The 144,179-nt window shown below is 36.4% G+C and overlaps 1 protein-coding gene across 5 annotated transcripts; it reads right to left on the bottom strand.

The window, feature by feature from the left end:
• Positions 1-6,159: 6,159 nt before the first annotated feature.
• ZWINT (ZW10 interacting kinetochore protein) lies at positions 6,160-10,104 on the bottom strand. 5 transcript variants are annotated; one of them, XM_084903618.1, is made up of 8 exons: positions 9,996-10,104; positions 9,069-9,195; positions 8,780-8,903; positions 8,469-8,635; positions 8,302-8,358; positions 7,531-7,673; positions 7,274-7,451; positions 6,160-6,756 (listed from the first exon to the last, which is right to left on the bottom strand). In XM_084903618.1, exons 1-8 carry the CDS (start codon positions 10,034-10,036, stop codon positions 6,679-6,681), a joined length of 915 nt encoding a protein of 304 aa, XP_084759744.1. In that variant the 5' UTR covers positions 10,037-10,104; the 3' UTR covers positions 6,160-6,678. The 5 variants fall into 5 exon arrangements, 4 of the variants coding, with proteins under 4 accessions (XP_084759744.1, XP_084759745.1, XP_084759746.1 ...); XM_084903619.1 differs by having other exon boundaries at positions 9,069-9,159; XR_014796769.1 differs by lacking the exon at positions 6,160-6,756 and adding an exon at positions 6,789-6,876 and having other exon boundaries at positions 7,102-7,451.
• Between the last annotated feature and the right edge of the window lie 134,075 nt (positions 10,105-144,179).

Below are 144,179 nucleotides of genomic sequence, written 5' to 3'. Positions count from 1 at the left end.
AGCGTAATTTAATATCATAATAAAGGAAATGGGCAGTTTGGCTATTGGGTTCAGACAAATTTTGATGAAAATCTACACCTCTGCTACTTGTTCTCAATGATCCTAGGACTATTGTTTTCTTTTGTAATGCTAGAAATTTTAGCCCACCTCAAAGATATAGCGATGGGTTATGCACTTGAATACATATGGATATAAAATAAGGCATAACTCCCTTGTCTTTGTTATATTTAAAATAAGTTTTGATCCAGAAAGGTTTTTGTTAATTTGTTTAAAGTAGTATAATAGATAATGTCATGAATATATGTTCTTATATCTCTTCTATACATATCAATTATTTCTTACTGCAAGAACCTACAGTTCTTTCTAGGTTGAGTTACGAATTTCTCAGCTCAATGAAATTTTCTTGGCAAATATGCAAGGCAGTTCCAAGTTGCCAAGAGAATACTTACGAAAGCATTTACCAACCAAAGATGATTCAGCTCCTCTTTCAGAGAAAACTGTATATACCATTTCGCTGTGATCCCAGGAGTGTTTAAGAATCAGTCATTCACAAAGTAGCATGCTCACTAGCATACCTGTACTTGATTCCATTCCTTATTCAAACTACCCAATTCCTCATAGTGCTTCTTGGAATCATCTTGAAAATAAAATAATTGCACTCAATTTTGCCTATCAGTGTTTTTAGTGATATCCAAACAAAACTAGTTAGCACTACATGTGCTCCTAGATGTAAGATTTTTAGAATGAGGTTATGGGATCTCTGAACAAAATTACTAAATATAGGCTGAATGGTATTAACCCATGATATATTGTAGCAATACAGTTCTAAGACTCATCTCTAAGAAACTGGGATGAGGTATGGGAGAAGGGGCTGCCTTAGCTTTTATAATATTCCCAGAGCTTACAAGAGCTAGAGAAACCCTGAAATTAAATAATAATAATATCAGGTTCAGTCCAGTCTTTTAACTCAAGTGTATATTTTGCAGGACAAAAAAAAAAAAAAAAAAAAAAAAAAAGCCTCCTCACTTTCTATTCCTACAGCTAAAGAGCATTGTGTATTGAAAATCAAGATTAAGATTTTATAGTTAGCATGAGAATTTATACACTGAGGCTGAACTTGTAGCCTCAATCATCCCATGCTGAAGTATGGTCTCTGATAGAGGAGTATTGAGATCTTATGATCTGGCAGAAGACATCTGAGTGGGTGCCTTTAAGAATCGCAGACTGCCCGTCACAGTAAGATCCACTGATTCTACCTTGTATATCATCACCCAGAAATTTCTTTCCCAATAGAGTACTGGAAAGGCTTCTTTAAGATGCTGCTAAGATGACGGCTTCCAAAAGATACCTGGGGGTTGGAGTCAATGGTTTTGTATCTCTGAAGCTAAAATATATCGGTTAAGGAATCAAAGTATGGAGGTAAAAGGAGGTCTATCTCACTGTCATTCTCAGTGACCCAATGAATATACTTCCCATCCTTATAAAATAAGTCTATGGAATTAGAAGTCCTGCTTTAGAGGGACACTGGGAAGAAGGATAATCCTCTTAGAAGAGACATGAATGTCACTAAATATAGTATTTTACCCTATCCACAGTGGTTATATTCAAAGACTCCTACTGGATAATTTAAACTGCAGGTAGTACCTAAATATATAAATATATTGTTTACTCCTATCCACACATACCTGCAATAAAGTTTAATTCATAAATTAGGTACAGTAAGAGATCAACAGTAAGATAGAACAAATATAAAAAATACTGTGACAAAAGTCATGTGAATGTGTTCTCTATCTCTGACAACCAATCTAATAACTGAGAATGCCACTAAATGACTAATGGGTGGGTAGCATGTACAGTGTGGATACACTAGATAAAGGAATGATTCACATCCTGGGTGCGATGGAGTGGGATAGCATGCAATTTAAAACTTAAGAATTGCTTATTTCTGGAATTTTCTGTTTAATGTTTTTGGACATAGGTAACTGAAACCATGGAAAGGAAAACAACAGATAAGGAGGCCTACGGTATAAAGCTATAACAACCACTTAGTCATTTAGGATTTCATAGATCTATAGGTAACCAAGAAATAAAATACTATACTGCCAGAAATAATTAATCCGTAGGATTGGGAGGTAAGATTATTAGATAGAGCGGACAAAGTTATAAATAATCTTGCATTTAGGAAATTTATGCTTGATGATGACCTTAAATGGGAAACTATAGAAATCATGGACTAAACGTAGCATAGGAACCAGATCAGATGTTCATCTACCTCAGAGTTAAATATTTTAATATGCTGAGCAAGCAACCCAGATCATCAGATGTGTTAATGGAGGGTGAGAAAAGTCTGAAATATGTGGTATAAAAGGGAGACAATAATTACTAATTACAGATGCTAAGCTAATTGTAATAGGGAGAAATTGAGTGAAAATGAGATCTCTGTAAAAGATGTAATTATGCTCATAGCAATATTAACCACAACTGTGAAAAGGTGAAAAACCTTAGTTTTCATCAATGGATAAAATGGATAAACAACAACAACAAAATATACATATATATATTTCAGCCTTAATGAAGAAAGTTCTGATACATACTACAACATAAATGAACATTAAAACATATGCTATTAGAAGCAAGCCAGTCACAAAGGAAAAAATATTGCAGAACTCCACTTATACGAGGTTCATAGAGTAGTCACATTCAGAGAGACAGAAATTAGAATGGCGCTTGTCAGGAGTTGGGAAAAGAATGATAGGTTACTGCTTAATAGCTATGGAGTTTCAGCTTGGTATGATGAAAAGAATTCTAGAGATGAATAGTGTTGATGGAGGCATAACAATATGAATGTACTTAATGGTACTGAACTGTAGACTTACAAATGGCTAAACTAGGTAAATTTTGTTATGCATGTTTTTCTACAATAGAAAAAAAATGTGACATCTGCATATTTCAAAATGCTGCATTGTAGTGTGGAACAAGCCTCCCTCACTCATTTGGAGATTTCCTTGATAGCTCCGTCTGCCCCAATTCATTTGCAATTTTAAATGTATCTTGGCACAGTGAAGCTATGAGAAAAGGAAAGAAACAAGTCTTGAATACCAATCAAGCAATAAGCACTGTATTTTGTAGTAATAATGCATAGATAGAAAAGACAAAGCGATAGCACAAAATGTGAAATGTTAACAGTGCTTTCCATAAAATATGGGGAGTGCCAGGGGGAATGCATGCTTAGGCTACAAAAACACAGAGGAGCAAATCTTGGCTCTTTGCTTTTGAAATTTCCCAAAGATAGCTGTGATAAGTTCATTGCTTTTTACAATTCTGTCAAAGTACTGTAAATATATTTCATAGTTTTAAGATAATTTTAAAGTTGTAATAGTTTTCCTGTCTATAAAGTAATTTCTAATTGCTGATAAGTATCTACCCCATTCAATTGTTATTAAAAAAAAACAAAAACTAATGAAAACAATAGAAATGAGAGTGCTAATTATGAAGTTCAAAACATTTCTTAAAGTTGTTCTTGCATTAGCTTATCTTGCGATATTTGGAAATTAGACTGAAACACCATGTTGAAAACCACCATTTCACTTTTATTAATTATACATAACGATGACAATTGTTTGAGGTTTATTACTTTAATTTAAAAAGATAATTAGATGTTGTTTATATTCAAACCGGCTACAAGACCAATGAGTTCAGGGAAGAAAATGAGGAAAAGCACCCATCTCCAACCCTCATCACCCTACTCAGTTCTCATCCCCTATGTATGCTGACTGAGGGGAAGGGGAAGAGGTGACTGCAAAGGGAGGTTAGGAAAAGTAAGAAGTGAAAATGGCATGTGACTTCTTAAATCAGAAAGCAGACAAAAGGAATTCTTTGTAGCCTTAAAAAACAAAAAAAAAACAAAAAATTCCTATTGAAGGATAGATTCTTCAAGAGCACTTGGATCCTAAATAACATTAAATTGTGATACTGGGAAGTACTTTCTAAAAACAAAGTAGTTATGATGGTGACTCATTCACCTTATAAATTCCTCAGGCTAGAGAAGATAGATAGGTAAGAGTACTGCTAGTGATGTGAGCAGCAAAGGGGAGAACAAATACGAATATGAATGTGCATAATGAAAGGACTCGCAGCAAAGAAATTGCAGCAGCTGAGCAAACAAAAGAAATCTCTGAAAGGTAGAATAAAATATTTCAAACTCAGAGTAACATTCAGCAGTTTCCGATTTATAAGTGCAAGCTGAGCAGATTACAAACATCACAAACGAAACTTTTGTCTGCTGTTTAGAACAGGGGTTAGGGCAGGGAAAATTCATTAGTCACTTCAAAACTCATGGTAAGAGGGTTTATAAACTTTCTATGAGGCAAAATGATTCACTGATCAGTTTCCTAAGAACACAAGATTATGTTAAGACTTATTACAGATTTTAAGTTATAAACATCATAGCAATCATCTCTAAAAGTCAGATATGTCTTTAGTTTAATATTTTTGCAACTTCGGTGTGGGAAATGGAAAATATAATGAAACTACAATCCCTGCCTTTGACCAAAACTCCATTTGCAGTGTACATTTAACTTGAGATGATCCTTTCAGGAGTGTTTTTTTCCAGTTCAACAAATGTTTGGTTATTATCTCAAAACAGTAAAGGAAGAGTTCCTGAGATATTTGCTTGGAGAAACCAGAATTGGATCTGGAAGTTTTAAGCTATCCCATAAAACCATCTCAATGTTTCAGTAGCTTAATACAAAACTTTTTTTTCCTTATTCACAGAATGGTCCAACAGTTGTCTTTAATCAGGCTTTTTTCTTCCAAGTGACAAGACCCAAAAGACCCTGTTTTGTGTGTCTACCTTCCTCATGATCTTCAGTTTCCTCTCCATTTAGCCAGAAGTCAGAGAAAAATAGAGAAGTGTGGATTTCATAAGCAGGTTTGGATGTAGTATATAATTTCTGTCCCCATCTACTTGGCTACAGTCCAGACATAATGGCCTCATCTAACTCCAAAGGAGGGTAGGAAATGTAGCAGAGCTGAGTGAATTTGGTGAACAACCAGTAATTTGAACAACTTATCTCTTCATAGACAAAGATTTTTTTATTTCCTAAAGTTTAGTCTTTTGTGAAAACAAAAGATTATATGGATATCTTACCTAATAATGTCTGCTTTCCAGGACACTCTGTGTGTGTGTGTGTGTGTGTGTGTGTGTGTGTGTGTGTTTATGTATAAAAGTAGAAAATTACCAGGATATTACTACAAATAAATGAAGCAGAATCCTATTTAATAAAATAGTATGCAAATTGACCATCACCCCAACATACAAGATGGCTACCCCCATGTGGTCAAAGATGGCCACCATAAGATGGCTGGCAGGGGAGGGCAGTTAGGGGTGACCAGGCCAGCAGAGAAGGGAAGTTAGGGTGACCAGGACTGCAGGGGAGGGCAGTTGGAGGAAAACAGGCTGGCAAGGGAGGGCAGTTAGGGGCAACCAGGCCTGCAGGGAGAGGGCTGTTAGGGGCAATCGGGCTGGCAGGGTAGCAGTTAGGCATCAATCAGGCTGACAGGAACCTACTGAATAGGAAGAGACTGAAGGATAGGACTGAGTATTTGAGGTGCAAGAGAGCTACATCAGGAATCATGTGGAAGGTTTGAGGGGAGGTGGGGTGAAAGGGTAGACTGAGTATTTATGTGCTCTTTGGGTATTTATGTGCTCCCTAAAGGAGTATCTTCAATCCTCACTGATGCCCTTGGTCAGCCATGATGAAAACCCTCAAAGACCTCTGACATCTGTCCTATTTCATACATAAACAATGGGGCCAGCATACAAAAAAACAGCAACAACAAAAAAAACAATATGAGGGGAAATTAGGGACATCTCAGAAAAGAAAAGCAAACCATCAGCGCGCTCAAGTCTAGAGGCATCTCAGTCTGAGATAGACAAGGGCCAACACTTCTTGAAAGTCTCACAAAAAATAAAGGATCGCGTGTCTCTTCCTCAAAAGGATGTTAAGTCTTTCTCACACAAATGGAGGTGTTTTCCACTAGCTTTCTCTTAGACAGCAGTTCCCACACACCCGATCACGAATGCAATCTCTCTCTCACACGGAGTAGTGCCCCCAAATGTCTACACACCCTGCAACAGATACACAGAGGAGTGGAGACTGAGAGCAACAAACACAATTATATTGTAAAGTACAAGCTGGTCTAACCACTATGTTGTACACAGGAACCGTATAGAGAATAATACTGAACGTGAACCGGAGTTTAAAACAACATAATAAAACCAGATACAGGCACACGTACATACAAATGGAAATGCTAACTCACACAGACACGGGTCGGTACGGATAGATATATCCTCTATATTCTCGGTACTGCACTTTATCATATTACTGTTTTAGTTTGCTGCCCTGTTTCGCCACACTCTGAGATCATCTTATTGACTTGTTTACTTGTTGGAGCTCGTTATGTTCCAAGGGGCCAGGGACTGGTAGCGCCAGTTCACAGCAGGAGGGCTGGCGCGTAGCAGGGCTTCGATAAACATTTAGATCGGTGATTAAAGTTCTCTCCCCGTATCTAACCACCCGCCTAAAGCATTCTCCTCCTCCCTGGATTAAGCTCAGTGTGTTTGCATCATATTGATTTGAACAAGCAACTGCTGAGGCCCCAGGCCAGGGCCCCCTACCCATTTGCACCTTCTAAATCCACACCAGTTCTGGCACTTGTCATGTTGTTGGCTTCTGAATGTGGTTCTTCCCACTATGAAGACAAATAGACAAATAGGCAACTGAGAGAGCTCAGGGCTTTTAATAAACAGAATCCAGAGCCTGCCCGACCTGGGTCTTGAAATCAGGCTGTACTCAGAAGCTCACATTCTATCTGCAATGAGGGTGGGGCAAAGGGGTGGGGAAAGTAAGAGAGGGGTTAGGCCAGGGTAGGCTGTGCATGGGGGTGAGGTGCTTCAGTTGTAAGATAAACACCTTTCTCCCTCCACTTTCTACAGCACCATGAACAGGTGAGCTCCTAATAGAGAGGTAAACCAGAGGCCCTCCCTCCTTCCACTCCTGCAGTCCAGACACACAAGGCCCTGGGCTGGAGTCTCACCTAATCTAGGATCCTTGCCCGTGTTGCTGTCCCCAGGAAGTCATGGCAAGCTTGCAAGTCCAGCAGGCGTTAGGCCCTCACCCTTGGGGAGACCTGGTATGAGCGGGGCCTAAGCCCCTTCTCCCAGATCCTCTCTCTGCCTCCATGCCTACTTGTTCCATTTCTCACACACCATGGAGGACACGCTTCCATCTCTCCCCATGCCATCCCCCGCGGCCTGCTCCCGGGACTGGGTCAGCAGCTGGGACTTATCCTCAGGAAGATCCGAATCTTGTGGTAGCTCTGCCTCTGTCTCGGGGGACTGCAGCTCACCCTGCAAGATGTACATCAGTTGAAGGAAGGTCTGGTGCCTGGAAAAAAGAGCTGGGTGTGAAGGGAGGAGCTTCGGCTGGACCGCCCTGAGCCTGCAGCCCATGTGCCCAGTCTCACCTCTGCAGCTTGTCCCGCTCCTGCCCTGCTTGCTGCTTCAAGGTTCCAAGTTCCCGACACAGCTGCTCAAGCTCCTGCTGAGTTCCTGCCTGCCGCTGCCTCACCTCTGCAGAAGCTTCTGCTAAGTGCTGTAGACGCTTCTCCTACCGTGAGAATGCAGACGTGGCTCATCAGATGTTGAACCATCTCTGCCCTCACCTTCAGCCTAGATCAGTGGTCGTCAAACTGTGGCTCGTGAGCTACATGAGGCTCTTTGGCCCCTTGAATTTTTAGCAAAGGCCAGCTTAGGAGTACCCTAATGAAGTTAATAACAATGTACCTACCTATATAGTTTAAGTTTAAAAAATTTGGCTCTCAAAAGAAATTTCAATTGTAGTACTGTTGATATCTGGCTCTGTAGACTAATGAGTTTGCCGACCACTGTCCAAGATGGCACAAATAGGATAACACTCACTTAGTCTGCTATGTGCCAGACAAGTTTTAAGCACTTGCTATATCAGTTGCTTAATCATCTTAACAACTTGATTTTCTAGAGTAGGTGTTAATATTGCCTCCATTTCATAGATGAAGAAACAAAGCACAGAAAGTCAGGTGACTGTCCAAGGTCACGCAGTTGTAAATAGTGATGCTAGGACTCAAGTCCATGCCGGTTCCTATACATACTATAATGCCTCATAGAAAGAAGGGAGATGAGGTTTTCCTGGCAGACCACTTAGCCCATGCGATGCCATGGTGATAGAAAAGGGTATTCTCTTAGGGGGATGGACCCACCTGTTGCAGCTTCCACTGTTTTTGGGCTGTTCTGAGTCTCTCCATAGCTACTTGCTTCTGCAGGCAGGCAAAAGAGGGGGGACAAGAGGAGAAGGAGTGTATTTTTCTGGTTGCATGCTCACCCTTTCCTCTCTGGATGTCCTTTCCTCCCCTCACCCCGGGAGCACCTTGGCCTGGAGCTGGTCAAGGGCCTCCTGGAGCTGTGCCTGCTTCTTCTGGGCCTCCTCCATCTTGGGCAGGGCGTGGATCACCGCCCTTGAGATGGCCTCCACGTGTTCCTGGTAGGTAGCCTTCAGCTCTTTCCATTGCTCCTTGGCTGCAATGGCCTTCTGTCCTGAGATGAGCCACCAGAATGAGACCCTGAGTGAAGGCAGGCCTGCTAGCCTGAAACACTGCGGCCTCAGTCTTTCCACCAGCTATAGAGCTTTCTTCCTTCCCCACCCAAGCCAGCCCCTATCCCAGCCCCCTGGCTACTCACGGCTCCTGTCTTCAGAAGCCAAGGGGTCCAGGCCCTTGACGATGTCCTCCTGAGCCAAAAAGTTCTGCAGGAAGTCCACTACCTGAAGCTGGCTGCAGAGCAGCTTGTCCTTCTTCCGGGAATCCTGTCAGAGGGAGGAGAGAGGCAGGGAACATCCTTACCCCCTTGTACCTAGGCCCACAAGGCTGCCTTCCAGTCTGCTCACCATCAGTGCTGCCCAGTATCCCAACAGAAGCACCCAGCAGCAGTCCCTGGCTTTATGAAAAACTAGCTGCCACCTTGAACATACCATCACAAACTCAGCCAGGATCTGTCCAGGCGGTTCTGCCTCCTCCCGCAGGCCTATAGGCTCCAGGACGTTTGCCAGCTTGGCCAGGGCCCTGAAGGGGCAAGGAAACAAGGGAAATGGCAGGCTCCTGGGTGGGGGCGAGATCTGGAGAACTTCTGTACACACGTAGCTACATGTACCAATGCTGAGAGTCTCCTCCGACCAGCAGCTACACACTAGCCTAAAGGGCTCTCTTACACATACGGTGTGTGTGCATGTAAGACACATGAAGGGAATAAGTACCATGAGCAAAAATAAGCAAGGCAAAAGGGAATAAGGAGGGGAGGGTGGGGAGCGTCTCACTGAAGAGACACCATTTGAGTCCAGGGAAAGGTACTGGGAAAGGGAAAAATAAGGCAGAACTGATGGCAGCGGGCTGCCCTCCAGGCAGAGGGCACCCCCTATACGGTAGAGTCTTAGAATACTTGGGGAGAGGCTCGGGACCAGGGCTAGATGCCCAGGCACGGGTTCTTCCTTGTTAGGGGCTGGAGCGGTCCGCTGGGAGGCAGGAATCAAGAAAAAACAACCTAGTGGGAGAGCGCGCTGGGACAGGCGAGACAGCAATGAAATGGCCCTCCCAGGAGGTCTCCTGCAGGTGCAAAGTCCATGGTTATGATGGCACAGCCCGCCAAGGGAGTGGAGGAATGACAGCGATGAAACCCTCCCCTTCCATGGCACACCCCCGGGAAGCGTGCAAACGTGGAGTGACCGGGAGTCCCTCCGAGGCCCTCATCCTGGAGACAAGGCATCTCTAGGACCTAAGACTAAGGTCGAGGGTCAGGATCCCTTCCCCGCGGGGTCCAGGAAGCGGCCAGATGTCCGCAGGGACCGGCAACATACACCACGGCCCGCCCCTGGCTGGGCGGCCACCTGGCGGATGACACTTACTCTATGGCTGCGGCCTCGGCCTCGGTCTCCGCCACCTCCATCCTTCCCAGCTCAGCGTTTCAGCCCGACCCTCCGACCCGCCCGATCACTCTTTCCGCTTTGAATCCACCGCGCACAGCGCGCCAGGACAGGCGATTGGTTGCCCGGTTAGTGGGCGGGACCGAGGAGCATTGCGCGCTCTGATTGGTCGGCGCTTACTCGTGCATTGGAAGCGCCTTGCTGTTTGGCGCAGGCGCAGTGAGTGCTGGTCGTGGCGGGCGCGCAGGAGTCCTGCGCCTGCGCACTATCCCGCAGGCGGTGCTGGAGTCCGGAGGTGGAGCGTTAGCTCGGTGGTGCATCAGCTGTGCGGAGGGGAAAGCATTGCACTGAGTTTGGGTTTTGGATGAGGTGACCGGACAACCCGCTTCTGGCGGGACAGTCCCGATTTTCAACAATTTGTCCCGCGCCCCGCGGCGTTTTTAAAAGAGTCCCGATTTTTGGAAAGATTCAAAAATCAGGACTTTTTTTAAAACGCCGCGGGAGAAAGTGTTAGAAATCGGGACTGTCCTATCAAAAGCGGGACGTCTGGTCATCTTAGTTTTTGGAGGAAACCCTCAGCATTAGTTTTATTATTATTTTTTTAAAAAAATTCTGCGATAGAAATAGAGCAGTGGGTCCGTCTTCCAAGACACTTGGCTTCAGTAACGGAGGACAGTGCTGCTGGAGACACAGGGAATAAATGAGATCAGCTCAGAAAGCTTACTGCCTTTAAAGACTTTTCGGGATGCGGTGCTGGGAGAGAGAACCCAAGCCCATTACCTGAGCTGAGGAGATTACGCTGAAATTCTGGGGGAACTAAAGCAGGTGTTGGCAGCAGCAGCGTTTAGGAGCAAGGAGAGAGATGCTCAGGGAGAGAACTCAGCTCTGCAGAGTTTTCCCCAGTGTTCAGCTGAGAACTGAGCAAACTGGGTCTGAGGACAGTACCCAAAGGGAGTCTTAAATATTCCTAGAGATCATGTAGAGTCAGAAATTATAACTGTATCCACCAGTCAGGCTGGAAAGCTTAATCCATGGGGCACTGGGGAGAGTACACAGACAGGTCATGCCTTAGTAGGAAACAATTAGCCCTAAAATGATCACTGCTCCAGAGCCACCTAACAAATCTTAAAAGCAAGACCCAACTAAGCCTAAGCACAAGAACGATTTGATCAAACTGTTAACAAATCGCTTAAATATATGACAGACCAACGTTCAATAATATTTGTAGAAATGCAAAAATGTACAAAAAGCAATAAGATACTGTTTACAATGCCTGGCATTAAATTAAAACATTATCTAGCTGGCAAAAAGAGAAAAGAAAACCCATAACAAGAAGAAAAAATAATCTGTCACTAATCAGCACAGAAATATATGTTAGAATGAACACACCATGACATTAAAATACTTTTATAACTTTCATTTGTTCAAAAAGATAAGCAGAGTTATAATAAAAAGAATAAGGTAATATGTGGAGAGAGTTTGACGCACACGCTGCTGCTGAGGATGTAAAATGATGCATCTGCTTTGGGAAACAGTTTGACAGTCTCAAAATTTTGAACATAAAGTTGCATTTGAACCACAATTCCACTCCTAGGTTTATGTCCAAGAAAAATGAAAATGTGCACACAAATCTTGTACACACACGTCCATGGCAGCATTTTATACCAGGGCCAAAAGGTAGAAAAGCCCAAATACCCATCAGCTGGTGAATGTTAAAATCTATAAAATATTTTCAGCAATAAGAGAGAATGAATTACTGGTACATGATGAAACATGGATGGACCTTGAAAATATTATGCTAAGTTTTAAAAAAAAAGCAACAATCCCAAAAGAGCACATATCATATGATCCCATTCATATGAAATGTCTGGATTAAGCAAATCTAGAGAAACAAAAAGTATTTTAGTGGTTTTCTAGAGCTGGGGCTGACAGGGTTGGCAGGTGACTGGGCAGAGGCTGTGGAGTGTCATCTAAGGAGGGAATGAAAATGTTCTAAGATTATGGGAAGATTGCACAATTCTATTCAAACAGCCATTCAGTTAAACTTTAAATGGGTCTCAACAAAAGTCTCAAAAAGTTAATCAGAGATAATGAAAAGAATAAAGACAACTCAAACTGTAGAGGTGACAATTACAATGTAAGAGATGAAATTAAATGGGATTAATAGCAGATTAAATGTTGTATAATAAAAAGGAAATGAAATTAAAGACAAAGCCTTAGAAACTAACAGGAATCACAGAAAATGAAAACAGTAAAACAACAGTGATGTTTGGGACAATTTCTAACAGCCTAATGTACTTGTAAATGGAGTCCCTTAAGGAGAGACAAGGAGAAAGGACAAAACAACAACAACAACAAAAACAGTAATAATCAACAAGTATAATGAAATTTAAGAAAACTATAAATTCACATATGTAGAAGTTCTACTAATCCTAAGCACAAGAAACATGAAGAAAACTATATCAGATCATATATGGCTCAAAAATATTGACATTACACACAGAGAAACAAAAATAGTTTTAAAATGTCACATTTTGAGTAAAGAATTTGCAAATGTATAATTGCATGTTTATAAATTTTAAGAGTGCTTGTTTGCCACTCAGCAAACTCTAATGTCCTCCATAAATTGAATCTAGGAATTTTGTTGTTGCTCAGTCATCTTCCTCTGTTGCAGAAAATAGCACAACCAGCTAGAAAGTAAGGCAAATTCCCTCAAGCATATAATTGATATGGGGCTATATTTTCATTATTAAAATAGAAACATCTATTCAGTCATTGAACAAGTTGAAAAGAAGAAAAAAATAATAAAGCATCTGTTTCTGGAAATAGACAATTTCCCCCACTCGTTTTGAAGCTTTTATTGTATAGTGCGTGAGAAATGGTTCTGAAAATAGTATATATTAGCACACAAATGGAACATCAACTGTTTTATTGGGTTGCATGAAGTGATTATGGGGGCAGGTTCACCTGAGATTCATAGAGCGGTAAGTAAATATAATAATGAGATAAGACACTTTTGCAATTGTCTATAGAAAAAAAAACAACTGTCTCTGGTACTTTATGAAACATTAAAAACAACATATCATGCACTGAGAACTGATTTCCAATTGCATAGAACTTTGTTTTGTATGTCCAGCTCTCCCAGCTGGGTTTTAGGATTAAAGTTGTATATCCAGATCTTTTCTGCCCAGTGGCAAGGTCATATAAACGAGTCTTGGGAAATCCAATGAATAAAACATGATATGTGCCTAAGTGATCACGATACTGTCTAGTAACCATCAGTCATCATACAAAGTTATTATACTAGAGGCCCAGTGCATGAAATTAGTGCATGGGAGGGGTGGTATTCCTTCTCCTGGCCTGCACCCTCTCCAATCCAGAAACCCTCGGAGGATGTCCAATTGCTGGCTGCGGGATTGGGCCTAAACCAACAGTAGGACATCCTTCTCGAAATCTGGGACTATTGGCTCCTAACCGCTTACCTGCCTGCCAGGCAACCACTAGATTGCCTCTAACCACTTGCCTGTCAGCCTGATCACCCCTAACTGCTCTCCCCTGCCAGCCTGATCATCCCTAACCACCTCTGCCTTGGTCCCCGCCACCATGGCTTTGTCTGGGAGTATGTTCAGATGAATGTCCTGATGACGTCCAGTCTAATTAGCGTATTACCCTTTTATTAGTATAGATTATTGACTATATTCCCTATGCTATGTATTAATTCCCATGACATTTATTTTATAACTGGAAATTTGTACCTTACTTCATTGGATATATTAATGATAATAACTAGTATGTCATAAACCTGAAACCAATATACTGTTGTATATTAAATATATTTTAATAAAAAAATAACTTTAGCCTAGACCAACACTGATATATTTTTTGTCTCTATAATAGACTATCCTTTCTTGAAAATTTCAGAAACATACAATAGGTAGTTTTTTGTGTGTGTGTGTGTGTGTGTGTGTGTGTTTTATATCTGCTTCTTTGCTTTTGCACAAGGTTTTGAGGATCATCCATATTACAGTGTGCATCAATAATTTGTTCCCTTTTATTTATTAATATATTCTATTGTATGGATATACCAAATACAGTTTATCTATTCACCAGTTGGTGGAAATTGGATTATCTCTAGTTAATGATTTTTATGAATATGATACTGTGAACATTCCCTTAAATTTTTGTGTGTGGCCTTAACAGGTTTTGGTCAGTGGACAGAGCATCTGCCCACTGCCTGAAAGATCCCCATTCAATCCCCAGTAGGGGGCGTGCAGAGGGTAGCTGGTTGATGTTTCTCTCTCTTCAATGTTTCTAACTTTCTATCCTTCTACCTTCCTCTCTATAAAATCAATAAACTATATTTAAAGAAAAGTTTTGTGTGTGAATATATGAGGGCCATCTTTTCATATGTTTATTATCTATTTGTATATCTTCTTGGAAGAAATACCTATTTAAATATTCTGCTCATTTTAAAAATCTATTACTTGATTTCTTAATTTTGAGTTGTAACAGTTATTTCTATTCTACGTACAACTCTGGTTTTGTTTTTTGTTTTATCAGATGTATAGTTTGCAAATATTTTTCCCCAGCCTGCAGCTTGTCTTTTATTTCCTTAACATGTCTTTTAAACTATTAAGAATGCTTTGCCTAGTTGAAGTTATAGGATTTTTTCTGTATTGTCTTCTCAAAGATTTTCAGTTTTATTTCTCACATCTACACTTTTTATTTATTTTTTTTTTTTTTGTGCATAGTGTGGGGTACGAATCTAAATTCATCTTTCTTCATATGAAGATCCAATTGTTAGAGCACCTCTTGTAAAAAAAAAAAAAAAAAAAAAAAAAAAAAAAAAAAAAAACCAAACTATTATTTCCTCAATTGTCTTGGCACTTTTGTCAAAAATCAATTCTGTTTCTTTGATCAATGCTCTTATTCTTACATAGCATCACACTGTTTTGGTTATTGCACCTATTTATCATAGTTCATTTAGAAATTTGGAAGTATATGCCTTAAAACCTTTTCTCCTTTTACAAATGTGATTGGCTAATCTGTAATCTATAATATGAACTTTATATAATACAGCATATTATAATATGCTCTGTTTTTAAATATTTCTACAGAAACTTGAGGCTTTACTAATCTTCTCTCTTGTTGATCAGATTGAAAAAATTCTATAGATGTCTTCTCAAGTCTAGTGAATTGGTTCTTTTCATCAATACTTTATTGAGTACATTCAGTGAGGTGTTTTTTTGTGTGTTTTTTTTTATTTCATTTATTGTAGTTTTCAATTCTATGAGTTTCTGTTAGTTCTTTTCTATAAATTCTATTTCTTTCCTGAGATTTTTTGTTTTTGTATGTTTTAAGATAATTTATGGCTGTTTTCTAAAGCATGTTTAAGACAGTTGCTTTTAAAATTATTGTCAAATAATTCCAATATTAGATTAATATCCATATTGGCATTTGTTGATTGTCCTTTCTCATTACATTGTGGTTCTCATGTTTCTTGGTACAATGAATGATTTTTTAATTGTATCTTGAACATTTTGTTTATTTTGTTAGGAGACTTTTGTTCCTAAGTAGTTTTTTGTTTTTTTTAAATCTGGCGATTGCCCTGTTTATTATGTAAGCTAGAGTCTACTTCTCTGAGCTTTAATTTCCATGGAAGTTTAGTTTCTGAGTCCTTGCAGTGTTATTCATGTCTGCTTTGTTTTCTAGTTCTGCTAAAGACTCCTGCTCAACTCCTACTGGTGCCATCTGCAGGGTCAATGGCAATCTCATGGGCTGAGGGAAGAAGCCACTGGACTTAGTTCATTTATGCCCCTGGGTAGAAGCTGGGAAGTCAGGGGGCTTTGCTGCTGTGATCGCTGTGAGATGGGACCACTCTCTGAGGCCTAGTTCTGGAGTAGGGAATAGGATAGCTCGGACTGCTTCTGTAGCTGCTGGGAGATTAACCACTCACCTGCCCTGAGTTACAGAGCAGGCTCTGCTGCTGCCACGGCTGCTGGTGAATCGGACCTTCCCTAGAGGTCTTATTTGTGGAGAAGTGCTTGGGGATTCCCACTATGTCTCCGTTAGCCTCTATTTCCCCAGTTTTTGGTCCAAAAGAGCAGGTTTTCCTTTTTGTATTCTTCTTTTCTCTTTTTATTTCTAAACCCATTGATCACTCCTTGCTGCAGGCCTCGCCTCTATCCATCCAGTCCAGGGTATATGGGAGATCAAAAAATCAAACAAAACAATCAAACAAAAAAAACATCAGTGTACTCACCATGCTATTCCTCAATTCCTGTCCACACTCTTCTTTTTAGCGTTTAGAGTCTATTAAGTACTTTCCACGGAATATGTTTATACTTAGAAGGAAAATAGCCTTAGCTATTATCTTTATAGTTGTTGTTATAACTTACCTTTTTATATACTTAGAAATTACAAGTGCTGCAAAAAACCCCAAACACCTGTGAATACATGAATTAACAATTGAATGGTTGCCTGATTAAAAGAAAGGAGGAAAGGAAAGAAGGAAAGGAAGCACAAAGGAAGGAAAAAAATGTGCAGCCAGCATGGCTCAGTGGTTAGTGTCAAACTATGAACCAGGAGGTCACTGTTCAATGCCCAGTCAGGGCACATGCTCAGGTTGAGGGTTCGATCCCCAGAATGGGGCATGCAGGAGACAGCCAATCAATGATTCTCTCTCATCATTGATGTTTCTATTTCTCTCTCTGCCTCTGCCTTTCTTTCTGAACGCAATGAAAATATTTTTTTTAAAGGAAGGAAAAAAAAAAAATAAGGGAAAGACACTGTTGTCAGTGGACTGTTCTAATAATAACATGATATATTGGAAATAACCTCAGTCTCACTTGTGTTGCTAGCCAACGTGGAATTATTGGCAATCAACTGAAATTCTGTAAACTTGTATTTTCTCATTTATAAAATAAAAAGCTTTGCTTAAAGCTTGTTATCCCTTCCAGTCATGTATGCTGTGGCTCTCGAACAGTTCTGAAAGTCACGATTAATGCTCTACTTAAAGTAGTCTGCTGTTAAGCTTATTGTTGTAAACCCTGGGGAGGCATGTGAACCCTTTGACACAGCTGTGAGGTAGTGGGAAACAGCAGCAAGACAACTGAATTGGTATAAAACAATAAGGGGTTTTGCCATTTCTCCAATCAATGGCATATGCGGGGCATGGATCAAAGAGGTTGAACTGCCAAAAGGCTCAATAGAGCTCTTACCTGTGAGCTGCTGGTCACACACTTATTTTTTCCAAATATGTTCACATATTGAGAGAAACCACCCACCGGCTATTATCTTTGAACACTAAGGACAAACAAACGGGTCATGACTAATGCCTACCCCACTGCTAATGCCGTCTGTGCCTTTGTCTGAACTTGTGTTTCCAGTCTAATGGATATTTCATTTAACTGATAACTCTGCCTGTTGTTATACCATTAGCACCTAAACTTTTTATGTGACAAGTCGCTGGGAAGGTGCTGAAGATGCATCTGGTTACTATTTTGGTCCCAGCTCACTAACGGCCTTTCATAAAGAGTGTTATCCAAATCTGGTAAGTGATAAGAAGATTGTCAACAGCAGAGAGCAATATAAAAGTGCATCATTAAACTACTGTTAGACCATAAATATAATTTATACACATACATGTATGCATACATTTATCTGTACTTTCAGGTGTGTGCACTAGCCTAGGTATCCAGTATGCTCCATAATAAAATGGCATTCCGGTTGCTCTTTTCAGATGCAAGTACAGACTGTTCAGAATTGACATTATGATTGCCTTTTATTATTCTTTTTCCTGAATGGAAGTAGAACATTCTATAAGATATTGCATTTCCCCCCACCCCCACAATCCAAATGAAAGGTTTGCAACAACGCTGCACTGAGCTAGTCAGTAGGGGCCATTTTTTTTCTAATAGCATTTGCTCACTTGTCTATTAGGTGATTGCTTGGGAGACCAAACACTTTAAGTATTATTTTACTAGTCCCCACATGATATGTTCCCTGTTTATAACTCTTTCAGACTTGTTTTCTTTATTCTCTCCTTCTCACTCAGTCATTTCCTCACACAGTGCCTCCCCACTGCATAGTAAAGCATGCTTTCTTTTACCCTTCCCCTTTATCATATACTCTATATTTGACTAAAATGCTATATGTTTATTTTGAAATGAGCACTCATATTCCTTCCTGAACTTTGACATCAGTTCTGGAAAGCATTTACTGTTGATTCAGACATAATTAGGTAAGTGCTCCTTTTCTGTTCTCCTTTATCACTTTATAGCATCTGGTAAATATTTCTGATCACATAGTTTTATTTTGTTTTCTTTCATTGACTTTTCAGAGAGACAGGAAGGGAGGGAAAGATAAACATGGATGTGAGAGAGAAACATCGATTGGTTGCCTCCTGTGCAATATTGTACAGTCTCAATTTTCAAATTCCTTTTTTTAAAATTATAAGAAACATATAACATGAAGTCTACCTATAGTTACATTATATGAGGTGTGTGAAGTAGTCAATTTCGTGGAATCAGAAACTAAAATGGTGTTTGCCGGAGGCTGGTGGGCATAGGAAATTGGGAGTTGTTCAATGAGTATAAAGTTTCAGGTAAGAAAGATGAAAAACTTCTAAAGACATGCTTTATAACTATGTGCATATAGTTAACAGTACTGTACTACTTTCTGTAGGCTCAGGATCTGGAGATTTGATTTGGACCATGTTTCCCAGTTTTGTCATGCGCCTCATAGTTTGTAACAGAGAATCCACACACTTGAAAATAACAGCCACCTCACCCAGTCTGGGAGCTGGCTTCATACAGGAAAAGACCTTGACTAATCAGGCCAGCATTGGAGACCTTCCAAACCTTTTCTGAGGATGCATCTCCTCTAGACTTGTGCATGTAATCAGAGAGGTCTGCTGTCTTTTCCTGCCTCTGCCTCAAGCCACTGAGCTTTCTGCAACTCCCAGGTATACAGGGTATCTGTTTTGTCAGCGCTGCACGTCAGAGGAGACAGAAACCAGTCCCTGGAGCAGCACCGGCAAAGGCCAGACCACTGAACTCATGGGCCACTCTCCCCTTTCTCTGGCCAGGGGAAGGCATAATGAGGCCCATCTGCGAACTGCGAATGCTTGTAGAGGGATATGTTACACTATGTGCACTTGACTTTTAACTGGTAGGTCTGAGCAAAAGAATTTAACCACAATACTTTAGCTTAGGAATTCTTTGACAACAAGTATGTGGCTCATCCTATAGAAATCGAGCTGCACATATTAGATCTTGATTATATAGGGGTCAAGGACTTCAGCAAAGTTTCAGGCTTTGGGAAAATGCTAACAAGGTGACAGATGATCTGTATATGGCATCCTGTGCCTACCACCCAAAATCAAGCCTGTGTCTTATTTATGGATCCAGTTCTCTGTCTATAGCAGGATCCTCTTGCTAAAGGAAAACATTATTTTAATTTAATAAGGCACTAAGAGAGCACAATGAGAAATGCATTCTGATTCCCTAATGGAGCTGCTATACACACACAGGACATAAAAAGGCAGAGGTGGTACTTTTGGCAAGGGTACTTCTCTAATCATTAATTCTTATGTAAATTACTGGCAATAATTCTACTTCACAGAATTCATAGACTTGTTAGGAGGATTAAATAAGATAGCAAATGTACTGTGAATAAATTAGCAGAGTGCCTGGCACGTAGTTTTTAATATTAGATAGTAATGTTACTATCTGCATGTCAATTATACAATAAGAAGAACAGTTCAGGTTACCTCACGTTACATTGTTCATGTCCTCAGAATGTTGCTATGGAAATTCTGGACAGAGATCTGCCCATTAAAGTAGGTGGGAGGACAGACAATGAGAAAATATTGCTAAGTTTATGAACTTAGCTTAATTATCCCAAAATGAATGAAGAAGTAGAATAAGGAATGTATGTGGATATTTCGTCTACTGAAAAAATTTCAAACTGGAGTTGAGTGAGTAAATCATTCACTTTTCTGCTATATAAAGCTTATATATTTTTTGCAAGCAGGTCACATTTTAACATGCCATAATTATAGATATTTGGGCTAATGAAAGCACAATGAAACCATAAGTCCAGAGGTAAAAAACAAGGGCAAAATATTTTGGAATTTAAATAACAAAGGAGGACAGGGTCATCTGCTTCAGGACAAATCAAACGTGGCTCATAAAAAATGGGAGTGGGAGTAGAAGCTTTTCTACTAATGCTTTTGATTCTCTTCTTAGCACCTTATTAAATTAAATAACTTTTCCCTTAGCAAGAGGGTCATGCTATTGAGAGAAAACAGGATCCATAACTGAGAGACTGGCTTGATTTTGGGTGGTGGGCACAAGATGCCATATACAGATCATCTATCATAGAAATGTACACTTGAAACCTATATGGTCTTATTAACCAATGTCATCTCAATGCATTTAATTTTAAAAAAGAGACAGGTACCTGGTCTTATATCCGCCTTCTCTCAGATGCAGGATTTTGCATGAGCTTCACATCTACAGGCTGAAAGACCTTCAGGTGTAAAAAGGAAGGAAACAGGTTCAATGGCCTTTAAAGAACCTTAGACTCTAACAACTGATAATGTTATTACTTTTGATTTATCTTCTGTTCTGGTAGTGTTTCCTCTTTAAAATTTCAGTGGTACCTAGAGAGCACAATGAGAAATACATCTCGATTCTCTAATGGAGCTGCCATAGAACAGGAGTCAGACAGTATAAAATGGTCTGCTGAAAAGTTTGTCCTCTAGCAAAACAACATCAAATACATTTTTGAGGCATATAATTTTCACCTTTGGGTAAAGGCAATTATTTTATTTGTATTCAAAAGAAATTATGCCCATTATATCAAAGCAAACTGCATGGAAAACCAGTGATTGGTTCTTCAATTAATAGTCATATGTAAAAATAAGTCATCAGTACAAAGGAACTTGGATAATGAGTTAACTATGCTGGAGACCTCACAAGTAAACTTTGGACATTTTAAAAAATATGAACACTGATGTAGGATGCCATTTTGTTTTTATTTTATTTTATTTTATTTTACTTTATTTTATTTTATTTTATTTTATTTTATTTTTGCTCTCCAATCTGTTGTCTTCTACTCTTCCTGAAAGGAATAACAGAGACTAAGAGGAAAAAAAAATGAGTGCTACCTTCCCCTGTAATTTTTTTTCTCTAAACTTCACCCTACATGCAATTTATTCCAATATCTACCTCTCTCACAAGTATATAATAAAGATTACTGAGGTATATTTGCAAAGCTATCTTTCATTATTGTTCCTCCACATGTTAGGCTGCTGCACTCATCTCTAGAGATTCTATAATTATAGGCACTGCCAAATAGAAATAAAATATTATGTAGGAAAAGGAAGGATTTTGTGTATTTAGGAAATTTCATATTAACCATGTTCCTTTGATATGTTGGAAATGTACCACCTTTATTCCCTTTGAGAAAGGATGGGATGCCTACTTTAAAAATGATGTGATTAATACAGCTTTCATAAGTGTTCATTTAGTACATAACTATTCTTTAAAGCTCCCAATAGGGCTAACCCATCTGACTACACAATGAAGTAGAAAAAATAACTCACTGAATAAGCAATAAAGTAGAAAAAAAAGCCCCAAGTATTCTAGATCCCAAGTGATAACTTATTAGCTGTGTTCTCATCTGAGTCACTTACTATCACTGGCTCTTATGTCTAAAATGAGAATCATAATTCTTTATTAGATTAAAGGCAAAGGATGGTGCTAGATGTCCTTTTGAGGCCTTAGGTAGTTCTGATAGCCAGCTTTTCAGACTAAAGGTGATTCAGGGTTTAAACTCAAATTGCATATCTGTGGTTTTTCAGATTTGTGTAATGTTGAGATGCACTTTCAGCAGTGGTATTGAGAATATTCCTTGGATTGCTGATTCAGCCATTCACTAGATATTTATTCAAGGCCTAATTCTGCTGTTTCTGTTTTATAGCATGCTGCCCTTTATTTCTTAACATCCTCCATCCCTAATAATCCATATTACAAGATTTACATTTTAACTTGTAAAATGCATTTATACATTATGATTTTGACTTCTTTCTAGGAAGTCCTATGTAACATATGGAAATTATTTCTTTGAATTCTCCCAACTACTAATGTGGCCGAAGCTATTGGATTTTCTTTATGTTCTACTAGAGGCCCGGTGCATGAATTTGTGTATGGGTGGGGTTCCTCGGCCTAGCCAATGATTGGGTCACTCCAATCGGGGCCATCTTGCCCAGTCCCATGGGAGGTTTACTGTGGGAGCATACTGACCACCCAGCAGGCCAGGAGGTGGGACCACGAGAGGTTGGCCAGCTGTGGGTGGCTGGCTGTGGGAGCATACTTACCACCAGGGGGCAGCTCCTGCATTGAGCATCTTCCCTCTGATGGTCAGTGTGTGTCATAGTGACCAGTTGACTGGTCATTTGGTTGGTGGGTGGTAACAGTCACTTAGGCTTTTATATATATATATATATATATATATATATATATATATATATACTCAATTAAAATAAAAGGAATATGTTGTCATCATACTAACTAGATATATTTCATAGCATCTCTTGCAATGTGATGGTTATCCTACATAATAAAACTCTAATATACAAACTGACCAAACAGCAGAATGACCAGTTGCTATGATGCAAACTGACCACCAGGGGGCAGACACTCAATGCAGCAGCTGCCTCCTGGTGTTCAGTGTGCTCCCATAGAGGAAGCGTCACTCAGCTAGAACCTGGGCTCATTGCTAGCCATCACAGCAATAGTGGCAGGAGCCTCTCCCACCTCTGCAATGCTAAGGACCCCTCTGGGGAGGCGGGGAGCAAGCCTAAGCCAGCAGGCAGACATCCCCCAAGGGGTCCCAGACTGCGAGAGGTGCTGGCTGGGCTGAGGGACCTCCCCCACTCCTGGGCCTCTAGTTGAGATATAAATAGAAATTCTATAACCATGACATTTCCTTAAAAAGAGGAACCATCCCTTTTATCTATTGCTGAGAATGTTGATGTTATGAATAAAATGATGAAAAATATAACAAAATTAATACAAAAAATATCCAAAACTTAACATAGAAAGATAAATTTTATTATAATATTGTATGAGTAATACTGATAATAACTTAAGAGTGAAAGAGAGATATGCCTTAGTTCATCCCATTTGTTTTCCCATGTTCACAGAAAGCATGATTACCATTATTTTGTTAGTGTGTTTTCATGTCACAAAATAGAGGCAGGGAAGTTCCAAATCAACAATGTGGGCTGGCAAGCTCAAGACTCAAGAGAACTAATGGTACAGCCCTAGTCTGAAGGTCAGCAGATGAAGAGTCAGAATAGCCAATGATGAGGATCAAGTTGAAGGCAGTCTAGCAGGCTAATATTTTTGTTCTATTCAGTCATTCTACGGCTTGGATGAGGCTCCCCTAAATTATGGAGAGCCATCTGCTTACTCAAAGATCACTGATTAAAGTGTTAATCTCATCCAAACACACCCTCCAATACATAAAATTAACCACCATAGATCCTTTGTCCAAATAATTGCAGGAAGGATTTCTTTAGTACCAAACTATGGATGATGCCAAAAACTGATTCCTGAAACATGAGTAACTATTTGTTAGACAGACAAGATATGTGACAATAGAGTGCCTACACCAAGGGCCAGAAATTTTAAGCAGAGGAGCAAGCATGGATCTTTCCAACTTCTAGGTTTATGTTAAAAACTACTTGTTAATGGCTTTGTTTAGAGTATTTTAAATAATGTTGTGGGACTAAACAATGTTGTGGGATTAAACTCTTCTTCTGGAAGAGCCAAATCCATCATTCAGTCACCAGATTTGAGTGCTCTGACTGTTCATATGTGATGAATGAGAGGAACATGTTTCATCTTTTAATACCATTGAATCATCCCTCCCAGGTTTGCCAAAGTGGAGTTACAAATCCCAAAGTCAATCTCAGTAATATAAAAGATGCTGCTGTGTTTATTATCCCAACCAGTTTATTTAGCCGCAGTTGGAGATGAGGAAACACATAATCATTTTAGTAAATTTATTTTTGCTTCCTTAGATGTAACTTCCTTTGAAATGAAACACTTGTAGAAATGTTAATTGTTTGAATGCCTTGAGAGTGAAGTACCTTTTTTGAGTTATTTTCATTTTCACACAAAATACTTTAATATCTTTCCTGAGGTGGGGTAGGGCGCAGCTATATGTGTAATAGTGTTATATATTGAGATGGGCTTTGAAACTTCAAAGCACTTATGTAAGTTTTCAGTGACTTTATGAAAAGTCTAATGGGTTTCCTTAATGCAGAATATAGTTTTTAAGAGACAAGCAAACAAGAAGAGAGATAGAGAAAGAGGCACACTCTCACACACTCACACACACACACACACACACAGAGAGAGAGAGAGAGAGAGAGAGAGAGAGAGAGAGAGAGAGAGAGAGAGAGAGAAAGAGATGAGAAATGATAATTCTGCATGCCACAGAGGTGTCACCTTGCTGCCATGTGCAAAATAACTTAGAATGCCACATTTGACATGATGCATTGAGCTACCATATATGGAAAATTTTACCAATATGGTCATTATCTCTTCACTCTAAGGAATTTAGCCCAACAAATTCATGTGCAAGTGGAAGTTTCCTGGAACCAATATTTCCCAAACAGGTAGCCACATATTAGACATGACCACTTTCTTGTTTCTCCCTTTAGACTCACCCACTTTAGAGTCATGTAAAGTTCAGTCAACTTAGCTAGAAGGTCATGGACTGCAGAAATGAGAACTATGACAGAATGGGGGAGGACATTCTCAAACCACCCCTCTCCTCCCCACACACCCACGCACACCCCCACAAATGTTTACAATGCCACTAATGGGGTTGGGCTAGTCTAGGAGGAGGTGAGAGGCCTTGAATCAGGATTTTTCTCCTGCATGGAGCACTCTTTTCATTTCTCACTTGACTAGCTCTTTTTTATCTCAATAGTTTCAACAGTGAGACCTTTATGAAGGCCTTCCTAAGCTATTTTTATAGCTCTTATTTCTTTCATTCACAACACTGTTTGCAAATGATAATTATACATGTATTGGCCTGTTTACATTTGTTCTGGCCACATCATTCTCTAGAATGTGAAATAAATTCTATGATGATAGATATCTTGTCTTTTTTTTGCTCACCACTATATACTTAATATGTAAAAAGCAACAAATAAACTTGTGCTAATTAAATGAATTCAATAAAGAATCCAAAATACAGTTTTGTGAGAACTGAGCTAATTACTTAACATTTGAGCTTCAGTTTGTTCATCTGTAAAAAGACTAAATTATAACTTTATTTCAATATTTAAAAAGCTTATGTGATGATCAACTGGGAAGATGAATGAGAAAGTATTAAACCTTTAAACTCCATGGACATACTGAGGATTTTTCAAATCAGATTATAGCTACCAAGTTATTAAATCCAAACTGTAACCAGAGTAGTTTTAACATCTAAATATCACTTTTCCTTTTATTTTTGGTTTGTCTAGTGATTTTCCCTTATTGATTTCACAGAATTTCACTCTCACATTTTTCTCCCCTAATTTTCCTATCATTTCATAATAAAGGGGATGGGCAAGAGTTTAGTTGCTTTCTTAGAAGAAACTGACTCATAGAAGCTGCAATCTACTCAAAATGTCCTATTTCTTAATAAATGGCAGGCAAAATCTCATCCCACATGTCACGATTCCAAGTCTTTCCATTAAATCATACATGGAAGAAAGACAGCAAATGAAGGGACGGGGATGGAGAGAAATTAGTCATATTCCTTGAAGTTAAAATGGAATGATTATGACAATTAGATTGAAACGAATCTTTGTCTACCTATATAACAGTAGAAAATTCAAGGCCAGATATTACTTTGTATGATGAATTATATATGTTAAATTATAAATCAAAGTCGATGCTCCATTTCTGAAATATGCCTTTGAACTCCTTTCAAAGGAAGATAACCCATTTGTAGCAAAGACTGCAGTACAATTTCAGAAATGGTGGGTTTCGACTGCAAGAATTAAGGCATGCCAGTAAAATATCATCTGCCTGAATTGCAGTTGTGTGGTTCTTCTCTTGGCTATAATTTTATAGATTTTTCACTGACATTGCTTTGTGCTGCCAACATTCTCTGGAGCAATTAATCTGTGAGTACAATTAGATTGTCTTTCTGGATTAATTGTTCAATAAAATCCACAGGTGAACTATATTCCAATTGTATGACATTTTATTTTTAAATAATTTGATCCTTGGACACATTGAGTGGAAAATGCATTAAAATAAAATGATACCTGCTAGCCAACTTTCCTTACCTTTAAATACACACAGGGTTGGAGTAGAGAGAGTGTGTGAAGGCATGTGGTTGTGAAATATATAAATCATATAAAATTTTCTACGAATATGATCACATTAGCTTTACATAGAGCTCTTTGGCCTAGATTTGGCTATGAAGGGAGCCCAGAGGTGCTTAATGAATCTTTGATAAACAGGCATCAGAACCACAAACTAGCTACTTGGGTCATCACTTCACTACTCTTAGTGAGACTTTTTTTTTTTTTTAAATAATCTTAACACAACTCTCCTGACAAAATTTGAAATTTACTATAAGTAATGCATTTTTTTTTATATTAAAGTAAATGTGTGGTAGACAGAATGATGGACTCCCACAGATGCTGGTGCCCTAATGCCCAGAACCTACAAATATGTTATTTCACATGAGAAAAGGGATTTTTTCAAATGTGATTAAATTAATCTTGAAAAGGGAGATTATTCTGGATTATCCAGCTATTAACATTCTACGTTTTTATTTTATCTAACCATGTCTCATTGAATTACATAGTAGATAAACCGATGCTGAACGACGAGTATGAATATATTGATCAAGTGTACAATAAATATTGAGCAAGAACTAAATGCCAGGCTCTTATAAATGCTAGAAATAAATAGAAAGTTAAAAACTACTAAGCCTAAACGACAGCACATTGCTCTAGAGAAAAGGCTGGCGAGTGTAGTTCGCTACGGGTCTTTGAGAACAACACAGCCTGGAGGATCAGACTGGTGCTTTCCAGAGGTGAAATTTGTCATAAGTCTCAAGAGAGATTACCTTTGAAAGTACCTGCAATTCAAATAACAAGCTTTTAGGGCTTTCATAACAGCTGAAGCTCATTGACCATTCCAGGAAGAAATGGATCAGCTCACACAAGTAAAATTATTCTGCGGATCGGCTGCTGTGATTTAAATTTTCCACTTTTGATATATAGTATGTGGGTGCATTGGTGAAGTTTACCTTCAGCTTTCAAACAGGCTGTGCAGAAATATCCTGGCAATTTAGGCAAACTTCTGGTATGAATCACCAGCAAATCTTCAGTGTTTGGTCATTGCTGTATAATTGTGTGTTCCTAGAATATGCCTTCTCAGTTACTTCCAATGTACTCATCTGCAGTTTGCCAGGATGCTAATTTGAAAATGGCAAATCTTCAGTGTTGGTCATTGCTGTATAATTGTGTGTTCCTAGAATATGCCTTCTCAGTTACTTCAAATGTACTCATCTGCAGTTTGCCAGGATGCTAATTTGAAAATGGCATGCATAATCATTTAAAAGGTATACTTCTCTGTATTTTTCTTATTTGATTCTTACAAGTTTAATTTTTCAAAGTAATCATAGAAACAATTTCTTATACTTTTCATAAAGGTAAACTTCAAACTTTTAAAGAAGTCTTTTTTTTTTTTTTTCCTACTTTCAACAATTATCAACTCAGGATCAATCTCATTTCATTTCTACTTGTCCCCTGTATTACTTTAACATGAATCTCAGACATCATACCATTGACTTTATAATTATGTAAGTCCAGATCACTAAAAGACAAGAATGTTTTAAATATACATAGCTATCAATACAACATCCTTATTGTATCTGAAAGAAAAGTTAATTTCAGGAAATTTCTCTATAGAGCTCTCATAATCTGGATATTAAAGGTAACCTTATGGATTTACTTAACATGCTACATTGACTCATATTTCTGGGGGAGAAAAAAGAAATTAGAAGGAAAGATTCAGACCCATATTTTTTTAGCAAGACTATTTCTTTGGTGGTGGGCATTTCTATCAGGAGATACTTGATGTCTTGTTGTCTTTATGTGGCATTAACAGCCATAAATGATCTTTCCTAGGAGCCATTACATTGAGAAGTTAGATACTGTGAAATTCAATTTTAATCATTTCCTCATTTAAAAATAATTGGCCTAATTTTATGAAAAATAACTTCTGTATCAATTAGTTATTTGTACTAAGGTATAGTTTTTATAGTAAGGAGAGGTAAACTCTTGATTCTTTCCCTTTATTACTTAGTTGTTAGTACAACCAGTTAGTTAACTCTTATTCTCTAACAAGAGGCCTGATGCATGAAATTCATGCAAGAGTAGGCCTTCCTTCACCCTGCTGCCTGGTTTTATCCAGAATGACATTGAATCTAATTATCATATTACCCTTTTATTATTATAGATAGTGACCAGTGAGCTTTTTCTTTCATTTTGGTTTGTTTGTGTAATATGTTGGTTTTGTTTTGATATTATCTCCACATATATTTAAACATATTTGATCAATGTCAATCTCTTGCAGTTATTATTCATGGTCATTTTGACTCCATCATATTCAGGCAAGGTCTGTTCAAATTGGTCTCTGGGAGTTTTTTATATGACCTTAGTGAATTTTGATAACATGTTTGTTGTCAGGTTTTACAAAATGTTCATTTTTGGTTTTACAAGATGTTATTTTTGTTACATGGTTTTGCAATACATTCTGACTGTTCTGACCCACACCTTAGTTGGCCATTTCTTCAAAGACACCTGCTTATTTTTTTTGGTAGAAAATTTTATTTGAATAAATCTATTCAAATACAATCAATCTAAATGGTTAATGAACGCACTGCAAATTATTGTCATTATTTCTATACCTTTTTTAAATAGACATTTCATTATCCCAAACAGTGACTTAAAACAACAGCAGTTTATTCTCTTACCATTTGGAGATCAGAATTCAGGAATGGATTTGCCTCTATTGTGAGTGGATCCTAATCTGGAAAGGAATGGCACTGCATCACCTCTAAAAACTGGGCCTAAGTAATGTGCTCTGTCCTGTAACTCACCTAAACTGGGTCTAAGCGATGTGCTCTATCCCTGTAACTCACCTAAACTGGGTCTAAGCGATGTGGTCTATCCTTGTAGCTCACCTATTCAGACACATTCCATGGCTTCCCATTACTCAGAGAATAAATCCTCCCACTGTCTTCAAAAACAAAAACTAAAACTAAAACCAAAACAATAACAAAAGAAGGGCTTGAAGGGCTCTGTTTCTGCTGGAGTCTCTAGCGAAGAATCGGTACTTTGTCTTTCCTAGCTTCTGGAGGCCACATGCATTCCCTGGCTGCTGATTCCATATTCCATGTTCAAAGCCTCACACCTTTTGGTCTCCCTCTGTCCTGCTGTTGTTACCTTTTGGCTTTCTGTATGAATTTAATTCTACTTCCTCCCATGTCATTATATCGGGCCCACTAGTATAATCCAGGATACTCTTTCTATGCCCCAATACTTAATTATATCTGCAAAGTACCTTATGCCATCTAAAATAACAATTACAGATAGGTCAGTGCCCACATTGAATGTTATTAAATATTGGACTATTATCCAGGCCAGAAAATTGGCCAGGAAAACTGTGGGATTATAGTCTGATACAACAGTGAGAAAAAAATATTTAGTTTGCTGATTACATGACAAGCACAACTCACTTAATAAAGTAAGTATAGTAAGGAAAGAAAACATTATTGATTTCACATTGAATTGTCTACTTGAAGGCATTAGCTAATATGTTTCTTAGAACAGTTCTCTGAGCTAAGCATTACCAAACCTATCTTACAGATGAGGAAATTGAAGCTCAGAGAAGTGAATTTTTCCAGGTTAACAAAACTAATAATTGAAAAGCTTGATCCTCAAACACTAGTGTGACTCTAAAGACAATTTTTAACTTTATGCATATTTCTTTTTATTCAGTCACCTGAACTTTCTTTTCCATCTTTATCACTTCTACATTAGTTTATTCTAATAGGAGCTTCAAATAAAGATTTTTTTTCCCCGCATCAACATTATTGTTTGGAGGACATGTTTCAGAAAGGAACCTGGAAAAAATCTAATGTAAAAGGCAAAAGGTAAACCATTTTCTTTTCAAAGTAAACTTCTGTAGTGGTGATTTTGTTTTGTCTCTACAGTAACCTGCTCTTTGCAAAGAATACCAAAGTTGAGAAATTATTAACTGTATCGTGAGGCTTAGCAACTCTCAGTATAAAGTATGTGGCATAGACACCAATTATATAATAAACTAGAGGCTTGGTGCACAAAATCCGTGCACTGAGGGAGGGGTATCCTTCAGCCCAGCCTGCATCCTCTCCAATCTGGGACCCCTTGGGGGTTGTCTGACTGATCAGGCCTACACTAGCAACTGGATATCCCTCTCACAATCCGGTACTGTTGGCTCCCAACCGCTTGCCTGCCTGATTGCCCCTAACTGCTTCTGCGTGCCAACCTGATCACCCCCTAACTACTCCCCTGCCAGTCTGATCAACACCTAACTGCTCCCCTGTCAGCCCTGTCACCCCCAACAGCCCTCCCCTACAGGCTTGGTCGCCCCAACTGCCTTCCCCTGCTGGCCCAGTCACCCCTAACTACCCTCCCCTGCTGGCCTGATTGCCTACAACTACCCTCCCCTGCCAGCCATCTTGTGGTGGCCATCTTTGACCACATGGGGACAGCCATCTTGTGCAAAGGTGTGAGGGTAAATATGCATATTACCTCTTTATTATATAGGATATTAGTTATAGCTAATATAGTAATTCTTAATTCTGCTGAGAAAATGGATTTCAAGTCCCCATTTTAAAATATTTCCCACTGCACAGAATGCTACAAGTACTTTTATTTGCAAGTTACCATTTGCTAAAAATTAAGCAGTTCAAATTATATTTTATTGTTTAGTCACACATTCAACCTATTTAAAATATAAAAGAATAAGCAAAAAAAAAACCCACTTTGTTGACCCCAAAGTTTTTGGTATAAATTTATTCTATATATAAATTCTATTATCTGAAGGTCAAAAAAACTCATTTGAAAAGTACCAATACCAAGTGTAAGGCTGGGCAGTTGAAAATTAAAGCTACAAGCAGTGCCTAGTGTGACATTTTATATGTTAAATGGAATACAATTCATTTCAGATCAGATGGCCATTGTCAGTCCAGATCACTGTTTGATCTGCAATTTATATTGAGATGAAGCAGGAAGAATTTTTCGGCCTTAGCTTCTTGACTTTTAACACAATGTCTCACAGATGTCTGACCTTTGGGTTTTAATGTGATAATGCGGTTCCCCTGAGCAAAAATTTAAAAGCTTATTATCAGCCAGAAGTTGTTTTTCAAAGTAGACTGATCCCAAATTGTATAAAAAATAATACCATTTTTTAAATGCCTATACATACTCAACATAGTTGTTACCAGGGATATTTGAAAAACACTAGGTAAATGTAAAATGTAAAAGGTAGTAATTTTTTTTTTAAAGTCACTTGAGAAAAATGTTTAATTCTCCTTGGGAGAATTTATTTATTCTTTATCACAGTTATCACTTTTTCTTGAAGTGCTATTGTATCTATTATTTGTCACATGGACTCAAGCTTCTTTTTTGTCATTGTAATTTCTTTTCAGCATCATTTATCTGCACATTTAAGGAGTTACCACTTATATTTTCACATTCTCATCTGCATTCTCTGATTCTCAATTACAGGTTGCATACTGAGCTTCTATATCTTTTTAGGCTTTTCCTCATAGATTTGCAAATTGATGATAATGGAAATATGGACAAAAGCCATTTTCTAATATTTTACAGCTTTAAAAAATAATTACAACTAACATATCCTCCCATGTGAGTGGGAGGTTTTGGTTTTTAAAACCTTAAGTAAATTTTTTTTTATTGTTGGTGATGACATATTTGAAACATTTGTGGTATTACTTTTTGAGTAATCTCTATTATCTAATCTTTCTTCTACAGAATTACATTTTTAATGTTTCGGGTGGCATAAGAGTCTCTTCTTCACTCCAGTTCTAACACTGTGTCACCTTTATTTGTCACAAGTGTGAGTTCTGCACCTGCTATTAGTGTGCCCCACTGTTATTTTATGGGCAATTTCTCTAATCCCTGGATTGGTTATTCTTTTCATCTCTTATCTATTAAGATATATTTGCCTTGTAATTAACAGAAGCTTCCTCACTCTTAGAAAATCCCTTTTCTATTTACTCAGGCATGATCATAAAAACTCAAAAGCCAAAGAGTGAGCAGGCTGTACCGGTTTTCATTCTCCTCAAAGCCAGATACTCCCAATTGACTCCTCCTAAAAACCCACGCCTGCCTTAGTTTTCCATGCCACTTGACTCAGCTGCCATTTCCTCCTCTTTTCTCCTTGACCTTGGACTGCCTGTTCCCTGTGTATGTACCTTCTGTCTTCTCCAGTTCACTGGCTTTGGGCTCTTTCCTCCTATCTGACACCCTACCTCCATGCTTCCTGCTGCTGTATCACCTGAATAGCTTTAATCCACATGATGCTTTAAACACTTCTACCTGCACAAAGTACAACCCTTGTTTATACTGACTTCTATACTGCTGTCCTCTAGCTTTACACCTAGTAACTCTCTATCCCTTCCGAATCCAAATGGTATGTTGTCACCAGCATTCCATTTTCTTTTTATAAAGCCTCTTGATTAGCTTTTGCCCAGAATATGCTGAAACATATAAATGAAAAGTCCTCTTTCTTTTTAAAAATATCTTCCTTTTTCATATCCCTTAACCCAACTCAAGTCTATATATTTTCATTGAGCATGTCTTATCATTAGTATTCTTTGTTAAATTATCATCATTTGTTTTTCTCTCACTGAAGGATGATAAACTACCATTTCTCATCAGCATCCATCCATCCTATAACACTTCATCTCCATACTTTGGATTTATCCAAGTAATAACTAGATTATTAGTGTAGTCTACATTGCAATGATTCTATCTCTATTTTGAATTATTGCAATATAGACTACACTGAGAATATAATTTCTTTAATGTTATCTATATTGCATGTTATTGTGAATGTGTGGGAGGGAGAAAAGGGGAAGGGGAGGGAAAGGGAGAGAGAGAGGAATCCATAGTACAAAGAAATCCATAATACAGTTTTCTCTTCTCAGTATAATTTATACTTTTATTATCCTCTAAGATTTTTCAAATCTTATATTATGCTTTTTATGTGATATTCCTAGCCATATCTTATTATTTTATAACCCACACTTTTTATGTAGATGACAATTATTATGTATCTTCAAAACATATATAGGCACTCATAAATTCCACAGACTTTATAAAACCATGTCACATGCTAGGGATGAATATGCAAGTAATTTTTATACTTAATGATCTTGAATAATTTAATACATACATATTTTTTCAAACTCATGATACATTGGAATTATAAGAATGTTAACAGCATATTTCTCTATATTTTTATGAGATTTTGGATGGAGGTATGCATAGGATGCATTGGGAACCCAGCAGAAGAGAGTTATTTAACCTAGTCTTGGGGGAAAACTTCCCATTAATTACTAAAGTCTTTAGGACATAGACTGTGACTACCTCATTCATTTTTCTATACCATGTGCCAGCACTTCTCTGTACACACTGAAGATACCTAATGAATATTCAATTAGTGAGTGAATAAGTAAAATGACATTTATATAGATTTCTTGGGTTCATGGTGGTTAGGATATGCCCAACATTTACAAATCAGAGTTAGAAAAGGCGCTGAGAATTGGAGAAACCTCAGGAAGTTTGGCATGAAAGGTTTGTAGATGTAGACAGTTCATCCTAATGAGTTTAAAACTCAGGTAATCGAGAGACATACTGATTGTAGGTATGAAAGTGACATGGTCAGATACAAAATTTACAATACAATTCTGACCTACCGTGTGGCAAATGGATTTGCTTGGTCAAGGGAGTGAGGAAGACCCTTAGGTGACACACTGAGGAAACCTGGTGACCAGATGAACTTGGATGTAGGAGCAGCAGCGAGTGTCACCCTCACCCTGAGTGATGTAACAAACTGGTAGTGGGGAAAGGGAATACCTAGATTTGTTGCCCCTCTATTGGAATATTCTCTGGGAATTATACCTGATGGACACTCTGTTTTCTCATCTCTGTGCATGGCGCCCAGACCCTCCGTATTTCCTGCTTCTGCACTCAGGTACAAGCAGTGGTAGTCTGTGTGCAGGCTACTGCTCCCTGAGATGCTTATTCACCATTCCCAACTTGGGTAAAAGCTGAGATTTCACCTTCTTCAGAGGGAACCTGTCCAAATCTCCACCCATTGTCTATGGCATCTCTGCCCCGAAGCCTTCCCCATTTTTCTTTATCTACTCCCTTCATCAGCATATTTCTTGGAGGAGTTTTATTATAAACATATCTCTTAATAACATCTATTAAGTACAAACTGTTAAGATGCATATCTCAAAATGAGATGCATATTGCCCTGGCTAGTGTGGCCCAGTTGATTGGATGTTATTCTGTACACTGGGGGGTTGCCAGTTTGATTCCTGGTCAAGGGCACATGCCCAGGTGGCTGGCTCAATCCCTGCAGGGTGCCTGCAGGAGGCAATCCAATAGATGTTTCAGTCTCACATTGATGTTTCTCTTCTTCTCCATTCTTTTCTCTTTAAAAATCATTAAACTGTGCTGAGACCGGTTTGTCTCAGTGGATAGAGAGTCGGCCTGCGGACTGAAAGATCTAGGGTTCGATTCCGGTCAAGGGCATGTACCTTGGTTGCGGGCACATCTCCAGTGGGGGTGATGCAAGAGGCAGCTGATCGATGATTCTCTCTCATCGGTGTTTTTAACTCTCTATCCCTCTCTCTTCCTCTCTGTAAAAAATCAATAAAATATATTTAAAAAAATAAAAATCATTAAACTATTGAAAAATGAGATGGATATTTGTGGAATGAATTACTCTAAATTAAATTTATATTTCAGATAATTGTTCTATGTATAGTTATTGACAACCAATTTTTCATATATTTTATTGCTTAAATTTGGAAAGGGGTTAGAATATTACAGTATCTACTTGCAACTCTAATAGGTGAACTCTGAGCTAAAGCTACTCTTTGTGAGTATAGTTTCTCTTCTCTCACCAGAGATTCTGAGAAGGCTCATTTATTCTCTGCTTTAAATGACAGTAAACAGAGTGAAGTATTCATCAGAAGGAAATACAAAAATAAGTATCTTTATTATCAACAAACTGATATTTGAGCAATAATATTCAAGCAGACTGCAGGGATTCACTATTAACATGTCGAGAGATCTCTTTTGACTCAATAATATATTTATAAAGGGAAGGGGAATACATTTTATCAGTTGGAATATATTTGGTTGAGAGATCAATGTAAATTTTTGAATGAGTCATTTCTCACTCTGTCTCCATGGATGCTGAGACCAAAATCTTCACATTATTAACTTTCAAAAGAACAAAGGGACGTTTTTGAGATTTGCTCTTAGGAGGATGGTGACAGAATTTCAAATAGGTGGAAATATAAATATTTGCTTTTATCTTCTTATAGAAATTCAAGGAATGTTCCATTTCCAGCTCTTTGTACATAAAGAAATATGCAACCAAGTATTTCTCAGATTTCTGTGTCCAGTGTAATTTTTTTCAGCAAGTGAACACAAAAAAAGTTTAGTCGGTAGGAAATGCATCTATTTTCTAATCAAACAGGAAAGGGGAAGTTGAAAGTGCTGAAGGATGCCACCCATGAACGGTTATTGTGATTCTATGATATGCTTACCTGAGGGGAGAAAAACACAGAGAATAATAAGAGAAGCTACTGAATTACAAATAGATTTCTGATTGAGATGCCACTTACAATGGTTTTCAACATGCCACAAGCATTAAGACAGCAGAATACCCATGCAAAGAGGAGGCAAGTGCCTCTGTCTAGAGTACTCTTACCTGTGCTTTGCCATGGGCAGTTTCCATTTGACTTTATTGTTTTGATGTCTGGCTGGCTAAGCATAAGTTTCTTCCCCTTTCACTTTTAAAGAATTACCCCCAGTTTGGAGCAAAAACTTATATAGTCACCCCAATGATGTATAAAAATGATAAAAAAGAACCAACCTTGATAACTTTAGATTTATTACAGTAACCCTAAAGTTTGAGAGCTAGGGTAAAAGGTAATTGTTTTTTTTAAAGTACTTGGCCTTTTTTGTGTGTGTTGTTTTGACCTCTGATCAACACACACATGCTTTGGCTCTGAATAGTCCCAAATATAGAAGCCAAAATTAGCCCTTCTTTCCCATTGTGAAACTCTTCTTGGAATATTATACCTAAAAAAGAAAAGCAGTTTGGAAATAACACACATATCTATGCTTCTATAATGTTCAAGACTTAGAATGTAGGATAACCAAAATGGATTTCAAAGATGTTCTCCTTGGTTAACTCAAATAGAAAAACTGTGGGCTTTTCCATGGCACTGAAAGAAAAAAAAAAGAAAAAAGAATATACATGCTCTTTGCTAAAATTAAGAGTTCACTAGACTGGTTAGTCACTTCTCTTTTGTTTCTAAAAATTTCTCTAATCATAATACTTCCTTTCAAGAATTTCAGATTGCCAGCTAGCAGAAATCATTTTCAACTCATCGATCACACTTTCAGGTTTCCGTACTTCGACTCTAGTTACAACCCTTGCAAAAAAAAGGATCAAAAAGGAATGTGTTAGTCAAAATTTCCTTTCCTACCATGAATTTCTGGTTCTACTTCTGCAATAGTCAATAAATGGCATCCTACCCTCCTGCTGTTAAAATATTTATTAAAAGCCTAATACCTTCTGTTTTTTTGTTTTGTTTTGTCCCCCCCCCCCCCCCCCTTGATCTTCTGGAGTTTTAAGTCTTTATTCTAGGAAGTGATAACTATATAAAACTCAATCTTGATCATTTACAAATACTTTCAAACCTTGGCATGTTTCTAAATCCCAATAACCCACAAGCTCTCTTTCTATTTCAATAATTTCAAATCTACACTAGTGACTATAGTCCTGAGCTAACCCTAATAAATTATTTTAAATGATCTGGGGATTGGAAAGTGGTTTTTATATTTTGTAATGGGGTTGATTAATTTCATCAGCTGCTAGATTCACAGAGGCAGTATTGGAAATACACAGGCAACCTTAAAAATACTAATGCAGAGAAGAGTTCCATAAATAATTAGACAATTATGTTCTCTAGGTTTATGTGTTAATTTTTATGGGCTCAGTAAGTGCAGCTAATTGCTTTTTTTTTGTCCATGCTTTAATATGGAAATTTATAACTACATACTAGTATGTGAATCAAAATACATTTAAACATTATAAAAGCTATAAACAACCATCTGCTTACCCTTAATAACCCACATACTTAATATGATTTTTTTATATCCATGTGTGTGTGTATTTGCAGAAATTAGAGAAAGCCAATGTTGACCAAACAGAAACATATATTTGGAATTCAGTCGTGGGAAAGATGTGCATTCATCCTACTATTTTCTTTTTGACTCCTGTGAAAATCTTCCCATCACAGCCTTATGGTTTTTTATAAATATCAAACAGTATTATTTATGGTTTGAGTCTATGTTTGTGAGTATGCGCATTATGTTGTGTGTCTATTGGAGGCAGGAGGATAATAAAATCTAAGATCAGAAAATATAAATAGTTAAAAGCTGAGTAGTAAAGGTCAGTCTTTTCTTTGGGGAAAAATAATTCTAGTGCATTAGCACATACATCTACAAGAAAAGAAAAGTTAAAATAGTCCTTCCAAAAATAATTACTGTGATGATTGTACTTTCTATTTTTCAAAATCTCTGCCTTGTTAAATATAAACAGAGAATATATACTATAAGAGATATAATTTGTGAAAAATGGCATATCTAGGAAAGAATGTGATACAACTTACACAATTCAATTCAATTTTATACCAGTTAGAGCAATACCATAAACAAATTAATATGCTTTGAGATTCAATAAACAAAGAAAAATATATTAAGACAAACTGTAATCAAATAATTGCACAGCAGAGAAGAATTGATGGGAACTCAAAATGCTATTAAATTATAATCTTATTAAATTATCAGTTAAATTTGTCCTCTTGGGTAAAAATATTAGATTTAGTTTTTATTTTAACTTCATATCTAAGTCACATCTGCACAGCAAAACTCTATCAGAACCTTTTTTCCAATATGCTAATCTCCTTCCATATTTGCATACACTGTTATTTATATATAAGACCATTACATGGCTTCCTTTTCTTTATCATTTAGATCAAATGACATCTCCCCAAAGATAGGCCTTTTGTAATTACACTAAGCCATCACATCCATTCCCAGACTGCCCTGGCTAAAGAGAGAGAATACCACTCATCACTAACTCATCACTCTGCTGATTCACTCATTAAAATTGAAAAATGTATTTATTTATTTATTACCTGTTTACATCCAATCTAATGTAGCCACTCTGAGAATAAATGCTTTATATGCTGTTTCTCTTTTTACACCAGATGATAAATGGCATAACACAAAGCTGATACTTAGTAGTTACTTGTTTAAAAGTTTTAGTTAAGATATTTTTTATGCTCCAAAAGATCTATCTTCCATATCTGTTTACAGTTGTCTGCACTGTATCAAAAGTAAAATAAGTGGAAACATAATATATTTAATTGCTTTGAAAACTCTCAGCCTCTTCAGATGGCAAAGGATGCTGAAATTATGAAGTGACTCTTGAACACAGTTTGATTCAAGGTACTACCAGGAAATTGTGGCCCAAATGTAAAGTCAAAGATGTAACTATAAAGATTTTTTATTATACTTCAGAAGGTCAATGGTGGTGCTTTGAAGTGCTACTCACTTAGACACAGGCCCTCTAAAATTTAACATTCAGTCTGTGGTTATCAGATCTACTCAATCAAACATTGGAGTTTGTAGTAGGCTTAGGATATTGTCCCACAGTCTTCTCAATAAAAGTCCAAAGTAAAGAGGAGCTTATTATGGAGAGATTAATGGATTAGCTTTTGTTTAATAGAGTAAATCCCAATAAATAAAATCCACAATAAACCCATAAAGTTTTAAAGAAAATTACATATGCATGAACATTGACAGTTCAGACTAAAGACACAGAGATATTTCAAAATGGATCCCAAATTTTTTTCAAGCAGATAGTAGGCTTAAACAGACTACTCAGATTCTTTCATGAACTGTGGATTTCTTGTCACTCAGCACATGACTCTGATATAACACCTTTTGTCAGAATGATTGCGCTTGCAATGTCCAGCCCATGTGCTTGGTGCATCAGGAACTGTGTGTAGGGAAGTTGAGAGTTTGGAGGGAAAAAGTAGCTATGTAAAGAAATGCCAGAGGAAACATGAATCTCCCTTAAAACCTTGTGCCTTTTATTACTTTTTCATTTCACAAAAATGTTGGCAGGGCTGCCCTTTAATTAATGAGTAGATCTGTCAGAACATCCTTTGAAGACCTGGTTAATCAAATGCAGACTATTTTTTCTTGTTTTAATACTATTAAACATGCTCTCTCTTTGATCGTAATGGAGGAAGAGAGAAAGATACTCAATACAATCTATCATCTGAATAAATGCTGGGGATAGTCATAAGCCTTTTCCCAAATAACATTCCGTTTAGAAATGCCTGCTCCACAGAGCATCCCTACGTTTTCTCACTTTCCTCTTTCTTCTTTGCAATAACAATCCATGTAGGAAGAAGAACATCAAAGAAGTCAGAGGAATAAGTACAAACCTATTCTAGCTTTAGGATTTGTATCTCAGTTTCCTGAAAAAAAAATTTTATTTCCAGGGAAAGAATATCATTCTTCAAACCAACGCCCACAATTATCAGTATCATAGTCTCAGGTAAGATATGCAGGAAAGAATTTGCAGTATCTTTTTCCTTTTTAGTACTTTTTAAATAGCCACTGAGAGGAGTATGCAATACTTTTATCTATTTTAACCTGAATGTCTAAGTATGACTAATTGCCCCTTGGTAGATACCGTCCAAACCCACTTTTGATCTCAAACATTTTAGCTTAAAAGAAATAATAATTGCTTGTCCCTGTTATCCTGAGCTAGCTTTCTATTTACCAACAAGTGGGCAGAATCGAGACTAACAAGTGTAAGAGCTTAGATGAGATAAATTAAAAAGCCACCTGGCTAATGACAAAACCAAGGTGAAGAACCAAGTCCCTTTCCTCAGGATTAGGCACTACAAATATATTCTTTCTCTGAAGCAGTTCTGTACAAGGAAATATTAAAATCCACCTTTGTTGTCCTTCAGCTAAAAGGAATAGAGTTGAGTTCTTTCTCTAAATGTAACCATATTATAGCATACTCTGCAGGAACTCAAGTGGAACTCTCACTGCCATGAGAGCTTAGATGAAATGCTTCCTGCCATCCATTGCTGCTGCATCAGGGTATTAAGAGACAGAAGGAAGAGGTGGGGCGGGCCTCAAGTTCAACAGTGTCAGGGAATCCGACACTACGGGAGGGAGGAAGCAATAAATGACTGTGCCACTGCAGAAACAGAAACCTAAGGCAAATGTAGACGCCTCCTAGAGTTGTGGCACCTTGGGAGCTGATTGGGAAGAAATGTAATTTAGAACAGGTGACTTGCAGTACGGGGCCTGACCTTTATTTCCTTTCCTGCCTCAAACTTGTCAAAGCCTTTCACCGATTTTTCTATAAACATGAATTACTGCTACAATATTTAGTTGAACGATGCGTATTTCTCAATGCTGCAGTAAACCTTAAACATTAAATATGGGTTTGCTTATTTACAAATAATTTCTAAGGAACCTATACAAATACTGTCAAAGCACCTATATATTCTGAAGCAAAATAACAAAATGCTATTAATGCCTATATACCTAGTTTTTAAAAATGTCATGCACCTTGTTTTTGTGGGGACATTTATTTCTAGAGATTATAGTGGCATAAGATCCTCTGCCTTTATGATGGAAAGTGTTTAGGTTTTAACCAGCTCTGTGCTATAATGTCTCTGTTCTGTGAAAGAAAAAAACATATTTCTGTGCAAAAATAAAGTAACTAAATTATAATTGAACCTTTCAAATTAGCATTTGGATCAGAGACAGATTTTCTGTTGTCTCCCAAGTATTTTGTTGTTGTTGTTGAAGAATTCAACCTTTGACCAGGGTACTCAGGACTTTTCAATAACAAATGAGAGAGTAAATGAGTAAAGTCCACATGGAGGGTAAATCTGAGTGAGATATTGAAGTTATGACCAAGACCTTAAGGAGCTTGCAGTCCTTGGGTTTCCAGTTTGACTATCCACAGATAGGACTTCATTTATTCATTCATTTGTTCATTCATTCTCAAGAAGAGATATTTTCCACACCCCACAATATGGATAATAGAGTAATTTGTTCTCACCTATTTTGCCACCTAAATATACTTAAGTACTTACCACTGAGTTCCAGTACAATCCTTTCTTTGCACCATTACCAAGGTATCTATTGAGATTTTTTCCCCTGAAAGATATATATATATATATATATATATATATATATATATATATATATATATTATATCCTATCTAATAAAAGAGTAATATGCAGATTGACCATTACTCCAAAACACAATATAGCTGCCCCCATGTGGTCAAAGATCCTGCCCCTATGTGGACACAAGATGGCCACCACAAGATGGCCAGCAGGGGAGGGCAATTGAGAGGCACTAGGCCTGCAAGGGAGGGCAGTTGGAGGTGATCAACCCTGCAGGGGAGACCAGGGCAGCAGAGGAGGGAAGTTGGGGGCAAACAGGGTGGCAGAGGAGCAGTTAGACATCAATCAGGCTGTCAGGGAAGTAGTTAGGGGGTGATCAGGCTGGCAGGCAGAAGTGGTTTGGGACAATTAGAAAGGCAGGCAGGCAAGCAGGGAGCCAGCAGTCCTGGATTGGGAGAGGAATGTCTGACTGCCTGTTTAGACCCGATCCTACCAGTGTCAGTTGGACATCCCTTGAGGGGTCTCAGATTGGAGAGGGTGCAGGCTGGGCTAAGGGACACCCCCAGATGCCCCTGTGCACGAATTTTGTGCACCAGGCCTCTGATATATAATAGAATCTGGATATCTGGAGTGAGTTTCTTTATTTCCTTAGTAGCTTATTCAGATATACTACCTATGGACTGATGGATTAACTGTTAGATTTGTTGTCAAGCTAATACTCCCTCAAAATCAGACAAACAGATTGGGTTATTGAAATTATTTCAAAAGATACATAGTCATAGAATTGAAATAAATTACAGAAAGTAGGGAACTTAAGGAACTAAACTGCCTCAAAAACCTTTACAGCAGATGGTAAAGGATCCAATCTTGTTGTTACAAATCAATTTCAAAGACAATCAGAGCAGCTTTGCAAAGTTTTACTATAATAGCCAACCTTAGCTAGGCTCTGCAGCAAACAGGAAATACTCTCCTTCAATTGCAACCCTTATATTAAGCCCTTTTCTACTTACTCAGAAAATCCGTGATCAGACATGCTTAGAATACACAGCACATTAATCTTGAAGCCACAGAGAAACTTACTTTAGAAAAGTTTATAACACTTGTGAATTTTTCGCTTTATGTTTTTCAGGTTATAATATTACTAAATTACCATAGTATCTTTTATTCATGCCCAAAGCAAGGTAAGACTCTAGTTGTTGCTGGAAACTATTCATTGCCTACCTGTTTGCAGTCATGCACAATGACTCTGGAAGCATATACAATGAGATCAGTGCTGTCAGATGACCCCTCACCCTGCTGACTACATAAAAGGCTAATATGCTAAGTGTTCAACAGTCTGAGTAATGATGCCAAGTAGCAACACCTGGCTTCCTCTCCCTACTGGCTACTAGCCTCAGGTGGAAATACTTTTACACTATAACCAAATGTCTGTGAAGTGTTTTCCCCTGCCTCATTTCATTTGATCCTCACAGAAGTCTTGGAGTAGGTAGATAGGAGACTCAGTGGAATCCTATTTTCTTTTCATTAGCTAGAAAATGGATATTTAGAAAGCTTAGAAACTTGAGTGGACTGAAAAGAAGAAATGGTGAACCCTGAAAATGACTTCAGGTTTTTGGCGCTGTGCAGAATATAGTCAAACACTGCTGCAGTTAAATATTATATATATATATTTATATATTTTAAAAGTTCTCCCTGCGTGATCTACAATAATAATGTGCTTTGCATTGATATTTAATGCTGCGTTGATGACAATTATCTGAAAGAGAAGTTGGGGTGCTTCACTAGGCTGGAAAAAGTTTACCTACATCAGAAAGCAGATCTAATTAAGCAAGTTTGTTCTAAATCTATAAAAGGTTAAGTTGACTCACGCATGAGTGATACATATAAATCTCTCTCTGGTGCCAATCATTCATCTGTTATGATCTGTCATTGTTCATCATGAATTTGGTTGTTTTTGTTGACATTCTGAAGCTGAAAGAAAGCTGCAGTGTCACAGGGAAATAACAATAATATGATCATAATAGTGATCTGGGTAAATATAATTTTCCCCATGTAACCGAAGTTGCTGTCATATTCAGAAACAAAGATGGAGGACCTCCTTTTGAAAGGGACTTGCTCATTAATTGTAAACCAGACCCCAATAATCCAAATGCTGCTAAAATAAATCAGTATCCTGTTTCCTACATTAGATGCAATGATGTATCCTATTCTTTTCCCACATGGTGAAAAAGGCTGGGGAACAGATATTGCATTAAGACTCAGAGATGACAGTGTAAATCAACAATAATACTAGATTCAATGGATGAATCCTAAAAGAAAAATTTTCCCATCGAATTTCTTAAAAGTAATACTCCTTAGCAAATGCCGTGTTATAAATTAGAATTGAAAGTAGGTCCAATCATCATGCTACTGAGAAATCTTAATAGTAAATAGAGTTTTTGTAATGGTACTAGATTTATTATCAAAAGATTGCAACTAACATAATCGAAGCTGAAGTATTAACAAGATCTGAGGAAGAGAGGTTGTTCTGATTGTAAGATTTTATTTGTCCCAGGCCCCAGTGTTAGAATAAGTTTAATCAATTTGTCAGTCATTGCTTTTATTAATTTTTTTATATCATGTTTTTGTTGTCTTTATATCATGTTGTTATTGTTTATTAATCAATTTATATCTTATTTTCATATACATTTTCCTAATTTTCTGACACTTCTACGGTATTATAGAGAAAGGGCAAATAGCAATATTAAAATATTTATTCTAGTTAATTTCCTTCTTATGTGCACAAATTCATGCACTGGGTCACTAGTGTAAATATAATTACTCAAATCCTCTTAGGCTTAACTAATTCATCTGTTAAATAGGTAAACCTTTATTTACCACATTAACTATTTCAAAGGATTAATTGATATAACATTCTTAGAATACCTACTGCCTCATCATAAATGACTACAGTAATTATTAAGGCAATATTTATCAATATGTGATTTTAAGGGAGATAATACTAATCCTGTCATATAGTTAATATTTACACACTAGAATTATAGAATTATGAAGGCAACTTTGTACCAAAATCAACTGAAAAAAATTAGTCCTATAATTATTTTTTGCATTATTGAGTTCTAGCATAAAGACCAGTTCTTGAGTTAGACATACATATTTATTTATGCAACTGTTAGTAAGACCTAGATTTGAATCTTTCTGTGTCACTTAGCAGTTATATATTCTTGGGAAAACTGCTTAATCTCCCTGTACTTCAGTTTCCTTATCTATCGAATATAAAAAGTACTTACCTCAGAGTAATGAAGTATGTTTTATATGAAAGAATTACACACACACACACACACACACACACACACACACACAAAATGCTTAGCATAATTTCAGGTACCCAGTAAATTTTAGTTTTCTGTTCATGGTTAATATATTAAATCCCCAAACTGACTATAATCTCTGAAAATGTATGTCTTTGCACTTACTGCATTTGGCACAGTATCACAAACATATTAGGCATTTTTAGGCATTCTTAACTACTTTTTTTCATTCCCGTCAATTCCATTGCAAAATTCTGCCACTCCAATGAACATAGTATCATGTTGGAAAACAATGGAATGCTTGCTTTTATGTTTGACTCAATTTAGATAGTGCTGAGGTGATGCTTACTGTCCTCCAAATGCTAGTGCTCACCTGCCATCCTCAAGTTCTTTAAAAGTCTCTCTGAGACCTTGTCCTCTATACACACCTTGCAATCAATACCCCAACCCCATAGTCGGCAAACTGTGTGGCTCGTGAGCCACATGCAGCTCTTTGGCCTCTTGAATGTGGCTCTTCCACAAAATACCATGGCCTGGGTGAGTCTATTTTGAAGAAGTGGCATTAGAAGAAGTTTAAAAAAATTTGGCTCTCAAAAGAAATTTCAATTGTTGTACCGTTGATATTTGGCTCTGTTGACTAATGAGTCTGCTGACCACTGCCCCAGCCCAAACCATAACCAACACCATTTTTAAAAAAAGATTTTTTTCAGAGAAAGAGGAAAGGGGCGGGGAGAGAGAGAGAGAGAGAGAGAGAGAGAGAGAGAGAGAGAGAGAGAGAGAGAGAGAGAGAGAGAGAGACATCGACGTGAGCATTGATTGACTGCCTCCTGCTCCCTGCCCTCACCTTTGGTGATACAGTCTATAACCCAGGCATATGCCCTGACTGGGAATCAAAACAGCAACCTTTTGGTGCATGGGATGATGCCCAAAGATTCCCAACCAACCGAGCAAGTCTGGCCAGGGCCCAACTTTATGTTTAAAAGAACTTCAAATATGCCTATAATTTACTCTATGAATGTTCTCATTTTATGGAAACTGGCCTTAGCTAACTCACTGGAACTCTGTTGGTTGATAAACTAGTTCACACTAAAGTAATCGGAAGTTTGTTTTGTATATTCTCCCAAGTGAATCTTTTTAAAGGATGAGACTTTTATGTATAACAATTAAAATTATGGTAGTAAAAGGATAAAACAACATGACCAAAAGATTATTGATTCATTTTCACGGGTAGTAATACATTTCTTTGGGGTATCACAAAGGTGATTTGTGTTTATATTGATTCTCTCGGATTGTTGGAATTTATTATGTTTGATATCAATAGCTGGGAGATTTAAAGCCACTGTACAACATTTTTTTCCTATTTCTAATTTCCTCTGGTTTTGTAACTCAAAGTAAATTGGTAGCACAAACTATGCTATTTCTCCATATATCAAAAGGTTAAAAATATGTTTGGAACAAAGCAAAGATATATTTTACAATTACCACATCAAGTATAATCTGCTGTTTATTGATCGGGTAAATGAGCTGGCTTTTGGGCAGTTACTCTAATTTTTCCTCCTTTCATCCAATAGCATTGTTTGTATTATTATAGTATGCACTGAATTAGAAAAAGAAAAGACTTGCTTATGTTTTTTTTTGTTATTGTTTTGTTTCTTTAGTGTGATATGGAATAAAAAAACAAAAACAAAAAACAAAGCAGGATTACTTCTGGAATGTGGAAGAGTGGCTAAGAGGAATGGTTTTGAAAAGTAGGGAGCAGAATAACAACACTAAATGACAGAAGGTTTCAGAGAGCATTGAACATGCCAGCCACATACAGGAGTCTAAAATAAGCCTTCAGGTGCTATGAGATATGATTTCTGTCTCATAAACAAGCACTATGACCTTGGGTAAGATATTTAACTTTACCTTGGTTTTTCAACTAAGAAGGGAATAATGATAATTCCTACAACATAGAATTGTGATAATTAAAGCATACAAAAAATAGTGCTTGGGATTTAGTTAAAATATAAGAAAATTATATTAGATAGCAACTCACAATTTTGCCTGAAGTTGACCCTGCATGCTGGGTGAGAGAAGTAAAGGGGGGGGGGGGGAGATACATATGTAATACTTTAAACAATAAAGTATTTAAATTAAAAGGAAAAAAAGAGTTGGGTTTTCCACTAGCAGAAGCAGATCTTAAAGCTATTGAGGAAAACCTAAACAAATATAATTATATGAAACTCAGGGATATTTTCCCAGAAGCCCTTAGAAAGCCTCCACTGAATCCAGGCAGTTGGCACATGTTCCTTTTGTACACATGATTCTCTTCCCCATGGGTCATTGTACTGTCTTATTTTCAAAAGTTTTAAGGCGAGCTCTTTCATAATTATGATCACACAGTCATGTACACTTACTTTATAGGTGTATTTTTTTTTAATGTAAAGTTGAGTGCATGTCACCTAAAACCAAAAGGCTTATAACATTATCATGTTAGAGAAGAAAAATCACTGATTTTGTATCAAGACCGATCTTTGCCTGCTGGCTTCACCACTTATGAATTTTGTGATGTGGGCAATTTATATCCTTTCTGGGCCTGCTTTACATTTACAATATGGGATAATAATTTCTACTTTGCAGGGGTATAAATATCAATTACTTTCTGGTTCATAATGTTGGTATATAGTGCTCAATGAATGATATTTAATATTATAAATACGATTTTAACAGTAAACCATAGGAAAAAAAATAGTGTAATATAAATTCTCAGAATCCATCAAAATAGGTTCTAAAAACGACTTAAAGAAACATCCACCAAGGCAATGACTAACATTTTGAAAAGCTTTATTTTTCCTTTGAGAACAATAGCCCAATACAGTGTCTGCACTTCTGCATCCTCTTGCCAGGAAGGATAATATCCGTGATGTATTGACTGACTCTAATGAAAATTTTTATTCTTAAGACACAAAATATTTCCCGACACAGCACATGAGACCTTTGTGTTCATGTCTGCATTGGAGATGAATTTCTGGGAGAAAAAAAAAAATAGAGAAACTGTTCATGCCTACAGACATAAAAACACTAAAGTAAAAGTGAAAAAAGATAAGTACATGGCAGAGTTGAAATAGCCCAAACTGAAAACTACACCTAACAGAAAACATCCAATCTATGAATTACATTTTTTTAAACCAGGTGGTTTTAGATAATGACAGATGCATGCAGTTTACCTGGTGTTTCTCTCTGATTGCATTTTGGGATCCTGGGTCATCCTTAGAGACATAGGCAAGAAAACTACTGCCTCTTCTGCGGCATTTCTCACTCACCTTGGAGGGTTTCCCTCAGTTGCTCTCAGTGACATGAAATCACGTCAGATAATCCTTTTTTGACATGCTAGTCGTAGCTGGAGGTACTCAGAGACTCCCAGCGACTTAAGCGTTAGAAAAAAGCCAATATCCTCCCTTTTATTAAAGCACTCAAGCTGTTGATCCCCAGCAGTTAGTGAGTTTGTTTCATTATATATATATACATGCCCTTTTCCTAGAACTACTTAAAAAATAATATTAATTAAAAGCCCCACATTTACATTTTCTATGCACCAAATAAGCATATTACCCATCAAATGAACCAGATATCAGATGAGGAGCTGGGATTATCAGGACATAAAACAAACAAACAAACAAATAAATAAAACAAAATAACAAGACAACAAAAAACAAAACCTGAGATAAATTTTTAAGGAATGCCGGGAAAGGGTTATTTTTTATAATTACCTTATCAAAAAAGAAACATCATTATTTTGATTTAGTTTTAAAAATTAATATTTTCAAAATGTATATATGTATATAATCTAGTTAAGAATACTTTTATCCACTTGTAGCCCAAGGCCAATAAATAGTTTTCTTAGGACACCGTCATCATTCATTCACATATTGCCTGTGATTAGGTTTATGCTAGGGCAGCAGAGCTTTGTTAGCTGAGACATAACCCGGCCCACACAGACCAAAATACTTAAAACCTGAAAAGCAAACAAAAATTGTTTACCCTGGTTTAGTGATCAATAACCCCATGCGAGAACAGTATTGATCTTCATTTGCAGCCACTCAAGCAGTGTTGTCTTAGCCAGGATAAATTTAGAAAATCTATGTCTTTTCTTAAAATTGCCTCATGTCTCTGAGAGTCTGAGTCTCTCATGACTATATTTTTTCTCTGCTGTTACAACTTGAGATCATTCTCATTGGTAACTGAGAGAGAAACAAAATAGAAACCGAGCATTCTCACTTTTATTTTGTTGTTTGTGAGGACCTATTCCAAGCTAATAGTATTTTATGAAACATCTAACAACATGCTGAAACTTCCATCATGAGCAGCTTCAACTAATCACCATGACAACTTTGAATTCAGAGTCAGGAAAGAGGTGAGCCCTCCGTGTTCTTATGCGTGGTCCAAGCACAAACATGATGAGTATCACCTCTTTCCAGCCATAGATTTCTCCTTACTGATGCTTCTTCCACTAGCCACAATAAAAATGGAACATTATAATTCTTCTTAGCAAAAAAAAAAAACCCTCAGTCTTAAGACTTGATATTATTTCAATATGTGGTAATAGTTCATAACAATTTTTGATATTATTTTCTCTCCTTTTAGACATGTTTGTTTTGTTATCCAACTTTAATAGTTTATTTACAGAGTCAACTTTTGCATTGCATGAGAGAAGAGAAACTGACATTGTTAAAAGCACTCCCAGGGAAATTGTCTATGCTAGGTGTCTACACTGTATTCCTTTTACTCCTCTATGGGAAATCTGCGAGGTAAACATCATTAACTCTGAATTGTACCTGAATAAAGTTATATTTACAGATTGATAAATAGCCCAGGTTCACACAGAGAATAAATTATATAAAGACTTATGTGACTTCACAGTCTGAAGTAAAACAAAACAAAACAAAACAAGAAAACAACCACAATTCACCTTGTAAGAGGCATTGGATGGCCATGGATATTAGGAGAAATGATGGGACAAGGTCAATATTAGATTTTTATAAAGGTAAAACACTTATTTGGGCCAAAAAGTGGAATAGAAATCTACGGAGATGAGATATACATCATGAAAAATGTAAGAGAAATTCTGTCATTTCCCATAAGCTACTAACACCAGTCTAGTTGTGGAAATGGGAAATGAACTACTTAGGGGATAGAAGACAAAAAGTAATAACACCGTGGCAAAGAAAATAATTGCAAGATGTTGCTCTCTGCTCCACATCTCCACCCCCGAGGCTGAGTGAACAAAGGGAAGAGGTGGTATTTATGGAAACTGGTAAATTCAGAGGGGCAGCCTTGCTGAACTGGGGCTCACACCTCTGAGGAAGCCACCCCTCCAACTGTTGCTGTAGTTTCTGATCAGATGCTATCAGGCTGATTTGGGAGCCATGGAAAAAAGCAGGACACTGAAATCAATGACAAGTTTCCCTTACTATCCGAAAAAAGGGCGCTGTTTATGAAACCTTTCCCAAGCCAACTCCGTGTCAAGTGAAGAATCAATTACCATTATTTTACATGGAAAATGTTCTGTGTTCCCAGACCCCTAAAAATACCTATCAAATCATACTGAATATGCTTAAATTACAACCTTTTTTTTTTTACACTAAGTGTAACATCTGATGAGCTATTTAAAGCATTTTTGTACCTGAAGACACATCTTGCTAACAGATGCCCTAAGTAAATTCAGAAAGCACAGGTGCTCACAGACTCGGAGCTCTGGAGGCTGGATGCTGAGATGCTGAGTATAGTTCCCTGGGAAGGCGCTTGGGGGCGCCACTCCTGCACTGGGGGTGCACACGCACTGCCTCTACTGGTATCAGGGCTTGCTATAAAACAAATGCTGAACGCCATTTTTGATTTTCACCTTTTTTCATCAAAGCAAGAATGATCTTTGAATTTCTTTCAGTTAGTGTAAACAAATAATAATGTAGGTCTTTCTTCAAAGTGCAGTGGTGAAACTCAAACTTTTGAAAAGTGGGGAGTACCTGCTCCAAGGACCAACTGCCGCCCGCCCAGGGAGGAACATCAGTAAGAACCGGCAGGTAGGAAAAGGAGAGACCTTTTTTGCTTGTTTACTTATTCACACACATATTTCCTTTTTTAAATTAAATTTATTGGAGCGACATTGGCTAATAAGATTACATGGGTTTCAAATGCACATTTTCATGGTTCATGGTCTGTATATTGCGTTGTGTGCCCATCAGCCAAAGACAAATCATCTTCAGTCACACTTTACTACCTATTCACCCCTTTCCCCTCTGGTGACCATCATACTGTTGTCTGGGTCATCAGATTCAGTTTTAGATCCCCCATATGAGTGAAATCATATGGTCCTTAGCTTTTACTGACTGACTTGTTTCCATTAGCATGGTATTCTCAAGGTCCATCCACGTAGTCACAAATGGCAATATTTCATCTTTTCTTATGGCTGAGTAGTATTCCACTGTATATATGTGCCACATCTTTATCCAGTACTCTTTCCAAGGGCACTTGGGTTGTTTCCATGTCTTGGCCACTGTGAATAATGCGGCACTGAACACATGGGTGCATATTTCTTTGTGAATATATGTCTACAGATTGTTTTAGGTAAATACCCAGAAGAGGGATTACTGGTTCATCTGACAAATTTATTCTTATTTTTTTGAGGAGCCTCTTTACTGTTTTCCATCGAGGCTGTACCGGTTTACATTTCTACCAACAGTGAAGGAGGGTTCCTTTTTCTTCATGATGTCTTGTTGATAATTGTCATTCTAACAGGTATGAGTTAGTATCTTACTGTACTTTTTTGACTTGCATTTTCCTAATAGCTAGTGAAGTTGAGAATCTTTTCATATATCTGTTGTAGCTAGTGAAGTTGAGAATCTTTTCATATATCTGTTGGCCATTTGTAAGTCTTCTTGGGAGATGTGTGTTAGGTCCTCTGCCCATTTTTTTGAATTTGGCTGTTTAATTGGCATTGACTTATGTGAGTTCTTTATATATTTTGGATATTAACTCCGTTAAAGCTTTTGTTTGCAAATATATTTTCCCAGTCATTTTGTTGCCTTGTTTGGTTGGCGGTTTCTTTTGTTGTGCAAAAGCTTTTTAGGAGGTCCTTCTTTTGCCTGTCAGTGTTTCTCTAGTACCTCCCAATAGCAGACCTAATGGGAATCCCACTCAAAAATCCAGAAAACTTAGCGTGCTGGTTCCCCTTACAGTATCACCATGAATTTTGTAGCAGGGAGACATAGTTAAGTTCCATGAATACTATTAAATCAATGATCTTATGAACTTTTAATGCATCTTTATTTCTTACGGCATGGATGCCTATCTGTGATTATACAACTCAGTATATTTTTTTATTGTCTCTGTTGTGGCATTCTAATTGCCTTTTTTGGAGATCCACCTCTTTCTCTTCTAGCTCACATTGTCTGAGAGGAGTTGATCTAATCATAACTTGTCGTCATCTGAGTATGTCTCAGGACTATATAATAAAGGACACTATCTATGCCATAAACCTGAAACTAGCTCCAAATCTAAATTCTTAATAATACCGTTAATAATAAAAAAGTATTTGTATAAACAATGCTTTGTACTAGGTATTCTTCTATATACTTTCTAAAACTAATGCATATGATACAGGGACTCTCTGATGGAGATATAATTATTATATAACGATAGGCCCATTGCATGAAGATTGGTGTAATAGGCCTACCTTCCCTGGCTGCCGGGACTGGTTTTCCTCTGGCACCAGGAACCCAGGCCTTTGCTCCAGCTGCAGTGGGAAGCCAAGCCTCTTCAGTCTTCAGTCTTCAGTCTTCGCTCGGGCTGGAGCCTTCAGTCTTTGCTCCATGTCTGTGTATACAAATTAACCTGCTATCTTTGTTGGGTTAATTTGCATACTCAACCCTGATTGGCTGGTAGGTGTCATGGAGGTATGGTCAATTTGCATCTTTCTTTTTTATTAGTGTAGAATTTTATATATGAGGAAACTGAGGTAAAGAAAATTTAGGTGACTTACCCAAAGTCACGTATATAGTAAATAATCTAACTCATGAATATATGCTCTTATCCTTGTCATTTATGTAGTCTGTCGGGCTTTAGTTATAAGAATCAATCTTTCCATTTTCATTCTGGCCATTTTAGTTTTTGTTTTATTTTCACAAGTAAATAATCCTTACTAATGATTTCCTCTCAGAAAAAGTCATTTTTTCTCTGAAACCCATATTTTATATGTATTCACTTATTTTATGTCATTCTTTATGATTTCTTGAAATTTATTTATGAGCGTCTAACTTTTTTTTTTCTACTACTGGTATTTTAAGAAATTTAAGTATATTTTCTCAAACATGTTATTGCCCACATCATATCATAGCCAAAATTAGTAATCAATGATATATTCAGAGTAAAAGTCAAGTCTCAGGAGAGCCTCATAGTTCAAATACCCAATGGAAATTTTATCATTTTGTTCCTCAATACTTATTTCCAGGGGGGAAATCTATTTTCTTTAGGAAAAGCTCTAGGAGAAATCAAGACATTTCATGTCTATTAGTTAAGAAGATGGTTTCTTACATTTTGCTATTCCCAGCCCATCATTTGTTTCCTCACACCAAGATAAGAAAGGTTGAAGTATGTGTTTATTTTGTTTTTGAGCATAACAATTAATGGCCTCTTCTGCTCTCATAATTTTTTAAGCCATTAATTTTATCTCAGCCCTTTTTACATTCCACGCCTTCCTGCATACTAATTATGTGTGCAAATTTCTCTTACAACTACAATTCTTTACTAGCCAAATCGATTCACTCCTCCTCTAGGACACTTACTCAGGCTCAGTGCCCTCTTCTATTATTACCTCAGTGACAAGTTGACAAAAGTATAATATTTCAGTTCTATCACTTATTTCTGGTGGCAAATAATTATTTTGTGGATTTACTCATTTTAGTCATTATTTAATCATGGACATGGAGGCTCAACAATTGTTCAGAGATCTTTTTTGCCTAGTTTCAGTTGCATGCAAGGATTACAATAACAGTATTCAGTTAAGATACATCAAGCACAAACTTAATACTTTTCTATTAAGTTATCTTGTATTCCAACAATAAAAGTAGATTAGGATTAGGTCAGTATTTTCATAACAAAGCTGTCTCTATAAAAGGATGTAATTTGATTACTAGAGATAAAAAGGTATTATAAGGAAACCACTCTCCACTGTTCTCAAAATTTTCTACATATCAATCCTGTATTACATTATGTAACTCATATACTTTATATAACCTCCACTGTTCAAGTTGTATAAAGGAGTAACCAGAGATGGTTCCTTATTCAGTTTTTCCCAGGAGAACTTGGGTCTTCAGTCAAAAAGTACTTTGAAGTTCCCAATGTAGGTGGAAGAGCTAGGCCTCACTACCAAGATTCCACTAAAATAAGAGGATATAAAAATAGTATAAATCTTCAATTACAAAAGAGAATTAAAGATACGCATCAATAGAACAAGATTTCAATAAATTTCTCATTGTTTGAAAGAAGAATATTGGTAATAAATATAGTTGATCAGAGGCATGTGAGGAATAGAATGTAATCAAGAAGGACCAAGTTAGTATGGCAAAAACTCATAGTGTCTTGGTGCATAAAAGAGCTATACATTCTGTAGGATAGCAATGAAACCTGGGGCTGTAAGTATTGGGATTAACTAAATGACTACACACACACACACACACACACACACACACACACTAAGTGGCCAGATTATTATGATCTACACACACACACACACACACACACACACACACACACATACTAAGTGGCCAGATTATTATGATCTCTGAATGCATAATAATCTGGCCATTCAGTGTATATCCTATATAATAATCCTATATAATAAAAGGCTAATATTCAAATTGTCCCCTTGACTAGGAGTTTGACCAGCAGGCAGGCCAGCCAATTGCCCATGTCCCCTCCCACTGGCCAGGCTTGCCAGACCCCCCCCCCCCATGCACGAATTCATGCACTAGGCCTCTAATATATACACTGAGTGGCCAGATTATTATGCATTCAGATATCATAATAATCTGGCTATATATATATATATATATATATATATATATATATATATATATATGATGGGGAAGAAAAACATATTTACTTGACTTCTAGAATTTCTTCATGCTTAGATAGGTAAGATGTATTACAAAGTCTTCTAATTTCTGGTATTTTGGTATTCCTCATTATTAGTGAAGTACATTCAGTGAAAAGCCCCATGCTGAATTCAGAATGTTCAAGTACCTTTTTAAATCTCTTGAAATAAAATAATACAAATAAACTAGTAGAAAAACACTGAACTCAACGGCATGTGTAGAAACATCTGAATATATGTTCAATCCACAAAGCAAGAATTGATTATATTGAAAAAGCAAAAGGAAGTGTAGAATAAATCCTCCAGATTGGAAAACAAAACAAAAACTGTCAGAACAAAGCATTTCATTAGATGTTTTGGAATGAGATTATGGAAAATAATTTTGATAAGCCATAGAAAGTCAAGAGAGGAAGAAAGAAAAGGAAATATAATTATGAGTAAGAAATCAATCCAGAGGTTCCAATACAATATTAATAAATATTTAACTTAACAACTAAGTAAAGGAAAAGAAAAAAATAAAAATAAAAATACACGAGCATTACAAAATTGAAGTGTGTGAGTCTATTGACTATTTTTCAAGTACCTATGACAAATGTATACCCAAAGATTTATGAAATTACAGAATATTAAGTATAAAAAAAGAGTCTAAATTCTTTGAAGGACAAAATATGAACTTTTACCTTGAGTAAATGGCTAAGTTTACATGGACCAAACCTGTTACAGAAATAACTAGATATTCAGGATTAATAGATTAAAATATACATATAAGAACTAAATGAATAGTAAATAGATCAAATTTGAACATGCATCTGAAGAAGTAACAAAATGGCAGACAACTTGCAAAAATAGGTAAAACTAGAACACTAGTACACATTTCACAAAAGTAGAAATCCAAATAGCAGCAAACATATGAAAAGGTATGTCACTCCATAAATTATCAGGAGATTTAATATTATGTGTCTAGTATTTAAAAAATATGCCTGCAAATTCAATTATATTTCTACCATTGAGTGCTAAGAATCTACATTCCTCCTCTTTAGTTGGCCTGTTTTGTGACTGCTACAGTAGTGTTTATGTGATAAAAGTAATGCTATGTGTTTTCTAGGGTGAGGTAATATAATGGAAAGAAGTTTTTCATTTTGTTTATGGGGCCACTAGTTCTCAGAGTGTTTAGTTCCTATTTAAGAATTCAGACTACCCTTGACTACCATGCTGTGTGGAATCTCAAGCCACATATAGGAGAGACTAAGTTTTAGCTGCTTTGGTCAAGTACCAACTGAACCCAACATTTGTGTCAGTTAAGCACAGATGCCTGAGATGTGAGTAAAGAGGGCTTCATATGATTTCAGCCCTAAGCTGGTCAACTTACACTGGGCTGGCTGAATCTTTCAGCTGAGTCTCCAATATATCCTCCATGGTGCCATGCCTAAATTACTGAGCACAAAAGCCTTGAGCATGATGCAATACTTATTGCTTTATTACACTAAATTTTGTGGCAGTTTGCTTTGCATTAATAAATAAAATTTGAGTCCAGATGGCATGGCTCAGTGGTTGAGCATTGACCTATGAACCAGGAGGTCACAATTCCCTTCCTGGTCAGGACATATTGCAAGCTCCATCACCAGTTTGGGATGTGCAGGAGGAAGCCAATCATGATTCAGCCTCATCATTGATGTTTCTATTTTTATTTCCTTTTCCCTTCCTCTCTGAAATCAATACAAATATTTTTAAAAAATAGAGTTTGATGTCCAGAAGTAACTAGTTGCCAAAATAAAACCTAAAGTATGTGGTGTTAATTGTTAGACTAGGTATTGTTAGAAGCAAAATGGACTTTAAGGAGGCTCTTGGTAAGGGTTTAAAGGAGAGTTTGCAAAATTATTATTGAATTCAAGAGAACTGGTCATGTGAGGTAGTGGAAAGACATGTTTTTGTGGTGGTATATAAATTTCTAATAAACTTGCTGACTTAACTAAATATATTTTTGAACAGAATCTTAAAGATGCCATATGGCTAATTCTATCTTTCTATAATAAAATGAGAACAGAGAAATGAAGAAAAGGAAAAGAGTTTATGTATTAAGTAGAACTTGGAGACACTATAAGAAGCACCTAGTGCAGTTAGCCATTAAACAATTCTCAAAGTAAGAAAGAGCACCAGTATCCTTAATTGACATTAATGAGAGGATTAAAAACTTGAGAAACCCCCAATTGACTATAATTAAGTTATTGAGTGGAAATTATAATTTTGCTTCACATATTATATCTAGTTTTATGTACTGTTTTTTTATTCTTATGCTACTTCTTAATATGTTTCTTAACTGATTTTTTAGAGAAGAGGGAAGAGAAATAGAGAGATGGAAACATCAATGAGAGAGAAACATCAATTAGCTGCCTCCTGCATGCTCCCTACTGGGGATGGAGTCCCCATTGCAGCCATGTGCCCTGTCTGGAAATCAAACCAGGGACCTTTTGGTTCATGGGTTGATACTCAACCACTGAGCCATACCAGCTGGGCTTCTTATGTTACTTTTACACTTAGAAAGTTATCTCCTGTATAGAAATTTAAAAACTATTATCCTTATTTTTATCCTCATTTTCTTTTTATTTTAGGGTGTTCTAACATTCATTTGTTATTTCTTATAAAAGGGACTGTGCAGAATCTTCATGTGGGTAATTTCTTAGGGACCTCAGGAATGTTTCTCATTTAAGAACAGTGTCAATAGCCCTGACCGGTTTGGCTCTATCCAAGTATTGGCTTGCAGACTGAAGGGTCCTATATTCAATTCCGGTCAAGGACATGTACCTTGGTTGTGGGCACAACCCCAGTAGGGGGTATGCAGGAGGCAGCTGATGGATGTTTCTTGCTCTCTATCCTTCTCCCTTCCTCTCTGTAAAAAATTAATTAAATATATATATGTATACATATGTATACATACATACACATATACATATATACATATATGCACATATACATATATATACATATATAAGTCCCTTTTTTCTAGGCACAGGGTATTTTCATCTGGTGATTCCATTCAGCCCTGTGCCTAGAAAAAAGGGACTTATTCTCCTGGTGGCTTTTATGATTTAGCTTCCATGCTATGCATTTGGCAGCCTGTAACCTAGATTATTTTTCTTGATCTTTGCTGAGACAAAGTTGTAGGGAGCAGAATGAGGCAATGAGTATTTAAAGGAACCAAGAGAAGTAAGCCCTGAGTAAATGAGGGTGAAAATTGTTTTTTAACATGTAGTATTGAATATACCATTTAGTTTATTACTCTTCTTCCAGAAGGTTGAACCAGAAACAAAGTGCAAGATTTCAAGTAAAATGAGAAGCAATTTTTATAATTGCAGGAGTTTGATTATAGAAATGGTTGCATTGGGCATTATGTTTTATCAACCACTAGTGAAATTAAATTAAATTAAATTAAATAGTGTTGGTTAGGAGTGGTTTGTAGGTAATTTTACCCTAGGGAGAAGCACATATCAAATGACACTAAAGTTCCTCACAAGAAATAAGCAATTGAACAGATAAGAATTAGATATTGAACAATATGGGTAAATAGTAAAATTTCCATCTAGTAAAGTATGCTCTCTAGTGAAATCCTTTTGGTTTATGTAAATATATTTCCAAGGGACCTTTTAACACTATTTGTAATAAAGAGGCAGTTCCTCCTTCAGCTTTAAGTAGGAAGAATTGAAAAGTATATATCTGTAACTATAGGAATAAATGGGGAAAAGAAAAGGCACCTACAAGATGAATCATATTTCCAATCACCTCAGGAAAACATGCACAGAGGCAACAATAGTGGTGTCTTATTAACAATTGTATTAAACAATTATTCTAGAGGTGTATTCCAATGGTAATATGTAAAATCAATTTAATAAGGTTCTAACTCCTACCTTATGAAAAGCTTTAACTTTATATATGGAGTATATGGTCTCTATTAAAGCTGTGTCTGCTGTTGTTTATTATTCTGATAATTTGGGGCTTGGGATGGGTATGTAAATTCAGAATTAACTTAAGGCAAACTTTTTCATGATATTAAACAAGTTAAAAAACTCAAGTACATAGGGAAGATTTACCAAACATTCAAAAAAGAACTAAAACATGTCCTCCTCAGATTATTCCAAAAAATTCAAGAGGAAGGCATATTTCCAAACACTTTCTATGAAGCCAGCATTACCCTAAACCCCCAAACAGATAAAGACATTACAAAGAAAGAGAATTGCAAGCCAATATCCCTGATGAACATAGATGCTAAAATCCTCAAAAAAAATTCTAGCAAATCCAATCCAGCATTACATTAGAAAGATCATACAGCAGGACCAAGTGGGATTTATTCTGGGGATGCAAGGCTGATACAATATATGCAAATCAATAAATATGATACATCACATAAACAAAATGTGAGACAAAAATCTCATAATCATATCAATTGATGCAGAAAAAGCTTTTGACAAATCCAACATCCTTTCTTGATAAAAACTCTCAGCAAAGTGGGAATAGAGGGATCATACTTCAACATAATAAAAGCCTTAAAAAATAAACAAACAGAAAACCACTCAAGTACATTATTTATTTAAAATAAAATTTGAGTTATAGACTATCTTTCTTGAGACAATGAAACAATTAAAGTCATTATTTCAAATGTACTTAAGCTATTCATTTACACCATTTCCTTAATTTTTAATAGATTACATATTACTGTATAAGAGTATACAGTAAAAGTTCATTTAATGTTATTGTGAAGGATCATACATATAGTCAGATAAATATACAAAATCAACTTGATTTTTAAAAATTAAATACATCTGTGACAAGTGGAATTCTAAAATGACCTGCAATGACTCAGGCCCTCATACATTCCCCTCCCCTTGAGAGTGGGCAGAATATGTGAATATGATGGACTATGATTCTTATGGTAATTTTATATTACATGGCAAAGATTTGCAGATGCAATTATGACCCCTGATCAGTTTGGCCTTGAGTTAATTACAAGTGAGACTATCCCAGGTGGTCCTGGTCTAATTAGATGACCCCTTAAAAGGGACAAGATGCAGTAGCAGACACTCCCTTGCTGAACTAAAAGACAAACACACACACACACACACAAAAAAAAAAAAAAAACAACAACAACAACAACAACAAAAAAACAACCAAACAAACAAAAAAACCCACAAACAAAACAAAACAAAACAAAACAAAAACAAGTTGTGGCCTGCCTATGGAATTCACATTACATAGAATGCTGGGCAGATTTTTAGAGATTGAGACTGACAGCCAGAAAGCAAATGGAGCCTTTGCTCATACTCTGCAAGGAAATGAATTCTGCCAACACCAGGGAATTTGAATGAGGACCTCTAGCCTCAGCTAAAATTGTAGTCCCAGCTAGTATCTTGATTTCAGCCTCATGAGACCCTGAGCAGTTTATAACTATAATTTGAATTCCTTATCCCCTATTTTTTTTTAAATAAGAAATAATATCCATCTATATTTATTACTCGGTTACTTGATTTATCAGTTATGAATGGAATCTTTTGATTCTTATCCATTAAAGATGAGAAAACCAGCCTTGCTGCACTATTTTTCAACTTTCCCTCTTGACCTTTCAACAGAGGTGGTCAATATTGTTTCTATGGTAAGAGTTCATATATTTAACATACTTCTCCCATTTGTTTCAGTCTTAGTTTTACCATCAAATATATATGCCGTCCAATCCTTTAACGATAGTTATTTTAATCATCTTTTAGTTGAGTGAATCTCGTCCCACAGATTATTCAGAAGGGCATGTGGTAATTATATTCTCTAGGCTGTTTTGCATAGTACAATAGTAATGACTTTATATTTGAAAAAAAAAAAAAACACCTCATATGTATAAAACTTTTGCCCTTGATTTCTTTCTTCAGTGACTTTATAGGTATTGTTTGACTGTTTCCTAGTGTTGAATCTTCTTTGTAGGAGACTGAGACGCTGTGTAAATAACTGGGTGTTATTACCTGCGCAAAAATAATTTTAGCTTTTGAAATTTAGTGATTTTACTAGCTTATGTCCTTTTATTTTTATTTTATGGAATTTATCAGGGTGACACTATTTAACAATATTCTACAACACATCATCTGTACACTGTGCAGTGTGTTCACGACCCCTAATCAAGTCTCCATTCATCAGCAGTTATCCCCCCTCAAACCTCCTCCACCACCTTGACAATCATGGCACTATTGTCTGTGTCCATGAGTATTTTTGTTTGTTTGTTTTCTTTTTATGCTCAATCCCTCCACCTCCTCGCTTAGTCCATTTTATTAGATTCCATATATCTAGCTTTAGCAATTCTCAAAGGTATGTTGTGCTCTTGCAACATGCACACTCAGGTGTTCTTTTAATTCAGAAGTGTATTTCTTGGCTTGTCTTTATTTTAGTTGTTATAGTTTTCTTTCATCCTTTTAGTTTAAAAAGGCTACTTATATCTTGATATTTACATGACTAAGGTCTGTTATTTTCTCTATGGTACTTTTAATCTTCATTAAATCTAATTGCCTTTTGCTCAAGTTTTTTCTAACTTATACATTCTCCTGTATTTTTATTCCACTTGTGCAGTTTCTCTCCTCTGTGGTCATTTCATATATGCCTTCATTTTCTTGACTTTTTTCCTCCTGTTTTCCTGCCAACTACTATTTTACCTTATTCTGTTTTCACCTCATCTCTTCTTAGATGTTTTAAGTGCCTAATTTGCAGGTAGAATGAATTAATGAACACTTAAAAAGTGGAATCTATCGCTGAATGCTGTTTTTCACTGAGCAGGGGAAATTTGATTAAAAAAAATTATTTTCACCAAAACAATAGTTTATCGTATGTTTTTATCTCATATATTTTCCTGATAATTTGTCATCCTTCAGTATTTGTCTATAGATCACCTGCTGATCACGTTTTGATTTTTAAATTAGAGATTAGTAGTTATTTTGCTTTAATCATTTAGGAGATCAAGTCAAAGATCTCTTAAACATAGTTTAGACACTGGAAGGTTATTTTGTTTTATTTACTTACTATTATTTTTGCCTACTGTCCTTTTTCTCTCAGTTTAGTGCAGGTTAACTTGAGGCTATCTGTGAACACAGGCTGGAGTGGGACACTAATTAGTCTCCTGGCTGCCATCAAAGCTATGCTTCCTGCAAGCTCTTTCTCTTACTCTCCATGATAGCTCCTTAAGCATTTATAAATTATGAAACACGCTGGAGTTTTGTATTTTATATCTTTGCATCTCCCTTCTCTTTACCTAGATGTCCTTCTGCAGAGTGAGAGAAAAAGCTGGCAGGAAATATAGCTTTGACGGTAGTCAGGTGACTGTCCAATTACCTTGCCAGTCCAACCTGTGTTTTTTTTTTTTTTTTTTTTTTTTTTTTTTTTTTTTTTTTTTTGTGTGTGTGTGTGTGTGTGTGTGTGTGTTTCAGATAGCCTTAATTATCACTTCACAATTAGCAAAGCCTGATATGAGACCTCCAGAAAGCACTGAAAAACGGAACTATAGTACTTCAGAGTGTGGATTTTAAGGCTACAGAGCCTGGATTTTAATACCATTTCTGATTCTTTATGTGATCAAGTTACAATCTCTGCATCTCACTTTCCTTTCCTATAAAATGTGGCTACTACTAGTAGTACTATCCCAGAAGACGGAACTAGATGGCCCAGATATGTTGTTTAATGAACAATGTGCAAGTATGTTGAATGTTTTTATTTAAACTATATTCCATGGACCTCAAGAATAGCATAGTTAGTAGTAGCATAGTTAATTCCCAACTGCTGGTTGTTGTTTCGTTTGTTTGTTTGTTTTTAGTACTGTAATAGTTATTTCTTTATGGTTATACAAACAGACTTTTGTTTATTTACCTTTCATAGAGATTAACCTTAGGAGATGGGGGAATAGAAAAGAATGGTGGCTATACTTAAACTAATCTTAAGAATTCTCATCAAAATACCACATCAAATATAAAATTTTTATAAATTTTCAGTTGGTTAGCTTTTCCTTATCATAACTCTGTCACCTTTTGAAGTCCCCTAGGATCAAGAAAATGAATTCATGTCAGCAGGGAATAGCTTCTTCATATTGTTCTACTGAAAAAATGTCAAGCAATTCTGAATTTTATAGGAAATTGTTTAGAAGATGGCAGGAACATATTACTGCAATCACTTGATGCAACAGCAATATGAAGTGAAAGGCATTTGTGAAGTTTAAACTAAAGAGGTTATTTAGTGGGACATAAAATGCACTAACCATAACAGAAAATTAATTAGTTAGAGCTGATGGAAATATTATCAGATTTCTTAAGCTTTATCAAGGATTGCCCTGGGAACAATTTAAAAGTGTTAATTCCCTATCTCACATCATTCCATATACACATTCATTCATTCAACTTAACTTTTGCAGGGGCTTGTACTTGAAGAGAGTTGAATGAGCATAAGATTTGCTGTTCTTGATAAATAATTAACAGTGAGAGTAAATGTTACAAAGAACACTAAATAAAAAAAAAGAATATAGAGAGAAAAAGAAGAAATTTACCAGGAGATCAAAGTTTTTAGCCTTTTGGATGGGTGTAAATTAAGTGTGTTGATGGATCAGAGAGTGGAAGCCACAGTAAAGGATTTCCATGGACTTGGACACAGGGGGAGAGGCTCACCCTTTCAGCAGACTCCTGGAGAGGGAAATGTATACCATTATATATTATCTATAAAACAATAATAGAATATGCAATATATTCTATTACATGTAATTATATTGTTATATAAAACTAGAGTCCTGGTGCACAGATTTGTGCACATTAAAAAAATTAATTAGAAGGTGGCCGGTGGGACAGGACTGGGCGAGAAGGGCTGGACACACTCTGGAGCCAACTTCCTGTGGTCCCTTCCAGGTCAGCAGCACCTGGCATGGTGCTGGGACTCAAAAGGCATCTGCAAAGTGAGTGGGGTTCCTCCAGCAGGTGGGGTCCCTCAGCTTAGCTTTCGGGGATTGTGCAGAAACTGGCAGGCCAACATCCCTCAAGGGGTTCCAGAGTGCAAGAGGGCACTCTGCAAAGTTGCTGTCACTTGGCAGGTCTTGCATTGAACAGCCGCCCCCTGGTGGTCAGTGTGTATACCTACTGGCCAGTTGGCCAGTCACTTAGCACCAGGCCTCTGATATACACACATACTAGAGGCCTGGTGCACAAAATTTATACATGGGTTTAGGTGTCCCTCAGCCCAGCCTTCACCCTCTTGCAATCCAGGACTGCTGGCTCCTAACAACTCACCTGCCTGCGTGCCTGATTCCCCTAACCCCTCTGCCATGGCCCCTGCCACTGTGGCTTTATTGGGAAGGAGGACTAGACGAACAGAAGATGTACAGTGGACCCGGTAAAATTAGCATATTACCCTTCTATTAGTATAGATAGCTACATATATTTATAGGTAATGATCACATATTCCTCATAATAAAAAAATAATATAAAGATGCAGCATACAATATATAGTGCCTAGGGCTACAGTATTATTCAGTATTTCTTACCACTAAACAGATACCATATTTTGCCTACTGCCTACCTCAGTTAGGCATGACTGAGTGGTTTATGATCACACCTTTTTCCAAGTTACTGATTAGTTTTCTTAGAAAACTCTCTGACCTTGTTAAAGTTGAAGTTTTAAGTTGCAAAAATGCTTGTGGCTTAGGCAAAGACTGCTCTCTAATCCTTTCAAACCATGAGACAGAATTCAGATTAGATTCATAGGAAGCTCTGGGGCTTGTGTAAAAATGAACTCACATTGAATTTGAAATAAAAAATTTGATTTTTACCAGACATTGTGTTGGGAACAGGCTGAGGAGAAAAGGCAGGCTGCAATTAAAAATTGAAATTCTTTCTAAAAAGAGCTAAAATGTAAATGATACATTTGTACAAAAACGTGAAAAACACATGCAAATTTGTAAATTTATCCTAAAGTTTCTAGACAGTCTGTAATTTCTATTTCAGTAGTCTAATATAAATATCTGTACTTATTTACTCAACATAAATTATATGTTATTAGCTATTTTTAATTTATATAATATTATTTTTGGCATTATATGTTTCAAGTATACATTATAATTTGATTTCTGTACACACTATAGTGTGCTCACCATTAAAAGTCCAATTTTCATTCATCCCCATACATTTCACCGCCTTTACCTATTTGGTGCTTCACCCACCCCCATTCTGTTTGTATCTAAGAATTTTTTTTTTGTTTTGTGTAGTTTGCTCATTTGTTTCTTTTTTGTTTTGTTTTACATTCTACCATATGAATGAAGTCATACGGTTTTTCTTCTCTTCTTTAGTCACATACAAAAAAATAATACTATTTGTTCACATTTTCCTAAGTAATTCTTATGTATTTTAGTGATTGGGTGCTTTGGAGAAATAGCATCTGACAAATTTATGCTGGAAAGAAATCAGCTTCCATAGTCTTTGGTGTCATAACTTGGTTTTAAGTACCATACTTCATTCTAATGCAAACTCTTTTTCAAGGCTAATATTCGTTTTTTGTCTTTGATGCTTCCTTCCCATTCCTCTAGTTTCTGCTCCTTAACATTCTGTCCAGCCTCCTTTCCCTTTCCTTCTCCTCCCTTCCCTTCCCTTCTCCTCCCTTCCCTTCCATTCCCTTCCCTTCCCTTCCCTTCCCTTCCCTTTCCTTCCCTTCCCTTCCCTTCCCTTCCCTTCCCTTCCCTTCCCTTCCCTTCCCCCCTTTCCCTCTCCTCACATCCTCTCCCCTTCCCTCCCCTTCCCTTTCTTTCCCTTTCTTTTCCTCTTTCTTTTATTGTTTTTTTTTTTCAATTACAGTTTATAGACAATGTTATTTTATATTAATTTTAGGGTATAGAAAAATGGTTAGATAAGAATATAGTTTACAATGTGTTCCCCTGGATATTTCCAGCACCCATGTAGCACCATACATAGTTATAATATTATTGATTGTATTTCCTATGCTGTACTTTACATCCCCATGACTATTTTGTAACTACCAATCTATACTTCTCAATCCTTTCACCTTTATTCACTGAGTCACATTTCCCTCCTTTTTTTGGCAACCATCAGACTGTTCTCTATAACTGTTTCTGTTTTATTTGTTCATCTATTTTGTTCTTTAGGTTCTACGTATAAGTGAAATCCTATGGCATTTGGCTTTTTCTGACTTATTTATTTCATTTAGTATAATAATCTGTAGGTCCATCCATGCTGTTGCAAATGTTTTGTTCTTTTTTATGACCGAGTTATATTCCATTGTTTCTATTTCCCACTACTTTCTTATTCGCTTGTCTATTGATGAGTACTGGGTTACTTCCATAGCTTGGCTATTGTAAGTAATACTGCAATGAACACAGAGGTGGATATATTTTTTCAGATTAGTGTTTTGAGTTTCTTCAGATTAATTCCCAGAGGTGGAATCACTGGGTCATAAAGGCAGTTCCATTTTTCTTTCTTTCTTTTATTTATTTATTTATTTAATTTATTTTATTTATTTATTTTTTGCGGAACCCCCATACTGTTTCCACAGTGGCTGTACCAATTTGTATTCTCACCAACAGTGTACAAGGGTAATATATGAAACACTAACATTCTTAGTGTAGATTCTTAAGCTAAAATAGTCAGTGGCCCCACAATGGAGAACTTTAGTAACATGATCCTAACCTATCTGTTGTGTCTATAACTTCTTTGTAGTTTCCTACCTTCTAGTATACCCAGGACAAGCCCATATTACCTGCTTCCTTGCCTCTTTTCAGCCTGCCTAAAGCACTCTTTGCCCATCTCATATTTACCTGAGCAAACCTACCTGCCTTTGTAAGCTCCGTGCCATCCTTCTCTAAGAAGCCTGTCCCAATCTTAGCAATTAGAAGTGAACATATCTACATATCTATGGTTATAAATGTGATAAGGGCATACATGATACACGATTATTAATGTCACTGCTTTATTCGAAGTTTATTTTCAAATGTTGATAATAAAGCCCAGATGTAGGTACCTCCTTGCACTTCAAAATTAAGTCCGTTAGAATGTTTGAAGAGCAAGAAGCCAATCAGCCTTTGAAAGGTGAATAGCAGGGAAACCGTTTCACAGACTCAGTGCACTTTCTTAAAATCACATTGTCCTATTTCTGTCTGAACAATCTCATTGCCTATCCCTATTAAGAGAAAACAAAAAATTACCCAGGATAATGAATGTGATAACTGCAAGAACCTCTTCAGGGTCTATTTTCAATGATGATCTGTGTCTTAGTGAAAAAAAAAAAAACAACACACAGTTTAAAAAACCAATCAGTCATGCTTAGAAAATATGAAATCTGTTGGGCATTGTTGTAGCTTTAAAATAAAGTCACACAAAATGAGAGGTACTACTAAATCTCCAAAGATCTCAGAGACATCTGTTGAAATGTAAAAGGCACCAATGTTTTACTCTGGTGCCTAGAAGTGTTTTTGTTAAGGATGAGCGTCTGACTTCTGAACAAAAACTGTTTCTAGGTTATGTCAACACCATTAAAACGCCCGCTACGGAGTACAGAAAAATAAGTTCATCCAGGTATTTCATATAGTTTACATAGTAACACCTTTGCCGAGGTTTCTGATCAATACATTCTCCAAAGAATTTTCTAATAATATTTGCTGTATACTATGGCAAGTCTCTTCAGGGAATGACTTTGAACCTTTCAGATTCAAAATGGGTATGAGCAAAATTTCTCAATTTACTGATGTCATAACTGTACTTCATAATGCATAATATTTAATTATACTGATGTCAAAATTTTAGACTCACTTGATTTCTTGAAATTTATTTACGAGTTCAACTATTTTTTTCTACTACTGGTATTTTTTAAAAAATTAAGTATATTTTCTCAAACATGTTATATACATAAAACATTTTCAACTTAATTTCAGGTGATTCATGTGCTTTAAAAAGGCCATGGGGTTCCAAACTATGACAGTTTTTAAAATAAATGGTTGCACATTTCTTGATATCCTCCCTTTCAGAAATGGGCGGTCAATGTTCCTTCTCCTTGATTCTGAGTGGGCTATGGCTCGCTTATAACCAATAGAATGTGGCAGTAGTGGAAATGCATACGTAGCTCATAAAAGGTGGCATATATCTTTCCCCTTGTCTCCTGGGACACTTGTGTTTGAGGCCCAGAGTCCCCATGGAAGAAGTATGCCCTCCACTCCCCCCCGCCCCCCCGCCCAAACCATCATACAGTGAGAAAGCTAAGGAAGCTGGAGCAGCCATGTGTAGGTGTTATCGTTGTCAGTACTACTCTTTGAGTCTTCGTAGCTCTGATATCAGATATAAGAATAAACAGGTCTCCCCCTGACTCCAGCCTCATGGTTTGTGTCACCTCAGGCTTTGAGTCGTCTCAGCAGAGGAATCTCCATGGAGAAGCGGGGTGCTTCCTCTGCTCTTTTCCAAGTTTCTAACCAGCAGAACCCGTAAACAAATGCCATGCCTTTTTTTCCTCCCTTTACATAACTTCACTTGGGATGACTTAATATGCATAAATATCAGAACAGCAAACCCCTGTTAAAAAGCTTGTCTATAGAGAACAAAAATTCACTGAGTTTGGCTGAATTCAGATAGTTATATAAGGATTAAAAACAGGAAACTTTTAAAAATATAATACTTTATTATTGATTTTAAAAAATTATTATTATTATTATTGAAACAGGAAGGGAGATGATGTTTCCATCATCTGTCTCCTGCATGCCCCCTACTGGGGGTCCAGCAACCAGGGGATATGTCCTGACTGGATCAGAACCATGACCTTATGGATTGAAGCTGAATCACTGACCCACACTAGCCAGGATGGGGAACAGGAAACTTTTTGATATTCTGTCTATGCCTGGAAATGCAGGCTCAGGAAAATGAACTAAGATTAGAAAATCCAAATCCACCAAGTTAGCATGACATCCCTCACTGTTACTTCTTAAAAGCTAGACAACTTCAAAAGAACATAATATCATAACTAAAAGCAAAAAGTTGGTTAAATTAATCTTCAGAGGGCACCTTCCCTGATTTGTCATGTTGCTAAGGTATTCCTTCTATAGTGGTTAGGGTATATTAGGCTCAGGTTCGAACAAAAATTAATCATTGGTCTTTGTGGCTTCACAAAAAAAGGTTATGTATTATTCACGATCGATATTCATTTCATAGCTGGTAGTTTTGGGGGTGGGGTGGAACGTTGTTTCATATAGTCAATCCATAACCAGCTTGAAAATTGTTTTCTATTTTGCAGTAACTCCATCTGTCTATATCTTTTGGGAAAACCCAGACAAAATCTAAACTTTTTAAAAATATATATATTTTATTGATTTTGTACAGAGAAGAAGGGAGAGAGATAGAGAGTTAGAAATATCGATGAGATAGAGTCATAGATCAGCTGCCTCTTGCACACCCCCTACTGGGGATATGCCCACAACCAAGGTACATGCCCTTGACCGGAATCGAACCCGGGACCTTTTAGTCCCCAAGCCGACGCTCTATCCATTGAGCCAAACCTGTTTTGGCCAAAATCTAAACTTTTAAAAAAGCTGGAAATATAGCCTCTCTGTCACCCTTTCCCAGATGTAGTAAAGTTGGATTAACACCTAACAGTAACTTGTCAAACCTTGCTGAAAGCTAACTTCTAATCATTGTATTTCTTTTGTTGATTTTTTTGTACCACACATCTTTCTTTGAGTGTCTGACACATTGTATTTTAACCCAAATATTTATTTTTAGTGCTTTCACAATATGATTAGCCTATTACATTGAAGATTATGGGGCAATTAAATGTAGAGAGAACAAAAACAACAGACTTTACTGGAAGTTATAGAAAATAACTTTTAATGTACTTAAATAATATCCTTTGGTTCAAAGTAAAAATCATTATCTCATTTTGTATTTTTCTAATTTATTGGTGCAACATGGATTAAGATCACATAGATTTCAAATACAAATTTCTATGATACATGATCTGTATGTATATTGCATTGTGTGCCTACCATCTAAATTCAAATAATTTTCTGTTACTGTATATTTGTCCCCCTTTTGTATGTTTTGACCAAATTACATAAAGGAAAGAAATGAAGAATAACTTATTGTAAAAAACGTATGATAGATTTTTAGCAAACACAAAGTGAAACAATTAGCAAAAAAAGCAGCTAATAGTCACTGTGATATATAATTTCTGTGATCTAAGACAGTGTGATTCATAATGTTTTAAAGTCTTCCTATTTTTCGGTATGGTTCCAAATGAAATTTAATTATTTCTAGCAGTTTATTTCCTCGGTGAATCAAAGAAACTATTGATTGGTCTGTGTGAAATGACTGAGCAAGCAAACATTCTGGATGAATCTACCTGAATCATCGTCCTTCCCTTCATCAAAATTATTAACACCTTCTTTCCCTACAGAAATATTCTTGTTTCTGTATCAACAGTCAGGTATTGTTTATTCTTTGGAACTATTCTTCTAACAGGAGTGTAGTATCACCTGGTAGTTTAATGACATCAAAACACATATTTGAATACAGATAGTCACTCAGCCATCAAAAAGTCTTCTGGCTTTTCCCGTGGGCAGGCCCTATCAAAATAACAACGTCATCTAGGCAAAATGTTAAGGGGACAATTTGAAGAACCTTAAAGCAGACAGAAACTGGAAGGGAATTAAGTCAGAAGCAGGTACATTCTATTAGTTTATACGTGGTTTGAACATTCAGTCTAAAGGTGGGGAAGTACTGTGGGGTGGTGACGATATATTAAAAAACACAATGCTACAGTTGTCCTAGTGTTCAGAATCAGAGGATGGAGTTTGGGATTTTCGGGGAGGCTGGAAACTAATGACAGAAATAAGACTTGTGGTTATCAGGCTATTTGCTTAAAGAAATGTCCCAGGTTTGGTGGGGAAGTGGGAGCAGGGGTGGGAGAAACCATCCTGGGTACACAGAATAATCAATAAACGGTAGTGACTGTTGTTATTATTAACAGTACGTAGTGGATTCCATTTATCTATTTTAAAATGTTATCATGTCCGTTTAGGACTGTGGAATGGATGGGTTGTCTAAAGATAAAATCAAGCCTCTTATCTGCATCATTTAAAACAGGCGTATTCCTGAGGGTGTGTGTGTAGCTCGCTTCTTCAGCAGGAGCCCTCTTCATTATTTCAGGGAAATGTGTGAGGATGCACACTCAGCCTTTGGCCAGGTAGATCAATTATGCTAAACTTTCTTTATTTTCAGAGTTTATTTCCTCAGGATCTTGTGAATTACAGTGACAGAACTCTTCCTCTAATCAATAAGCACTTTGCTCAGTTCCTGTAAAGCCTACGAAGGACAGAGAAACAGCAGAATTCTCCTTTCCAGGGTAGAAATTTACAGCACAGGAAATTTAGACGAGCTCATCCAAGCACAATGAATTCTTTGGTGGAGTAAAATGAAAGTTAGCCTATTGTCTAACTGGTGCAACATGGATTAAGATCACATAGATTTCAAATACAAATTTGAAATCTATGTGATCTTAGGGCACACAATTAATATATGGTAGACCTGGGATTTAAACCAATGTCATAAGACTGTGATTTGTTTTCCTTTTTAACCATAATCTACTACCTCCCTCTCATCATAATAATGTATTTCCTTCCTAGTGATCTTTGCCTAGATCACTATTGTCTAACATTTTGCCTAGATGACGTTGTTATTTTGATAGGGCCTGCCCACGGGAAAAGCCAGGATCAATCAACAGTGACAATAGCCCTCTTCCTCTCCAACACATCTATCACCATACACATACACAGACACCACACACACACACACACACACACACACACACACACACAAACACACACATGGGGGGGGGCAAAGTAGGTTTACAATTGTTAGTATGTGAAACACAAAATTTATTCTTATATTATTATTCATTAATCATTGTATTATTTTCCATAGGAACAACTGTAAACCTACTTTGACCCCACCTGACTGGGGATCAAACCTGCAAACTAACTATGTGTCCTGACAGGGGATCAAACCCACCACCTTTGGTCTATGGGATGATGCTCCAACCAATTGAGCCATGTCAGACAGGACGAAATCCTCAGATTTTAAATATCAGATGAAATCAAGGTATGCTATAGGAAAATACTCATAATAAACTAAGAAGAGAAGGGTAGGATATAAAATTATATTTACAATATGAACTCAATTTTATATTAATAATGGCTATAAATTGACTTAAATAAGAAATAGCAAATATATGAATGATTTTCATTTGCTTATTTGTATATTTAATATTACTAAAATTACTGTTTAAATCAATATTGTACTTGGAATAGCTCTGGGATTGCATTTTTAAAAGTTGAAACTACCATGTTAAAGGAAATACATTATTATGATGAGAGGGAGGTAGTAGATTATGGTTAAAAAGGAAAACAAATCACAGTCTTATGACATTGGTTTAAATCCCAGGTCTACCATATATTAATTGTGTGCCCTAAAACACAATACTTGCTATTCTAAACCACAGTGTTGTCATCTATAAAATGGCAATAAAAATGTGTTGAATTACTAATGATGAAATAAAAGGAAGTGTTTCCTTAGCTATACTTAATTTAAATCAGTTTTGGAACTTCTGTGTTGAAAATGAATCTTTTCTTGAAAATTTAAGAAATAAAACCAGAAAAGATGTATTTGAGGATTATCAATGGGCTGAACATTATTAAACTATTATTGAAAATAATCCTGAAATACATTTTTTACTGGTTTTATTTCTTAAATTTCCAAGAAAAGATTCATTTTCAACACAGAAGTTCCAAAGCTGACTTAAATTAAATATAGTTAAGGAAACATTTCCTTTTCTTTATTTCATCATTAGTATTTACCATGTTAGTCTCTTTGTCCATAGAAATATTAGTTTTAATTTTTATAATCTCATATTATACTCAATTTTGTTAACTTAGATGTTGGAGTGATTATACTTGCTCAGGCAGGCATTGCTAGAGAAAGGATAGAGACAGACCCTGGCAATCCACTGAGGTTAAAGGGTACTGAGGGGGTCACCCAAAACATCCATTTTAATCTGACTTGGCAATCAGATGTAAGACACTTGGATGAGTTTCAGCATTATGCAGAGAACTAACTTTCTTGGCTTCTGTTTTAATGCTACAATGCAGTATGTACAGTATCTTATTAAACATTCTATAAAATAAAGAAGATAAATTTACATTAGATATAAAAATCATGTTTTTGCTTTTCAGCTAAATGATGACATAGGCTTTACAAATGAACAGTATGTTATATTTTGAAATATCTAAGCTATGTTTTCCTATAATAAAACTTTACTAAATTTCACCTGAATCTGGAGACCAAATTCTGAATAACTAAAGCAGCATACAAATTAAGGAATTTTCCTAATACTACTACCTACTGGTATTGTTCTCCTTTAGAGATAAGTATAAAATGATATTTGATAGTCTATTATATGCTTATTCAATGATAAAAGCATTAAAATCAGAAAATTGAAAATTAGAAAACAATAGTCAGTCACTTTGCCCTGGCATACCTACTACATTATGGGCTTGTTAGCCCTCAACAATTCTCAGAAGATTGTACCTGTTTTTGATTGCCTTAAAAAACACACTATGAAAATGAAATTTTCCTTACAGTTTACTTGATCTTGCCTCTTCTTCTACTAGAGCAATCCTAAATATGGGGACATTTTTTCAATAAGCTGTTATCCTATCAATAACCAGACTTAGAAAATATGCTATGGAGAATAAAAAGAAGAGAATTAGTGCTATCATCTGCTCTTCATTGCCTTCAATGAGCATTTTCATGCCTAAGTACATATCATTAAATGGCATTTCAACAGTTATTCACAATAAAATGCTCTGATGTCCATTTAAAATGATAACCAAATCCACATCTTTAAAATTAACCTAATGAGCCTGCTACCTGCCCATCTGTTGGCTAAAGTAAAGGGAATTTACAACAGTTAGGAAAACTCAGTCATCCTGAAAGTCCTGCCGCTGACCTTTTTTTATTCCTCTTTCCACACCAGCATCCATGAATTGGTGATTCAGTTTAACTAGACCAAATATTTGATGTGTACATTATATCTACTGCACACTGTTCTAGACACTGAACACTGTTCAAAGATGAGTGGGTCTTGTGACCTCACCTCATCAATTTATGAAGATTGAAGAAGAATGTACATATCAAAATATTAGATTACATAAGATAATTGCTGAACAAGAAGTATATAGAGAGGGCAATCAAGATTCAGAAAAAGTGCCCAGTTGGTGTGGCTCAGTTGGTTGAGTGTCTTCCCATGCATAGGGAGGTCAGGGTTTGATTCCAGGTCAGGGGAGAGGCCTGGGTTTGTGGACTTGATCCCTAGTAGGGTACATGCAGGAGGCAGCTGATTGATGGTTCTCTCTCTCTCATCAATGTTTCTATATCTCTGTCCCTGTCCCTTCCTCTCTCTGAAATAAACAAAAGCATATTTTAAAACAAAATTCAGAAAAAGAGAAAACAGCCCTTTCATGGAGAGGATGGAATTTAGAATGCACTTTGAAAAGCAGGAAGACTTTCAATACCCGGGAAAGTGAGGATATTGTCATTTAACAGGGGGAAAAAAAAATATGAGTTAGCAACCTTATGAAGCTGTGCAGTATGGTTGCTTTGCTTAGGAACCAACATGCAATCTATAGATGGGAGCCATGGGAAACAAGACCAGGTAAGAATGTGGGAGGACAGAGGAAGTAGTGCCAAGGACCTTTATCTAAATGATGGAAAACAAGAATAAAAAATTCCAGCTTAACTCAGAAAACAAGGGAGCCTTTGAAAGTTCTATTAACAGAGAAACTAGTCATGATAACCAGCTCGAAGATAGTCCACAGTGATTCCAGCTTACTGGCATTGGCACACTTTTGCAGTACCCTTCCATATTGTTCCAGTTTGTGTGACCATCAGAACATGGCAGTTGAATGCGTGCCACTACCAAGATTAGGTTTTAAAACACACTGTGGTGTCCATTTGTTCTCTTTTGCTGTCTTCCATTCTCATCACTTGCTCTTGGGGAAGAAATGTCATGGGCAGCCCTATAGAGAGGTACACATGATGACACACTGAAATCTCTTACCCCTAACTCCCAGCAAGTTTGAAACAGATCTTCCAACCACAGGCAAATCTGCAGATATGTACCACAGCCGCCCTCAACAGCTTGGTTACAATCAGATGACAAGCCCTGAATGTTACCACCCAGCAAATTCCTCACACATTCCTGACCCTCAAAAACGTGTGAATGCTATATTTTTGTTATGTTTAAGGTAGCAAGTTTGGGGAGTATTTGTTAGGCGGTTATAGTGAGGATAGACTTTGTGGCATAATATTATTCATGCCAGTAAATTAAATTAGAACAGGAAAATAGAAGACAAATGAAAAGACACATTTTAGTAACTCGCTATGTACCAATCCTCCTCCCATGTGTTTTTTATGCATTTCCTCCTGAGATGATCCAGGCATTCTTTGAGGAGAGCAGCTGTTATATTCTTATTTTATAGAAACTTAAATCTTCAAACAATTTATCGAATACCATACAGCTAATAAGTAATGAGCCAAAACTCAAACCCTTTCTTGTTTATATAAATAAGTATTGGAAGAATAAATGAATAGACACTTGTTCACATTTTATGGGTTATTATAATTTCCTACTACTTTTCCATTGCCTTTAAGAAAATTTGGAAATAATCTAAATCAGTGGTTCTCAATCTTTCTAATGTCACAACTCTTTAATACAGTTCCTCATGTTGTGGTGAACCCCAACCATAAAATTATTTTTGTTGCTACTTCATAACTGTAATTTTGCTACTGTTATGAATCGTAATGCAAATATCAGTGTTTTCTGATTGTTTTAGGCGATCCTGCTAGTGGTTCTCAACCTGTGAATCGTGACCTGTAGCGGTTCTCTACAGGTTGAGAACCGCTGCTGTAGAGCTTACGACCTTCAGAAAACACAGATATTCACATTATGATTCATAACAGTAGCAACAAAAATAATTTTATGGTTGGGGGTCATCACACCATGAGAAACTATATTAAAAGGTTGCGGCATTAGAAAGGTTGAGAACCACTTCTAAATTAATCCTAAAAACATTTTTTTTCTTATAGTTGCCCAACAAATGGAATCAAAGAAAAGTATCCCAGGAAGTTCATGGGTTGGCATACTTTACTAGTCCAGATATAGTTGAAGACTTTATAGTGCAAACATTTGCAAAAACTGTCTTTAAACTACTTTTTCTGACCCACTATGTGTGAGTGACTTCTGGGAAGTATTTCCTTTTGACCTCTTCTGAGTTTTCCAGCAATAAATGCCTAATAAAAGCCACTCCAGGAAAGAGTTGAAATTCCTGAATTGGGATTCACTTTAATACATTTTTAAAAGTATTTACAATGGATTCCAGCAAGGGTAAAATAAACATTGAAATGGCATCAAAGAGAAAAATTGAGAGAAATAGTAAAGTAACATCAACATTCACAAAAGTTAATTTATAAATAAGCATGCAGCTGAAAACTAAGATCAACATTAATACCCAGTGTTAAAACCTTTGCAGATTGTCTTAAAGCTGTATTTTATTTAAGAGTCAATTTAGTTTGAACTGGCCTGCCTGGATATATTTTGTACCGTATGACCTGGGGAAGTTATTTACCCTGTTTGCCTAATATCAAAAAGGTGACAATAAGGGTATTTAATTCATAGGGTTGTGAATTAAATGAGTCAAAATATGCACAGTGTTTTTAAGAGTGACTAGCATAGGTTAACTGCTTCATATCTATCCTGAAGGATATGCAAAATTGAGGGGTAAGGATGTGATATTTTAGGGCAACCCTGTTGGTTCATTCTTCTGGTAACAAATGTAAACAAAGCTTGATGGACATAGAGATTAATATAGAAATTTTTCTCAGAGGAGAGGAGAGTAGGTCACCAGTGAGATTTCACAAAATGATCATAAACACTACATTTCTAAATATTGATACTTAGAGAGAATAAATGTATTTCCAAAAGGTAACTCTTGATGTAGCTATTATTTGAACACAAGATGATGTGAAGGCCATTGAAACAATTCATGACTCTGTTTCTAAGGACTTAGACATATTGTGTAAAGCACACGGAGGGGAGCATCAAGGGAGATCACTGAAAATTCTGAAGGATGTCTGAAAGAGTAGTGTGCTGGCCATTCCCAAGTCTGTTGAGCAATGAAAGAATGAAAAGATGAATGAATAATTTCTACAACAAAAGTGTTATTACTAGCAGCATTAATTGAGAGACTCTATACATATGGCACCATGCTAAGTACTTTACATTATCTCTAACCTATCCAGTGGTGTAATTACTATTTTGATCCTTACTTTGCAAATGAAGAAACTAAGATTTCAAGACTTTAAGTAACATGTGTGGACTGCATAGTTAGTAGGTCAGGAAATCTGGGGTCAAAGCCAGGCCAATCTGAATATAGGCCCTAGGCTGTCAAACACCAAGATATATTCATCTCATTATTTTATCCTCATGTATTCCTTTGGCTCTCACAACTGCCTTTTATGATACATAGTGACTAATGTAAAAAATTGAAACTCAGAAATTTCAGGGACAATCCTACATCAGAGACCTAATATTCAACCCCAAATTTGATCATACTGATGGCTAAAGGCCTATGGAATATGGATTAAAAATAAAAGTACTTTCAAAACAAATAATATCCGAGGGAAGTGTATCCTGCTTTGTTGAAGGGTTATTCTCAGTTATCCTAGTAGCCAAAAAAATATTCCTTTGGGATATTTTAATATTGAATAGTTGTTTGCTTCTCAGTAAGACCATTTTGGATTTATCATTTGAGAGCTTCAGGTATGTCTCATTGATGAGTTCATTGAGAACAGTATTTATGAATTAAGAGAAATAATCAGCACTAAGTTGTTTTTATTCCAAAAGACAAAAATAAAAACTTGCATAGCAAATTATGTCTTTCTCAAAGTGATTTTAAATATATATATGTATATATATATATATATATATATTTAAACATACTATATATATATATATATATATATATATATATATATATAGTATGTTTTTATTGATTTTAGAGAGAGGAAGGTAAAGGGAGAGAGAGAGATAGAAACATCAATGATGAGAAAGAAACATCATTGATAGGATGCCTCCTGCATGCTCCCTACTGGGAATTGAGTCTGCAACACGGACATGTGCCCTGACTGGGAATGAAACAGTGACCTCCTGGTTTATAAGTTGACACAACTACTGAGCCACACTGGCTAGGCTCAAATTCATGCAATACTTATTGCACTAATGATTTCCAGACAAAAACCTGCAACTATGTAAGCTTTGCATGGACTTATACTGTCTATCACACACTGATTAATGTAATGTATAACTACATAATTCCATAAAGTAACCTAGCATTAGCAATAATAAGAATGTACAAGGACAATGAAAATAGGGAAATGAAACTATTACTTCCCAAAAAGAAAATGATAAAATTCCGTTCAGATTAGAAAGGGGTAGACCAAAGTAGAATAAGGCCGATGGTACCCCCTCTCTTATTGGGGAGGACTTTCCTTGTGTTCATTGTATGAACATTTCTTTCTTTCCTTTTTTGAAATTAGAAGAACCAGGAAGCTGGTACAGCACTCTCTGCTGTGGCTGACAGAGGAGTCCACAAGCAACTTCCTTTACTACTAGGAGGATGGCAATTATGTTTGACAACCTCTATTAACAGCAGTTAATGGCCAGAGACTAAGGCAGACACTTGACCCAACATTTTCTTGACTTTCATTTGTCCTAGAAGTGTAAGGTTGTGTTTTCTTTTGTCCTTCGCTTGTTTTTATTGTTGCATTCAAATTTCAAACTACAAGATTGACATGCATAATACGTAACTTTAAAAATCTGTTAATGTAGAAAAGAGATGTAAAACAAAAACTAAGACAAATATAATTTTAATAAATTAATATTATCATATCCACATTCCTTTGAGAAATGGTAATCTATTCAAGCTGTATCTTTCCCCCTACTACAGCTATGGCAGACATAATAGGAGTTTTCACTAATTTTCTCCTAAGATAATAATATTGGTAAGTAATACTTCCAAATGTGTAATATTGACTCAGTTCACGAACCCCATTTGCTCTGTCTGCTCTGGATCATGCTGAAGTACCCAAACACATATTTGGCCTGACATAATTACAGAGCAAAACTTTGGGTTATAAAATTATGGGATAGAAAACATTGTCAGTGATGCCTGGGAGTAACATAGGATCAACAACACTTTTTTTTTTTTTTTTTTTAAATAAGAGAACATTTATTTGGTAAATCAAAGAGGTAGAAAAAGTAATTCCTAGAAGAAATGGGCTTAGGAAACAAGTCACAGAGGAAAAGGAAGGACCCTTGGAGCTTGGAGTGAGGAAACTAATGAAAATGCCCTGTGGAGGGGGGAGAGGAAGAGGGAGGAAAAGGAAAAAGCAAAAGGCTGCAGCCTGCTCCCAGGAGGGAAAGCACACAGACAGGATCAATAACTTTTTTATGTCAACCCTGCAGTTCTTTCATTTCATACCAAACTGAGGAAATCTTCCTACTGCTGAACTACAGTGAGCCAACAAAAACCAACAAACAAAACCAAGGCAGAATTCTAGGTTACTGCAGCAAATATTTTACAAAACGTAGATATTCTACATATCGGAGGCCTTTACTGTCTAGATAACCAATATTTGTGCTGATGAGAGACAAGGGAACATTTGAGAGTAATATATTTCAGACATATTCTTTTTTAAATAACCAATATTAAAAATAAATACATTCGCAAAGTTTAAGGCACTGAAATAAATGTTTAAACCAAAATAGACTTTTAGAAACTATACCACCAATGCTCAACTATTACTTTTGCTAGACTAGTTGAGGAAAGTTAAGCTTAATTGCAACAAAAATAGACACCAATGTCAGAAATGCTAAATTAAGAAATATGTTATTTAATAATAAAGAATGTATATACTTCTCCAATGAGTAGGTTCAGCCTTTTAAACAGTTCATTTTTAAAATGTGCTTTATAATTGTCTGAGTTATAAAAATCCCTGGAATGTCATGGTCAATATCTGACTCTATTAGAATCAAGATTGTGGGGTTCAGATTGAGCAAGTATGAGTGCCCAATTCCTCATGAACAATTCCGCAAGTTGGAATGCTTTATCTTACACAAGGACTAGTAGAGTTAGAATTGATATAAGCAACTGGTAGGAACTAAATTAGAAAGAGAAATATATATGAAAAGACAGTAACACTCTTCTTGAAATCCCAAAGTTGAACAAATGCAAAGAGAGCAGAAGCTCTTTATAATTCCGATTAAAGGAAATTTCATTCATTTTCCCCCCTTGTCATTTAATGTAGAAGATATAACGCTGCCAGTTACAAGTACTGAATCTGGGCATACACTGGAAAGGATTTGAATCCTAGCTTTTTGGAACTCTTTGGTTTTAGACAAATTCCTGAAACTTTTTGGTCTTTAGTTTACTCATTTTTAATGTGGCAGAAATATTAGTACCTCCTACTTTATAAAGAAAGTACTTAATAAAATATATGGCACATAGTAAATGCTCAATAAATATTTGCTAGTGATAATACTGTTGTGTAATAATATTTGCAGCAGACTCCTCATTTCCTCTGGATCCATTTCCTCTCACTTCAAACCCACTTGGAATCTTGACTCTCTCCCATAGTTTTAATACTTTTTCGATCCTTTCTTTCATCTCCTACTTTCTTTGCTGACCCCCATTACCTTTTATATCTATTTTTTATGATTTATTTTCACATTCAGCCTCCTCTCTAGTTGTAAACTGTCCCAGGGAAGGTGGCTACTCATATAGCCCCAATCCCTCTCCATCAGGAACTGCCTATCCCTTCCTTGTCCTCACCTCCTATGGATGTGGGTATATGCTGCTTGGTATTAAGGCATCCAGAATACAGGTAAGTTCATGGACAGGATCACCCAGAAGAGAGAAGGGGATCCTTGAGATACAAATAGCTAGGATTACCAAAAAAAAGGGTATATTAAATTATGCTGCAACAACAGTAAAAAGACTCAAAGCTTAAAGCAGCAAATGTTAATTTATTTCTTGCTTAGATTTCACAGCTATCTCGGGTGCCACAGGGCTCTGCTTGACACTGTTTTTAATCAGCATCCAGGCTGATAAAGCATCCATGTTTTAAACTTCATCTGCTACCATGTTTAGAGAAAAAGAGCAGTAATTGCATTGAGGTAACAAAAGATACTTCAGCCTACTTTTTATTAATGAGAGCAAGGTACATGTATGTCTAATTGCAAGGGAGCTCAGAAGTTCTACTTACTATTTGTCTGGAATGTTAGGAAACAGCCTTTCTGGTTTCAAAATTTAAACTAATTTAATAGAATGTACTTCATGAATTTTTATAGTCAAACAAAGAAGTTGCTCATATTAGCTATGCAATAAATGCATTTATAATGAGCAAATAAATGATCCTATATATCTTGTTATAAAAAATAAAAAATAGATTATGCTAATAGGTGCAATATATAAATGTGCAGAATTCACAGTTTTAGAAGAGGTTATTTACCTAGAATGTTTATTCACACATTCCTTTGTTTTTATATTTAAAAAAATAAAATAAAATTCTTCAATTCCAACCTTGAGATAATGGAAGTTTTCTCTGAAGTCGTTTACCATGCAATGTAATATAAAGCACTCTTGGGACTTTGCCAGAGCTTGCCATGAGCTCTTCTGAAATTGCTCTAGATTTAAATTGCTGACTTGATAGCAGAGAACACTTACATTTAAAGCTGTTAATCATGTGCACGTTAGTACTGTGAAAGCGTTTAATGTTTATTTCCTGTGGGATATTAGGTGTCATGTTAGCATACTTTGATCATTACTTTGAGTGCATGTTTTAATTCTCTTCTCTCCTCGCCAATGCACACCTCCTTTGCTTGTGACATTGCCTCTGTGTGCCTGTTTTGTCTCTGGGGGAAATTACTGCGTAGTGGAAATATTGGATTTCCACCATGGCTTCATTCCAGTAGGCTTCAGAATCATATACTTGACCTGATTGAGTGAGTCATGAATGAATGAAAACCTATTGAAGGTACCAGGAGTGGATGCTGAACCGTATTAAGACGAAGTGTTGATGAAGAGCAATTACTGTGCTACAACAAAAGGCTTCTCAATTTAGGATTCCTGAAGATATCTAAGTCATGGGGAAATAAGGAATATAATGAAAGAGAAAGAAAATAAAAACACTTTAAATATTGCATTAACAAAACCAGCAGTAAAACAGAGTATTGAAATGAGCACTTTAGTAAATGCAGACTTATCTCTGATCGTCTACGCTCCAAAACTATTTTGTCGACTTAATAGTTATATTTAATATTCCTGTCACTTTCTTGTTATTCCTCTGAGTAATCAGGCAGTAAACAAAGCCAACTAAAACACAAAGAGTACAGTACTTACATTTTTTCTCTTTATAGGTCTAGATGTAAGAAATAGACAATTCAGGACAGGGAAAAGCTGGGAAACAAAATGCTTTTCTTGTCCTCACCAAGTTCTCTTCTGCATTTATCAATACCAGATCCTTTCTTTTTCTTCACGTAGAGTCCTTCACTCTGCTCACCTCCCATTAAAGAAATCACACTCCCCATTAAAATGTTTATGTCTGAACATCTAAGCCACAATTTTCTATGAACATTTGTAATTTTAGTCTAAATATGAAAAATGAGTAAAAAATATATTCAATTGTTTGTAGTCCTCTGATTTCTAAGGATTGGGCCTCTTGCTTACAGGTTAAGGCCCCAAGAGTTTCCTGATTCTGAGTTATCTAGGAATCAAGGAAATTAGAATATTAAAGAAAGCAGAAGCTACCTGGATCTACGTAATGTAGAGCTAACTCAGAGAGGACAGGGACATTGGAGAAGCTAAAGGAAAGCAGCTGTTGTGAATTTTATATATGGACGAAAAGAGAGAGAAAGAAGTTATTATCATCAATCAAATAGGTGACTACAAGTCCTTGAGACATTAAAAGATAAAAATGAAAAGTAGGGAACAACTTTATGTCAGTTTCTTCAGCTGCATTTCTACAGTAGAAGTGGAGAGCCATGCTTTCAGCTTTACTAGTAAGCCATAGATAATTTTCCTTAGTTGATATACTTTATACATGTCCATTTAGCCGAGTAAAAAAGTTCCACATGCTACACATCCTTGCCAACATAATGTCAGTGTCTCTAATTTTACCCATTCGGATAGATGTGTACAGGCCTAGCACTGTGACTTTAATTTGCACTTCCTTGATTTTAATGAGGCTAAGTGCCTTTTCATACATTTGTGGGTAATTGGGATAGTCTTTTCTGTGAAATGCTAAATTTTATCTATCACCCCTCATTTATTAGGATGCTTGTCTTTTCTTTATTGATTTGTGGAAGTCTTTTTCATACAGTAGTGGCTCCTTCTCCACAATTTCTCTTTTTATGGCTTCTGTTATCTATGGTCAAGCATGGACTAAAATATTAAATGGGAAATTTCACAGATAAATAATTCATACGTTTTAAATAGGGCACTGATGTGTGCAGCGTGATGAGATTCAGTGCTGTCCTGCTCTGGCCCATCCAGGTCATGAATCATCCCTTTGTCCAGCGAATCCAGGCTGTATACACCCCCTGCCTATGGTCACGTAGTAGCCATCTAGGTTATCAGATCAACTGTCAAAGGTATTGCAGTGCTTGTGTTCGAGTAACTCTTATTTCATTTAATAATGGCCCAAAAGCACAAGGGTAAGTCATGCTGGCAATTCGGGTATGCCAAAGAGAAGCCTAAATTGCTTCCTTTAGTGAAAAGGTGAAAGTACCTGACTTAAGGAAAGAAACATACCCTGTGGCTGAGGTTGCTAAGCAAGACCTATGATAAGAATGAATCTTCTATCTGCAAAATTATAAAGAAGGAAAAAAGACAGTTGTGCTAGTTTGCTGTTGCACCTAAAATGCACAAGTAATGGCCACAGTGTGTGCTCACATGAATAGGCAAGTTTGAGATGTTTTATATTAAAAGAAGCAATACATGATAAAAAAAAATTTGCCATAGAAATTTAGAATGAAATAGACAGTATCTCCGTGGTACATTTATGGGCTATAGACTGCTGCTAATAGAAAAGCCACTTACTTTTGATAAGCATCTGGTATTGTGATAGGTGTTCTATACCTTTATAGCACAGGGTCCCTGGTCTGAATTCACACAGGTCAATAGTCATTGAACAGTGTTACGCTTGTTCCAGGTCTTGTGCATTGCCACAGCAGCTGTCATTCTGTTTGCTACAAATACTCTAAGCAGATGGCAGTACAGTTTGATTAAATGAAATGGTCTTGGGGTAAGGACACAATTAATTGTTTGGCCTTAGGCAAGCCACATGGATTCCTAGATTTTCTTAACTGTGACATGAGGAAGTTTCTTGTTTAATTTCAAGTATAAAATTAAGAATTGTATTTATGTATCCACCTGAATTAAACACCATTAGCAGGGCCAAGAAATGAGTTCCAATCTCAAGCTACTCCTTTTAAATATGCTGAGGCCCTTCCTTTGTTAGGTTGGTTGCAGAGAAAGAAACAATGAGGAAACCACACAGTTTGGAGCAACATGCTTCTTTGCTAAGAAGGATCTAATTGTATCATGTGTCACCTGCAAGTCTTCATTGAAGATTGATGAAGTTGTCTGGTTTCAAATCATCTCATATCATCAAAAAGCTGGTGTTTTCAGCATCCCATCATTTGAGCCAAGCTCACATAATTCAAAGAAAGTGGTAAGTGGATGGCCCATCCTCCTCTGCTTATACAGCTAAGCACGAGATGTCTGCAAAGTCTCAAGGCCAGTCGGAAGCCTAAAGCCCTTCCCAGGGAATGAAGTTAGACCATCTTCAGTCTGTAGACACATACTAATGAAATGTTTGTCCCCATTTTACTTATACTCTCTTCTTACGCTGCTGGCTCTATTTTCTAGTCAAACCAAGTTGACTACCTAGAAATTCTCATTAAGAATTAACTGTTAAAATAAACTAGTGGCCCAGTGCACAGATTTCTGCACACTGAAAGGAAATTAATGAGAAGGTGGTCGGCAGGATGGGACTGGGCCAGATGGGGCTGGACACACTCTGGAGTCAACCTCCCGCAGTCCCTCACTGCAGACTGCTCCTGGAAGAGTGTCCTTGGTCACTGCAGCTCAGCAGTAAGCCAGATTCGGGCTGACAGTGCCCCAGCAACAACGTAACTCATGGCCAAAGGTGGAATCAAGCAGCCCTCCAAGAATCAGGCTTCCTCCTCTCTGGGTGTGTCACCAAGAGCTGCCACTGCCAAGCCTGTTGGACAGTCGCTTAGCTTTTTATATATATATGTATAGATTCTCCCTGAGGGACTTCTTGAAAGTGTAGTTTATGAATGCTAGAGGAATTTCTGGTCTCTGCTAAGTACATTGAGGTTTTGTTTTTATCTGTTAGCTTCTGAAAAGTTTGGCTTAAAAAAACCAACAAAAACAACAACAACAACAACAGTTCCAGGGCCCCACCACAGAACTATTTTTAGTGATGGAAACTGGGAGTTAATAATTTAGCAAAAACACCATCAGTCTAAATAACAAAGGCAGGTGCTTAATATCTCAATCATTGAATAGCATTGCTGTGGTGGGTGTTAGATGTCATCTATTAGAAATGCCTAATGTATAGGAGATGTAAAAATAAGCCCGGAAGCTTCACAGATTTTATAGACAGAATAGGAACCCTGTAGCCTGACTTCAAAGTCTACTGGCTCCGCAGTACCCTGCTGCCAAACCCAAAGACCACAGTGCTCGTGACCTCTTACAGATCCTTTAAAATCTGGCTTTTCTTTTGCCAATGTCTGCATTTACGTTCTATTGGAGGATGGATAAAGTCATAAACTCACAGCCAGCATTTTAAGCAGCTACCAGACATCAAACAATGACAACTCTTAGAATCGCTGCCTACTTAAGGCAGATCCATTTACCCCAAAGAGCAAAAACTCTGCATCCCCCCGCCCCCCTCTTGCATTAGGGACAGCATTTCATGGATTTTTGAGACCCTCTTAAAATGTCTTTGCTTTTAATGTTTTGTTTATGCATGAAAATAGAAAGTGAATTAATGGAACGCCTGAGAAATTAAGTATCTTTAATTTTTAAATGATATTTCCATTATTTTTAAACAATATTAAATACAGCAATATGAACATAATGAACTACAGGCTGAGGGAAAGATGGAAATTTTGAAAGAGGAGACACCTACAATGACTTTTAATTTATTGAAAAAAGAGAATTTGTTTCGTAGTTTCACTTTGAACCTAATTTTATTGTCTTAAAAATAGGCAAGTTATGTGCTCTATGATTTAAGCAGTTGATCCATTTTGATGTACCCTCCCCCTTTTAAAATATATTGTTATTGATTTTTCACAGAGGAAGAGAGAGGGATAGAGAGCCAGAAACATTAATGAGAGAGAGACATCAATCAGCTGCCTCCTGCACCCCCTCCCCCCACTGGGGATGTGCCCACAACCAAGGTACATGCCTTTGACCAGAATCAACCTGGGACCCTTCAGTTCGCAGGCCAATGCTCTATCCACTGAGCCAAACCGGTTTCAGCTACCCCCCCCCCCCCTTTTTTTTTTAAGGTTAGGATGCGAGTTCCTGAAGTTGAGAGATCACATATGACATAGCCTGCTCTAGTTCTATGGCTTTAGGAAAATATGTACTATACTCATTTTGCAGGTGAAAAAATGAAAACTTAGGAAGAGAAAGAATTTCTTGATTTAAATAAATTAATGAGCGCATCAAGTTGACTCAGGAACCATTCTTCTTGGATTCTCTCACATTATGCTGGTAGATACTTTAATATTTAGACTAGAGGCCCAGTGCACAAAATTCATGCACGGGTGGGGGGTCCCTCAGCCTGGCCTGCAATGACACCAGTGTCCCACACCCCAGCTGGCCTCTGGCCAGAGATCCTTCCTTTCTCTTTGGGTCTCCCTCCCTTCATAGGCCGGGGCGTGTGAGTTGCTGGGGTCCATCACTGGGGTGATGCCATCCAGTTCATCCAGTGCCCCAGCTGCTATGGGTGCCACCAGCTTTGTGACAGAGTGATGGTTAATATGCATATTACCCTTTTATTAGATAGGATAGCTTTAAATAACAGAAACAACACCAGAAATAGAAGCTGAGAGAAATGGATAAACATTGTCAGAAAACAGAGTATGTAAATAAATTCTTAAATGATTCCAGTTCCCCTTTCTCCCAACAATGCAACCTTTGTACATGCCACATACGGTGCAATATTGGCATGTTCTCCTCTGGATTATGCAAATGACTGGTAGCTATGTAGAGGTCATTCAGGACAGAAAGATAACAGATAAGAACTTAAATGTATAACACATATGCAGCAATTAGCTAATATTTTCCTTAGGCTCCCAGTATGGCTAGGCTGGTGATGAAGATAATTTGAGATAGGATAAGAAAGCTGAGAAGGAATTATACTTACATAAATATTCGAATATGTATAAAGAAAAAAAATCTGTTTCAGAGTTTTAATCAAAATATTTTATTGGTTCTAATATTATGCAAGACTTAGTGCTTTCTAGTTTCAGGTGTGTGGTGCCTAATGTGCTACATTATTGGGACCCAAGGACTTGACTGAAAGGGGAAATGGTTAATCAGGAATTAGCAAAATATCATCATATGAAGAGAAAATTTAAATTTCTAATAAATTCCAAAGATATCAGTTCTTGAAAAGGAGAGGTTGAGAATGAATCTAATGGAGATACTATATTAAATATGAATATATACACTTATAGAAACTATCTATTAACAATGGTTTTTAATTCATCCTTAAATATTAATTGAATAGTTTATACATTTATTTTACAGTGCTCTATATAGATTAAACATGATCAACAAAATAAGCAAAAGCATCTTAATGGAAATCACAGTCTAACAGGAATAACAGATAAAAAACAAAGACCAGAATTAGTAAATAATTGTGAAATTTAATAAGTGCAAAAATATTATTTATTGTGAGAAATTTTAAGATTACCAAATTTAGGCTGAGAGTTAAAGAAGGTTTCTAAATGATAACTAGGATTGATTTTAAAAATTGAGAGAAAGAGAGAGAGAGAGAGAGAGAGAGAGAGAGACAGAGAGACAGAGAGAGAGAAAGAGAGAGAGTTTAGACAGAGGATGAAATAGTGTAATTCTGCCAGAGAAAATTGAATATTAAAATAAAAGAACCCACAAAACTGTGAAGTTGGAACACAGTCAGCAAAACATAACAATAAAGACAGTTTCTGTATTACATAAAGTCTTATGGCTATTTAAATATCTAATCTTAAGTGTGATAGTAGCCACTGATGATTTTTATATTAGTTAATTACACTACTTCATAGAACTCAAATAATTAACTAGTCAGTGACTCTCCAACCCAATAAAAATCTAGCAATTAGCTCAAAAACAAAGTTTCAGTAATAGCTACGGCCATTAGCCCATGTGTCCCCGAAAGCTTTCTGGCTTTGACTTACCAATCACACCTGTAAATGGCACTGCTGTTGTGTTCACTGCTTCGGAGGCCCCAGGGGGATTTCTCCAGAAAAGCATACAGTTAGTAAACATTTTTACAAACTGGCCTTTTCAAAAAAAAGATTTTTATAATAGCTCTAAGTCACAAAAGTCTGCTTGGTTGTCATTTTCTCCACTTCCTATACTGTCTGCTGCATTAGAAGGGCGGCCATGCAATTATCCCCTTAAGAAAGTACTGACAACACTCTTGCACATATCATAAAGACATGAAGATCTTTGCAAACAAGATGGTAGATGCCACATTCCCTACCACTAGTTCTTCCAGTGACTTTGTCAATTACACTTCATTTTCTTAAACCTTTGGAAAATAAATCTTCTGAATAACAGCTCCCATCACATTCAAAGTCTACCATAGAGCAACTGTAAAACATAGTTTGGATGTGTTTGCAGCTGAACAGTTTTATCAGCCTGCATTGCACCAACAGCATTTTGAGGATCCACCAGGGTCCCGCCCTTTTGTACTCTTGTCATTTTTCAGTCTAGTAGGGCAGTGTCTCTGCTGAAACAGTTTTCTCAAGAACCTTGGAGGTCTGCAGTGTATTTCAATTTTCAGCTAGTTGCATAGAGACCACATCCACATTTTTTTTTCCCATAATGACCTATCTCTACCTTAAGCTATTTTTGAAATGACTGAGGGGCAATACCCTTGAGATTCCTAGAGACCTTGTGGTGTGAGAGGAACATGCTTACTCTCTTGAAAGGACCTCTGTGTGAGTGAATCTAGTGACCTGTTGATCTTTCTGTGGTTTTAGTGAAAGGCTTTACAGGCCTACATTTTTTTCTATGCCACATTTTCAGAAGCAATTTGTTAATTTTAATAGCTTTTGCCACATTAAAACATGAAGGATTTTCAAACCATTACACCCTGGTTTCATTTTGTTTAATAGTTCTTTCCTCAATTAGTCTCTCTCCTTTCACATTTTATTATAAAAAGCCACACGCAATTAGGGTGGCATTTTCAACACTTTCCTTAGAAATCTTCTTAGCTACATAACAAGTTCAGTCCTTAAGTTCTGCTGCCATATGGCTGCGGGCGACCATTATAACTAAGTTGTCTGTCACTATATAACAAGGATCTTCCTTTGTCCAGTTTCAAAAAAAAATAAGTCCAAATTTCTATTAACAGTTGTTCAAAGCAATTTAGACCTTTTTTATCATGCTCCTCAGAATTATTTCAGCTTCTGCCTACTGTCTGAAATCATCCACTTTCGGGCCTCAAGATATGTATTAGTTGTATATTCTTGCAGACCAATTACCACACAAGTCAACGGTGTGAAACAAGATCCATTTGTTATCTCATAATCTCTTATTGGTTTGTAGTCTGAGCACAGCTGTAATTGGGTCCCCTGCTTCAGAGTCTCACCGGTGTGCAATCAAGGTGCCAGCAGGGAATACAGTCTCATTTAAAACTACAGTTTTTCCTTTCAGCATATATAGTTGCTGGCTGAATTATGGTCCTTAAAGTTATATGAAACCCAGGTCCTCAGCTTCCAGAGACAACCCACTGTTCCTTGTCATGTGGTTCTCCCCAAATATGGCTGCTTTGTCTGTTAAGCCAATACAGACAGCGACACTCCAAAACAAGTCTATTAGCAGGATGGAGACTTTAATGAGGCTATGTAGTCATGACAGTGGCATCCCATTACTTTTGCCATATTCTATTATATTGATAGGATCAAATCACAGATCTTTCCCACACTGAAAGAGATTATACACAAGAAAAAAAAATATCAGGTGGCAGAGACCATGAAGATGTATGGTGTAGGTGTTAATACCTCTTTCTTTACTTATAAGGAAAACAAGGATATAAATTATTCAAGTAGTTATTAGCACAGACACTATTCAGATTTCATTTTGGCAGATTCCAAAGCACACTTAATAGCAACACTTGATCTTATGAATAGCTTGACCTCTTTGAGCACCAAGTTTCACCCATGTAAAATGATAAAAATATCACCTACATCATGGGCTATTGTGAAGATTAAGTGAGATTCATTTTGTGCCTGGCCAGAGTAGAGTTGATAAAACAGTAATAATTATTGTTAACTAGCATAATTAAAAAAGTTCCCTTAGTAAGACTGCATGAAGAATCTGATTTGTTGTTGTTGTTGTTGTTCTGGATCAGTTGTCAACCTTGAATTTATCATTACTGTATAGTTTCTATTGGAGGTCCTGGCTCTCTTTTTCCACATCTGAGAATAAAATGGAACCTTCTCCTCCTTCTCCACTTACTGAGTTGCATGGAGAGGGAGTCCCATTTAAGAATGTGACCAAGACAAGGTAGGAGAGGATAGCCTGCTGACAAATTTATTAGATATTTCCTCAGTGATTGGACATCCTTATTATATTGGCTGTAAAAGTATTTGATGCTTAAAAATCAAGTCTAACGTAGATTGCAGGGGGGCGAAAAATCTCTTTCTTCCAAAGCTTTCCAAACTAGGAGTAATAATAATAGTGTCAGCTGAAACCTGTCAAATAAGTAGGAAAGTAGTATTTCCTTAAATTCAAAGTTCTTTTTAAAAGAAAATATGTTTTTATTGATTTTAAAGAGAAAGAGGAAGGGAGAAAGAGAGAAACATTGATGAAAGAGAAACATTGTTAATCAGCTGCCTTCTGCATGCCCCCTACTGGTGATCTGGGGATTGGGCCTGTTCCCTGGCTTGTGCCCTGACTGGTAATTGAGCTGGCAACTTCTTGGTGCATGGGTAGATGCTCAACTACTGAGCCAAACCTGCTGGGCATAAATACAAAGTTATTAAGCCTTTAGAAATATCTGTCAAAGTCCATTTTGTAGCAATTTAGCAAAAATGAGTCAAATTGGTTAATTTTATAGGAACCATTTATTTAACAATAAGCACTTAATATCTATAATATAAAAAGGACTTTGTCGAACTAATTGGTTCAATAGCTCTAACTCGTAGATCCTGACTTCAAGAAATTGAGGTTCAAATGGTGTAGAAATAGAATATATAAATATAGCTATAATATAAAATAGATAAGTGCTATAAAAATTCCACAGTTAAAAGGCTAGTGGAGTTCGGAGAAGAATGAGGTTACTTCTGGCACAACTTATTTTTTCCCATTTCTTAGAAATGATTTATAATTCCCTTCCTCCTGCAATTACCTTCATTGTCACATGTTATAATTCACCCATTCTGTGCAAACAGCTTAAATAGTATCTTTTTAGTGAAATTCTCTAGCCAGGGAAAAAGGGAGTGATGAACTTGGGAGGAAACACAAAATTGTGTTCCCATGCCTGGCATTTCCTTATCCTTGGGTCAATTTGCTTATATATTTGAAGAGGGAGAGGAAGCAAAAGGGCAATAAGACACTGAACTTATTTTTCCAGAGCAGAGATCTATGACTTTCCTGAGAGAACATTAACAGTCCAATTTCCTGTTTTCACAGGCTGCAGGCCCAGCCTCCGGGCATAGGTTAAGTGTGACGGGCAGCCTCTGAGATGACCCTCAGAGACCCACAACACTGAAAGGCAGGCCCTTGAGTCATCTTATCCTGTGGAGTGTGGGCTGGACCTAGTAACTGCCTTCTATGAAATACAATACACAATACGGCAAAAATTACTAGTATGTCATAGCTGAGACTCTTGCTTCCATCTTGCCAGTTCTCTCCTTTCCCTTTCTTGGAATCCCTTCAAGTTTACATGTTGTGAGCTTCCCTATAGAATAACCCACAGGAAAAGGAACTGGTCTCTGGCCAATGGAGAGTGAGGACCTGAAGTATGCCAGCAGCCCTGGGAGGTGGTCAAGGTAACCGCAGCCTCAGAGGGCATCTTGCTTGCAGCCTGTGAGACCCTGAGCCAGAGAAATGGCGAAGCCTGGATTCCTGATCTAAGGTTATGTAGTGTATATTTATAGTTTTAATCCACTAAGCTAGAGGTTATTTCTTCACAAAGCAATAGGACATTCATAGAGATATCAATATGTGGAGTTTTCCTGCAGATAGATTTGATACTGCCTCTCATCCCAGTACCGATGTAGTAGAATGAGAGCTCCTTACCTGTGACTAGCCCTGAGGAAGTACAGTCTTAAAAGCCGTGTAACATTTAATATAGACACAGAGAGATGTAAGAGCACTGGAAGCAACCAAATATTTTCTGGACCCTTGAGAGCGGAATGACATTTACTAAGAGAAACCTGAAACTTCAGAGACCTTGCTAGAGGTAAAGAGGGATGATTTATCTATAAGCTATTCTGATAAAAGACTGAGTACAAAATGGTAAAATGCACGTCTCAAAGGATTCAATGGGCTCAGATAATAGAGGCCAGCTAGTAGTCCTGCCCCACAGGTGCCGTGACACAGAGTCCTCAAACACCCACCTTCTACCATGCAGAGGTGAGAATTGAAGGCAATTGGATTAAATTCCTAATATTAGATAGAATGCATATCTCCAAATATAATTCATAATGATTTTGAACAAACAAATAAAAAAGGAACACACAAATGGAAGCTGGAAAGTGACATTTCATAGGCATACTAGAATTTGTTGGCTGAGATTCAAACTAAAATAATAAAACATGCCGAGACAGTTTGGCTCAATGGATAGAGCATCGGCTTGGGGACTGAAGGGTCCCAGGTTCGATTCCGGTCAGGGGCATGTACCTTGGTTGCGGGCATGTCCCCAGTGGGGGGTGTGCAGGAGGCAGCTGATCGATGACTCTCTCTCATTGACATTTCTGGCTCTCTATCTCTCTCCCTTCTTCTCTGTAAGAAATCAATAAAATATATTTTAAAAAAATAAAATATGACATTTCTTCCATAATTTATATATAGAATAAAGTAAGTTGATAATTCAATGATGTTGAATTATCTTTACCCTCCTCAACTAAAAAAAAATTTGTTTACCTTTGAATAAACATGAATGAATGGTAAAAAATCAAACAATTCCAATAACAGCAAAAATTAGAAAATAACTATAAATAATTTATACAAGGAAGATGCTGAGCCTTAATTTTTAAAATATCTGTTTTTATTAAAATGTTTATAGGTATAATTTTAAATTCACATGCAGCTGTAAGAAATGATAGAGATCCTATGTACCATTTATTTAGTTTTCCCTAAATGTAATGTATCGCAAAATTATAGCATAATATCACAGTCAAGATATTGACCTTGATTCTATCAATCTTTTTCAGATTTCCCCAGTTTTACCTGTTTTCATTTGTACATGTTTGTGTATGTTAAGTTCTATAAAAGTTTGTCACATGTTGTACACACAGCTAGCGCATCTACCACCAGACAGCCAACATAGGAAATAATTCCGTCAGCACCATTATCAGGCCATGAAGTCCAAGGAGGCTAGAGCAGCGTTTTTCAACCGCTGTTCCGCGGCACACTAGTGTGCCGCGAGATGTTGCCTGGTGTGCCGTAGGTGCAGACAAGACGAGAATTTTATAATTTTTCACTATTTTGTTTACTTAATATTTCATAATAAAGTAATTATAAAATACTTTCTTTGTGTTTATTTGATTCCTATTCAAGAGAATTACTTTATATATAGTCAATATAGGCACAGAGTTAAATTTTTTAACATTTTCTAATGGTGGTGTGCCTCGTGATTTTTTTCATGAAACAAGTGTGCCTTTGCCCAAAAAAGGTTGAAAAACACTGGGCTAGAGGTCCCATTTCATGTTGTTGGCAGGTTTTGATTTTTTTTTCTTCTGAGGACTCTTGTTGATTGGCTCTGTCTTTGCTTTGAGTGCGAGCATTTCTGGTGTCTCTTTGTGTATCTGCATTTCCTCTTCTTATAAGAACTCCAACTAGGGCCTGTGTTAATGGCTTCATTTTAACTTGATTACTTATTTAAAGATTCTATCTAAATGCAGTGACATTTTGAGGAACTAGCAGTTAGGCCTTCAACAAATGAATTTCAAGGGGATGCAACTCGGCTCATAACATTCATTTGAAGACTGTTATGTAAATAGAGTTTTCAAATTCTTTCTCTTTCTTTTTCAACTTTTTTCTTCAGGATAATTCCCTGGAGTTTCATCCAAGTTGTTTTGTGTATCAGTAGTTTGTTCCTTTTCATTGCTGAGCAGCATTTCATGGTCTGAGTGTGCCAAATGTTATTGAACCATTCATTCTTTGAAGAGCATCTGGGTTGTTTCCATGTTTTAGGCTATTATAAGTGAAGCTGCTATAGACATGTTTGTACAGGTTTTTATGTGAATAGACATTTTTATTTCTCTGGGATATGGTAGCTGCACGTTTAGCTTTATGAGAAATGACCTAACTTTTCCTGAGGGACTGTACCAGTTGACATTTCCGACAGCAATGTATGGATGATTCAGTCTCTCTGCATTCTTATTGGAATTTGCTGTTGTCACCAATTTTTCATTTTAGTTATTCTGATAAGTATGTAGTGATGTCCCTTGTGGTTTTAATTTGCATTTCCCTGATGGCTAATGATGCTAAAAATAATGTAACATGCTTATTGACCATCTGTATATCTTCTAAGTGAAAGCGATGTTCATGTCTTTTGCTCATTTTCTAATTGAAATAGAGTTGTTTTCTGTTGAAAGTCATATATATATATTCTAGATACTAGCCCTGTCTTGGATATGTGATTTGCAAATACTAGTATTTCTCCAACTCGGAGGCTTTCTTTTTAATAGTCTTCACACAGTATTTCCTGGTGTTGTCAGAGTGTTTTCCTTTGAGCTGTTACTGGATTTCTGGATTACACTGGAAATTCTGAAATGCTATCTGTGATCTGAAATATGACAAATTATCAAGGTCAACAGAGACTCAGTCGAATATCACAATGCAACATAAATTACACATTATAGAAATAACTTTTCTATTTTCTGAAGATGTTCAGAGAAAAGCATAATCTGTTCATTCATAGCAACAACAGCTAATATTTATAGTGAAATTAGCAAGTTTGAGTCTTTTCATAAACAGTTTTATGTATATTTATTCATATAATCTTCTTGTGTATATTATGTAGTTATTCATTATTCTTTCCATTTTATAGATGTAGAAACTGAGGTCAAGAATGATTAATTTTTCCAAATTTAAAATATTCTTACCACTAAATAGAGGAACTTAGGTGAACCAAGAATGTACAAGGATTATTTTTCTGCTATTAGATCTAAAATTATTTTAAATGACCTGATAAAAATTCAATGTCTGATAAGATGGAATTTTAAAAGTTAATGGAATATTTAGCAAATGCTGGCTATTTTACTGTAAGCACCTGGATTTCCTTTATCATGTGCATAAACTATTTTCTTACTCAACTATTATATTTTCAGACTGAATGTTTCTGTATTCACTCTTTCTCTACTTTATTGACTAGAATGGTTCTTAAACATTCCTTGTTAACAGTCCTTTAAAAATAGTTATAAAACTACAGTTAACCTCAGTTATACCTCACATGCAAATACAATCGCAGTCTTACAGAGGCTGATACAATTTCAGATGCTCTGCCAGTCCCCTAGTACTCCCTACAAGTTAAATAACTCCATTTTCTTTTCTAGTTTCTAATATTCATTGGTCAACTTAAGAAGCTGAAGTCACCAAATTTGTATTTTTTCCACTGAATACCCTGATGAGGATTCAATTATGAAAAATAAAAATTCCTTATTTGACTAAAATAACATGTTCTACAATAAATTTGGAAATGGAGGGTTGAGAGTCATTGTTTCATTGGTAATATTATTCCATTTATTTTACAGATTTTAGTACATGCATCTTCTGCAATATTGGTATGAATGAGTAAGTGATGACATTTTTGAGCAAACACCTTTAGTGTTGTCTTCAAACAAAAATTGACTTTTCCCACCAAAAAAAGAGTTTTAAAACTAAACTTTCATGGATCCTGTGCTTGGAGAATGCTAATCAGGGCAGAGAAGACCCAGATGCCAATAAACTGAGAGATGGCTCAAGGACCAAGAGCTAAAGCTTATGCAGACATTCTTGTGATCAGTTGGGAAACTGGCTACTGGTATTTTAAAAAAACTATTGAAAGGAAGAAAATTCTTTCTAGGAAGTAAACTTTAAAAGGCACTGCACTAAAACCCTTATATTTGTCTTCTGGAATATGACAAATTATCAAAACTTGCAAATAACCAAATTTTATAATTTCCTCCTTCATGAAGGTTAAGGGTTATATCATGAAATTGGTGAAGAGGAACTGGAGACTGATGTCAAAATGTATTACATATCTTTGATGGGTCAATATGAAATAATTATGTTTTTAAGGATGTAATTACCAGGCTTTCTATAAATTATTCTCACATATTCTCAAAACCCCAGGTTAAAGAATTATTTCAAGTACTGTCTTGTACAAATGACAGCAGAATGTCACCAGGGAGACTAGTGTCCAAATAAGCTAAAGTAGATAACCAATGAGATGTGTAATTTTCTCTCAGAAAGATGTGATTCTCCCTGCTTGGCCATATTTTAAAGTGCTGTATATTCAGTGTTCTGTGTGGTAGATGTTTTCCTTTGTTCCTGCTTAGGTTGTACTATACAAAATTGCTAGCTATTAAAACATAAAAACATTTTTAATTTTTCTGAATATATATTATGTAGAAACACACACACACACACAAAAACACATATAATTACAATGTGCTTGACAGTCCTTGACCCAGAAAAATGTGCACTAATTTCTCCTTTGTCAATTAAAGGTATGCTATTATTTACCAATATTATGCTAACCAACCTTCTAACATATCTCACCATACCAAATTTTTGGAGTAAGATCCCTACATTGACTAGAGAAGGGGAGGGGGAACAATTGGCAATGACAAAAGCAAATCAGGAAAAATATTTCACCTAATGAATGGATGTCTCTAAAGAATCTAGATATGAATGTGTTCACTTCCTAAGCTAAACGGTGGCACATAAAGTTAAGGCAATTTTAATAGTTTTATCTATATATGTAAAAGTCTAAGCAACCAAATGACCGGTTGCTATGATGAACACTGACCACCAGGGGATAGATGCTCAATGCACAGAATTGGGCTCCCTCCTGTTTGGATTGGACCTGCAGGGAATTAGGTGAAACAAGCTAACTGACATCCCCCAAGGGGTTCCAGATTGCGAGAGGATGTAGGCCAGGCAAAGGGACCCCACTGGTGCATGAATCTGTGCACCAAGCCACTGGTTTCAAAATAGTTTCCTTCAAAACTTATTTCTATCTTTCAAAAAATTACTCCTCTCTCAAAAAAAAAAATCCCTTTTATTCACATTATGGCATATTATGCTTAGATTACTGTGTTTAGTAGCTACATGATTTTAAGGTCAGACTCAACAGCTGAAAATTCAATCAGTTTCAGTGAAGTAATCAGGGTCTGTTGCTGCTGTGGTTTTAGTGCATGCCCAGGTGTACAATTATTCCAACTGGCCCTATATGCATGAGAAAAAAACCTTCATGTTTTGTACCATAACATTGGTGGTTAATCAGAACCAGGGATATCATGTTGTAGGTCTCTTAAGAATTTAATTTATACCTATTTCCTGATTAAGCTTCATGCTACTGACGATAACACAATACCTTTGGTTAGCTAATGCCACTCTTCCTAGTATTAGCCTCTTAGTTCTTCTTAATTTTTTTATTTAAAATAATACTATATGTAATGTACTCTTTTGTATAATGTTTGATCAGTACACTCTGGGTTACATATTTTATAACCAGTTGGGTTTTACAACTATCTCCCTTCCGAGTTTGAGAATGTGTTCCTCCCATTGCATTTTAAATGGGTTCTTTGCAGATTGAAAGAATTGTAACTTAGACTTTTAACAACAGCCTAACAATAATGAGAAAGATGATTACAGTAAAATATGTATAATACTTACTGCATGCCAGGCACTATTCTAAACACTGTACTAATACAATTCATTACTAATTTAATTATCAAACAATACTGTAACATGTCTAATTATAGTGTTGTCCTTTTATAGATGAGAAAACTAAGGTACAAAGATACTTTCGCCCAAAGCAAACTAGCTCATAAGAAGCAGAACCAGAAATTAAGTTTATGAAATCTAATTTTATTCTAAAATAAGACATAGTTTTTCAGCACCTTTTATTTAATGAGAATCCCATATTACTCTGAAAACACAATGCCGCCAATTATAATTTTAGCAACTATATCCCTAAGAAATGTTCAAGAAAAAAATAACAAGTAAGCTAGCTAATCTTTTTTGATATCAAGTATGAAACTTTCTGATTTCAGAGATTATAAAGTATTTAAACAAAGAGCAAACCTTAAGGTGCAAGTCATTTTTATGTGGCGTGTTCCTTAATGGGAAAATGTGACAAAAACTGTGTTCTGCTTTCTATTTGAGAAACACTGAATTCCTTTGCACATATTGAAGTGTCCAGATTTTTTAAATAGAGGATAAAAAAGAAGGAAGAAAAAAATTAAGAGAAGGAAGTTTACATTATTATGGCTTTCCATTGTGGTTGTGGACTATGTGATAGAGCTGGGTGGCATGATAACAACATTACACTATATATTTCAGATAAAAAATAATCAATGCTGACACTAACATCATTTGGGACTATGTCAGTGACAAATAGAAAACTATAATAAAAAACAAACCCCTTGGACATACTCTTAACACAACTAAATGGAGCATTAGATTTCTATATTTTGTTTTATTGTTTGTAAGAACTTTTATTAAAAAAATTAAGCCAATATTTTTGTGTGAATTCTCTAGACTTTCTTATGTAGCATCTCAGAGAACAAAAGTTTTTTTGGAGAGGAATCCTAACTTCTGAACTAAACCCACTGCAAAAGCACATTCTTTTTTTGAACAATAAATAGTTAGAATATGTGCAGTGGACATCCGTTGATTTACTGTACTTAATATCTATTTTCTCATTCTTCTGTCAGGAGCAAAACCTCTTTTTCAACAAACACATTCATTTATTTAGGAGAACCGCTTTCTCTTTACATTGAATACAATTCTGGTAGAGCTTCTAATCCTATATAATAAAGAGGTAATATGCAAATTGGTCATCATGACTTGCAAAAGAGGGCGTCCCCCATGTGGCCAAAGATGGCTGCCCTCATGTGGTCACAAGATGGCACCACAAGATGGTCAGCACAGGAGGGCAGTTGAGGGAGATTGGGCTGACAGGGGAGCACTTAGGCATCAATCAGGCTGTCAGGGGGAGTGGTTAGGGGTGAGCAGGCTGGCAGGCAGAAGCAGTTAGGGGCAATCAGGAAAGCAGGCAAGTGAGAGGTTAGGAGCCATCAGTCCCGAATTGCAAGAGGGATGTCTGACTGCCTGTGGGATTGGGCCTCAACTGGCAGTTTGACATCCCCCAGGGATCCCAGATCAGAGAGGGTGCAGGCTGGGCTGAGGGTCATCTCCACCCCACCACCCCAGTGCATGAATTTTGTGCACAGGGGCTCTAGTCATAATATGATATGGATTGCCCATGGTGAATGGTCCCAAGGATAGGGTTATGAGACAATCTAGGGTGATCAGAACCCTATGCTCAAGTGTATTTATACTGGACTGGGGAAATCAGAGATTCTCTTTCTGAGACTGATAAACTCTAATAATGTCAATTTAAAGTAGATTGTAGCCATTGTATCCCCTCCTCCCACTTCATACAGAATTTAGGAGTCCACATATAGATTTATGGAGACAGAGAGAAGGCACATAATTTGTCTCCCATACTACTAGTTGGTCTAAGGTATATGGATTAATACATTCCCGTATTGTCTCAGCTAGGTTTCTGCCACATTTAAATAAAAAGGAAAAATAAGAGAAAGAGGAGATCCAAACGTCAATTGCAGGTGCTTGTAACTTTCCTGGATAATAGTGGTATCTTAATGACTTTTCACAATAGTCTCCTGCCTAACACAGGAAATACATTACACTTAACTTTAAAACTGCAACAAAACAAACACCATCGCCAAAACCGGTTTGGCTCAGTGGATAGAGCTTCAGCCTGCGGACTGAAAGGTCCCAGGTTTGATTCCGATCAAGGGCATATACCTTGGTTGCGGGCATGTCCCTGGTAGGGTGTGTGCAAGAGGCAGCTGATGGATGATTCTCTCTCATTGACGTTTCTAACTCTCTAACCCTCTCTTTTTCTCTCTGTAAAAAATCAATAAAATGTATTAAAAAAATGAACACCATGAATTGACTCTCAACATAGCAAAACAGATTTAACAGTCACTCTTGTTTATCTGCAGTTTCCCGTATTTTATACTCGCAAAGCCAATACTTCATAAATCCCAGGGAATCTCTCACAGCTCCTACCACCATGCAAACAATAGGAATGAAATGAATGAGCAGTTTACTGATGCATCTTGAGTTCTGCTTCCAACCTTAGATAAGAAGTGCATGTTTCAATAGGACACATTGCTACTTCCTTAAAGATGTGACATTGGGAGGGGGGAGGGGGATCTTGGGGCCATTCTGTCTGGAACACCTTTGAATATAATATCTGGACTTCATCATATATGTCTTCCAAAAATCACTTGAGAAGAAACTTAGAAGTCTGTACTACTTAGGTCTCACTCCAGATCTTCCCAGTCTTTGGAGGTATACCCAAGGATGTGCATTTTGATATAGTTCCCTATGAAATTGTCATGTTCAATTATGATGAATAACATCTGCCATGAATACATACCATTTTCTGCCCTTGTGCCTCAGTAGATAGACTATGCTGTAAGACCAAGGATGCTTTGTAAATAACTATAGATAATATGTGTCTGGCCCAATGGAAACACTTAAGTTTTGTATCATAAATAAATTAAACTGATTTGAGGTCTTCACTAATTTATTTAGCAGAAAATAAAATCTAATTCTCATGCTATGATTTAGATTTAGATTTTTTTTTCCTGTAAAATGAAACACTGTTTCTAGAATAATGCATCTTCTCTTCAATCACTTGCTTTAAGAGAATGTGCTAAAATCTAGGATTACATCTGTGCCATTCAGCAGGCTTATAATACTATTTACCTACAATGTGTGGTGCACTGTGCACGAAGCTTGTAAAGCAGGCTACAGAGTGGGAGGGACAAGGATGAGGAGAAAACCCATCATTATTGGCACCCAACATAAGCAGATGTGGTCTGGTCTAGATAAATCCATTTAAGAAAAGCAGGAAAGAATATTTGTTAAACATAGTTTCCATGCTTAGAGGCAGAGAGTGATGACCAAATAGGATCCAAAAGGTCAAGCATACTCAAAGTTCAAGAGACATGTCCTAGGTATTTAGAAAAAGTGGAATAAATCTGAGAAAAAAATAGAAATGCCTAATGCATTTTATAAAAATGCAACTAATCATGGTGAATTTTAATTAGTTTCATTTGTGGAAACATAACACTCTTCTAATTATACAACTCCATCCCACTTAACATGCATACATATTTTCTCTTGAGCAAAGAAGCAAAACAGTGCACATCTGGTTACTTAATTTCCCAGCATCCATTTCCCCTTCACCATCCTTATTTCCTTCAGGAAAGCACCATTCTCCAATTCTTTATATCTTTGTGTTAGGAATAATATAACATTATAGATCAAAGCATAAACACATTATGATAAGCCTAGAATATTAGAATGTTCTCTACTCCTAACCACAGCATTTAGTTCAGAAATAAACATGATTCAAATATCTCAATAAAAATCAGCCAAGACCATAAATTTGCTAGTACCCTGTTTCCCCAAAAATAAGACAGTGTCTTATATTAATTTTTTTCTCCCAAAGTTGCGCTAGGTCTTATTTTCAGGGGATGTCTTATTTTTTCATGTGCTAGGTCTTATTTTCGAAGGATGTCTTATTTTCGGGGAAACAAGGTAGTACCATTGGTAAAGAGAGATTCTCTAGTATGATGTAAGTCTGAAATTGCTAACAATCTGCTTGTCACCATAGTAAATGAGACTTATTTAGAAAAATGAAGGCCATATTGAGAAAAGAATAGGGAATGGAGAGGGAGAGGGTAAAGGAGAGGGAGAGGGAGAGGGAGAGGGAAAAGGAGAGGGAGAGGGAGAGGGAGAGGGAGAGGGAGAGGGAGAGGGAGAGGAGAGGGAGAGAAAGGGAGAGGGAGAGAAAGGGAGAGGGAGAGAAAGGGAGAGGGAGGGAGGAAGAGAGAGAGAGAGAGAGAGAGAGAGAGAGAGAGAGAGAGAGAGAGAGAGAGAGAGAGAGGAAAGTGTTAATAATTTTGTTGGAGCCTCTGGTTTCAAAGATGCCCCTCCACACTATTTTTGAACTCAGTTACATGATAAGTTAAATTCATTTACTGGTTTAAGTAAAGCTGAGCCAAGATTTTGTGATTTGCAATAATAAAAATTCTACCTAAAACAAATGGGCTAGGTGCTTTAAGATCAAGATCAAGATCAAGACCACATGGAGAAGGTTTAACTGTTTGACAGGGTCTAGAAGGTCTCAGGTTGTTTCTGTCTCTACCTCTTTGGGTTGTAAGATCATAAATATTTACAAATCCTTAAAAAATGTACTAGTGTGTGCACCTATAAGTGATTTCTGAGTTTCCTTTACATAAGGAAAAGTATTCCACCACATCAGAAAAGTTTCAAATACTGTTGTTGGGAATGGGGTGGAGAGACTTAAAAGCTTAAGCTTGGTTTATCAGAAGGATGAGTTTATCATTCAAACAGAGATGCTTTTGAAAGAAGAAGAACATGCTAATAATAATGACCCCAGGACAAGTATAAATCAGATCTATCCCAGAGAAATCAAGACATATGTATTTTACACAAAAAGAGTGAAAATGGAGAGTAAAAACAATGTTTTTAAAACAAAAAGTGTCAAATTCAAATCTCTGTCCTTATGTGATATTTAACAAATCACTTTAGCACTCAGAATGTATGTCTTAATTTTAAAAATTGGTTAAAACTTTTGTAGCAATTAAAATTGTTTTTGAAATGATTGCTTCAAAACTCATGTTATAATGGAAGGATATATACAGTAAAAACTGCCAAGTTTTTTGTTTGTTTTGTTTTATTGAAAGTCAATTTTCATAGAAATAAAGTACCAGAAAGGCCCAAAGAGCTGAAGAAAGATAGACAGTCTAAAGGATGAAAGTAACCAAGAGTGTCTGTGTTCACCTAGCATGGACATTTTTATTTATTGGCAGGAGGATGGAGGGTTCGGGTGGCTGTGGAGCTCCTTCTTGAAGTCTGAGCACACCACCTGTAGGTAACAGGGTGCATTAGCACATATTGGCACAGTTTCTATGCCAATAGGTATAAGAGTAATTTTGTAAGCATTTCCATCAAGAGAATTGATCATTGAGGATCTGGCAGCCTGCCCAGTTTATTATCCAGAGTAAACTCTGGCCCTACTCTGATCCATTTAAATGTTAGGTCGCTTTCCAAAAAATTATTGTAAGTAAACCACCAGGGTTTCTTACTACTGCTTTATTCCATTAGATACAGCCTGGTGAGGAGAGAGATTCTGGAAACAGACACCAGTCTCAGGTCAGTGGCCACAGAGCTGTGTGATCACAAGTAAATCAGCTTAGTTCTGAAATCTGACTGCCTAAATGAGGGCCCAGGATGGTGTAGCAGAGCTGGTAAGAGTAATTACTCAGCAGTCATTTGTCACCGTGACGATGTGTTACAAATGTGTAGACTCCATGACCCTGTACCTCTCTGGATAAACATTTAATTTTAGAGGAAACTTAATCAAACATCTGAATGCACAGAAGTATCCGAGGAGTGGCCTGTTTCTAAATCTTTTCTGTGTCTCAATTCCACACACATCAAGCTCTAAAATGGAAATGAGTTCAGGTGCCCTGGTAATATTTTATTCGAAATATAAGTCCCTAAATAAGAACCTATATAAGACCTGAGAAAAATATTGTTTAATGAAAGACTTCAAACATTTTTTTGATGCAACTGTTGTTTTTACTTTCTGAAATAAATGAAACTTGCCTAATATAATAAAATTGAATTCATCAGAAGATATAATTTTTAGTACATAGTGGATTGTTGGAGTTGTTTTATCTCTATTATTAATATTAAACATTATTTGCAATCCAATGAAAATGTAATAGCTTGTAATACTGGGTCAAAGAGTAAAAGCACCAAATGAAGGGATTTGGAAATTTTGTTCCAGTGGTTCTCACCGACCAGCTTCATTAATTTAGCATTATTGCATGAAGTGTCAATTCAGACTTAGAGCTGTGATTGCATGTTTGTTTGCTAGCATACTGAGTTCATTTCCAAGGGGAGAACAGTCACTGTGGCTGGCACTGTTCCCATGCCTAAACACTGATCCCTGTGTGATTATTGAGCTATCCTTTTTATCTCTTTGAATGAGGTTCCAATTTCAGATATGTCTCCAATCTGCTATCCGAGGTAAGAAATGTTGCACAATTACTGCTAATCAAAAAATATAAAACACAGATGTGCCAATTTTCTGATTTATTAGAATTTGATATTGTAATATTTCAACATACTTTTTTTCCCCGGGTATGATTCCACATAGTTGTTGAAGAAAAAATGCACTAGATAAATTTAACCAGGCAACAAAAATTTTATTCAAGTCTCTTGCAATAGGGGAGAGAGATAAGAACTCAATTTCAGTTCAACTTTGCTGAGACAAAGGCCAAAGGAGCTTTTAAGGCTAGGTCTTCTGTGTTTGCTAATTTGCCTTCCCTTAAGGAAACATAAACTTCCTCCTATCTTCATGACAGCAGGTAGTTTTATAACTTGGTGCAAGTCAACCACGAAAGCTACTCGTCTATCATTCCGTAGAGAGAGACAGAGCTAGGAGCTCTATTTTCCTGGACAATTACATTTCTAAAGGATAACTCCCAGGTCCTTGTGAAAGACATTCCTAGCTTGTAAAACTGGCTAGAGGCTTTTTAGATTTGCTCAAAAGAGCAGAGAATGAATTTTAAAAGTAAATGCTCTAAGACAGCAACTTTCAACTTTTTTTTTTAAATCTCATAGTATGCATAAACTAATTACTATAATTCTGCAGCACACCAAAAAATATATATGTTTTGCCAATGTGACAAAAAAAATAGGTATAATTTTGATTCATTAACACCGGATGGCTATTGTTATTTTGGTTGTCATCACTTTTTTAAAAAATATATATTTTATTGGTTTTTTAGAGACAGGAAGGGAGAGATATAGAGAGCTAGAAACGTTGATGAGAGAGAAACATCGACCAGCTGCCTCTTGCACACCCCTTACTGGGGATGTGCCCGCAACTCGGGTACATGCCCTTGACCGGAATCAAACCTGGGACCTTTCAGTCCGCAGACCGACACTCTACCACTGAGCCAAACCGGTTTTGGCATTATCACTTTTTTTTTTTTCTTTTTACTTGACAATCTAAGGGAAAAGAGATCGGTGCACTTGACTGCATAGTCAAGTGTTGCATGTTTGAAAAATCCTTGCAGCGCTCCTGTGTGTCTCTTGTGGCACATCGGCTGGAAATAACTGCTCTAAGAAAAGCAAGGTCAGTGCCTGGAGTCCGGAAGAGGCCTGCGTAAAATTTTAGTCAAGCTGAGGGAAATGGCAACGTTATCTTGCTCACAGTCAAACTTTCAAAATGCGCCTCATTCTTTTCATACATCACTCAGTACCTGTCAATTACAGAAGCACTGGCTGCACTAAAGTGCTAAGAAGTTACCATTTAAGCTGAAGTTATTCAAAAAGCAATGCACAATAGCAGTGTTTTTTGCAAAGAATACATGAAATGTATGTTCTGCCATTTAGAATAGATTTCTTTGCTCAGTAATTTATGCTAGAATCTTCTTTAGATATTTATGTTAAGTTTTTAGTCATGTGCATTTTTTTATTTTTACTCAAGTATATTTGAAATAAGGGCATTGATGTCGACCAATTGATTATTATTTTAGTATGTCTGATTCATCAAGAAAAGGACAATAATTTCTTTTGAAAGCTTATACAGAGCCTCTGTACGCTTTTATATTTTTTGTATTGTTCATAATGTACATCTTATTTATTAAAAATTTTTAAAAAAATCTCAGAATTGTCCTTGGCCATACTTTCGAGTCCATCCTCTTCCTACATGCACTGTTTCTAGGCTTCCTTATTCATCAGTTATCCCTACTGCTTACCATTGTGCCAACAGCAGTTACAAAATGTGTTCTCTAACCAATGATGTTGGTATAGAAGTAACCCCTTGACAGTGAATCTTTAAGTTGGTAACAGTAAGAAGGTGACTTATCTTATTTAAACATTTGAATGGATTGTACAACAGGCCATACTTTATCTCAGATGTACTGACTGAGGGCCCTGGAAGAAAAAGTTTAGTAAAGGAAAATAAAGCATGACATATGAAACTTCATCCCCAAAGGAGATAATAGGCCTATTCACTTCTTTACAGTTCTGTACTTCAAATTATATCATTACCACTTTCAACTACAGAAAGAGACCGTTGCTCTTCAAATGAAAACTTTAATAATAAGTATAAAATCTTCCAAGAATAAATGGGTTCCCTATAAACAGACTCTGAAAAAAAGAGATTTGCATGCAGAAGTTCATCAGGATGGATCTTGGGACAAAAAATGGATAAAAGAGTGAGGAAACCACTCTCAGAGAAGTCTTTCCTGACAGAACCAATGAATCGTGCAAAAGCACAAAGCTTATTCTGTATTTATGTACTAAATTGCAACCCTTTGGCCTTGCCCCTTCACCATTATGTTTCTTCTTTCTACTAACTTTCTCATCAAAATAACTTGTTAAAGAAACACACAAACATAACTTGTCAAAAACTTTCCCATCTTAAAAAAAGATACCAAAAAACTCTCTTCTCCTTAAATCTCAGTCCAGCTACTGCCCATTTTCCATGCTCCTTTCAGAGCAGAATGTCTTGAATGGGCACTATCATTTAGGGCCACTGTGAGCACATTGCTATTCTCTTCTTCTGCCTCTGAAACTGCTATGGCCTCCTCAGTTCTAGGTGTCAGTGAGGTCACTATTTGCCACTCTTTCTCCATCCATGCTTTGATGTAGGGGATTGTATATTTTTGTTCCTCATATTTCCTCTGTGGGTAGCCATGTGGCATGGCAGCTGAACTATTTTAGGATGACCTGGCCTTTTGCTCTTACACTAGCTTTGGATTCCAACTTCTTTTTTGTTGTCACTGGACTACTGATGTTCCCCTTCCTAAAATGAGAAAAATCTCTTTCACACTCTGATAAGTAAGTTATAAAATGTATTATCATATGTTTCAAGTATCTTAGAGATGTGAGTGATACAAGTCATCTCAGAATTCGAATTTGCTTTCTTTGGGGGCTCAGTGTACAATTTCCTTAGTAGTAAGATAATTAATGTAGTCTAGTCTATTATATTTTAAATTGTTGCTTCTCTATTATGGGAATTCATTATCATTGGATGTACCTAATATATTGTGTCTTCTATAAAAATAAATTGCTACCAGGTAAGTAGATCCCTATGGCCTTCTCTAAAAATACTTAGACATCTAGCCGAAACTGGTTTGGCTCAGTGGATAGAGCACCAGCTTGTGGACTGAAGGGTCCCAGGATCAATTCTGGTCAAGGGCATGTGCCTTGGTTGTGGGCACATCCCCAATAGGAGGTGTGCAAGAGGCAGATGATCGATGTTCCTAACAGTCTGTCCCTCTCCTTTCCTCTCTGTAAAAATCAATAAAAATATATTAATAAATAAATAAAAATACTTAGACATCTAAACTTTAAATATATGCTTGTTCATAGATATATCCTCAGACTTGTCACCTATGGCTAAAGTATATTTGTGTCTTCTGAGATGATTGCTATAATGAAATTTGAGTATAAGGCAGATGCTAACAAAAGTGATAAAATTTAATATATCTAATTTTCTTTTTAAAATGTTTTTATTGATTTTCAGAGAGAGGAAGGGAAAGGGATAAAGAAATAGAAAGATCAATGATGAGAGAGAATCACTGATTGGCCACCTTTTGGGGATCAAGTCTGAAACCAGGGCATGTGCCCTGACTGGGAATCAAACCGCAACCTCCTTGTACTAGGTCAATGTTCAATCACTGAGCAACACCAGCTAGGCATATTAAATTTTCAACTGGACAAAATAGCAACTGTGTGTGTATTCAATGACACACCAGTAAGTATAATGATCCAATATTATCTATCTCAAACTTCTATCTCTTTTATTCAAATTGAAAACAAAACAAAACATGAAAAACATAGATTCCACTTAAAAAAATGTGTGATACTTTTCAGAAGCTACTTCCTATTCTTGGGGGAATACTATGAGACCATAAATCAGTTAGGACACTGTTACATTCCTTTGAGGGAAATCAAGATAACTTGTTTCAAGATAACCTTTTACAAGTTAAGAATGTAGAACAAATGTTGAAATTGCTGATGGGAAAAAAAAAATCAGTTTTTATCATCCAGTATCACTAGAGTTGTTTCAACTTCCCGTGGGTAGAAAGGTCTTAAGGAAAATTGAGTAAGTGTGATAGACCTACTGAGGAAATTAAAGTGTTGAAATCACTCATCTTTCTGGTTTTCAGATGCACAGGGAAATCCTCTTCAGTTTCTCTGAATTTTGACATTCAGTAGGATAAGGTTACTCAACTCTGCTTTCTCTTGATAAAAATAACTCTCTCTGATTTTTATTATTATTGAAATCTTATGACATCACACTCAAAGCAATTGAACAAAGGTGTTATTTTATTTTTGAATATTATATATATATATATATATATATATATATATATATATATTTCTGACATCAGTCTGTTAATTAAAAATTACTACATTATGTGCTGTAGTAGCCTTTATTTATAACAATAAGAGAGAAAGAGAGAGAGAGAGAGAGAGAGATAACTAAAGATAGATAGATAGATGATAGATAGATGATTGATAGATGATAGATAGATAGATGACTGAAGAAAAAATGAGAGATACTGAGGAGAAAGAACAAACTTTTTAAGCAGGGAAATCTGTAAGGGAAATATTCCTGCATATGAAAAAAGTATAAAGGCAAAGTTTCAGGAAGAGAAAAAAGTCAGGGGTAGACAATCTAAGTCAGAGGATTGGTCAAAGTATAGTATTTTTTGGATACAAAAGTGATCATACTAAGGAACATATTCTCATGAACACATTTTAAAGGGTTATTAAAAGTTACTGTGATATCCCATGGAAATATTATGACAACATCATAATAATATTGCGATGATCTTAGAATCCTTTATGCTTTTCAATAAATTTTAATAGGTACCTTACATATATAAAGATGGATTTCCCATAACTCACAAAGCCCCAGCTAATTCTTGAAAGCTTTTACAGAAACAATCCTTCACATCTGCTCATTGTGCCTCATTTCACTTTTCTTTACTAAAGATTCTGCCTTCTGAGAAAGCTTCCACCCCCTACTAGAAATCAAATATAAGTAGAAATATTCTTGATAGCATGAAGCATATCTAAAGAGAGAAAAAGTGATAATCCAAACCAAACACTAGAAGATCCATTGGATAAGACATGGTGCTGTAATAAATGCAGTCATAAGTTATTACACTGTTAAAGATTTGACAAATACATTTGATAGATTGAATCATTATATGGTGCAGCCAATTCTTTAACATAGTGGGCAAGGATTTTTAGCATTTGACAGACTTTAGTTCAAATACTGACTCTGCCACTCACTGTTTGATCTTAGACAAGTTACTTAATCTTTTGAAACATAGCTACCTCATGTTAACCTCAATCATTCTTAATTGGTTCGCTGTAGTGTCCAAATAGGGTAATCACTTTTACAGCTTCTAGCTCATTATAAATTATCATCATCATCATTATGAACTTTTATTTTTTCTGGATTCATTTGCAACTTCTAAGACCAGAAAGAATTAAAGGTGATTTCAAAGAAGCATGAGCAATATCAGATGCTCATACTAATTAGTAAAAGCACAGAGAGAAGAAAGCTCTCCTCTGTTTACAACGGTTACTCCAATGTAGATGCTAAGGGATCCAGAAGTGCTTCATTGCCCCCTCCAGTAAATAAATAATAAGGAATATCCCAAGAGCCAGAAAATGAATCTTAGATAAGATTGAGGATAAGCTATCGACTTGGAAGGAATTTATGCTTCGAAACACTGAAGCAGTTGCTATTCAGACCCAGTCACAAAATCTATCTCTTCACTCTGACAGTTGTATAGGGCCCTCTAATTTGTAAATTAGAGATAATGATGCTGCCATGGAAAATTATTTTGAAAGACACCATGAAACACAAAGCATCATCACACTATTACACATGGCTCACTGGTCTGAATATCATCATCACACTATTACACATGGCTCACTGGTCTGAACACACACACACACACACACACACACACACATATGCATATAGTGTCAAAACAATTTTTTAAAAAATTCTGCCGCGAAATCAAAAGTGAGAAACAAATATGCTGAATGACTATTGTGTTATTTTCTGAGTTTTATAAACATAGACTATTTTCTATGTGTTTTTCAAGTTATAGCCCGTCACAAACGTGTCAGTTTTTTTTTTTTTTAAATATTTACTCTTCCCTGTGTATATCTTATCTTTTCCTAATTCAGGTCCTCTATCCAAACATTTCCCCAGTCTTCTTCCTGTACCCTAAACCAGCCAGGTCCATTCACATACAATGAGGCTGGGGTGACTACAATAAACGTAAATTCATATATAACCTCCTCAATTTATACACACCAACTCTCAAGTTCAAGCTTCTTCCTTAGTCTTGATCTGTGTTTTCTATTGTTCTAATTCTTCAGGTGTCAACTGATCTTTTTCCCAGAGTGACTCTCAATGCTACCACAATTATATTATCTCTTTCTATTTCTGTCTTTCTTGGGTCAATTTCTCTCTTATAAATTGAAGTATTAGGACATAAGCCATAGGACAGCCCTCAGAACTCAGCACCCTCCCCCATGGATTGAGAGGAAGAGGAAAGAATCTAAACAACTCCTTTTTTTTTTTTTTCTTCTTTTTTTTTTTTTTTTTGCCAAGGAAGCCTCTTGCACCCGTATTTACACATGCAAACCTCAAACGTAAGTGCAGTTGTCACTATGGTTGGGTCTTCCCAACCTCAAAACCACTGTGATGTGAACCACTGTGATGTTAACCAATGGACACTCCACCTAAAATTCACCTAGAGCTTTCAGACTAAATCCCAATTCTTTAACATCGCCTATCAGCACTTCCCGATCTACCTACAGTTTATCTTACAATGTGACCATGAGTTCTTGGGGCCTAAAACATTATAGTGTTTATGCAGTTATCTGGATGTATTACATCCTTCTATATTTTTGTGTTCTTTGCAGATAGTTCAAAAGTGTAATGAAGTTTTAAACATATTGATTTTAATTGATTGCTCTGTGTTTGGGGAAATGTGTGTGGCACTGGGGCTTCTCCAATAGAAGCAGCTATAATTATATTATGAATAGACGGTATCTGAACCTAATTATAAGATATAGGCAATAGTTTAAGTGGACAAGAGTGATAAGGTCATTCTTAGGAGAGCTAAAAAATAAAACAAAACAGAATGAGCACTACTTCAGATTTTCTGACTTAATTGTTCTAAGTTGAAAATTGTATTTCTGACAAGTTTTAAAATTATGGTAATGTTGCTGGTCAGAGAGAACTAAGGGTTTTAAAGAGAAAATATACTCATCGTGTTGAGCTGAAAGGAACATAACCGTGAATAGGTAATATTACAAAACAAACAAACAAACAAACAAACAAACAAAAACAAAAACAACAGTAAGAGACAGACCATAAAGAATCTAAGAAATGGAAAACAGGACTGAAAAGAAGAAGGTACACCTTCCCAGCCCCATAAGTTGAATTCTTTATCTGCTCAAATTTATTTAAATTGTGATTTCTTCCATTATTAGTTGAGGAAGACTCCTGCTGTTTGGTAATTTTTATTTTACTTTTTATTAAATTTATTGGGGTATAGGTACAACTCAATAAAACATCATCTGATAAATATCACATGATCACACTCACGTGTGAAATTTCATGAACGACATAAACTGATGAACAAAATGGGCACCATTTTCAGATCTTGGCTATTGTACACAACGCTGCAATGAACACAGGAATGCATGTATTCTTTCAAGTTTTGTATTAGATTTCTTTGAATAAATGGGATTGCTGGGTCAAAAGGCAGTTTCATTTTTAAGTTTTTGAGGAAACTCCATACTTTTTAAGTAAAACACTTTAAGTCTGGAAGGAATTTATCACAAAATCTATCATTTTAAGATGACAAAAAAGTAAAGGGTGCCATATTTCTATTATCTGAGCAGACAATTTGCTTATAGCAAAATAAAATCTGAGGATTTCTTTTACTGAGTCCAGTATTTTCTTAACTATAAGATGGCCTATGAGTCCCTTATGATTGGAAGTTAATTTTACCTGACTCCACTGGCTAATGCTTAGACTCCCATTGATTGTACACATTTTTAAATTCGCATACCTAAAATTTGAAGATCCTATTTTTAATTTCATTTCTCTACTAAACATATTTATAAAAGCAGTTATGGCCTACTTATTTAAATTCAATTGTCACTAGGGTCAGGAACATTTATGTTGCTCAAATATAGATCACAAAATATAAACCACAGACTAGTGTCATAATTATAGAACAACATACTATTTTTCTTTTTGTTTTTGCAAAATAAATTGGCAGAGTACGCAAACACACTCAGTATTTTGTGATCATATCACATCCATGCTTCCTTCGTACCCTGAATCAATCGCTACTGAGAGTTTACACCTATGTGCTCTTTAAAATGTCATTCTTTCATCTGTGACTCAAAAGAGGAATAATGGTGTCCCTTGGTCAATTTTCATTTAACTCTGAAGTATAGAGTTGCTAATTCCTTTGAGATATAAAATCAATAGAAAGTGACCTTAAAAAATGAGAGAAACTCCTTTAAAATACTGCTAAATTTAGTAGAGTTCTTTAGATAAAAGAAATCCCAGCTACTATGGGGCCAATAACCAGCTTTTAGAGACATGAATGTTTAAATTTTGCAATGAAGTCAACCCTGCAATGCACATTCAATGTAATAGGTGATTGTATTAATGGAATAACATTTTATTTCTTTTATGAACATTCAATTTATTAACATAGTAATTCTCTGATATTTCCACTTGTTTTTCCAGATCTGCTCTCCATCCTTCCTCATAATTCTCTCTGTCCTGGGAGGCTAACATTGTGGACTAGTCAGTGGGCCTCCTTGCTTTCTGGTTTAGGTTAGCATAAAGAGAGGAGCTTTTGCCAAAACCGGTTTGGCTCAGTGGATAGAGTGTTGGCCTGTGGACTGGAAGGTCCAGGGTTCGATTCAGGTCGAAGGCATGCACCTTGGTTGCAGGCACATTCCCAGTAGGGGATGTGCAAGAGTCAGCTGATTGATGTTTCCCTCTCATCGATGTTTCTAACTCTCTATCCCTCTCTCTTCCTCTCTGTGAAAAATCAATAAAATATATTTTTTTTTAAAAAAGAGAGAGGTGGGGGGGGGCTTTTAGGAGATGGACATTAATGTGAGAGTGACATTGGGGTATTTATTCCTGCAAGTCCTTCATTTGCCATCCCTCTATCAAGCCTCTGCTCTTGCAGAAGGCTGCTTCCATGGAATTGTTCTCCCTGGATTCAGATAACCACTCTAGTCCATGTCCCAAATCATTGTAAGTGCTTCTACTATTGCTAGAGCTAGGCCTGGCTATATCCAGTTTCCCCATTTAGGCTTTTAGTGAACTCCACAACCACCTAAATTAAGGGTGCTGTTTCCTTCCAGAACATTGCTAGTTTAAACATTTTCAATACCTTATGATAAAATAATTTCACAATATAAATGCTAAGAGTAACATTTTTGCACCAACATAAATAAATTAATTAAGTACTTGATAAAGGATATAAACTTAACACAGGTTTCTATATTACTAATTGGCCCTATATAAAGTAAAAATAATCCAAATTCAGTTAACACTATTGCTTTGAGGTTACATGATGACTTTTTAAGACACTGCAGATTCATATGTAGCACATCACTAATGATGTTCCACTGTTTAAGAATTTTAAAAACATTTTTTATATATCCACTTTAATAGTAGGGAGATAATATAGTTAATAAAATTTATAGCTTAAATTTTCTGTTGATAAAAATACATATCTCTACACACTGTAGAAATAAGGAAGAACACTCAACAAGGTAAATGTGCTAAATAAACATAATGTGGCAATCATGTGTCTTTTTAGAACAGGAAAATAGCAATGGAGAGTATAGCCAACTCAAGTCAACCTTCATGATGCCATGAAAACAAGGCACTGAAGCCCAGAATTTAGAACTTGCAAATATACTCATGAGAAGAGGCCTGACAATATTTTATAGCAATGAGACTTCTTAAGGAGCAAGTGCCAGGAGAATTCTAATCAGCCAGTAAATAATATGTATGCACATCACATTTCAACTCTCCTTACTAACGCATTGACAAAGTGTATTCACTACTAATAGACTTGAAATATGTTGAAATAAAATTCTATAATGGTACATGTTTTGGTATGTTATTATAAAAACTAGAAGTGTGGCCTAGTGCTACATATTTTAAGAATTAAAATATGTAGCACTAGGTTATTTTCATATAGTAAACTTTGAAAAATATTTAATTGTTATTTTACTTCTAGTCTGATGCATAGAAAATAAAAGTATTTTCTGTGGTATTTTTCAAACAATGAGACCTCATTATATGTGTAGCATTAATCTTATTCATTAGTCTTCCAAAAAGTTAGTTTTATACTTAATAGAATGAGAACCAGAGTGTTCTTAATATATGTAGAAATAATGCTTTAATAAATTAAAATAGCAAGAGCCCTCAATATTTGAACAAAATTTACAATTTTGGGTTAAAATAGTAAAATTAGCATGAATTGTTTCAAATAAAAACATCTAATATGTTATATTCAATATCCATCCAAAGATCATTTCATAGGCATTTTGGCATATGCAAATTGTGTCCAATTTCACACACACACACACACACACACACACACACACACACACACATAATACCATCCCTGTGTGAACCTGTGGTAAAGCAATTAAACTAAGACAACTGGAAGTCAGAATTTTAGGAAACTATAGATAATGTCCCTTTCAAGATTAACTCAGAGAGAGAAAGAAATATGAGGGGTGGAGATTGATAGGAGATGGAGAGAGAGAAACTGACTCTCACAAAGATTTTAAGAGCTAGAAATTTAGAATATTCTCTTTGTCCATAATTTCTTCCCTTCCCAAGTCAACAGAGTAAATATTTCATGAAATATGGAGGAAACTTGTTAGAGGGGATTTCACTAGAAGAAACACTTTTCACATACTAGTTTAATATACACACTTGATTCAGTGAGAATCCTGATCCTGTTTTGCCCAATTAACTTGTCTCATCATTTTATTCTCTAAGCACCTGAACACCAGAGTCACTAGTTGCCCACACTAAACCTCAAAGATCTAAAAGCAGACACTAAGTGGATGGAGGTAGGGACAGGGAGTGGACAATTTCAGTTTTTGCCATTCCTGTTTGTTCTAATTATTTATTGTTGAATAACAGCTCTTTCTGTCCTTCAAAATAACATTGACTTTCAAATAACAGCCAATGTACTTTTATTTTATCTCTCCACCTCTCCTTGCCAGTGGTTTTTCTGTAGGCTGCATTCAGCTGATAGTTTGATTAGGGACTGAGCTCTGCTGAGTCTCTCAATGGCTAAGCTTCTTCCTCTTTCCTTTTTAATCCCAGGGCCTCTATTTCCCTTGAAGTCTCCCCCCAATTTGTATCTCCAGTAGAGTATCCAAGTGAACAAGTGAAAGCTTCCAGGCCTTCTTTTGTCTTAGACCCCAAAGCTGAATAGTGTTGTCTTCTCCATATCCTAGTAGTTCAAACAAGCCACAGGCCCAGCCCAGCTTAAAGTGGCAGGGATACACAGGCCATGAATGCTAAGACCTGATTTACTGGGAGCACCAATGTAGTAACATACTTTCAAACTATCTAATTAATTATATACCAAGTTCTACACATGAAACCCAAATCTGAAGATATTTTGGTTTACCATATGCTTTCTGGCAGTCAACTAGAGAGAAAAAGAAAACAATGCCATTATGAGAACAAGTATCTATTCAGTGCCATCATCCATTAATGAACTTGAGCAGAGACCAGAGGGGCATTAGCAGATATTAACTTTTCTGTCAGCATTAACCTCCAATTCTATTTTAAAATTAGACTTCTATGTGACTATTAATATTTAATAATATCCAAACCTAACTGTACGGAGCTGAATAGATAGAATGTTCTGAATAGAAAGGTACCTAGATGTACTGTAATGATCAAGTAATGAGATTTATATTTTCAGAGTACACATAATAATTAGAATTATTACTACATGTTAAGTGACTAGCATATCTATCTATGAAAGAGAATAAAGTGAAGGAAAACTTAAGCAGGAAATATTTTAAATTGTTTAACTGAGGTGACAAGATGTGGAATCTTGTTCTAAATCAAATCCCACAATCTTATTTTCCTTTTCACGTATAAAAGAAAAGGTTAACACAGAGATCGCTGAGATTCCTTTCCCTAAAAGGTAAACTGTATTTTTTTCTTCAAATTATTGATATCAATTAGCTTTGGATGTGATGGATTCTACACTGAAATGGTTGAAACCTAAATCCAATCATGTGCACAAGTCAATTTTTCTGAGAATAAATAATTGAAGCTTGCATGACAGATCTTGTAAGGTTTACCTCTAAAAACAGAGTCTGATTGGACAGATGAGTGACATATTTCCTGACTAAATAGTAAGAAGGGAATTATTCTTCATTAGTGGAGTTTCATTTGGAACCCAGAAAGCAACATGATGAGGTGAGTGACAAAGCAGATCCAGAAATATTGTGTGAGAACTGATCTTGGCAATAATTATTCTGACATCTACTGCTGACCTTCTGTTCCATTTTAAACTGGACATAATGCAGTTCAAACCACCTGCTGCCTGTCCCTCCATGCGTAACCAACCTTTGGACATTCAAATAACTGATCAGTCTGCCTTTTCCTTTTAATGGTTTTAGCCCTGGCACTTAATCTAGGCAAGTGGCAAAACCCAGGAAGGCCACACAGTGTCCTGGTGACAAGACAAAGCATTCTTGCTTCCTCATTTCTACTAGAGATCATTAAGATGAAATAGTGTAGGACATAATAAGATCAAGAAATTCTCTTAAGGAAGAAGATGGAAAAAAATCTGTTTTTACAATCTCCAGGGATCCATTCTGGCATATACAATGACTGCTTACTGGCCTGAGAGAGACTATTCTCTTGCCCATTAACAATCAGTGATGGCTGTTTGTAAATCAATCCACCAATCAATCAAACCTATTAAAAAATGACAGAAGGGGTGTAAAGTAGTTGTATTTTCAGAACATGGGTCATAGTTTTATTCTCTTTTCAATTCTTTAGCAAAGAACCATAATCCCATTGCACTTTAACCTATAAATTGGTCTCATTGATGGATTACTTCTAAGAAAGACAAAAAAAAAAAAAAAAAAAAAAAAAAAAAAAAAAACCACGAAAAGAAACTTAGTCTGCTAACAAGTTTTCACTCTAAATGGATCAATAGGATCAATAAACTCCCAAGCCTTAGGAATAACAAACTGTAATGAAAATGTACATGTGTTCATCATCACATAATCAATACAGCAAATAAACTGGTTGACAAATTTGCTTCTGCCTGTTTTTGTTTTTTTTACTCTAAACCCAGCAAAGGTCCCATTTTAGTAAGCTCAATCATTTATATATTTTTTCTCTCCCTTTCCTTTTCCCCATGTTCTAAATCAATCACTGATAAGTTCAAGGTAAATGTAGGCATGCACCACTTACAGAGGATAAAAGAAAAAAAATATATAATTATGGTGTCTTACCTAACATGAAATTCATTACTTAAAGACATGGGAACAGAATTGTAATTTGTGGAACTATTGTCTCTTTCCTCACTGAAATCTCGAACATAGAAATTGTCTGCCTTCTCTCCTTATGCAGGGGAGCAATGCGATTTTGCTTCTCTTCTCATTTCCTTTTGAAATCTTCACCAAGGGAGGGGATAATATAGTTGATTGATTCTTGATCAGCATAAATGAGCAAGCCATCCCACTTTCTCTTTCCGAGTCTCCTTGGTCTTCCCTTGGCTACCTGAGATCGCTTGGCTCTCCTCATGCCTATAGTGAAATGAGTTGGAATCTTTCTAGAAAACTGGTCATATTTCTATCATTCTCTCTCAGAGCTACCCTACTATGTCTTGCCAATAATTTAGAATGGGAAAAAGAGAATAGGAATTATTTAAACTCAAATCTAACCTGATTTCTAATTCAACCTTAAGAATTTTTATTAAAATATGAGGCATTTGATTAACAACTAGCATTTTATTCTGTTCAGCTTCCTTGGAAGAAAGAGTGAGTGATATATTTAAGTCCTAACAGCCATGGGTTTAGATAAATGTTATATTCCACTTAAATAGCAATAAAATAATTAAAAAATAAAAATGGAGGGGTGGATGTGTGATAGATTCCCATCAAGTATCCCTTTACTTCCTGATTCCCAGTAGCCCCCAACTTAAGTTAGTTCTCCATTTGATTCCATTCCCAATTCCAACAGTAGAGAACACACCGATTAGAGCATCTCAATGTCCTGGCCAACTGTGACATGAAGCTATTTCAATAAGAGTGAATAGCATGGGACAGAGTGCAGAATCTTGGAGGGGAGGGTGGGTGAGTGTGAGGTAATTAACCAAAGACCTGGTATATACATAATCCATGGACACAGACAATAGGGTGGTGAAGGCCTGAGGGGCGGGGAGAAGAGGTGTTCTGGAGGGGATCCATGGGGATAAAAAGGCGCATATGTAATACTTTCAACAATAAAGATTCTTAAAAAAAAAAAAAAAGAAAAAGAAAAAGAAAAAAGATAGCATGATTTTTAGTGGAATATTAATACAAAGAGCTAATAGTAATCATCTGATCACAAGCACAGACCCCTCTAACTGAGGTTAGCACTATGTTAGCACTATTTCTGAGTTTTTCATGTATGGTGTATTTCTATTTATCTCTACCTATGTTTTTAAGCCAGTTTGAATCAATTTTTCTGTAATTGTAACCAATACAATATAACTAATATAGGCTTCAGAGAATAATCCTTATTTATTAAGTTTTTCAGATGCGATAAAAACAATCAAAACTTTGCTATTATTGACTCAGCATCTGTTTCTGCTCAAAAAATTACCCTCCACCCACTCAGATCCATATTGTCATATTGGGAACTGCAAATGTATTATGTGTGCCTACCTCTGGCCACAGATAATTGGTCCTGGGGGACCTCTTGATCAAAGCAATCTATGTGAGTCTTTTTTTTTTTTTTATAACTGGAAATAAGGGGAAAAAATAAGATAAAAAAATTAATAACTGAGGTATGAAGCTTAAGAGCTTTTGATGACTTTTATTTCCCACCATGAGATGAAACTGCTCAGTAATGCAATAAATGAACACAACGATAAGTGCAAATCTGAGAGTGGAATGAGAGTTCTGGCAGAATCAAGCCCATTTTCACTGGTCCCTGTAATCTAGGGGCCTCACCATTCTTCTCAGTGATTTTGTAAATGATATTCACTATGGAATTAAATTTTCATCATTTGCCACCAAAATTATATTTTAAAATATTAAAAAGATAAATTTCTTCATAGATCCTCTTTTCAAGCCATAAAAATGTGACATCTAAAATTTACAGTAGAAACTCCTTATTCATTTTAGTACAAATTTTTAAGTACAGTATACTGAATAACAACTTGCATGTATCTTACACAACATGTTAATCCTCACATTTGGGGGATTATACAGTAATATGTGTGTCTATATAGTAAATAGTCTAGCATTCTAAATTCAGCTTCAGGATTTTAAAGCCAGCAATAAACCACTCAAAAGATGTTCTTGTTATTTATAAAGTCAGCAAAAGTCTCTGAAGTGATTTACCGCATTGTCAGCACAATAAGACCATCAACTACTGTTTTGTATATAAACATCAAGTGTTTACCAAGTAGCAGATAAACGCTTTTTTATAAAGCTGTTGAGAATACCAGGGTATTAGGCTATGAGCATTACAAAAAAAGAGCATGAATAACTTGGTTGCAATCCCAAAAAACTATTAAGTTAACCCTTGCAGAAAAGAAATGTTTGGGGGAATGTTTATTCATTTCCTTAATTCAGTTCCACTTCCTTAGCCAGACTAAAAAATGAATAAATGGAATAATATCTGATAAGATTTGGAATATCAAGTGGGGCAAGTCCTTCTTCTTCTCACTTGTATATAGTAATTTATCATAAGTTATGTTTTCTTTAATTTTTTGTAAATGCTTAGTGCCAAACAGTTATACCAATGGTTGGCAAAATGTGGCTCGTGAGCCACATGCGGCTCTTTGGCCCCTTGAGCGTGGCTCTTCCACAAAATACCATGGCCTGGGAGAGTCTATTTTGAAGAAGTGGCATTAGAAGAAGTTTAAAGCTTAAAAAATTTGGCTCTCAATAGAAATTTCAATCATTGTACTGTTGATATTTGGCTTTACTGACTAATGAGTTTGCCGACCACTGAGCTATACCATAACATGATCTTTCCTCACATCCAGGTTTATTTATTCACATTGAGTGAATGTTTAATAGTTTGGCTTTTTAATATATAATTTACCATAAAAATTATCAAACAATGCAATAACATAAATAAAAATTGTCTGAAGATTCAGTGAATATATATAATAGCTTAGTCCTCAGGAAAAATGCTTAATCTTAGAGAATTTGTAAGAAGAAAATTCTTAGCTCAAAATCAAAGTTTACCTTTCTAACTGTACAACTTGAAAACTGAATTTAACATAATTTCCTGTCTCCATGCTGGACAATACTTAGGCTGGGCATACTTTCCTATATATGTTAAATAATATGAGGATAACCAAAGTCAACTTAGCTACTTGACCTAGGAAATACATGCCACTGAAAGATAAGACTGTGAAACAACTAAAATAGCTTACTTAAGACTAATTGGTTGCTTATCAAGAATTGCTTCAAGACACTTGTTCACTGTGTCAACTAGTCCAAAGCTACTATGTTATAAATTATGCAATCCTAAACAGTTCTTCCTTTTGAAAGATTTTTTTTAAAATCACCAACCTCAGCGTCTAGTTTTAGAAGTATCCTTCCTAGATGTTTCTTCTGGGACACTAGTAAGGCTCTGTCATGGTAATTTTCTTCTACCGAGGTAATGCAATAAGATTAATAAATTTAACATTGCTCCTTCAAAGATTTTTTTTTTTTTAATTCTTCTCATCCCCTTTTATGGGGGTAGACTTTATAAACTTTGACCAACCTGAAATTTCACTGACATCCAATACAAACTCCCTTGCTGATTAAAATTTGTCAAGGTAACAAATGTATGTTCTTATAAAAAATGTAACTTGATAGTTCTTTGGTTTACTGTCTTCTGGAAGGATGTTAATGTGTTTTTGTTTGTTTGTTTGTTTGTTTATTTATTTATTTATTTATTTTACATTTTATTGATTTTTTTACAGAGAGGAAGGGAGAGGGATAGAGAGCCAGAAACATCGATGAGAGAGAAACATTGACCAGCTGCCTCCTGCACACACACACACACACACACACACACACACACACACCCACCCACAGGGGATGTGCCCATAAGCAATGTGCATGCCCTTGACCGGAATCGAACCTGGGACCTTTCACTGAACCAAACTGGTTTTGGCTGTTAATGTGTTTAAAGTGGTAATTAAGATGAGTGTTGTTCCCAAGGAGAGCCAGACTGAAGGAATTACAGAACTGTTGTTACTGCTATTCTTCTGGATAATTTAGATATACTAGAATGCCTTTAGAATTGGTTCAAAAGGAATAACATATTTTGGCCTTTCAAAAGATGGATTTTTTGAATAATTCCCATTTATTTTATTTTTATTAAATAAACCAAAATAGGCAAAGTTAAATATCTTCTCCCTGAGTCTACTGTGCAAGAGTTAACTTTCAGATGTTTAAATGGAATCATTGGAAGCACTCTTCTTATCAATAAAGGAGCAGTTACTAATCATCGGTCTGTTGGCCAACTGATTCACCAAATACTTGGTTACAAAATTGTTTTAAGATTTTGGAAGTTTTCTCTAAAAATTAAATTTCTTGCTTCTTTAAAAAAAAAAAAAAAAAAACCTGATGATTTTCCAAACCAGGTTTGCATTCCCATTCAGAAAGTCAGCTGGAGTTGAATTATAATAAAGATTGAACCCTAGCCAGTTTTCCTCAGTGGATAGAGCCCTACGGTAGATCACCAGTTGCTAGAGTTGATAAAATGAACTAACATTTTATGATTATCAAAATCAGCTGAAAGATTGGTGTTTGAGTTAAATCCTGACTATTTCTGATAAAATCATCAGGGAAACTTAGGCCTTCAGAACACATTCATGTTAAAGGTAGAATATTGGGCCAGACTGGGTGACATGTATGACCGAGTTAGAACACATATTGCCTTTGTTAGAGTTTGAATTTCAGTTTCAACAAATAAAACACATTTATTCTCATATTATCACCAACAAGAGAACAAAATAAGCATGAAAACTGAGTCATGATTTATTGTTCAGGCCAAATAAGAGACCTTTAGGAAAAAGAAAATTTTCCTGGACCACTGTCATTGCTAAGCTAGAAGTAGAAGTGAATAATTTGACTGTTTGATGCAGTGGCGAACGGTTGGTGGTAAACTCTGTAACACAGAGAATAGGTATAAATTATCTTCTTTCTTTGATAGTTGTCACCCACTTAACTGTTTTTGATACATAAAAGATCAGAACAGAATGTACAAAACAGGCAAAAGAAATCAATTCAGAATGTAATGAAGCAAATAAAAGGAAAGCAAAAATATTGGTGAAAACCAGGGAAGATTTGTTTTAGGTCTGCAGGACCAAAGCAATCAAGAAAAACTAGCTCAGCTGAAAACAAAGGCATGTGTTTTACCTGATTGAATTATTTGATCAATAATAGATGTAGAAAAAGAAAGTAGGGAGACTAAACATCTTATTCCATCCTATTTTGGCCAGGTTTGTATAAATATAAGAAAACACAGCTTAGTAACAAGATGTGAGACTATAAAGAAAATAATGAAGTCCTAAGTCATGAAATCTTATCATATTGGACTTAATGAAAACTGTGAACTCATCCAGTCTGTGTTCTTTTGGTAGCTCTCAATCTCCTGATCAAATGTTTTCCTATATTTTCACTCACATTAATGATTCTATTCCAAAATAGTAGTTTTTTATTATAATAAAAAGTTGTAACAACTTGCTTATGTTTTTCATAAATATAAGTATTGCGTATTCAGAGAAGTTAATTGTTTTTTCATTTTCTAGTTGAAAGTATTACATATTTCACCTTTTTCCCCCATTGACCTTTCCCTGTCTAGTCCTGCCCCCTAGTAATGTCCTCACTCCCCTACTATCTGTGTCCATTGATTATACTTATATACATGCATACAAGTCCTTTCGTTGATCTCTTACCACCACCACCCTTAATTCCTTGTCTTCCTTCTGTGGTTTCATGGTCTGTTCTATAAACAAGCTAATTTTAGATTATTATATCTGTGCTGTATAAGTAAAGAGCTCACAGAATATATTATTAGTTATTGACTAGGCTGACTAGGCAATATAAGTAAATTTTTGCTTTTGCTCCCTAAAAATTCACTAAACTTCTGCTAACATTGGCATGTTCAAAATATGTTGCACTACCGAGTGGCATACTGAGAATGCCAAGTAATCTACCAGGGAAAATAAACCTTCAGGGCAATTCCCTTCACCCAGAGCTCCCTACTTTAAGCAATCTGTGCTCTAAAATCAAGAGCTACCTGTCAGTTGAGAATTCACTAAGCCAATTTCCCATTTCTGGTCATAAATATTCTGTTTCCTTCATTCAATCTAACTACAACACTCTGATTTGGATCTGCGTAACTGAAATGGTAGCCTCCCATGTGACCTGGATATTTGACATGTGGTCCCAAACTTTAACCAGAATCACATTGCTATTCATGGTTTCTTCTCAGTATGAATGATGATTATATGAAAACAAAAAAACATTTTGCAAGTTGAACTGCAAAATGAGTCTTTATCCAAAAGTATGTTCTAAAAGTCTCACCATCCTTAACCAGAGACTACTCAACTTTGATGCAAATTATAACCTGTTACTTACACAGTTTATGAAAAATGAAACAACTGTTTCCTTCCTTATAGTGATGATTAGATAATTCAATAAGTGAGAGCAGTGGTTTAGAACTAAAGTGTTGGAAGCCAAAAAAAATGTTTTAAAAATATATATTTTTTTATTTATTTCATAGAGGGAGATAGAAAAATATATGATGAGAATGAATCACTGATGGACTACCTCCTACACAGCCCATATTGCGGCAAAAGCCATAACCTGGGCATAGACCTGGACTAGCAATTGAACCGTGACCTCCTGGTTTATAGGTCAACACTCAACCACTGAGATACACTGGTTAGGCTAGAAGAACCTTGAAAGTACTAAGAATAAACACAATTAAGCATAATACTTATTAAAAATTTAGAAATATGAGCCATATCCTGGAAGCATAGAATACAATTGTTTATAGTCATCTTTACAAATGCAACAGTTTACTTTGTTTTCTAATTCCAGTGTGAACAGAACACAGCAGATTCTGTAGATGCCTTGATGGAAAAATATTGGTTTCTATGAGTTCAGGTAATTAAATTAGTTGTGAGCAAACAGCTACCATGTTTCCCCCAAAATAAGACATCCTCCGAAAATGAGACCTAGCACAACTTTGTGAGAAAAAATTAATATAAGACACTGTCTTATTTTCGGGGAAACAGGGTATATACAGGAAGCATGCCAAACTCAAAAGCTAACACGGGCCAAATAAATAAGGCATGTGGCCTGTGGGCCACAGTTTGACATGCTTTATATACAGAAATAGTTATACAATCTATGATATTAATTTATCTAAAGAATGAATGAATACAATGAAAGTTCAATGGCATAGAAAATGGTCGTAGGGATTAGGGCTGAATGTTAAATATGGACAAATGATCAAGTTGTTTACCAGAGTGTTTTCACATAATATGGCAGAGACATTCTTATTTATCTAGACTTCTCCATTGTGAAGAGTGGCTACAGCATTTGGACAGGTATTAGCCTCAGACTAATGAGAGGGCATGGTCCTCTTATGACAAAGCCAAGTGCAATTCCCAGCTTGGAGGACAAAGCCTTTCCAGTGCATTTATAGCCAAAGGCTATAGTTGTACGCTTGACCTTATGGTCCGAACCTATGGTCCCAGGTCCCAGGCTAAATTATATAGGCTGTGGGAGGTGCAGCAAGTGCTGCCAAAACAAAGCTTGATAGAGTTCAGGTGCATGTTATTGAGTAGATTCAAAACTCACAAGAACATTGTAAACATCTTGACCACATGTGTCAAACACAAGGCCCGCGGGCCAAATCCAGCCCGCCAGGCCTTGCAATGTGGCCTGCACCGCGCTGTCATCACTGCACTCCGCTGTCAGTTTATGACATTGTCAGTTTATGACTGTTCAGTAAACCATTTGGCCCGCGATTTAGGCTGGATTTTAGATTTTGGCCCCTTCTCTGATTGAGTTCGACACCCCTAATCTTGACCATGCCCTTTGCCTCATGGAATCCAGCTATCAAATAAAGAATCGGCTTGGTAGCCGTGGCACTGTCTCTCCGAGAGGAGTGTTCCACCTAAACCCAGCTTTGTTCTCTTATCTGTCTTTTAAAAAATATATTTTATTGATTTGTTACATAGAGGAAGGGAGAGAGAGATAGAAACATTGATGGGAGAAAAACATAAACCAGCTGCCTCCTGCACACCCCGCCATTGGTGATGTGCCCACAACCAAGGTACATGCCCTTGACCAGAATCAAACCTAGGACCCTTGAGTCCATAGGCAGATATTCTATCCACTGAGCCAATATCCCTGTTGAACATATATGCTAAAATCCTCAAAAAAATTCTAGCAAATCAGATCCAGCATTACATTAGAAAGATCATACACCATGACCAAGTGAGATTTATTCCAGGGATGCAAGGCTGGTACAACATCAAGGCTGGTATCACATCAATAAATGTGATACATCACCAAAACAAATTGAGAAACAAAAATTACATAATCATATCAATTGATGCAGAAAAGGCATTTGACAAAATCCAGCACCTTTTCCTGATAAAAAGTTCAGAAATTATATGTTTTGAGATCTTGAAAATAATTGAAGTTAAATATTAAAGTAAGGTGTAATTATAAGGGAAACTAAAAAGATCTGATAAGTAATAGCAGGAATAAGCTTTGAAGAAATATATACCATGTAAAATGTTAAAATATGACTTTCTAAAGATAAAAAACATGACAAAAATATATGTCAAAGATTTATTTAAGTAATTAATGAGGGGGTCAGTTAGGAAGATGTACTAGTTCAATAGAATATAGGAGAAATACAATTTTTATAGGCACTGAAATAAAAATGAGAAAATTAAAAATTGGTTAATGTTCTATGGGTTAGTCTGAGGCTTAACCCTAGAGCTGCCCCTACAAATTATCTTTTTAATGGGGATAAATTATTTACATCTCTCAGGACAAAATTCATTTGATTTGCTATTGTACAAAGATAATTTACACTACTATCATTGTTCTAAAAGTTAATATCAACCTTTAGAGAGATGCAAAATATGCTATTCAATAGTAAATATTGAGTCAAATATTGAGTGCAAATGCCTAGAGAATTAAATTAAATCTTTAAGTGAGACTGTTAGATCCAGACATCAAAGCACCAGTAATACACTGAAAGGGAACAAAATCATCTTTTTGCTTATTTACTAATTTTTGAATTTTTTGCTTTCTTAACAATTACTATGCCAAAATTATCAGTAAATTATCAACAAACAGGTAAACACTGCCTAATATAAAATATTGCTTTCCTATGCTGCAAGTTCTGAGGTCTTTTGAAGCAGCAGCTCTTTGATCTATTTAAACTTTAAGATGTTGGGTAATAAGACTTGTCATTACATGTTGAGTGTTTAGGCTCCTTTAAAAAAAATTAACTCATTTTACAAGATAGTTTAAAATTTTGAAAATAGTTAAGTCATTTAAAAGTGATATTTACATCTCCTTAACATTCATTACCTTTAATTTTCTACTAAGAACATGCGTTTTTAATGGTTTATTCACAAGATCATAAAAAAGTAATAGCATTTTAGAAGAAATACAAAGCACGCCAAAGTCATAGTGCAGAATTTATTGACTTTAACGAAAGCACTAATGACACTAACTGAATCATATTATCACTAACTTAATGCATCTCTTTTGAGCATCACACCAAAATACTTTAAACTCAGTAGAATGCTTAATGCTTTAAGTTCAAGAAAGATATTCAAAGTTGTAAAAGCTCTTTTTAGAAGGTATAATAAGTGAGATAAGTCACAAAAAGGAAGACAAATACCTTATGACGTTACTCTTATGTGAAATATAAGAGCAAAAACAAATGAACAAAGAAAACAAAACAAAAACACACATACATAGAACAGATCAGATTGTTAGTTACCAGAGGAAAAGGATTGGGGGTGGGGTAGATGAAAGAGGTGAAGGGAGTGGATTGTTAGGCGATGGCTGATAACTAGACTTTTGAGGGTGATCATTGTGTAGTTTATACAGATGTTGAACTATAATGTAAACATGAAATTTTTAATAAAAATATTTTAAAATAAAATTCACACTTACAATGGTGCAGAATGAAATGCTATTACTTAAAATTTTCAACCTACAGTTGGCACATGATCATAGAGAAAACATAGTGTAATAAATATGTGGAAGTAAAGATTGGCCAAATGTTCTGTAGCCCTACTGAGTCAATAAGAAATAGAATTAAGATTCAATTGTAAATACCTTAACTGAGTTGAAATCCCAGGTAAAAGTGCAGATGCATATTAGTGTAGTGTTAAAATTTCTTTGCCAAGTAACTTTAAAAGCAACAAAGATGATCAAGTCTAATATGAGGTTGGTTAATTTTTCCTATTGGTTATGAATGAATTTCCACATGATGCTGAAAATCTTATCCTTTGCAGCTTCTGAAGAGTCAAGCTATAGGAAATAGCTTTTAGAAAGTGAATTTTTGATCAGAGGAGAAATAAAAGTACCTGTTTATGAGTAGGGTATTTCTATTTTCTTGAGACCTGGCTTCCAAAGTCTCCTGAAAACAACTTCTCGTCATTCTCTCTCAATCAATAATAAATAATAGATCTATGGAAAAGAAATACTGTGTTTGGTTTAAAACATAAGTGAGGGAAGCATAACATGTTCTTGTGCGTTCATGGCATCCTTTTCATCTCTCTTAGATTCCAAATATTATAGTAGTCTATGTGATTTCAACACTGTAAGTTTATCTTTAGAAAGGATTAGTTCACTTCATCATCAACAACATTACTATTAGCGAAAAATCACACACATGCAAACACATAATTTAGGAAAATGTACAAAATGGGTTTTTGTGATAGGTTTGTTGATATTTCCAAACCTTACTGAATTCACATTGGACTGATGATTTAGTAGTAGAATCTTTATTCTATTCATCTCTTTCTAGAGCCCTTCAGCAAAATAACTCAATTTGTCAGGAATTTTTTTTTTTTTAAGTTCCAGTCTGGAAAGATTTGCTACTAGTTGATTATGGGTTTGGTATTTGCAATTATATGTATGTATGCATGATTGCGTGTGTAGGTATAGATATGTATATGTGCATAAGTTTGGGTGTGTGGTTGCATGTGGGCATGGGGCATGGCATTGGGCAGAAGGTGTGTTCAGTATATGGAGATCCTATAGATATTCCAGTCTATGTTGCTACTTCACTTGGAATGCTCTATTTGCTTCTTTCCTCTAGAAACATTCAACTGTCAGACAACCAAAAATGTGATATGAAGACACACACTAAAATCCTTTTCTTTTAAAGAAATACATTTTTTAAAAAATCTATCTTTATTGATTTCAGAGATGAAGGGAAAGGAAAAGAGAGATAGAAACATCAATGATGAGAGAGAATCATTGATTTGCTGCCTCCTGCACATTCCCTGGAGATCAAGCCCGGATATAACCCATACATGTGCCCAGGAATTGAACCTGGGACCCTTTAGTCCCCAGGCTGACACTCTATCCACTGAGCCCAAACTATCTAGGGCTAAAATTCTTTCACCCCATCAAAACTAGGACCTTGCTGATTCTGTGATATAATATATTCATGTTTATAAAAATCTTCTGCTGTTATTCTAACAATTAAACCTTAATCGACTATTTCTGCCCTTCTCTTTCTTTATAAAACCCACCTCCAGTTCTCAGAGCCTCTGCTCTCTCCAGAATCATTTCCTTTTTCTCTACCCTCATATTTTTTGGTGAATATAGTAGCCAAGTTAGGCATTTGCCAGTAGACCTGGAGAGTAAACAAGAAACAACACATGCAGGATTGGATGATGATCTCTCTGCAGGGATGGAGTTTGAATATGTTCTAAAACTCATCCAAAAGCCTACCCACTGAGTGTACCAGTGCAGCCAAACAGACGCAGAAATGGGCAGCTCATTATCCTTTCCATATGAGCCAGAGCGGGCGGGGAAGACTTAGCCCATTGATGTATACTTTAGTTCAAGCTGCCTGATTTTAAAGCATATTAGAGTTCATGTCCTAACTGTTTCAAAAAATGAGCAGGGTGCCCGGCTTGAAAAATATAACAAATAGAAATTGGCAACAAGAGAGTGTCTCTCTCCCTGAAGTTTTGTCTCCTTTCTAGGTAACCTTACCCTGTGAAGAGCTTATTTTTTTTTAATCTCTCTCATTTTACAGTATGTCTATGTAGTTAAACATCCATCAATATGTTAGAAACTCTTTGACACTAAACATTTTATTAACAGTGGAATTTGGTGCCTCTGTATATGCTATTTTGACATAAATATCATATTTGCCATGTATGATATTGCCTATATATGTAAGATTCAGTTTTTCATCTCCCTCTCCCTCTCCCTCTCCCTCTCCCTCTCCCTCTCCCTCTCCCTCTCCCTCTCCCTCTCCCTCTCTCTCTCCATATATATATATATATATATATATATATATATATATATATATATATGGCTAAATTACCATCTGACAGTCCAACTGTCTGACTGGCCAGTACATATGATGCACACTGACCACCAGGGGGCAGATGTTCAATGCAGGAGCTGTCAAGCTGTGGTGGCTTGGTAGTGGTGGTTCTTGGGTGATGCACCCCAGAACCAGAGAGGAGGAAGCCCTATTCTTTGCAGGCCGGCACAATTCCACCTTTGTGATGGGTGCACAAATCCGTGCACCAGGCCACTAGTTTTAAATAATATCCCCTATGCCTGTGGCATAGGAAAATACGTTTAAAATTTAAATAATTTTAAAAAATTTTAAGTGATTTTTAAATGAAAAGTTTGGAATGTGTCAAGTATAAGTTTCTTATTATCTTATTTGCATTCTGAAGAAGCATGGGCTGTAGACCAGTCTGCTTGGGCTTGAGTCTGGCTTCGTCACCTACCATCGTTATGACCTTGGGCACAGAATTTTTCAACAACAGGTTATTTAAGCTCGCTGCTCTTTATATAAAATGGGTATAATAATGGTTTTTCAACATTATGAAGCAACATTTACAAAAAGCTAGAAAACATGACAGAGGCATAGTGAAAGACTGTAAGGGATTGATGAATAAAATAATCAATTTGGAGCTAGTTAATAAAATTGTCAAAAGCTTTCATTAAATTTGAATGATAAAAATAATAGCATCTCAATAGGAAACCAAAGGAAATTATCTCAACAACTGCATTTAAGCAATGGCCTTTCTATCAAACTACTAAACCTAAACTAATGAATCCTGTATAATACTGCTGAATGTCCAAAGGGCCTTGGAAGTGGAATTAAGAGGCCAGTGGCTTGCTGATCAGGCGTTGTTGCTGATCCGGCATTCTCAGATCAGTGACATTTAGCTTACAGGAATTCAGCTTTCTTATTGATAAAGGAGCAACAGTTCTATGGTTTTTTTTGTTTTGTTTTGTTTTTTTGAAAGAAAAATCCTGTAAGGTTAAATTATATAGTAATTACAGAATATTCATTTGAAACAACTTTAGAAATCATTAAACTTATTCCAATCTCTCCCACCTCAAATTAGATTGAAGGAAAGTAAAATCCAAAAAACAGAAAATAATTTACAATATTTCTTATACTTCCCCCTCCGCTACCCCACCTCACTGTGAGAGTGACACAGTCACCATTCACAGCAAGACTCCACCTGTGTGTCCCAGGCCCCACACTGGCCCAGGTACATCTGAATCTTTCTTCATCAGACAATGATTTAGTCTCACCTTTCCAATGTCCAAGGAGGAGAATTTTGAAATACTGACTGAAAGAGGGTTTACATAAAGAAAGTAAAAAAGAATTACTGCATGTGTGCCACATAGAAAAATAAGTATTCTGGGGTTAAAAAATGAAGATTAGTAAAATTTACATTCAAATAAAGGCAGAAGGGTTTTCTCAATACCATCATTATTTTCTCACCAAGTTAGAATCTAATACAGATGCAAACTGCTGGATATTTAGGAGTTCCCTACAGCCTGACCTGAAATTATCTACCATCAAATCAGTTTCTACATAAACATAATGCTTTACAACAATGGAAATTTAAAACTAGGTTATGTATTAATAACATAAATGATAAGTATTCATGCAATAAATGTGGTTTTAAACTATATACTTAAGGCAAAGGGAGAGATACACACAGAGAGAAACCTATTCTCAATTTTAAAAGAAATAAAAAATTAGCTAAACCTAATCTAGTCTTATAGTCTTTTGATTTTGGATTTGACAGTAGTTAAAAACTGTATGTCTGTGTAAAGGATTGATTTTATTTTTGATAAATGAATCCAGACTTATTGAAGCAATGATTGTATAAATAAGTGGAACAACAAATCATTTTCTCTCTCCCACTTCCTCTCTCTCCAAAGAGTGAGAAAGGAAGAGAGAGAGAGACTTATTGAGCAAGAATAAGACATACTATGTGGTTAAATAAAAAGATTACACAGTCAGTCTGCCTGGGCTCAGATTCTGTTTTTATTACTTACTCATTCTAACTTCTTAAATAAGTCATTTACCTTGTCTAGTCGTTTACCCTGTCTTTATCTTAATTTACTCACATGAAAATAGAGGATTTTTAAAAAATATTACAAAGGGTAATACATGCACATAGTGCTGAAGAAAAATGGTAGCAGACGTTTTATAGCACTCAATAAATACCATTACATATATCCTATATACTAAAGAGGTGATATGTAAATTAACCCTCACACCATCACAAGATGGCTGCACCCACAGCCCACAGCGTATGCAGGGTTCTTGTAATGAGAAACCAGCAGGGACCTGAGGCTGCATGGTGCTGAGCCGAGTTGGGGGACCTGAGGTTGCGCCCTCCACCCAGTAGGGCTTGATGGGGGACCTGAGGCTGCACCCCCCACCTGGTGCTGGGCCAGGGGATCTGAGGTTGAGCTCCTGGCTGGCAGGGCTTGATGAGGGTGGGACTAGCCTGGTCTGGATCTCACGTGAATTCAGGGCATGCACAGGTGGGTGGGGACTTGACTCTGGGTCCCACAGCATGCCCGAAACTCTGACAGGAGGAAGATTTTTATATATATTTTACTATTTTTTTTTCATTTCTGACACTTCTATTATAGAGAAAGGGCAAATAGCAATATTAAAATATTTCCTCTAATTAATTCCCTTTTAATGTGCATGACTTTTGTGCACTGGGCCACTAGTGAGTGTGTGAGTGTGTATATATATACATATATATATATATATATATATATATATATATATATATATATATATATATAGTATTTTCTTATAGCAAACTGACACTACCTACTTCTAAGGATATTAGAACTTATCCAGTAATTTTAAATTGTGTACTATATTATTATAAGGTTTTCTCTTTTAAAATTCTATGATCTGCTCTTTTTGGATGGTGCCAATATTTATGATTTTGATTCCAGCAATTACCAGCCTGCTCATAATTACCATTTTGACAGATAAGAATAGGGTTGGATTGTTTTTCCTCTTTAGCTATGGAATTAATGCCATCTCTGTTAATAGTTTCCATGCACATAATTGCTTGATCATGATTCCCTTATCATTCAGATAGCTCTTGCCCTTGGAGCACATACCCTATCAGCTATATCTTGGAGATGCATCCCACAGAGTACCTGGTCTTCTGATGGGCTGCTGGATGAGGGGGTATAGGAAAGAGAATCTTTTCAAATGTGAAGCCAGCATCTTTTATCCCAGTATCACTAGAAACATGAATCAATTAAATGTTTCATGTGATATCAAAACCACCGCACCAATCATCTCCATCATCCTGAACACTAGTGTGTATGCATGTTCATGTGTGTGTGTTCACTTATGCCAACTTCAATGTCATGAAGATGTAAGAAAAATTATATTTTTTTCTACCTGAACACACTATTAAGTTGGAAACAATGACTGCACATTTAAACTATTATTTGAGTCACTTAATTATCTCCTTTCCCATACTTCCCTTAATTTAAGTGAATGGACAGTAGCCAAATTATGTGATACAACAGCAGAGCTAGAAGATGACTTTTAAGCAGGATCAACTAAAGGCAAATGGGATAAACAGTTATTTATGTGGTATAATTTTAAAAACATGATGAAGTACCGCTTCTCCCAGTCTATTCCACAGTGTAACTGAAAGTCTATGATCATATTTGATGAATTTCTAGGAATAATAAAAATGCATTCTATCTAATGAAGGGGGAATATGCTAATTGACCCTCACACCATTGCAAATATGGCAACACCCAGAGCCAATGAGGGAATGTGCTAATTGACTGCCCCACCTCAAAGATGGTGGTGCCCATAGCCAATAAGGAGGGAATATGCTAATTGACTGCCATGTGCTCAAAGATGGTGGCGCCCACAGCCACAACATGGCAATACCCAGTCCCCTCAGCCTCGTACCTGCCTCCAAGTCCCCCAGTATCCTCAGCCCCCCAGCCACCCAGGGCTGGTCTAAAGCACCGACAAGTCTCAGATGGCAGCTGCCGAGGTAACCAGGGCCAAAAAAGGCTTGTGCTGCTAGCAGTGGCAGTAGCAGAGGTGTCATAGGGGCCTCACCTTCCTCTCTTTGCTGGGTTGCCTCCCATCCCTGAGTGGGACAGGCTTGGCTGAGAGACTACCCCCATCAGTGCATGAATTTTCATTCACCAGGCCTCTAGTATAATAATAAAACTGCATTCTTTAAATGGTACAGTGTAAAACCATTCATCTTGTTTTTAGTACGAACAAATTTAAGAAGACATCTTACAACAATGAGACCAAGCTCTGTAGCAATGATATATAAGCTAAGACCTTTTAAGAAAGAAATGTACCACCAAAGTCAAAGTTAGCCACATCTAGATTATTTACCAAGGACCCTATCACAGGACCATAATAAGCCCTATTATAAACCTAGGGTGCATAGAAGAGGAACTAGTGGGAAAGAGGAAATTTCTGAAAAAGTAGAGAAAACAGTGCCCAGAGACAAAATTTCCTCATTATATTTTACTTTATATATGAGCTATTGCTTTTATATACAGACTTTATATATAAATAATATATAAAGAGGGGGAATTATGGTCCTTTTTTTACTCCACATAATATGTTTTGGGTGTATATGGTATCTGATACCATTCAAGTACAAGTGCAGAGAAGAATTATTTCTATTATACAATAACAATAAATTCTTATTAGGGCATTCACCATGAAAGGCAAAAAAACGTTAGTAGATCATATTATGTGTTCCATAAGGGTTATTTCAGATACCTCTTCAAACATTTAAATGTAAATAAAAACACTAAATATCTGTGCTGGGAACTAAGGAGACTCTGGAAGCTGTTATTTTCACAAATGTTAAGATGTCTTCTTAATGACTCCATGTGTCATTGGTCTTAGCCACATCACTCAGACTTTGAAAACCATGGGCACATTCACTTATAATAGGTGATTTTAGTTTAATTATTTTCAGCTTCTTTTCACTTCCTTAGTGCCACTCCACTTACACTGGTAATTAAAAGTTGAGTTTTCGAAGCTTTATTTCTGAGATAGGCTGAGAAAAACCAAAGTAAAATGAAACTCCGTGCTTGCAAGAAAGAAAACCACATAGGTTCTGTACCAGAGTTGAATTACTGATTGAATTCACATGCAAACCATTATTGAAGAAAAAATAAACTTAAATCATTTTTTATTTACATTAAAAGAGAAAACATCACTTTAAGATATAGTTTACATTTGCTAGTTTTATAAAGACTAGTCTGGTCACAAAGAACTATAAATTTGACTAAAGGAGAACACCGAAAGTCAATACTGAATACTCTTGGATTTAAATAATTTATAACATAGTACTCCCTCAAAATGAATTTCTTCAACATTTATTTATTTGGAAGAAAACTTTTGGCTTTTTAAGTATCATTTATTTTCTTTTTGGTATATCATACTCCCCCCCCCCCCCCCCTAATTTGGATTATAGATGAAAAAGTGGTTCTATGGAAAGTAACCTCACAGGGTGTTTCGATCATAATTCCCAACTGGGCAGGTCATGGTGGGTAAGTCATTCCCCAGGCATATAGCATCTTTAAAGCTTGCCTTAAGCAAGCTTTGTCCATCTAGGTCAGTGGCCCACAAACTCATTAATCAATAGAGACAAATATAAACAGTACAACGATTGAAATTTCTTTTGAGAGCCACATTTTTAAAACTTAAACTTCTTCTAGTGCCACTTCTTCAAAATAGACTTGCCCAGGACATGGTATTTTGTGGAAAAGCCACACTCAAGGGGCCAAAGAGATGAGGTTTGCTGACCACTGCTCTAGGTTAATACAACTTTGAAATGCCCCCTTTTAAGCCCTTTCAGATTCTCAAGAAAGCACATAATCTTACCTACTTTGTAATCTGATCCCCACCCTGCTTGCTGCTACCTCCATGTAATCTTCATTACATTTATACAATTTCAAATGCATAAAAGAAATTACAAAACTGTATGCATATTTGCATATCCCATGGACACAGACAATAGTGTGGTGAAGGCCTTGGGGGAAGGGGAATAGAAGGAGTCAATAGGGAGGAAAGGGGGAAATACGTAATTCAAAAATAAAGATTTTATAAAAAATATTTTATTGATTTTTTTACAGAGAGTAAGGGAAAGGGATAGAGAGTTAGAAAAATCAATGAGAGAGAAACATCAATGAGTTGCCTCCTGCACACACCCTACTGGGGATGTGTCCACAACCAAGATACATGCCCTTGACCAGAATCTAACCTGGGACGCTTCAGTCCGCAGGCCAACGCTCTGAGCCAAACCAGTTAGGGCAAAAATAAAGATTTTTAAAAACTGTCACTCTCCAGAACATTTGAGATCTTGCTCCCTGGCCTATGTAGTTAGCTTGGCTGAAATAAACTTTTATAAAAATCCTCTAAAGGCTTGCATGTTTCTTGTGGCCAAATCAATTTATTTATTGAAAGTTATCAAACCTATGAGCCAAATATATTTCCAGACATTGAGTTATACAGATGGCCTAAGAATTTCCCTTATTTTTTTCTTCTAATCAGGGACCGAGAAGAGATTGAATTCATGGATTTTTTTTCCCCCCTACAATAAAATATTGCTTTTTCTCTCCAAGGAGGTATTTGTTTGGAAGAACCAGAGGAATAGGCATGAAACATCATATATAGAAAAGGCCCAGCTACCTAGACACTTTCATGGCCATGACAAAGCAATTCCTTTTCAGTGAGCAGAGCTAAAGAGAGATAGGAAGTAATGATATAAGAGATTTTTCAAGTAATGTGGGACAGTTATTATATTATTCAGCTCTATGATTTTCTGATCTCAGTTAAAATTCATACTTTGTTCATGCATTGTTCTCCTGATCTTATTGGGTATCTCTTTATGGCTGTTATTTTGAATTCTCTATCAGGTAAATCACTTACCCATATTCATGAAAGTGTGTTTCTGGAGTTTTTATATTGTTCTCATGTTTGGAACATACTCATTTGTTTCCTCCTTTTCCTGAATCTCAGTGTTGATTTCTGTGTATTAAACAGCCACACCTCTACCAGATTTGGAGTGGTCTTCCCTCTGACATAGACATAAACTAAATCGCTCAGCCCAGACCTAGCTCTTGGTGGCCTGGCAAACTTTTATGATTCAAGATGACTTCACTAATCTTAGTGGCTTCCAGTAGTTGAGGGTATTCCAGGATCTGTCAGTGTTTTAAAGGGGATGATTGCATTTAACACCTAAATACAATTTGTGTAGAAGCCAGGCCTTCAGGTAGCAGTTGGGAAACTGTGTTCTTAGAGGCTCTACCAAGGAGAAAATGCGAGTCTGACATTGTCCCCTGCTTTCTCTGCAATGGACCCGGTGTACAGTTGGGGAAGTGGAGGGTCCTGTGGGACTTGTGAATGCAATCCCATTGGCTATCACAGTCAGGCCTTACAGGGGCCCATCCTTTGGGTGGCAGCGGGGAAAGCTGGGATAACAGAGGTGGGTACAAGCTCCTTCCAGGAAGATATTGGTGGCTTGTAGTGGATTCAAATAAGGAGGCTCAGGTAGTGTTGCTGGCTTCCCTGGTCACCAGAGAGGATTGTGGTCAAACCCCAGGTGTGTGCTAAATTAGAAGTCTCACACTCAGCAGTAACAGCCTTTACAGTATGCAAACAGCCCTTTTTCTGGGAAAGACTGGGACATGCCTCTTCCCTTTACCCTGAGCCCTGTGGGGAATATCCATGGGGAGTTCTGGAGAATCCATTAGGGCCTATACCTTTGTTTAATGTAATCTTAAAGGGCTACATGATGAAAGCCCCATTGGTTTTCAAAAGAAGGTGTTTTGGGAGCCTGTCCCTCAGGTTGGGGTTTTAAAAGTTGGGGTGCTAAATTCCCAAAGCTGGGAGTTGGGTTTCCTTCCAATTTCATGGCATTATGCTGGGAATGGACTTTAAGCCAATGGGTGTCTCATCTTTCCTCATACTTTGATATGCAGGGGATATGGGTATTTTCTTTTTTGTCTGACGTGTAGGAGTGGTACAGCTAGTTTCTGGATTTTCTTTTTTAGGGTGGGGGGAGGGAGAGGAGGTTAGGGAATTTTACAGGATCTTTTTATCTTCCTCTTACCCTTTAATTTTTTTTCAATTGCAGATGACAATATTATATTAGTTTCAAGTGTACAACTTAGTGGTTAGACATTTATATACCTTATGTGAATCTAGTACCATCTAGGAATTCTTCAGAGGAAATTGCTCCGAGTATAGCTGTCAATTTGTTGTGTCCATGAGAGGAGGTGAGTTCAGGAGGCTTCTATGTTTTTGTCTTGGAACAGAACATCTTTTGTTGGCTGCAGAAGGCTTAAGCCTAGCATGCAGCAAGAACTCAAGACATGCGGACCCTTAAGGTCAGTTGCCAAAGGAGAAGCTTCAATCAGGGCGAGTAGAGGCCACTGCCTCCCAGGTCCTGAATTCCCAGCAGGTCTGGTGGAGTCCATCTGCTCAGGATCCTTAGGGCTGCTACCAAGCCTGAGTCTAAATGATGTCCCTGAATTAAACCTCACATCAAGCCTTGGAAGCTGGTCCTGTCTTTATCGTTTTCTCACTGTGACTTCTTGCCAAGATGGTTTCAAGAGCAGCTTGAGATGGATGGCAGCAATCTGTGAGTGATCTAGTGTCTGGGTAGCTTTGCCAGCATTTAGTGTCGCCGCTGTATTTCTTGTCAATTGTAGCTGTCTTCAAACGTGAGTAGTGATAGTTCATTGTGGTTTTAATTTGCATTTCCCAAATGGTGTTGAACATCTTTTCATGTGCTTATTTTCCATCTCCATATCCCTCCAAGAAAATGTCTTTTTTTAAAAAAAAAACAAACACCTGTTTTGCAGTAGATTATTTGTGTGTTTGTTTTAAAAACACCTTTTAGAGTACTTTATATATTTTAGATTCTAGTCTCTCTCTCTCTTCTTTTTTTTTTTGATACGTGGTTACTTAGTCAATCTACAGCTTTTATTTTTATTCTCTCAATAGGATATTTTGATGAGTAGAAATTTTAATTTGATGAAGTACAATTTATCAATTTTTCTTTTTTCTTTCAATTTTTTCTATTTGTGGGTGATACATTTGGTTACAAGTATAAGACTAGTCCTAGATCCCAAAGATTTCCTCTAATTAATTACTAAAGTTTTATAGTTTACATTTAAGTCCACAATTCATATCAAATTTTAGATAAGGTTTGAGTTCTAGGTCAAAGTGTATTCTTATTTTGTTTTTATTCAATAGATGCCCATTTATTCCAGGACTATTTTTAAAAGAAGTCACTTTCATAATTTTATAAAATCATTTATCCACAATTTTTAAGGTTTCTAATTGGTTCCTTTGATTTATGTCTCTAACCTTCTACAAATACTAGATAGTGATTATTACTGTAGCTATATGCTGTCTTAAAGTGAGGTAAATTGATTCCTTCCACTTTTTCCATCTTTTTAAAAAAAGTTTTAGCTTATCTAATTTCTCAACATTTCCAGATAACTTTTAGAATACTGGTAATCATATCTTTAGTTACTAAATATTCTTGCCGGGATTTTGATAAGAATGTCATTATACTTGTATATTAATTTGGAGAGAATTACCATCTCTGCTACATTGGATACTTTAATCCTTAAAATACATCTTCCCCTTTATTTTAACCTTCTTATATTTTATTTATCAGTGTTTTGTAATTTTCAGTGCACAAGTCCTGTACATGTTTTGCCAGCTTTACAAAATCCTTCAGTCCACAGCCCACGCTCTATCCACTGAGCCAAACCGGTTTCAGTGGTCTTGGACCATTTGAATACCTATCATTTGTTTGCTTTAAACTCATCTAGCTTCCCACCAAGAAAAACTCCGTCTATAATGAAATCATTATTACCCAATAGTTCCCAGTGTGTGATATCAGTTTCCATTTTTTGAATGAGTTTATCTCAACTCTTAATGTGACTCTGCTGGTTTCATTTATCTTTCACTTCCTCACTGCAGCTCTAACACTTGCCAACGATGACCTATAGGACCTGACAACCAACAGTATCAGAACACATCCAAAATCCCTCATTCCAGAGCAAGCCACTTAACCAGCACAGAATGCCTTTTATCTGTAATAACAGTGCCCTGCTACTGCACACAGAGTTTCAATAGCATCCAATAGCACAAATGTATGCCTTGAGACTAGTAAGAAACAGAGAATCCCTACTTCTACTTTTAGTACCTAGGAGTTTATTCTCAACACCTGAGCTAGATTTATCTTTTTAAAACCTAAAGTCACTCTTCTACTCGTGTATCACTTAAAGAGTTTTTATTAAAGCTTAAATTCTTATTATGACCCATGAGATTCTATATTATCTTGCTTCTATCACCTCTCTGAAACTCCCCTTCCCCACTTTTCTTCAGTCCAGACAAAAAGATTTTTTTTATATATCCCTCACATACACAAGGCACATTCTCATGTCAGAAGTTTTACAGTTAATGTTTCCTTTCCCTAGAGTGCATTTCCCTCATGGCTCCCACAGCTGGCTCACAGTCTCATGTCCTTCAGGACCTCGATCATATATCACTTTCTCTATGTGGTTTTCTGTGGTCTCCTGATCTGTAGTAATTCCTATTCTCCTTTCTGTTTTTGTGTCTATACAATTTAAACCAGGTAACAAACTATACATTTTACTTACTTGCCTTGGTATCATCTGTCTCCCATCCACACACCCCAATATTAACTCCATAAAGACTGAGAAGTTTTCTTTACTGGGAACTATTAGCACTTAGAATATGTCTGAATTATGGTAGGCACTCAGTCATCATTAGATGAAAGACTGAATTTATAAGGCCATGAATGTTCTTACATAAATTCATTAATTCAAAAAATAACTGCTTGAAATCTGACAAAGTGATCTGACCAGTTGTGATCTTCATTCATTTACTAGATTTAAAAGGAATTTTTGCTTCTTGGCCTTGAAGAACCAACATCTTCAAAGTCATTAATAATTTAAATTGTATAGAAATAACTTTTTAATCATTTAAACAATGTGAAATACAAAATTGAATCTACTCGAATGTGACTAAATCACAGCAGGCTTTTTAATAGGATGACTATGGTTATCTTTTATAAAAAGAGATTGTTCAGTAGAACAAAAAAAGGACTGTAGAGATTCAGTGATAATAGTTTCTGTTCTAGTTTTTCTACTCACTTGCTGTGTAATTCAAGGTGACTTGCCTTCCCTTTCTAATACCCCATTTTTAAATTGATGAAATGAAGAAGAATAAAATTCGGCTACAGTTATTTTTTTTAAAATGATGGTCAAAAACAGTATAAATGTTAAGTATAGCCTTTTTCTCTACTTATAATATCACTTTAATATAAATTAAGTCTGTTTCTTTTCACACGATAATATAGATACAATTTAAAAGAGTAGATGTTCATCTATTAGTTGTATATTTTTAAAGCTTCTGGAAATATTTCAGTAATAGACAATGTGGTTTGGCTTGTAATTTAGTAATATCTGTGCTATGGGGGGGTTTACACATTTATGTCTCAAGCTTTGTAACCATAGCATCCAATATAATAAAAGCCTAATATGCTAAATGTCTGGTTGCCTGGTCATCTGTTCAACCAATCAAAGCGTAATATGCTAATGATATGTCAAGGTAGCTCAACCACTCACTATGATGTACACTGACCACCATGGGGCAGACAGTCTACTGGTCGATCAGTCACTATGATGTTCACTGACCACCAGGGGCAGATGCTCTGACCGGTAGGTTAGTTTGCTAAGCAAGAAGGGCCAGACACATCCAGGAGCCCTTCCATAGTCCCTCCCCAGCTGGCCAACCTCCCGAGTTCTTCCCCGGCCCCAATCATGCACCAGTGGGGTTTCTCGGCTTGACCTGCGCCCTCTCAAAATCCAGGGCTCCTCGGAGAGCCAGTTCCAGCCCGAACTCACTTAGTGCGGGAGCTGTCCCCTAGTGGTCAGTGTGCTCCCACATGGGGGAGTGTGCCTAAACTGTCAGTCAGACATCCCCTGAGGGGTCCCGGAGTGCCATAGGGGACCCCCCCCCCACCAAGTGTACGATTTTCATGCACCAGACATCCTGTAGCATAATAAAATATATTCAGCATTGTTTCTAAACATAGACTTGCCTTATCATTGAATTAATTGAAGATATTCAAATTCAATTTCTATGTGTTTTTCTTTGTTTATTTTTTCATGATGAATTGAGGAGCTGGGGCTAAAAAAAAAAGACCTCTAATTCATAAATCAATAAGGGCTACCATTTACCACACTTCCTCCCCAAAAGATGTACCTGATAATGCAGGATCTCTATGGGAGGCATGCGGAAGGCTTGGTATAGAGATTATGAACAAGGGTTAAAGAAGAGGGACTATTTTGTGTACAGTTCTGTGTGTGTCACTCAGGTTGTCTTCTGGCTCAGTTTATAGTGACTTGTAAGAATGTCTTGGGCACAAAAAGATAAAGGAAGGAGGTATCACTTAACTGTGTCTTTAGGTCTCTATAAAATGCAAGAAAAAGCACACATAACGAGGGATATATTTCCCTTCTTAGTAACATTATGTCTAGACCCAGGACAAAAGAATAGCTTTTCCAAATTCGGAAACAGTAGCCCCATACAGGAGTCAACATGAGTGATGCCAAAAGTCATGCAGATTGTAATTAATGCAGATATGAATTACTGGAAAGGAGCAAAGGGTAGGCCAAACATAAGCATGCCATTATTACAGCTTTGCCAGGAAACTGCAGTTTTACACTTCCCAAGGGCCACTAGCCTATTCCCTGCCAATTCCTGGGCAAGGGCCTGGACAGGGGGAAAAGAGATGCATGCCCAGGACAGTCTGGGTGAAATAGGGAAGGTACCTGTCTATCATTCACACCTGGGAACAGGTCATTGGCCAGAGTAGGGTGACCACTGTAGGCATGAGAAGATTTGGAATATTTAATCCCCTAAACAGAGAAGTTCACTCTCTTGTGTTTACTCTTGGAAGTCCTGTTGCAGGGGCACACTCTCCTGGCTCCCCTGCATTCACCCACATAGCTCACAGCCATGTGGACCCCACACAATGGACTAATGGACTGCAACTAGCTTAATGCTACACCAGACCCAAGTTCTCCCTGGAAAGGA

This window comes from Pipistrellus hanaki, assembly GCF_964339955.1.
Source record: "Pipistrellus hanaki genome assembly, chromosome: 14".
NCBI lineage: Eukaryota > Metazoa > Chordata > Mammalia > Chiroptera > Vespertilionidae > Pipistrellus > Pipistrellus hanaki.
The sequence above is the reverse complement of the archived record's forward strand: the minus strand, read 5'-3'. Positions and strand labels throughout refer to the sequence as shown.

Coding starts and splice junctions, on each gene's coding strand:
- ZWINT (XM_084903618.1), bottom strand. CDS start 10,036: ATGGAGGTGGCGGAGACCGAGGCCGAGGCCGCAGCCATAGA. Junction 8,904..9,068: donor TCCTGGCTGAGTTTGTGATG/GTATGTTCAAGG, acceptor TCCCTCTGACAG/GATTCCCGGAAGAAGGACAA. Junction 8,636..8,779: donor GGCTTCTGAAGACAGGAGCC/GTGAGTAGCCAG, acceptor GGCTCATCTCAG/GACAGAAGGCCATTGCAGCC.